We start from the raw sequence: 127,383 nt of genomic DNA on the forward strand, positions 1-127,383 counted from the left end.
GGGATAATGCAGCGTAAATCTTTAGTGCTCCTCTTTCTTTCTCTCTTTCTTTTTGATTTTTGATTTTTTTTTATTTTTTTTAATATAACACTATTTTCCCAAGGCAAACCACATATGTTTAAAGCACGCAAACCACAAGGTAAATTCTCTTCCACCCCCCAACTAGAATGTAGCATTGTCCCAATGATGCAGGAGAATTGAAAGAATTTACCCGAGACAGTATTTAAACGTAAAGCAAAACAATTCTAAAAATATAAATGAGAAAAAGAAGAAGTACTTGAACCGCTTTGAAAAGAATATAATGCTAGAGAATAAGAAATAACAACTACAGAACAAAGGAAAACAATGAGAAAAATAAAAATATAAATGAGAAAAAAAAAACACAAAAAGGGAAAAGAAAAGAAAAGAAAATGAACTATACTAAGTGGGATCAAGCAAATGTAGAGTAGATTCCTCAGGTGCAAAGTTAGAAATAAAAGGCTTGAGCCTTTGACCATTAACCTTAAAAACGTTACCATTTTGAGGATTCAGAATCTCTACAGCAACATGAGGAAAAACAGTCTTCACCACAAAAGGTCCACTCCACCGAGACCTTAACTTACCAGGAAACAAGTGTAGGCGAGAGTTATACAATAGCACCTGTTGGTCGGGCTCAAAGTCTTACGCTGAATGTGTTTATCATGAAAGTTCTTCATTCTCTCCTTGGACAATTTAGAATTATTATAGGCATCCATCCTCAACTCGTCCAATTCAGATAACTGCAATTTTCTCACGCAACCAGCATTATCAATGTTAAAATTGCATTGTTTAATTGCCCAATACCCCTTATGTTCCAACTCTATAGGCAAATGGCAAGCCTTACCATACACTAATCTATATGGAGACATGCCTAAAATGGTTTTAAAAGCTGTTCTATAGGCCCACAAGCTATCAGACAATCTCAAAGACCAATCCTTCTTATTTGGGTTAACAGTTTTCTTAAGGATGTGTTTAATTTCCCTATTTGCCAATTCAGCTTGCCCGTTGGTTTGAGGATGGTAGGCAGTAGAGATTTTGTGATGGATACCATACTTCTTCAATAAGGCTGAAACATGTTTGTTACAAAAGTGCGTGCCTTGATCACTAATTATGGATTTAGGCATGCCAAACCTTGCAAAAATGTTTTCTTTCAAAAATTTGATAACCACTTGATGGTCATTAGTTCTGCAAGGGACTGCCTCAACCCACTTGGAAACATAATCAACGGCAAGAAAAATGTATAAATAGCCAAAAGAAGAAGGAAATGGTCCCATGAAATCTATACCCCAACAATCAAAAATTTCAATCACTAGTATAGGTTGCAAAGGCATCATGTTTCTCCTAGTGATTCCCCCTAATTTTTGACAAGGTTCACAAGCTTTACAGAAACTCAAAGCATCCTTAAACATACTTGGCCAATAAAACCCACTTTGAAGAACTTTAGCCACTGTTTTATGGGCGGAAAAATGCCCACCACAAGCTTCTGTGTGGCAAAAATTTAAAACACTAGAAATTTCATTGTTAGGCACACACTTTCTAATGATCTGATATGAACAATATTTAAAGAGATAAGGATCATCATAAAAGAAATTCTTAGCTTCAGCCTTTAACCTTCTTATGTCTTGAGCATTCCAACGAGGTGGAGTTCCCTGTAACAAAGAAATTTACAATATTAGCATACCATGGTAAATATTCAAGGGCAAATAATTGTTCATCAGGAAATTTATCAGAAATTAAAGAAAACTTCTCAGAAACTTCTGGTTGAAGCCGAGAAAGGTGATCTGCCACCACGTTCTCCACTCCTTTTTTATCTTTTATTGTGAGATCAAATTCCTGAAGCAGAAGTATCCACCTTACCAGTCTTGGCTTAATGTCTTTTTTTGACAGTAGAAATTTCAGAGCTGCATGGTCAGTGAATATTATGACAAGAGAACCAAGAAGATAAGATCTAAACTTATCCAATGCAAATACTATAGCTAGTAGTTCTTTTTCTGTGGTGGAATAGTTCTTTTGTGCCGCATTTAAAGTTTTACTAGTATAGTATATAACATATGGCAGTTTATCTCTTCGTTGTCCAAGAACAGCCCCCACAGCGAAGTCACTTGCATCACACATTAATTCAAAAGGAAGTGACCAGTCAGGAGATCGAATGATAGGTGCAGTGGTGAGACATGTTTTCAATTCATCGAAACCATTTTGACACTCTTGGGTCCATTCAAATTTAACATCATGCATCAAAAGTTTGCAAAGAGGTTTAGAAATAAAGCTAAAATTCCTTATGAATCTTCTATAAAAACTGGCATGCCCTAAAAATGATCTGACATCTTTCACATTTTTAGGTGCAGGCAAATTTGAAATCAAGTCTATTTTAGCTTTATCCACCTCTATGCCTCGAGAGGATACAATGTGCCCCAAAACTATTCCTTGTTGGACCATAAAGTGACATTTTTCCCAATTTAACAACAATTGCTTTTCTTCACATATTTTCAAAACAACCTGCAAATTAGACAAACATGCATCAAATGTTTTTCCAAAAACTGAAAAGTCATCCATGAATACCTCTACACTGTCCTCAATCAAGTTGCTAAAAATACTTAACATGCATCTTTGAAAAGTATTCGGGGCATTGCATAGTCCAAATGGCATTCTCCTAAAGGCAAAAGTTCCAAAGGGACAAGTGAAGGTAGTCTTCTCTTGGTCCTCTAGAGCTATTTCTATTTGATAATAACCGGAGAATCCATCTAAAAAACAGTAATATTCATGCCCTGCCACTTTTTCTAAAACTTGGTCAAGGAAAGGCAAAGGAAAATGATCCTTCCTAGAGGCAGCATTCAATTTCCTATAATCTACACACATCCTCCAACCTGTGGTCTCTCTAGTAGGCACCAATTCTCCCTTATCATTTTCTACAACGATTATACCAGATTTTTTTGGGACAACTTGTATTGGACTAACCCATTTACTGTCAGTAACTGGATATATGATGCCTATGTCTAACAATTTCAAAACTTCCTTTTTTACCACTTCTTTCATTATGGGGTTTAGTCTCCTTTGCATCTCTCTAGAGGGTTTCGAATCCTCTTCCAAATATATCCTATGTGTACAAATGAGAGGACTTATACCTTTAATGTCGGCAATGGACCAACCAATGGCTTATTTGTGTTGTGTCAAAATTCTCAACAACTTACTTTCTTGGTCAGGAGTCAACAATGCAGAAATCACCACTAGGAATGAGTTCTCTAGTCCAAGGTAGGCATATTTTAGTTCCAGCGACAGTGGCTTCAATTCTAACACTGGTGCCTTCTCATCAGATGGTTGTGCTAGGGTTTGTATTGCTGGTAATGGTTCAAATTTAAGCTTCCATTGCATCTCAGTTGAGTCACCTGCAACACAAAGCGAAGAAAAATGATCAGTGGACTCAATTAAATCGAGGGAATCTTCTAATTCCTCCCATTGCTCATCACAATCATAGTTTAACCAAGGAGTGTCTACAATTAAAGATTCCAGTGAATTGACTTCTTGGATTTCTTCATGTTCTTGAGGTTGCCTGTACAAATTGAAGATATTCAGTTCTAAAGTCATATTTCCAAAACTCAATTTTAAAACACCACTCTTACAATTGATTATGGCATTAGAAGTTGCTAAAAATAGTCTTCCCAAAATCACAGGTGGTGAAGAATTTGCGCGGGATGACACTTTCATATCCAAAACCACAAAATCCACAGGGTAGTAAAATTTATCCACTTGGACCAAGACGTCCTCAATGATACCCTTAGGAATTTTTATGGATCTATCAACAAGCTGCAAGATAATAGATGTGGTTTTCAATTCCCCTAGCCCAATTGTTCATACACACTATAAGGTAGCAAATTAACCCCCGCACCTAAGTCTAGCAAGGCCTACCCTATCTTAGAGTTTTCGATGACACATGAAATAGTAGGTGACCCAGGATCCTTATACTTAGGTGGTGTGTGATTTTAAATAATAGCACTAACTTGCTCAGTGAGGAAGGCCTTTTTCTGCACATTTAGTTTGCGTTTTACAGTGCATAAATCCTTTAGAAATTTAGCATAAGCAGGAATTTGTTTTATAGCATCTAGAAGTGGAATGTTAATCCTAACTTGCTTAAAAATTTCCAAGATTTCAACATGCTATTTATCCTTGTGCAAAGAAACCAAACGTTGTGGAAACGGTGCAGGTATGGAACATGCATCATTATGTGAATTTAAAGTATTTGACTCACCACTATCAAGAGGAGGATTAGCATTTTTACCTGAACTTCCTGCACCATGGGCAGGGTCACCCAAAACCTTACCATTCCTCAAAGTTGTAATAGCTTTCACTGATTTCACATTGCTCCCTTCACCTGAATGCTGAGATGATCGACTGTGCCCTTGTGGATTGGGCTGGGGTTGAGCTGGAAACTTTCCTTTCTCCTGGTTACTCAAAGTGGTGGTTACTTTAGTGAGAGTCCCTTTGATGTCATTGATGGCCTGGGAGTTTTGGTTGTTGATTGTGCTCTGACTCTGCATAAACTGTTGCAAGCTAACAATTAGCTATTGTATGGAGTCTTCCACTCCTCTTCTTTGCATTTGGGGGGGCTGATTTGGAAAATGAGGTGGCCCCAAGCCTTGGCTAGTGGCTGCATAAGGATTATACTGACTTGGTCCCTGCGTAGATGGCCCCACTTGGTCATTTTTCCAACTGAGATTTGGATGATTTCTCCAACCTGCATTATATGTATTAGAATAAGGTCCAAAAGAATTCTTAGAAACCATATGCACTGGGTTATCAAGCAAAACTTCCTTAAAAGCAGGAATAGTTGGACATGCATCAGTCACATGCCCTGGATCCTCACATATGCTGCATTTTTCAGAAGATGATGGTAAAACGTGCATTTCATTTACCTTCTTAAGTTCAATGGACTCTAACCTTTTAGACATCAATGCAAGCCTAGCATTCAAATCATCAACTTCTTTCAATTGATACTTACCACCCCCACCAATGCATTTTTGCTTTTCAGATCTATCATACACATCAGAGACATCCTAAGATTGGGCATTTTCAGCCAAGTAATCAAAATAATCAAAAGCTTCTTCAGGCCCTTTATTGAAAAACTCACCATTGCACATTGTTTCTAAAAATTGCCTCATCTTTGGTTGCAATCCCTCATAGTAAAAACTGATGACCCTCAAATTTTCATACCCATGGTGAGGACATGCATTTAAGAGATCTTTGAAACATTCCCTACACTGATAAAATGTCTTCACATCCTTTTGGCAAAAATTCATGATTTGTCTTTTCAAAGCATTAGTTCTTTGCATGGGAAAAAATTTCTTTAAAAACTCTGTTTGCATTTCTTGCCAAGTCCCAATGGATCTTGGTCTTAAGGAATTCAACCAGGTTTTTGCTTTGTCTTTTAAAGAAAATGGGAACAATTTCAATCTTATTACCTCCTCAGTGCATGTTCTATCCATGAATATGGAACAAACTTCTTCAAACTCTTTAATATGCAAATATGGGTTTTCAGATTCAATGCCATGAAAATGAGGTAACAATGGAATCATCCCAGGTTTAAAATTAAAAGCATTTGCATTCAAAGGTAGAATAATGCAGGATGGGGTGCTGGTCCTAACAGGTTGCAAATATTCTCTGAGTGTCCTATTAGGGTTCTCCATATCATGAGGTTCATTTTCAGCCATGATGCTACGCGTGTCAGATGGTGATTCAAGTGAAACAGGTTCACTCGATGATGAGATGGATGAGTCTGTCCTGACTAGTCTAAATGTGTTATCTCTAGCCCAACCAGTCATACAACTCGGTATAAACGCAATAAAAGCAAACAGGTCAAAGGAGAGGGAGTATATATCACCCAGGCTGTGAAGACATTCACAACACTAAAACACCTCTCTGAAATCAAAGAAACACTTTGATGACACCAATTAGTCCTCGGCAACGGCGCCAAAAACTTGACTCGTTCTGAGTTGTGCTTCCAAGTGCAGAAGTGTCAAGTTGTATCAAGGATGAGTCCAGGATTGTATTCCACAGGGACCATTGAGTATCAAAGTATTTATGCAAGTTTAGTGAAATCCTGTTGCTGAAAAATAGGATTTGAAAATCTTTTTGGTCTTTTACGATTTTGAAAACAGTAAACAAAGTGAGAGAAGCTTGAGTAAACTATCAAAATGAAACTAAAATTTTATCAATTTTCCAAAAATGTAAATCTAATAACGCAACCGAAACTAAACAATTTTACCAAACACTCGGTTTGTGGGTTCAACATCTGTTTGCTTCCACCGTTTACTAATTTCCTAGGCCTTACTCCTCTTCTTGTTAATCCAATCAAGGCATTAATAAGATGAAATTTTATCACTAAAGATCGAGTAAATTGGCCACATCCAAACGGAAGAAAATAAAAACTCTCATTAAGCATCAACCGAATTTTATATAAAAATTAGTTGATTAAAATCTTAGATTAGATCAAGGTTTTGATGTGCCTATCGTCAACAACAAAACAAGAAATAAGAGCTAGCGATTTATCAACGATACCTTAAATTTTCGGGTTCAACCAAATAAAAGTTTATCAATAATTTCTTAGGAGAACTAATAAACCATGGAAAACAAACGACATTGACCTACAACCCGAGTTACCGAACTTAGCCACTCATGCTAACAATACACACTTTTTGGGTTAAATTAATTCCATGGTGGCTCATTGCATCAATAAAACAAAAGACATCAAAATAAAACAAACCTAACACTTAAAGATACCGAAACATGAGAAAAATACGAACTTTAATCGAACCAATCCTAATCTAAATTGAATTTCAAAAGAAAAAAAAAATTAAAACTTGGAAAACTTCAAAACTAAACAATATTTTTTTTCTGTCTTTTTTTTTTTCAAACCGAACTTAATTTAAAGGACTAATTAAAACCACCAATAACTAGTTTAATGGAAAAAAAATTCAATAAGAGTTAAATGCTTAACAATATTCAATCTTAAAAGAAGTTTCAAATAAACTAAAAAAAATCTAAACATTATGCAATATTTAAAGTCTTAACAAAAATAAATAAATAATTAAAAGAAAGAAGGGAAAAGAGAGAGCAAGGAAGGACGGCCATGGCAGGCCGTGAGAAACAGAGGAGAGGGCTGCTGTTGCTACTGTGCTCTGCTGGCTGAGAGGGCTATTGATGCTGGGCTGGCCGAGGATCAGAAAGGAGTAGCTCTCAAGTTGCTGTTGCTGCTATGCTCTGCTGGCTGTGCAGAGGGCTACCCGACTTCTGCTATGGTGTTCTCAGTGGTCTATCCAGAACAGCTGCAACGGAGGAACTTAGCTGGCAGGATGGTGGAGTGGAGTTGCTGTGGTCGGCTATGGTTCACGGTGGCTGCAGGTGGTGTCTCACGGGAGAGAAGACATAGGGAGAGGAAGAGGTTTCAGGGAAGCTGAGAGAGTAAAAGAGAATGATAAGGGGAAAAATAGAGAGACGAAAAAAATTGAAGGAGCAAAGGAGAAGAGGGAGCAGAGATTGGTGTGCTGGAGACACGCTCTAGAAAAAAAAAAGGGAAGAGGAGAATTTAAAGGGGAAAAAGAATACCTAGACTCGGCTAACCCAACCCGACCCGGCCATGCATGGCTGGGTCACATCAAAACAAATATATATATATATATATATTTATATATTTTCAGTTTTTGTTCTTCACGAACACGGTCTATTTTTACCTTCCTGGATCCCGTTTCTCACAAAACTCAAAAGATGAAAGTTGTATATAATCCTTTTTTCTTTCTCTAGAAATTTGAATCGTCTCAATCGGAGCTTGGATGGAAAAGATATGCATAAAATACGAATAGGTGTCGATATTGGCTCCCGGGACTTTTCCTGCGACAAAAAATTACCAAAAATTCATAAATTGTGCAATGAAACTCAAGAATACTAAATTCGATACTTTGTTAAAATATTAGACATAATTGGACATTTAATTAAAAATATAAGCCGTAAATCTCGAGTTAAAGTGCCCAATTACGCAGTTTTGACGCGTAATCACATAACGCATATCATATTAGAGTGTATGTATTTGAGCTTTAACGTGTACATCTCTGCTTGTATTTTCAGAAGCATTTTATATGTACAAAATTTTTTTAATGTACCGATTGGGTTCAGCCTAGAATTGAACTAGGGAGTCTTCGCCCCATAAGGGAGACTGGTTCAGTTCAGCATGAAAATTGAACTACGGAATCTCTGCCCCGTAAGGGAGACTAGTTGGTCTTAGCCTGGTAATTGAGCTAGGGTTTTCCTCGTCCCATAAGGAGAGGATGTAAATGCCTTCTGCTCCACATGTTTAAGTGAGCAGGGATAGTGGAGTCCTTGGGGTATATGCCCAAGGTGGGGACGTAGGCTGGTTTGGCTGAACCTTGATAACAAATATCGTTTGTCTTTCTCTCCTTATCTCATTTAATTTATGTGCTTTAAATTCAGCATTTGTATGCTTGTTCATTCATGACTTTAACTAATTGCATGCACACATTTATTTTAATTGAGATACACGTGTCTGTCTACACATATTGCTTATTCAATTTTACATACACGACCATAATTAAAATGGGATATGATATGTGGTAAATCGGCGTAAATGTTTAATTTAGTCAAAATATTTTTAAATCTCCAATTCAGCCCCCTCTTGGGATTACATCAAAGTCAACAGTTGGTTTACACAAAATGGTATAATTTGACTCTGCAGTTCCATTCTACAACTGTGTTACCCTGCAGTTCTTTAAGATTCCTTACTACTCTCTGTCCCTTCATCACCATTAATGTCACGTCTCGAACCCAGAAATGGGCCCCAAGGTGTGAATTAGTAACCTAACCTATCCCTGTATCATACAATCATCCATGATACCATACAATGCAAAGGTCCGACCTTGTAGGGTTCACGTATACCCTATCCACAATCACACATACCATATACATAGCAGAATAATTCTAACTAATGCCTTCATAAACCATACCAGAGTCTATACAAAATAGGAACTAATTTCCCAAAATACATAACATACCCCGAGTGTCAACAAAACCCAAAATGACAACTCGATAAGGGACTCATACTTACACGAGTACTTCTACATAGCTAACCAACCACCATGCTCCTAAACCACTAGGACGCTAGTGTTGGTTACTCGAAGGACCTAAAAAACATTTGTATGATAGGGGTGAGACACCTCTCAGTAAGGGAGAAACAAGTTATACCAGTGTGGGGATACATGAGTGTTATTTCAATAGCAAACATACATTTCACAATGCTAGTATTTTCACAAATATAGTTCCAGTATACATACGATACAAAAGCAATAAGATCTGGTGTCGTCACACCCTTTGGCCTAAGCCAGACTGTCTGGTGGTATTTCACACCCTTCGGCAAAAGTCATCCTGTTTGGTGGTATTTCACACTCTTCGACAAATTTTGGTGCCCCTAGTAACATGGCATAGCATAGCCTCCACAGCGTTGAACCGGTGCAGGTCAAGTGTTTTCACACCCTTTGATAAAAACCGGTCGATCTAGTGGTATTGCACACTCTTCGACAAAAGCCAGACATCAAAGCCTGTGGTTTTATTCCGACTTGATTCAATATCTCAGCCTACGACGTCTTAATCTAGCCTACTTTGATATATCCCCATTGGTATTATCCCACCAAGGCATTTTCACAAAACCTGGAAATTTTGGAACTTATGTCCTTATACCTCATTTGAATAATTCACAGCCTACGGTAATTAATCGGCACGCTTTACTACAAAATACATCATTCAAATTCACTATCTCATTCCACACTCATTTTGGTAATCATACAATCACATATCAGGTATTCCAAAAATACAGTTTAAAATAATCAAAGGCACGGTCATCTCTATATCACAGTTTATACCAATATAAAGTTTTCCAACAAAAACGGAGATGATACTTGAAACCCCCAATTTTCCCAAAAATGGTAAACCGAAAAACCCATAATTTCACATGATAGATTTTCCCAAATAAATAACCAAAACATCCGTAGAATCGTAAACTATAGTTTTACTAATTTAGATTACAAAAACAATTAATATAAATAGAAATCCCTTACCTTTCTCGAAAATCGAAACAGGAACATAATTGGTCCAAAATAATGACATGGGACCCCAAAACCTAAAAGTCGAAGAATAGTACTTCAATATATTCACAACTACTACAAATCTACCAAACCAGAAACAAAATTGGACTCTTACCTTGATTTTGGATCAAAACTCGAAAATCCTTGGAACAAAATTTTAATCCTCTATAAATGTAGAGATTCCCCTCCTGATCCACCAATGGTAATGTCGAATTGTTGATTCGAGTAACAGACGACCCAAAACCCTAGAGAGAGAGAGAGAGAGAGAGAGAGAGAGAGAGAGAGAGGATTTTAGTTTACTTAGCAATGAAGAAATGAATAGATATTTATAACCCCTTTGACCCGGCTAGACTCATTGACGAGACGACGTCCTCATTGGCGAGCATAAGAAGCGAGTTCGTCGACGACAGAGTTGCCTCGTCGACGAGCCCAGGATTTCAAAATTTCCCAAAAATCCATGAATCCTCTCATCGACGAACCTCTGAATCTCGTCGCCGAGCTGTAGAAGGGACCTCGTCGACTAAAAAAGGAGCCTCGTCGATGAGCCCTGCTAGTTTTCCATTTTTAATTTTCTTCCTCCTTTCTTATTTATTTAATTCAAAATTCTCAGGTCGGGTTCTTACAATTAAAGTGCCTACACAACCCATCATTGTGTCACCTTCAGACTTGTAACTATACCCATTACAATTCAAAGTACCCAATGATATCACATTCTTCCGTAGATCAAGTATATACTTTACACCACATAACATCCTTACCACACAATCATACATCTTGATCCTAATATCCCCCATTCCGATAACTTTTCAAACCACATCGCTTCCCATCAGAATGGAAATAAGACTCACCAATCTGTAAGTGGTGAAGCAGGCTTTGTTGGACGTCATATGAAAAGAATATCCCGAGTCTAGGATCCAAGAGCCCGTAAGGCATTCTGAGCTTGATGAAAAACATCTCACAATCACTGCTCCCTTAGTACCCTTCTTCCACTATATTCATAGATTTTGACAAATCCTCTTGAGCTTTTGCCTTCCCCTTCTCCCACTCCGGATATTCTGATTTTATGTGCTCTAGTTTCCTGAACTTAAAACAGTGAACGTCCTTCCTCCTCTTGTACTGAGTTTTATTACCACTCAATCGAATCCAAGACTTGCCTCTACCATGATCCTAATTACCCTTCACCATGTGAACCCTCATTGCTGGCCTTCTTCCTTTAATGGAATCCCAGCAATGCACTCGTGATGTCCTCCAACTCTAGGGTTTTTTTTTTACCCCAAGTCAGCATCGTAACTAGATTCTTGTATATAGGTGACGTAGGTAGGGAATTCAGTAGCATCAATGCTTTGTCCTCCTCCTCGAACTTCACATCAACTCGTCCCAGATCACTAATGATCTGATTAATTATGCTAATGTGCTGAGTCAGGTCTGAACCCTCTGCCATCTTAAGCCAATATAATTTTTGCTTAAGATACGACTTGTTCATCAATGACTTAGACATGTATCGGCGCTCCAATTTTAGCCAGATCACTGTCCGTGAGTCCTCATCCATGACGTGATACAACACATCATCGGTTAAATATAACCTGATACTAGACACAACTTTCGCTTCTAGCTCCTTCCAACTTGCGTCATCCATGCTTTTCGGCTTTTTTCGGTATACACCCTTCACCATCCCTTGCTGCACTAGCAAGCCTTTCACCCTCCTTTGCCACATACCGAAGTTCCCCATTCCATCGAACTTACCAACCTCGAATCTTGCAAAAGAAATCCCAGCCATTTTGAACCAATAGATCTAATACCACTTGTTGTTCACCACATCAACAATCACCCGGATCTAATACCAATTGTTGTTCTCAACAATCAGCCCTTAGAAACCAATTGTTGGTGCTGAGTGTGTGCAGCGAAATACTTACACAAACTCTCATGAACAATCAATGGAACAAGCAAGCAAGCACTCGATGATGAACTATACAAACCTAGTAATCACTTAACAATGAGAATCAATGAAAGCAACAATAAAAAACAAAAGAATTTACCTGGTTCGGAAATTTGCCTATGTCCATGGGAGCAGCGACTATTTTCACTATCAATGAAGCTTACACCAAGCTTAAAACTAGGGTTACTTAATAATCATTATATATCAATCTAAAGCATATAGAAGACCTATAGTTAATCTAAAACACTTCTGTAGCGATCACTCGGAGCAAATTCCTCCAAAAACTCTCAATCTACTGATCTTGAATTCAAAAATTTGTCACGTCCGCAAGTGAAACCGTTGATGGTTTAGGCCAAACCATTGACGGTTTGAAACCAAGAAGAATACCTCTCCAGCACTACTTGAAATTGTCGACAGTTACATCCCAAACCATCGACGGTTTGCCCTCAAGGCTATCATCCTACATCTCTCTCTTGGTCCCTCACTTCATGCTGCTTTACCTACACGCGTTCCTCTTAGAATATAAGCCACTTCCCCAACATAGTAGCACTCCCATGACTCATAAGTCTCACTAAGAGTTCACCTCTTTACCCATCTCCTTAACAAAGCTCTTTAGGGAATTGGTTGCCCAAGAAAAAATGGTACCTATCCCATGGAAGTCTCAAGCTACATTACGATTTTTAATCCAAAATCCTTTTGCAAATATCATATGGGAGCTTAGGAGCATGGTGCAAAAAATTGCGTCCAATTGAAACACAAGATTCAGGATTTAATCAACCCCAAGATCATGGTTTTCAAGGTTGAACATTTTTAGGAGAACAAGCACTAGTGTGTATCCCCTTTTGACCTGGAGGAGCCGAGCATTCACCAATAGGATGGCGCACATCTTGAAATCAAATTATACGATGGGATCTTTTGCTGTCTATTTGAATTATGACTTTTCTTTTTGTTGTAAACTTTGGTTAGCATTGCACCGCTTGCATGCTCTGCCTGCGGTGACAAGGGGATTTTTGTTGACAAACGTCTTTTATTGAGTAATAATGAGCTCATTTTTATACAAAAATTTTTTGTTCATCATTATCTTGCCTCCACTCATTCAATTTTCCTTCTACAAAATAAAAACCACTAATGAGTCCCCGTTTCACATATTATAATAAAGGTTTTGATCGAAAATTTAAGTCCTAACCAAGGATTTTTAGGAAAGAATAAATGGATGATTAAGAAGAATCCTAAAAGGGCGACGCAAATTGTAACGACCCCAAAATTATTACCATTATATATCCTACAACAATATAATATTACTTTGATACCTATAACAATATCCACTATAACGTCTCGGACCTCAAGTGGTACTAAGGATATCTATTCACAAAAACATACCACCTATGTAGCAGGAAAACATAAAAATACTTTAATCTTATTTAGACACTCAAAAATTTATAACTGTTTGGGACTCAATGGGTATTTTTGAAAGTGTTAAATTAAGTTTAATAAAAAATAACCCAGTTTAACCTCGGTAAAAATCTCGCCAACCTGAGAGGTTCGATCGAATGTATTCAGGGTTTGGTCGACCACATTGCTAAGTTCGGTCGACCGTGGTAATTTTGAATTATGGATTTGGTCGACCGTCTCAAGGCGATTTTGAACCCTTCGTAGGTTTAGTCGACTATGGCTAAGGTTCGGTTGACCGCTTATCTAGGTTTGGTTGACCGCTCATCTAGGTTCAGTCGACTGATGCAAAAATGAACTACACATTTGGTCGGCGAAACAGTTGGGGGTCAAACACGTTTCAGTTCGGTCGACCTAGGACGATACGTTCATTTTAGAATGGTCGACCGCGTGAAGTCAAAATGTTGACTTCTGAATGGTTTGGTCGACCGTGGCTAAGTCTTTTCAACTAATAAAGGGTCGGTCGACCCAGCTGAGTATAGCTATGTAACGACCTGCTTATTTTACTATATATTTTTTTTCACAATATCCAATATAATAATTCTGGCAAATCATAATCAACCTGGTAAATCATAATCCACATGAACCAAGGGTACCAGGGGTATACCTGAAATACAATACTGATACCTAAGCAACAAGAAATGTAAAATCATATACATATCAAATTGTCCAACCAACACAATACCAGAGTCTTACTACAACTGTCATATACATACATATATCCCAAAACATCCAAAAGTGGCCTAGGGTCACCACCCAAAAATCTGTCTGACCCTAGCAAAATACTTATCCTTCAAATAAGGTAGGTTAGCTGAATCCTAACGCTGCGAAGCTCTATCCGCTTTTCTATCTGGGGCTCCTGAATATTTATATAGCTGGGGTGAGACACCTCTCAGTAAGCGAAATAAACTAATATCAGTGTGTGACAACATGAGTATTTTCATATTATACATATAATAGTACATAATCGTACTTGATAAAATTGTCTGTATCATATCTAAGAGAAACATGTTTCATCATATCATGGTATAACATAATGAATTTCTATACACGTATATCATCTCATATAACTGTACATAGAAAACATCTTGGATGGTGAGCTGGTTGGTGTCATGTCTTATCCCCACATGACTAGGTTGTGCGGCCTGAAGGCGGGACCTAGCCATGGCTGGCCGACCATGCTAGATCAAACAAAAGTATGTAAGTACAATGGGTCTGCCCCTCCTGGTCCGGAAACCAAAGGGACGCTTGCGCTACAATAAACCACATTGACTGCCGATCTCCCACTGCCCCGTGCGACAAGCGGTAGCACTAACATAAACATGATCGTGATTATATAGCTACGGTACCGTACTTCGTGAAAGCCTAAACCAAACCAACCAGGTTCTGATAACATATAACATATTTCCAAATAATGATACATGATTATTACATAATTATATCTATCATGTTAATATTTTCATACATCTTTGCATAACATATCATATAAAATTTACGGCCCTTACGCCGGTATTTTGTATTTTATAAATCACGGCCCGTATGTCGGTATTGCATATCATAAAACCTTCGGCCTGTACGCCGGTATTTCATATAAAACCCTCAGCCCATACGCCGACATATCATATAAAAATCTAGGCCCATACACCAATATATCATAGAAAATCCTTGGCCTAGACGCCGATATATCATATAAAATCCTCAGTTTGAAAAATCTCTGTATCATTTTAACATTTTCCTCGAAGTAGTAAAAACATACTTACTTTGTAAACACAAAATTTCATCATCATAATTTCCATGGTAAATATTACTCATGCCACACAGAAGAGGTATTAAACATATTTCTGATCAACAACATTTTTTCCAACATAATTCTACAATATACGTATTTATCTGAAACTAATGTTGTAAAATAATAAATACATTTTCATAAAATCCTGACTTAATTTATCCCCCTTACCTAATTTCTGAAAAGCCCCTACAAAGTCTAGTCTTACACCTGCAGGGTTCCTCGTTCAACACCCTGAAAACAACATCTCCCTGAACAAAACTTCAGTATTTCTTCGACTACTACATTTTCTACGACTGGAGGAAAGCCAAATACTAAATAAAAAGCCTTGCCTTGAATTTGGGATGGAGTCCAAGTTAGCCCCACCAACAATTCACTTCAGCAGACTTGAAGAGAACTTTCCCAAGAGTGTCGTGGCGGCTTCGGATCGTTGATCCGGCGAAGAATGGACCTAGAATCTTAGAGAGAAGGGAGAGGGGATGAACAGGATAGAGAGAGGGAAATTCTACGTAAAAATTCTGCGCTGAAAACCAAGTTTGAGTTATTTATACACCTGCACTCGTCGACAAGCCACATCACTTCATCGACGAGGCCACGAAAAAAGTTCGTCGACGAATGTTTATTCCTCGTTGACAAAATTCAAAGCTGAAAATAGTCTCTCGGAAACTTCTCATCGACGAGACACATGTCTCCGTCGATGATCCCAATAAGCCACTTCGTTGACGAACGCTTCGCGTTCATCGATGAGGACCTGCTGTGACCCCCTTTACAATTTCCCTTTTCTCCCTCTTTTATTATTTAAATACCATAATTCTTCGTGTTTCTACAAGCCAGGTGGGTTCGATCGACTGATGTCCTTTCAAAGATTATTTTAGGTTATGATTTTTATTAGAATTCACCCCTATTACTGATGTTATAACTTTTAAGTTATAGGGGATTTTTCATGAAGTATTTATGGGGACCTAAAGTCAATCTATGGTCATTGAGCTTATTAACCCTATCATGTATGCGATGCATTAATTATTAAAGACCATATTACAGACCCAAATGAATTAAACAACAAATACAAATGAAAATATTTAGTCTTTATTTCCTTTACTTCTCCAAACGCCACCATATGATGTGAGCATTGAGTTCTTTATGGCCTTGTCTGAATCTTTGCCATTTCGTGCTAAGAATGGTTCTGCACACAAACTCAAGGTACATTTAAGATACAAATATATTTGTCATTATCAAAATGGGATATGACCTATAAGGTCAACAGTAAGGATATTTAGAGGACTACATAAGTGAAGTGTAAGCAAAAGCCTTTTCTTTCACAACTGATAAGAGTTTGCGTAGAGTCTTTTCAATAGTTGTCACCCTCTTCTCCAAGTTGGTTATTTCTGTTAGGACGTTGCTTGGTGTTGTTACCTAGGACTCATCAACTATCTATTTAATCATGTTTATTGACCTTCAAGGTCCAATGCGGGCCATTCTTCACACTTGGGCTTCCCTAACTGATCCTCTTGAATCATAAAATCTTGGCATCTATTAGATCCTATATTCGATGTTTTAATGCTACACATTTTTTGTGGAGTGGCTTGGAGTGTTCATTATGATCAAATTCACATGGTACATTGGGATTATGCCACTTTAAAGATGGATGTGATGTCAAAGGCACTTGAATGATATTGTCTTGGGAACGTAATTGGTGATATAATTCTGTCGGTAGTAGGGAGAGCGTGATGAATTCTCTTCTTTGATTGGGGACTTTGTTAATTGGTGTTGAGTTGCAATTTGGCGTAACAGTTACTGGATTAATAGTGTTCTATGGTGATTAATAAGAATTGTTGAGTTACTAAAGTTGTCACATGAAATATAGGGCTAGGTGCCACAAATTCTACAGGAGGAACATATGATTGAAGAACATCTGGGATTTGAGGATGGAATTCATTATTACCATTATTGTGCATTAACTTTCTCGATCTCATTTTCAAGTATTGACTCCTTCATCGTGTATTGTTGCAATTTGGATGATTATAGAGTTGTATAGTCGCCCAACTTCCAAAATTTTAATCCTATTTTAAATTTCTCATTGATTTGTATGATATTTGCAAAATTATTCATGCTTTGTCCGAACAACCCATCATCGTATATCCCTTCAAGGGTTCCCATGAAGATGTTCACCATTTCCTCACATGAAAGTGGAGGATCAACCTGAGCAACCATTCCTCTCTAATATTGTACATATTCCTTGAATGATTTTGATTCTCTCTTCTCCATGTGTTTGTAAGTCTGTATGATTAGGAGTAATGCCTTCATTAAACTTGTATTATTGAAGGAACTGGTTAGTTAAATCACCTTTATCAAGAGATAAATTGTAGTTTATAATTAATTATTTTTTAGAAACTTTGCTGCTTGATTGAATCTTGAAGAATTGTGAGTTGTTCTTTTTTCCTGCTTACATGTTGATTATATAAAAAAAAATTGCGAGGTTCACAAAACAAGCCCCATGCTTACATACTACTTAAATTTTAAAATAATTTAAAAGTAATTTATGTGTATTGCTTGTGGATGACATGTATATTTGTTCTTACTTGTGTTTTAAGGAACCATAAATATTTGGGTGATTTTAAGTAATTCATTTTGTTGATAATTAAATTTTGGTTTCTTGAATAAGGAAAATAACTATTCTTTCGAAGTAAAAGTAATAGGATTTCCACATTTCAAGGAAGACAATATACTCATTTGATGATATTACAATATTGCACCCACAAATATTTGATGGTATCCTTCTAGTTAGGTTTATTACATGTTTTTAATATCACATTACAAATTAAATAGTTTTGCATAATTTTGACAAAATTTTAGTTTAGTTTTATCACATGTTTTTTAATATCACATTACAAATTAAATGATTTGATTACAAACTTTAATTATTACTCTTATGTTTGCACTATTTTGATGAGTAATATTATTTTATTACTTAATCAACTATAACAATTCAATTATTTGTTATCAATGTGACTTATCATATTTTCGCTAATGTGTTTGCCCCTAAAATATGGTGTGTTTATAGATTCTAGAACCTAGAGATAGATATCAAAACACAAAACAATCTAAAGACACAGAGCACTAATCAAGTGAAAAAAAAAAAAAAATCCATTTTTCTATCATCCTCATAAAAAAAATAAAATTAAGAGGTGTACGAATGTATGAAAGATTTCAGATGATACCAAAACTTTATTTAAGATTCTATTCATTTGGCAACTTTGAAAGTGCTTAATTCGTGGGAAGCCTATTGGACTGTTAGGAGTGCGAAATATGGATTAAAATAACTAAATACAACTTCATTTTATTTTCGTTCAATATAATGTTATTTTAAAGATATATATTTTATGCAATATTCTTTACCATATATGATGTGCTTGATTTGAGTTTTTTTTCCAACTAATTAATTTTTATTTCTGGACAACTCTAATTAAACGTGACATGGATATTCTTTACTATCTTTAAGTTAAAAAAAAAAAGTAGGTATTGACCGACATGTACAATTAATAATTACTTGATCGTCAATATTGCACATACCTCTTTTAGTAGATATTAATCCTAAAATATGAGTTTGTTTGATTTTATATTCACATAGAGTTATATATAATCTCTAAATGAGCGTTTTTGTGCAACTAAGCATTAGGGTTATGTAACAAATTTTTAACTATTAATTTTATATTTTATAAAAATAATTAGGTACCTAGTTATAAAAAAATGGGTTAGACTTAAACTCACAATCTATCAACTCAAAACAATATTTTAGACCAATTAGAGTTAAGTTAGCATTATAACAACTATTAAATTTTGATTATATTAATCCTAATTAAATTTTTTTTATTAAAGTGATTTTAATGATTTACAATTGGAATTTTCTTTTACTAATTATAAAATTAAGGAAATGACAAGAAAAATAGTAAACTTTGTATGAGTTTGCACGTGTACCAAATAGACATAGATGCGAAGCCACTGTGACTATTGAGTCCACTAAGGCTTGTTGTCCGGTTGAGACGTCTCTCGGAGGCAAACTTTCAAAAAGTTTAATGATAATAACACATTAAAAAAATTTAACTCATGACTTAGAAACTCGAAAGTTGAATGTTTGATATGAACATTTACAAATTGCAATTTAAGTAAAATTGTATTGAATTTGAATAAAAAGTATTAAATTTTATTTAAATTTATAAAAATTTAAGTTCGGGTCTTAAGATGTATGCTTAGACATAATTTGAGTAACATTTTGTATCTTAAAATAAATTAAAAATAAAAATCATATCTTATACATAATCATCAGAACATCTAGATTAATATCAACAATCATAAATGGTTTTTATTACGAAAGATTTTATTTCCAAACACATCACATAATTTGTCACAGAACAAATAATTTGATTGCAACTTAGCAAGAACACATATTGTTTTTACTACACGCATGCATGGAATGAGTGCGCGGGGCCCACTAGCTTAGTGGTTAATATTGTACTGGACCAGCTATTTGTCCTGCGATTCGATTTTTAAAGCAAACGGTGGTTGCCGTTGAAATTCACGTGACGGTTCTATCCCCTGTCATACACTTCGAGATGCGCATCGGAGTGTCACGCGCGGTGGTGGAATAGTCATTTCATTCAGGTACCGGTCGACGACTCGGTCCAGTAAAAATAGAGAGAAATTTTTACTTTTGACTAAATTGAGCGGTGATGCGGGGCCCACCATCACTCCGAAGAGGGAATATGTCATTTCGAGGGATTTCCGGGGGCAGTATGGTCATTGGGGGAGTGAAGCTGCCGACTGTGATCCGTGGAAGTGAGCAGTACGCTTCTGGCCTCCTACTAGGTTCTCGGCCTGGCGGTTCTACGATCTAGCGTCGGCCGCACGTGCGGAAGGTCTCAGCCGCACGTGCGATGCACTTTTCTCTCATTGGCTGAGCTGATGCCCTTTTAATTCCAGCATCTTTTCCCCATTTCCTCTCTCTCTCTCTCTCTCTGAAGCGAGGGGTTCTGTTGTTTTCTCGGGACAGCTCGACCTGCATTTTCTCACCCCCGATCGTATCCAGGTATCTGTTTTGAATTCTTCGTTTATTCTGGGGGATTTATCTCTTCTGTAGAAATATGTTGTTTGTTTCCCTAGAAAATCAGTTGAATTTATGCACTTTCGTAAATATGTTACTTTTTTTGAGGGGCCGGAGGTGGGGGAGTTTATGCAAAATTAGATCATTGTTAAAGTGTCGGATTGAATTGAGTACTTCAGAGAGTGGTAATTTGAGTGAAATTAGTGTGGGCTTTTTCGAGTTTAGTGTAATTTAAATAATTTCTTCGGTCACTGAGCGGTGATACTGTGAATTGAACTGATTATAATGGAGGAGATAGGTTTTTTTTTTTTTTTTGTATGTTTCAACACGCATATAATTTTCTGTAATTGTGAGGTATAGGGGAGGAGAGCTTATTGATTCAGGCAGTGAAACCTTGTCCTAAAGTAGCTGGTGATTTTCTTGTATCGTGTTTTATTGTTTAGTTGTTTACTTACTATTTGGCTCTGCAGTGGATTGTTCTTCCTTGTGGCTGCTGCCTGATGGTGTTATCAACTGTTTTAGTATTATGGAAGCATTCTAGAGCTTGGTACAGCGGATGATTTGTGTCAGCCTTGTTATGCTTGAGTCGTGTGCTGTAATGGGCATCATTCTAATGAAACGTCAATGGCTCTTGCTTGTGTTTGTTCTGCTGCTTTTTTGCATTCTCATCAACAAAAGCGGAGCTATAAGTCCTGATGGTATCCTTATAAATAAGTGCTTATCTTTTCTGGGTTATTGTTCTTTCCACAGCTCTTATCTTTATGTGTTGAGACTAGATAAACTTGCTGCAGATGTTGATCGAACTTTACCATGAACTTTTTGAACTTGGTTAGAAGTTACTGTTTAACTAGTTCCAGCCTCTTATTTCAGAGCTCAAATTTTTCATCTATTTTTATAATAGTGGATTAATTTGTTATACTATGAGATATTCACTGTTTCCATGTAATAAACAGTTTCGAATAACTGTGAGAATTTGATTAGGCTGACCATCCATTGAGTTTCTTTAGTGGGAGACCTTTAGCTGTGATTCCAAACTAATCATTTCCACATTATATTTGAAGCAAGAAAGTTGTGCATGCCCTAGAATGTCCACTCACCTCTTCTAGTTCTTCCGCTCTCCCCTCTCCCCCTCCTAGAAAAAAATGCTTGCACCTACAAACACACATGTTGATAACACTAGGATTCTAATCCTTGCTTTTGCGACATTGTAGGTGAGGCTCTCCTAAATTTTAGGATGTCAATTGTTAGCTCAGATGGTATCCTTCTTCAATGGAGACCAGAGGATGCTGATCCATGCATTTGGAAAGGAGTGAAATGTGATCCCAAGACAAAGAGAGTTACAGATTTGTGAGTTCTTAAAATGACCTCAAGATGTGTGATGTCTACTTTTATATTGAAATTTAGTCCGTTTGCTTTCATACCTTATTATTGAACAAAAATGCTTTTCCTTTTATTAGCTATGACTGATAGTTTTCTTTTAGGAAGTTATGTCAGATCTCTTCAATCGTGTGTTTCTGGAATGAAGTGTTCAGATCTCTTTACTTGTGCCTTTTTGGGCTGAAGTGTTCTCATTCTAGAATGATGATGTTTTAGAATAACAGTCGGAGGAAAATACAAATTTGTAAATATTTTGATTGTTGTAGTTAATAAAATACTGAATTACTAGAATCTTGAATAATCAGCGGAAGAGTTATACACTGAATGCTCCACTTTTTTTTTTTTTTTCATTCTAGAATGATGATGTTCTAGAGTAACATTTGGAGGAAAATACCTAATTTGTGAATATTTTAATTGTTGCAGTTAATAAAATACTGAATTACTGGAATCTTGAATAAGCAGCTGAAGAGTTATACACCGAGTGCTCCCCAATTATGTTTTTCTCTTAATGCCAAAATACCCCATCCACATTGGTTTAGCAAAAGTAACTGAATACCTGTATTTATTCTTAATATTTAATATTAAATATCTAGAAAGGAAAAGATTTTCAAGTGTATAAGACATGTATAACATCTAGGCACAAAGCTAAATTATTTTTCAAAGTCCCAATCTCCATTATAAAATTGGTTGGGGAAGTCCAGGAACAACTTCAAATTAGAAGTCTATATTGCGCACATCTATAGATATTATCTTCTACTTAATGTGAACAATGCCAAATAATTAATTCATTCCTATATCTATTCCCTTTCATTTGCTTCAACTTATCACAAATTTGCTGAAGAATATTCTCCATGACTCAATTCCCCTAACTTGTCCATGATTAGACATAGGGTAGAATATAATTTTGGTTGCATATCATGAAATTATGAGCCGCCATGGGGTGAGTGTAAATTTTCTTTTTGGTTTTGAAGATATGCATTGCACTGTTAAATGTGAAGGGGGCCATGTGTGTGCTATTGATTTAGAATTTTATTCTAATACCTATAGGTGAATTATCATATTGAAAATAGTTCAGTTGTATGATAGCTATGGTTTGTGAGGCCTCATTGGGAGTATCTTTTTGAAAATATTTTGTGACACTTTTCTTCTCCACTTTACATAATACAGAAAAAAAAGAAGAGGATTCATATGGCCACCTAATGTGAATTAAGGCTCAGTTATTGTTGCTGCTTTTTCCACTTGGTTTTCCCCTCCATTATGGGAAGTGGAAGAGAGTGATGAACTTCAAGTGGCAATATCACAGTTTTTAACTGATTGCTGTGTTTTGTTGAGAGTGATTATCTATTCTTCCTTTTCAACATATACTGGAGGGATTTATGCCATGCTACTGGGGGTTGCCCTCGTTGAGTCACCACATGATCTAAAACCTGAGCTTGTTAGATTGTGGGGCAAGCTAGGAAACACCGATGCTTCTGGAAGCATGAAGTGTTTATGTCGGACACGTGTTAGATACCAATACCTGCCCAACACTCCTCGACATGCATCCAACATGTGTCAAATTAATTAATTTATTTTTATTTTTATTTTTGTACACAGATGAGACACTTATTAACACTTCTTGATGCAGTGAGGACACCTTTGGGACCCTTCTTGCATGGAAACACTTTCGTGTTGTTGCCCCTTTTAATTCTGTTAACAAAGGAAGAAAGAAATTATCTAGCATTTTATAGACAGTCAAGTGAAATTCAATCCATGGAATAAGCACCATTGTGGTAAAGGTCATAATTTCAGAGGCATCATTCTAAGTATTTCAGATCCCATTGATAACAAGTGGACCATATAAATCCATCATATTAATGAATATTGGTTCAACAACAACCAAAAAAAAAAAAAAACAACTCAAGGGCATGGCTGATGGTGGGCAATGGGCATGGCTTGTCAAAAAATAATAAAAAAAGAATAGATTAATAGAGAGTGGCAAACTAGTGATGGCTTCAAAGAGAGGGGAATGCTAGAGGTTTGCCAATGCTCAACAAGGTTCGCATAGTGGTGCTAAGGGTCCAAAGTTCAACCACTCCAAAAAGAATGGTTGAAATTTCCTTGTAGAGTATCATCAGACCTCTAGAATGCAGCCTCTCTTTTTAAAGCCATTGCTTAATATCTCCACACAATTCTTTATTTCACTTCTTCAGTTTCATCTTCATTTCCCTCACTTTAGAAGCCACTATGTAACTAGCATTACCTTCAACCTCATTTTATACCAGGATAACACCATTGCTCAACTAAATCTTTGAAGCCTTCAACTTCTATGCACATATTTTTTGAGCTGAGACGGTGTTAGGCCTCTCCTTAAACTGCTGCATCTTACAAGATAGGGTTTTATCGACACTGGTCTTGGGAGAAGTTTTTGCATTTTGCAGTGTTGCGAGAAGTGTTCCTCCCAATAAATGGAGACCAAGAACCAATTAGTTCTGGGCGAGATGGGTTCGTCCCTGAGATCAGACCAAGTAAACAGCACTTGAGACAGAGGAAAGTGCAGTAGGGAAGCTAAATTAAGGAAGCTCCTGAAAAATCATTTGTCTCACCCATATCCCTCCTTTCTCATTTCCTGTCATCAGTGGTAATTGGTAAAGCAATGCACTAAAGTGTCACCCAGGCACCTAAGGGCGATTCTGTTGTTCCTGATCTGTGTGTAACTCGTCCAAAAGTTGACTTGGTCCCTCTGTCTTTGAAGAGACACTGAAATACTTCATTCTGCCCCTTGAACAGACATGAAATGAAGCAATTACCCACAAAGGAGTCCTGCAAATCTGCTACAGCACACTATTCACACTCCTCCCAATTTGCAATTGGCTTGTAAGAAATGGAATTTGCAGTAACTCCCCAGAAGCTTCCAATGCTGTTGCATAAATCCAGCTCAATTTGGTTTCGTGAGTGCAAATAACATCAGCTTTCAGAGGCTTTGGGAGGCATATGGATGCAAAACGGTTGTGGTTTTGTGGGCCTATGCAATGTTCAAGGGTATACAGTTGAGGAGAGGATGCTTGTATTTTTTTGTGGTTGCTCTGTGCCTTAAACTTGCCTTGGGACAGAACTGTTTTCCTTCTTCGCCTGTGGGCTTAGTCATCTGGTTGCTTTGATGAGATTTGCTTTTCAGATTTTCTGTGGGATTGGATGGCTTTATTAGCTCAAGTTTCTTTATTATTTTTTTTTTTAAATTTAATTTTTCTTTGTCCATCTTATAGTTGTTTTTTTCTTCTTCCCTTAGGAGGATGCCTTATCCTCTTTGTATTCTTATTATCTTTCTCTCCTCTTAATAAATTTCCTTTTTCTATCAAGATGGGGAAAAAACGTTATCTGCCTTCCAGTTTCTTAGAAAATTTTAAATCAGTGACTTCTTCTTAAAGTCATTAATCCCCCTTACGTTCCAAGACGCTATTTTGTTCATCATGAAGACACTGCAGTTGTTCCCTTTGTCCTTTGCCGCTCCAATTCATGTGATTTCTACATAATTCTATCACAGTTTATAGAAACTTCCAATCTTTAAGCTCCCCTTCTTCTGTTGCTGCTCTATAGTTTTTTCTAATAGTTCTCCTTTCTTCTCTTCTCCTTTTATTTTTTTAACAACCTTGAAAAATTTGAACGCCCTTTCTTCAAATCACTCAAATGACACTCCTGGGACTTTGGTAACAGTCCTTGCCTTTTGAAGACCCCGCCTGAAAACCTGTTCTACAAAGCTGCATTCCCCATAGATTAGAGAAATTGACGAGGAATTTCTTGTGGTTGGGAGTAGGTGAGCGGTAGAGACCATCTCGTAGGATGGGTGATTGTGAGTAGTTCTGAAAGGAAGAGGTTTGGGTCTTGAGTTATTTGGTGTCTAAAAAAATTTCCTTGGTAGAGAAGTGATTTTGGAAATTGTCATTGGGAACCTAATTCTCTTTGGCATAAGGTACTTGTAGTAGTTTGGACTTCTACAAAATGGATTGGATGCTAAGTTTAGAGTTTATTTTACTTGAGTCCTTAGAATTTTGTTTTGGATAGCAGAAGAAGTTCATTAATAGATTAGGAATACACAGAAAGGAGAATAACATGCCTCCCTAGAAAAATCTGGGACAAACCAGAGAGGGAATACAGAAAACAGAACAAGAAAGAAAAAGAAAACAAGCAAAAAACTCCTGGCTTACAATATCAAGCCAACAAACAACACCAATCATGTTGAATATCTGAGAAGCTCACTTCTTTAAAGTTCCCGTAGCCAACACACCAAAGTGATGCCCTTTAAGGAATCTTCTACGAAACCAGTAAGAAATTCAACTTCTTCTCCCGAAAAAATACGCATATTACTTTCCAACCATAGCCACCAGATCACTGCAAGCGCATTTCCATAATGCTTCTTGTTCTTTCTCCATCCAACAAAATGAACAAAGAAACTTCCAGAGAATCCTCCACCATCTCTCGACAAACCCATCTCTCTCCCAAATTCCCAATAAATCAAGTGACTTACTCCTCTCTCTAGGAAAAACCTTACTGCAGAAATAGATGGGACGCTGATTCTGAACTATAATAACAAAGCACACAAACATTTGGAGAGAGTGCATTAGAAACTTGTGTATCAGATTTATCATTCTTTATTCTAATTTTTGATATAGAGTTGGCAATGGGGGAGAATATATTTTTGGGAGGATCATTGAACATTGTAGGCTCCTTTGGCCCTTCCGTACTCTCATTTTTTTGTTTATCTACTCTTCATGGAACTCTTATTTTTCTTGCTTTCCTTCTCTTGCATGAGAGTGGGCGTACTTGGGTATTTTTGTTTGTCTGGAAATTTAACTGATGAGCTTGCCTTCTGATTAAGGTTCTTGATTCTTTTTTTCATTTCCAGTTGGGGACTGGGGAGTGATAAAGGAGTTAGGAGTTTAGATTCTTCTTGGGAATAATCTTGCAAGTTTTTCTTTACTCATTTGATTCATGATCCTAATGTCATTCTTTTTGGTCTTTATTCTCTATTTTGGACATCTAAAGTTCCTTGAATGATAAAGGGTTTTACTTGGATTGTGAACCTTGGGGAAATTAATACTAATGACTTGCTGTAGAAGCGAAGACCTAATAAGGTCTTGTTGCCTGGTGTTTGTGTCCTTTGCTTTGCGGATGGGGAGGCATGGTCACGTTTGTTTTTACATATTCCCTTCACTTGGGTTCTTTGGGATAATTTGTTGGTATTTTTGGTGAGAACTGTGTTTGCCCATCTTCTTTGGAGGTTTTTTGCTCTATTATCTTTTGGGGTTTGGTAAAAGGAAGGAGTGGAAAGCATTTTGGTGGTGCACAGTTTGGCTATCATTTGGCGTATTTGGTTTGAGAGAAATGCCAGAATTTTTAAGGGTGTGGCCACTTCTCAAAACTTGCCAACAGAGTGGTGTTTCTTGTGTTGTTTGGTGTTCGGTGTTTCTTTCAGCATCTCTAGAAATGACTTAAAAGTGGGATTGGGCTGCTCTGCTTCATTAGAGTTGTCTTGTTAATTATTATTTTTTTTCTCTTGCTGTTTTCATTTTGTAATGGGAGGACATCTTGTTCTTCTTGTTTTTATTTTCCTCTGTTAGTTGTACTCCTGTTTTCTTTCTCTAAAACAGTTCTTTGTTTGTCGAAGAAAAAGGAAAGCCTGGACAGGGTTGCCTGCTGGTATCACCTCCAATGGTTTGTATTCAACCACATTGAGCTTGGGCTCTATTGCTCTGGGAATGGTAGAAAAACAATTTCCTTCTGCTGCCAAATCTTCCCCTGACTTGTCTCATTTCCTACCTAGTAGAGCCGACCACTCCTTCCATATGCTTGATGGAGACGCATCCTCCGACTCCCAAGCCTACCTCCTGAGCATTGGTTTCACTCCAGTATTCATGTCTCCCATATTTTCCTAATCCACGAGTGACTCGTTTGTTGAATGCTTAACAGAGCTTGTGCCTGCCTCTAAGCTAAAATTCCCAAATCCTGGGCCTGCCTCTATATTGAAAAGCTCAAAACCTGGATCGAACGGATGGGCCCGCTTTTGACACATTTCCCTTCTGATTTTTGGGCATAGTCTCAAGTTCCACAAATTCAGCCCAAAAATGTTCTGAGATTCTTCAGGCTTTGAACTTTGAAGCTCAAATCCGAGAAGAAGTTACATCATCTACCTTTAACTTTGCTTCAGGAGCTCTTCCTCACGTGAGAAGCATGTTTTGTCTGTCTCCATTTTTCTCTGAGCTACAACCTTTGATGTGAAAAAAGTCCCTGCCCTTGAGATGTCACATCAATGGCAGCAGCTGAAGATTGAGATGTTCTGACCCTTCTTTCAATTTCTTCTCTTCATTTTCTATTGCTGTCATATCCTTCTTTCTTTCCCCAGCATCAATAATTTTTTTCTGCTGACCATTAACACTACCTTCTTCGCACTCAAAAACACCAAAACAGCTTGGTTATGCAGATCTTTTGAGGCCATCAAAGATTCACCTCCATCCTCTGCTACATAACTCTTCAGTAATATCATCATTCCAGATCCCTCGCCATTGTCCTCCATTAAGTCCAGTTATACATTTCCCATTCCTATTGTGCGAGAAAATTAGATCTTTCATTTGAGCCTTCCTGGAACCAAGTCTCAACTGGCATCATGCCAAAGCTCTTCCATTCTAGTAGAATCAGCCATTTGAGCTCTTTCGTCTACAAATACTATGAAATTCTCCTGGTTCTCCCCATCCTCGAGATTCAAAATATATCCTCTCCCTCCCCCTTCCTGTGCTAGGTCTAAGGACTCTCTGGCAGCAAACCTCCTCACATCCCCTATCATCATCACTGTATGACTCAGTCTATTGGAAACCTAGTTTCTTTAAGTATCAATGCCAAATGCATACTTTTGAGAGATGAACGACCTAGAATGAAGCAATCAGGTTTCAGTAACCCTGGTTGAAGCTCTCATCATCACTGTATCACTGAGTCCTTTGGAAACCTAGTTTCTTTAATTATCAATGCCAAATAGAGACTTTTGAGATCAAGAAACCAGAACAAAGGAATTAGGTCTCAGTGATCTTAGTTGAAGCTCAAATTGAAAGGGCATCCACTGGCCACAAGGCTTCCCACTTTGCGAGGGTTGGGGGATGGTTGTCACATTGTGTGCAGCCTTACCCCTGCTTTTGTTCCGAGAGGTTGTTTCCTTGGACTTGAACCCATGATCAACTGGTCACAAAGGAGCAGCCTTATTAAGAATCATTGCTATGTATTTTTGTTCGACCATCTAGAACTCTTCAATGGAGCCAAGTGCATGCATCCCACAACTATGGCTTTTTGAAGGGTTTAGTGGGGAGAGTGAGAGTTAGAGAGTGGAGGAGAGTTGGAAAGTTGGTAGAACAACAAATCACTTTGGATTTTCAGTTTGCAGTTGAGAGTGAGCGAGCAAGTGAGAAAGAAAATGGGATTTACCAGAGGAGGTGGGAAAGTGTTGCTTGGAAGCTGTTTATATTTCACTTGTAAAAGGTTCTCTCATCCTTTCTTGTTCTTTTGAAATCTATAATTCTTTGTACTCTTTATGATGAAGTATGAACACTTCAACCTTGTGGCTGCATTCTTCGAATCGTATTTCCTTGCTCCTCCTCTCTTCTTTGGACGAACAAATGTTCTGTTTTAGAAAGACTAGTCAAATGTTATATACTTATTTTCCTTTAAACTTTTCTCCATCTCACGATTACAGTAAATTTCAAGCACATATAATATATTGCATGGAATAATTTGATGTGTGACATTGAAAATGTGAATTTGACACGTGATGTTGTATATAGTTTGGGACGTTCGACAACTTTGTATGGAGGTAAAGATGTTCAAAACTTTTATTCTAATCACAATCTTTGTCTCTTATATGCCAGGATTCTTCCCCATCACAAATTGAGTGGACCTATAGCACCTGATATTGGGAAGCTAGAGCACTTGAAACATTTGTATGTATTTTCATGGTCTTTCCTGATTTATTCTTGGTTCATCTGTGTTTTCTTTGGGTAGACCGCAGCTGCTGTGACTTATGCCATAAAAAATGTATGATGTGTTGCAGAGCTCTTCATAGCAACAACTTCTATGGCACTATTCCTCCAGAGTTGGGAAATTGCACAGAATTGCAAGCTTTGTGAGTACTACTTGTGGTTGTAACAACTAATCAGTTCATGCATGTTTTCATTACTAAATATCATGTTCCATTTTTCCAGAAGAATAAGATACTAGATTTTCAATTAGCAGTAATGAGAGTTATATTTCGAAGTAATATGATAAACTCACCACAATTTTTGGTCTCCTTGGACTGTGTTGCAGTAAGTAACTTTTCTCTTTTTAAAAATATCTTGTGATTCCTGTTGATAAAATTCTACATGAGCTGAGTTGGCTTTCCTCAAAATGCCTTGTAACTCTCAGTAAACGTGCAAGTTGGTGCCCAGCATGGCTTGGGCTGGGTGAATACCTTGTCACAGTAGCACTGATGCTGTGCGTTTGATGTTATGCTATCTGCCCATGAAAATAATGGTGGGAGCTGAAATAAGTGGTGTTAGACTACCACTTTTACCTAAAAGCTCAAGCTGTTAGGTTGTGGGCCAACAATGTAAATCAGCTTTAACACTCCCCTACACATGTTGCCTGACAGCACATGGAGAGATAAACACACGGTAAATAGCATCCATGATAGGGAATACAGTAACTTTTTTTTTTTTTTAAATACCACACAGTAAATGCAGGCAACAAGACTAGAACCCAGGACGTCTTGGTAACTAGCTCTGATACCATGTTAGATTACCACTTTTCCTAAAAGTTTAAGCTGTTATGTTCTGGGCCATCAATGTATATCAAGCTTTAACAAGTGGAAATGAGGGAATGGGAGAATATTTGAAGAGAAAGAGATATTAGTAGGATCCACGAGGATCTCCTGTCCAGGGAGATGCCAATGAGATTGTTGAACAGGCTAGTTACATAAGCTAGCTGCCTGACAGTTACTAAAAAGATTGGGCAGCGGCAAACCCCTAAAAAGCCCCTTAGATGGGCCAAAGAGAGACCAAGAAAACTGCTCTACCTGCAATGGACCCTGGGAGGTTATGGATCATTGAAGGTTCTTGCAGTCCTTGTGATCCATAGGGTCTACAAAATAGCAAATACTGCACTACACCACAGCACTTCTCTCTTCTTGCTCTTTCCAAAAGCCCAATATCTCATGAGCAACAAAAAGTCGCCCATGGCCTGAGGTGGCACCCTGGCTTCATCAAAACAAGAAAAAGGGTACAGATGGGTAACAGCCGTGCAATGTAGGAAGAGGTGAGCACTCCTTCGATTGGACTCACAGCACATCACAGACATGTTAGGATTGAGAGGATGTTTTCTAATGACTAATCTTTAAAATAAGATTGTGAATATTGGTTTTAACAGTTTACAAAACCTTTTTTCTTTTTAATCTGCTTTGATCTCTTGTGCTCTCCTAGGTTGTAGTTCGTTTCTTATCTTTCTTTATACATTTCTTTTGCAATTAAAGAAAAAAAGAAGGCAGTTCACAAAGCCTTCCCAAATTGCTTGTTTTCAGGTCGATGTAGTTAAATTGGCATTGGGCTGGTACCTCTTTACATTAGAGTTTGCGATTTCTTTTCCCAATTTTCATTACTGTATAGAAGGAATATAGAAAGTGATTTGGATGATCGAACAGTAAAAAAACAAAAGTAAATAATGTTAAACTAGATATACATTGTTGGTCCACAACCTAAAAGCTTAGTGGTAATCTAACATGGTATCAGAGCAGGTAACTAGGGTGTCCTGGGTTCTAGTCGCCTTGCCTGTGTTTATTGTTTGGTGTGTAAAATTTTATTGTATTCCCTATAATGAATGTTATTTATCGTGTGTTTATCACTGCACGTACTATTGGGCTGCACGTTTGGGGGAGTGTTAAAACTTGATATACATTGTTGGACGACACCTAAAAGCTTAAGCTTTTAGTTAAAGTGGTAAGCTAGCAAATTATTTTCTGAGGTTTCTGAGTTCTCAGTGTCCATATCTGAATCACATTCCAAAACTGTACACAATAATCCTTTTTTTTTTTTTCCACTCTTCATATGTTGGGAAAATCTTTGTATGCTTAAGTAGATACCTTTTTTTTTTTTTAAATTCTTTTGATGAGAAAGAATATTAAATATTTAGAGATGAACTGCCCTTATGAAATTTAGCCAGTCTATGGATTGATCAGGACTGGGAAGTGGTTAAATGAACCCACTCAATTTTTATCAGCTTTAAACATGCCAGACTTATTGGTTGACCTAAATAGTTCTAGCTAACCCAAGGAGGTGCCAGCCCAAGGACAAATCACTCACAGCTCAAACAATCAAAAAGATCTGAAAAATAAGAGAGCTTCCCCCTCTTTTGAATGCTCTTCTGTTTCTCTCCATCAGAGTCCAAAAAATAGTGAGGGAAATTTAATCCCCCCCTCCCTTCCTTTTTTCCCCACTTTTCTTTGCTAACTTTAATTACTTACCAAGCCCATGTTTGTGGGATAGATCAGCTCTCACCCATGAAAAATCCATGAAGAGCTGCTCTCATGTCTTGGTCCAAGAATAGTGAAGCAGAGGGTGAGATGTATTCACCATTTGCCTTGCAAAGAAAACATCTGTTCACCAATATTTTACATCTACATTTGCATATTATTGGTATCGAAGTTCCTGCCCCAGGCTACCTCCAAGTGACAAAGGCTACTTTTGTTGGACCTCCCACTTTCCATATAGCTTTTCGAGGAAAAGGATCTGCATTTTCAGCTTGCCTGGGTTGTAATTCATTGTTGAAAGACTTCCCAGTTAAATCATTGTTGAAAAATTTCACACTGAATTTACCTAACCTTGTTGGATTTCATTTGCACCATTTTACCGGTGGTAGTTTTGGCTTCTCTGGTCTCAGCTAATTTGAAGGCTTTGTTAGGCTGATGTTTTATTTCTTTTCTCTTATATTTATTGTTTTTTCCCTTTTTGTTTTGGTTTTCTGTTTTGTTTCAGGAGGATTGCTATCCTCCTTGTAGATGCTTTTACTTTTAGGGAGATTTTGGTTTCTTTACATGGTGTCAGAACCTGTATGACCAAAAATCTCACTGCCCCCATTTTACTAATTAATTTTTTTTTTAAAAATTATAGCACAAAGTATGGTGGGCCGTGCTTCATCCACCATTCAAGCCCAATTAGCTTTCAAGTGCAGGGGCATGTCGGAGAGATTTAAAACTATTCATGGGGCTCCACCTAGCAAGCTTAAATTTGAATTGGTTCCTTGACACTTTTCTCTCGGAATAAAGTTGATGTTGTTGTTAATGTTTTTTTATTTTTTTATTTTTTAGTTTTTTTAATTCATAAGTTTGTAAGAAAAAGATATCATTCAATTTATCAAGCTCCCAGTCTTGTTGTTGCCTTTGGAAGTTAATGTTCCAGTTTTTGTCATTAGCCAAGCAGTGCAGTTGAAATGAGTGCATTCCTTTCTTTTGCAAACCTGAAGAGTTGAGGGAGTTGAAATTTGACAGGTTGCTCTGAGCCTCTGATGCTAGATGTCACACCAGAGGAGGACCAAATTCCCTTTCTCAACTTAATAGCCATTCATCGCCAGATTTTATCCTACTTTCATCTAATCCATCATCACACCTAAACCATAGCCTTCTTGGCATATTTCGTGATCCACCCGTTCCCCAAAAGCCCATACTTGGAAGCTACAGTCTTTCTCCAAAGGCTGTCCTGTTTAACCATGAAGCTCCATGACCACATAATTGAAAGGGCTTGAGATTTGATGCACAAGATCCCGGGATTTTTAGCTACCTCCCTCTTTTTTTTTTTGTTGATAAGAAAAAAAAAGTTTTGTTGAAAAATAAACAATAATACAAAGTTCGTAGGACAGTAGACTCTCGAGTACTTATCTGAAAGCAATTACAGAATTTCTGCCGTCCAGTCCCATTGGAGATCAGGCAACAAAATTTCCCAGAAAACACCTAAAGAATCCCCCAAACAAGAAGTGAAAGAAAACTATGCTATCCCAAAGCTAGCATAAAGTAGTAGTTTTAGCATCAAAACTTCTTACATTTCTCTTGGTGTGCAGAGTCCAAAGGGTAGCATAAACCATACGTTTCCATAAGGCCTCCTCCCTCTGCTCTTTCCAAAACAACCAATTAGAATTCAGGCATATTTGGCAAAAAGTTACCCACATTTCACCAAAAATAAAGAACAGAGTACATGTAACTGTCATACCACCTGACAATGAATAAAGATATGCGCTTTGGTTTCATTAGACTCTAAGCAGATCACACAGATATCTGGAGCAATGGCCTTATAGGGCCTCCTGACTTGCAGCAAGTCACTCATGTTAATCTTGTTAAGAGTCTAGCTTAGTTTGTTTACAGGGTAGGTCAAGCTTAGTTCATCTGTGTATTATTTGCAGTTCTCATGTTTTTTTGGAGGCAGGGTAGTCCTCCTCCCCTTGTAATTGCATTCTGTTTTGTTAATAGCATTTTCTCTTATTATTATTATTATTTCCAATTTTGTTTAAAGTCAAAGTCCAAAGGAATGCCCTGATCATAAAAGGAACCTTAGCTTTCCAAATGACATTATTCCAAGGAATAGAAGGCTGGGTTGAAAGTTACAAAAATGAAGGACCAAAAAGAGATTTGGATGGAAAAAAAACTAAAACTATTTGGGTTCTTTTTCGTCTAGCTACCTCCGACTTAACCAAGTGATATTTAAATTCATCCCTAATGTTACTCAAGAATCTCTTCCTACATTTTTGCTGCAGAAAAAAGGATGGGAAAAAAGAACACAAAGTAGACTGTGATGGTGCTCCTTATGATTTTGAGTCATCCTCCTTTTGCCAGGAGGTTCCTCTTTCATCCAGCAAGATATTTCTCAAATTTTATTAACAGAGGTTCCAAATGCTTTAATCTTCGAACTTTGCCACAAAAGTCAAGCCCAAGTAGACCATTGAAAGCGATTAAAAAATTGCATCCCAAGGTGCAAGTAGCTCCTTTCAACCTCATCTCCCTAGGGGATAAGTTCACTTCTGCTTAAATTGACCTTTTCACAGTCTACTTCCAACAAAGAAGGATGCATCTTAAGTTGAGAATTTGATCAACAGATGGTGGATGCTCCACACAGGACAATAGTGTCATCTACAATCAGTAAATGAGAAATATTCACTTCCTTACTTCTTCATCCAACACCAAATCCCTTAATGAGATCGGATTTAGTAGCATTAGCCAACATCGTGCTGAGTATCTCTATGATCATGGTCAACAAGAGAGGTGAGCGAGGGCCCCCTGCCTTTGACCTCTGGTAAATTGGAAGAATCCTTTGGAGCTGCCATTTAAGATGACTGAAAAGCCCGGGTTGCTAAGCCATCTGCGCCATTGTATACGGAATGTAGTCCCACCGAACATGGTCAAAAGCCTTTTCCATGATCAGTTTTTAGAGTATTCCACTAGCTCCCCTTTTAAGATGAGTTTCTAATGCATCATTTGCAGCAGAGGCTGCATCCATTGTTCAACAAGATCTAAGCATGGTCCAATCACCCTTTTCAGCTTAGCCTCAAATTCTTTCGTAATAAGCTCGAACACTCCTAACAAGGTGATTGGTGGGAAATCTTTGATATTGATGCCACTACTCATTTTTGGAATCAGAGTTATCAAGTTGCATCAGGGCTGTCCACAAAGTCCCCTTTTGCAAAGAAATCTTTGAAGACCTTCGTCAGATCCTTTTTAATCACTTCTTAATTTTGATTTGTAGAAAGAAATCGTGAAGTCATCAGGGCCTGGAGCTTTGTCCTCATTACGATTTCTAAGGCCAATCAGGGCCTCTTCTCTTCACAGAAACTTTCCAGCCGAGAGGCTTTATCCTCATCAATCTGTTTAAATTCCATACCCCCTTGATGAGGTCTTCTTGAAGATGGCATTTTCATACCTGTTTTTTCTTCATAAAATTGTCCATTAATTTCAATCTTGCCAAAAAATGCTCTCTCCTATGAATTTTGGCTCTTATGGGAAATGGCTTTGTATTTCTATCTCAGCCAAAGTGCCATTGCCTTCTGCCTTGCACAGGTTTATTCAAGCCCATCTATAAATAAAGGCTCCATCTTCATACCTGTTCGGATTTTCTTCTATCAATTTTATATCTACGTAGTCTTTAGTCTTTCCTTCATATCAAGAGTGTATATCTCAGTATGAATTAGCTCTTCATTTCTTTTTTTTTGAAGCTTTGTATCAATTACAATCTCTAAGGGCAATCAAGACCCTTCTTCCCGGAATGGTCTTCCCAGCCACGAGATATATCCTCACAGCCAGGAGATGTATCCTCACCAATCTGATTATATTCCAGCCCCCTAGAAGAGGTCTTTTAACATCCAGTTTTAAGCAGAAATTTTTGTAGAATTTGCTAAAGGCATTCTTTATACGTGTTTTTTCTTCATAAAACTATCCATCAGTTTCAATCTTGTCAAAATCAAAGTATCTCCTGTGGACGACTTCTGCCCTCAATAGGTTTTTTCCAGCCCAGTTATGAGAAAAAGTTCTTCCTCATTCCTTTTCTTCTGTCAATGCCCTCTCTATGTAGTCCTTCTGTCTTCATATCAAGAATGGAAATCTCAGCAAGAATTAGGTCTTTTTATTAGCTTCAGGTCCCCAAAAACCGGTTTGATTGCCTGATATCCTGTTTGAGACTTTAATATTGTTGCCATGGCAAAGATGGCATGACCCTTGACATACTTATATGCATCCTATTCCACCATTCTTTCACTGTCTTTGAACCTTCTGCTCTTAACCACATTCTTGAAGTGAAAGAGAGTGTAAGACCCATTTTATTCCCCCAAAAGAACCGAATGGTGGTCTGGGAAGGCTCTGAGTTGTTTGTGGGAAGTGCTCCTCCCAATGCTGATGATAGAAATCTGCAATATGTATGACTGTAAAGGGTTCTTCTGAAAATTTGACCAGTGAAAGAACCACCAAAAAGGGGAAGGTCAATAAAGGAATTCAGACTTAGAAAAACAATCATGAAATTCTCTCTTACAAGTAGTTTCAGAGTTCAGACACTCATTTCTTGCTAGAAAAGGGTCAGGTTAAAATCCTCTCCTCATTCTGACTAACAGTTAGGAGTTCACTTTGCAAGTGAACTATATCTCATGGTTTAAGTAGGGACTATGGCTGTCATGTAATGCTGTTCAGCAATAGATTATTGGTTTTTGTCTTGTTCAAGTTGTTAATAATTTATTTTTTAAAGTCGAATTCATGATTATAATACTGCAATTTTAATGTTTAGGTTATACAATATTACTTGTAACTGTAAGTTTATTGATTTTTATTAATTTAACTAGCAAAATAATAAAACTTGTTCAATTTATTGTATCTTTTATGTGCCTAATAGAATAATGAAGTTGTTAAAGCTTGATATACATTGTTGGCCCACAACCTAACAGATTAAGCTTTTAGATAAAGTGGTATTCTAGCATGGTACCAGAGCTGGCTACTAGAAGGTCCTGTGCTCTAGTCTTGTTGCCTGCATGTATTGTGTGGTGTTTAAAAATTATTATATTCCTTGTGATGGGTGTTATTTATCAATTGTTTTATCTCTCCACGTGCTGTTGGGCTGCACGTGGAGGGGAGTGTTAAAGCTTGATAAACATTGTTTGCCCACAACCTTACAGCTTAAGCTTTTAGGTAAAGTGACATTCTAACTAAAGTATATCATATCATGAGCAAATATACTTTATTTCATTAACTTATTTGTCACACATTTGTTAATGAAAAGTGGGAAAAAAAAATATAGCTTTTCTGTCAATAGCGTTCTTAAAACCAATAAATTTATTACACGTGCTAAACAATGTTAGTAAGTTGAATTAAGTATCTAAAATACATTAAATTTCTCTTTAAGAAGGGTTGAGGGCTTAAAACATGCAAATACACCAATAAGATTGCGCGTGCTTGGAAAAATTAACCCCTCCTAAAGCTGATTCCCACTATGTAAAATTCACATCGCCTGGATTTCGCTGCACCTGTTACTGTTATGCCACTGGTACGCTATCCTCGACTGTCGTTTACAACCCTCAGAGGCAGAAAACTCATGTAGCAATCAAGGTTGTTAGAATCAGGATCCTACTCATGATCGTTGGGAGGGCCTGCAAGATCAGATCGTTGGATCTGATCATAGATTGTAAGATTCTACTTACAATGTAAACTAATTAAAAATTTATATGTTTGGCATTTTATGTCAACTCTCAATAAAACAATCCTAAAAGCTTGGTATTAAGTTTAAGAAATTAGAGCAAAATTTCAGGAATGTAGCTAGCTTGCTAGCTAGCACCTGGCAGGTCTTTCCTTCAACAATTTTGACTCTAAAAAAAAATCTGAATTGTCTAAACAGCAAAGTGCTCTGCAATGGGCAGATGTTGCTAGCTTATTTATTTAGGAATTATAATAAAAAAGAAAGAAAAAAGGAAGAGAAAAAGGAAGAAGAACATGCTAATCTTAATTCAATGAACTGATGTAAATTTCTCATGTTTCTGTGGTTTTGTCATCAGACCGCGAGAAGAAGGAGGAGGAGGAGGAAGCGAAGAAGGGGCCAAAAAAAAAAAGGAAGAGGAAGAAAAGAAGAAAAAGAAAAGGTTTAGATAGGTCTGTGGCTTGTTGACAATAAGAGAAAAAGAAGAGGAATAAAGTTAAAAGACTACAAAAGATAATGCACACTACTACATGCCCGCGACTGTAAACTCTCAGCCTGACTGTGCAACTCCCTATTTGTTGAAGCTCTCTGCTGATCTCAAAGCTCTCAGCTGGCCTCTTCTGTTGCTGGAAGAAGGAGCAGTCCAAGCCTACTAATAGACAACCTAGGATTTGCCGATCAAGAACTCTGAGTTCTCAGAGAGCTTTCAATTTTGAAGGAAGAGAGCTTTCAATAGATGCTCAGCTACTCTCTTGACTTGGATCAAACAAATCCTAGAACATGCTAGTTATTTTGCCCTAATTTTGATGCATTTGAGCCAACTAGACCAAATTTTGTGTCTATTGCAAAAGTAAAAATATAAAAAAAAGGCAAGTCCGGTGCACAAATCCATATTCCATAGCACAAGTAGGATTGGTAGGATCGCAATCCTATTGCGATCCTAAGATCCTAACAATCCATATAGGATCCTGCAGGGGTCCTACTTGATTAAGATTCTACTTAAGATCTGGATTGGTTAGGCAAGTATGATCGTAGTAGGATCACACAATCCAGATCGGGAGTTTGATAACCATGATAACAATTAACTGAAAACTCTTGTGACCTGCAGTCAGTTACCCCAAGGTGGTCTGTTCTCCAGGTTATGGGAACACCCTCAGCAGCTCCTCTTGCAGGTAAAGCTCCCGAACTGAATCCTAGCTCCACAAATGCTGCGCAGCAACTGTTCAGTGAACATGCCCACAGCTCCAGATTTTCAACCAGTGCTCTATAACTGCCCTTTCCTACAGCCCCTCTTAACATTTCAAGAAATTATCTTTAAGGTCTTTATTGATGCATATTCACTTCCCCCTCTGCCTTGCCTTCAGATTGCCCCTTCTCAATTCCATTCCGATTGTAGTTAGCAGCAAATCACAGTCTTCTTCGTTCTCTGTTCACCTCCTGTTTTTGCTATTGTACCAGCTTTATTTTTCATTTTGCCAAACCAAAATAGCTTGTTTAATTTCATTGATTTCTTTTGTCTTTCGTAAATAATTTCCCTTTTCTATTTGGGTACCGAAAAAAAATTATTCTTTTGTTTTGGGGTCAGATCCCCCGACGGTCTCTTGGTTAAATTAATTTCTGATATTTATATAAAAAAGAAAGAAAGAAGTAGATAGTACTAGGGAAAAAAAATCACATGTGATGGTATATCTATGTCTTAGTTTTGTATTCTTTTGGACAATATTGCTTAGGCTTATTTTTTAGTTTTATTTCTTTTGCAGATATTTGCAGGGCAACTACTTAAGTGGACTAATACCCAGTGAATTGGGGAACCTTTCAAGGCTTGAATACCTGTGAGTTAACACCTTAATAATGTTTTAATGCCTTACATAGTCAGTTATATTAATCTTAGATTACCACTTCACCTCTTCAGCTGTGAGGTGGTGGTCCAATGATGCATGTCAGGCTAGCCAAAACTCTCTCTCATGCACGACCACATCTCTTACCATGAGAGGCAGAGAGATGAACTCGAATAGGTACACGGACACAACAAACAAAAGTGCACTATAATGGAGAAAATGGTGATAACAAGACTTGAACCACTAGAACAAAACTCTGATATGATGTTAGCTTATGATTAGTTGGTGGTCCAACAATTTATATATAGCTATCCAACAACTAATGTGGATTCAGTAGTGTGAGAGATTTCAACGTGGAGGGTTGCACAGAAACCTCTTCTTAATTTTATAACTTGAAGCTGAAGATATATATATATATATATATATATATATATATATATATATATATATTGAAATTATTGAGCAAAGGCTAAAAACATCCTTTTGTTGCAAACAGCACACAATTTGCATTTTAATTTAAGTAACAGGAAACCTGTGCACATGTGGGCTTGCAATATATCGTGCATGAAAATCCTGAAGAAATTAACTTCATTGAATATAATTATCACGGCAAAGATGCTCAGTAATGATTCTGGAGTACAGTCCTTTGCAGCAAAGAAAACATCTGCTCTAGATAAGAGTGGACTATTAAAACATTATTACTCATAGAAATATGGAATGAAAAATCACATAATTAGATCACATTCTTGTATTTCTAAAAAGACACACGTCTTGCACCATTCAAAATTTTAAGAGTTAGTCCTATGTCACTAAACATTTCTAGGGACTCTTCTTGATGTCCAAATATGGCATAACCAATGTTTAATGTTCTATTAATTTACAAAACCATTATTTTTTTGTCTCAAAATATAAAATGTTTGAAATCTGTAAAAAAGAAGAATAGTCACTGTTCCTTGTCAAACCTTTTTTTTTGGATAAGTAATAAGTTTATTGATATAAAAAATGAACACAAAGTACACAAGGAGTGTACATAGGGTAAACAAATCAAAAACAGAAATTACAAGAATCTAGTAAATCAAAAACAGAAGAAAATGATTGGTTTCGCAAAGCAGCCAACCAATCCATCAAAGTTGTAAAGAAAAATAGCTTCAGCTCCGAAATGGATCTTTCCTTACTTCAAAACACCTACTATTTCTCTCCCTCCAAAGACACCACAATAAACAATGAGGAACTATCAACCAAATAAACCCATTTCGATAACGACCAAATCTGCCTTACCTACATGCTAGAAGTCCCACTACAGATTGCGGCATAACCCAGCTCACTCCAAACAAACCAAGCACCATAACCCACAAGTCCATTGCAACCGGACAATGAATAAAAAGATGATCAACCGTCTCATTATTACACTTGCACATGTAGCACCAATCCAATATCCAAACCTTTCTTTTTCGTAAATTGTCAATCGTTAAGCATTTCCCTAAAGCAGCAGTCCAAACGAAAAAAGCTACTCTAGATGGAAGTTTCTGTTTCCAAATACTTTTCCAAGGAAAACCACAATATTTGGAGCCCATTAAAATACCATAATAACCTTTAACCAAGAAGCCCTTCTCTCTATTAGATTTCCAGCACATCTTATCCTCACTGGACCCCTTTACCGATGCATCATATATGGTATCCATAAAACCAGTCAACGTCTCTAATTCCCGAAGATGCATACCCCTAAAGAAACTTACATCCCAAAACAAGACTCCATGATCAAACTTCATATGCTCAGCCATGCTAGCTTCTTTATCTCGGAAAAATCTATACAAATCAGGATAGCTGGCTGCAAGAGACGTCTCACCACACCAATGGTCTTGCCAAAATTTCACCTTAGACCCATTTCCAATATCATATAGAACGTGGCAAGAAAAAGAAGGCCATCCCTGACTAATATTTTTCCACAAGCCAACACAATGTGGACCATTAACAGGCCTAGTACACCAACCACCCCATTCACAGCCGTATTTCACCTCTATCACTTGCCTCCAAAGAGCAGCCTTCTCCATCCCAAATCTCCATATCCACTTCCCAAGAAAAGCTTCTTTAAATTGTCTTAGCTTCCTTATCCCTAAACCACCCGAAGAAATGGGAGAGCAAACAGTATCCCATTTAACCAAATGGAATTTTGGTTCATCACCAATGCCACCCCATAAAAAATTCCTTTGAAGTTTCTCAATACGGTTAGCCACAGCAGCAGGAATAGGAAATAAAATAGAAAGTAAGTGGGTAAATTAGATAGAGTGCTTTTAATTAACGTGACTCTACCTCCCTTAGATAAGTACAAGCGTTTCCACCCTGCTAACCTTCGTTCTATCTTTTCCAAAATTGGGTTCTATATTGTCTTATCCTTGAATTTGGCTCCCAAAGGAAGACCCAAATATTTCATAGGAAGATTACCTTGTTTACAGCCAAGGATGTGCAAGAATAAGTCAAAATTAAACACTGTACCAACAGGAACCAACTCTGACTTGCCCAAATTTATTTTTAAACCAGAGACCGCCTCAAACCACATAAGTATCACTCGGAGAAACAAAATCTGACCCAGATCAGCGTCACAAAAAATTAGAGTATCGCTCGCAAAGAGAAGATGAGACACCACCAAAGCTCTTCCCTCTGTACAGCCCACACCAAAGCCTGACATGTGACTATCATGGACAGCTTTATCCAACATTCTCCCCAGGGCTTCCATAACCAAGACAAACAACAAAGGAGACAATGGGTCACCTTGTCTCAACCCCCTAGAGCTCTCAAAAAACCCACAAGGAGTGCCATTTATCAGAATGGAGATGATTAAGACTACACTTGCATATGCCTTAGGTGTGAAATGACAATGGCTGATTGCCATCAATCACAGGCAGCTGTATCATTCCTGACAACTGTGTTTGAAACTTTTTGTGCGGTTTTTGTTTTTATTTTTATTTTTAATTCTTAAGCTATATTTCCTCTTTCATGTGATGAAGCATTCTGGCCAACTTAAATCCTTGTAATACACTTAGAAATTTGGCTATTTTTATTTTTAGTTTCATTTCCTTCTCTAATAATGGCTTTGGATATGTTCAGTATCAACTATTCCTGAATCCTGCCTATTTCCAATCCTATGTTGATGATTGTTGGACCAAACTTGTGTTATGTTTTGCCACCTGCCTTCAAAAAGTTACCTTAGACAGTTTGCGATTTGTTTATTCTGTTTTCAAAGTTATTAAGATTAAAAAATTTGCATTTGCAGCTAAGTTCGTTATAGACTCCCCCCCCCCTCTTATTGGGAATGAATATTCATCTTTTGATTATACAAGAAATTGTTTAAGAAAGGAGAATACATTACAACATAAATGAGGACAAGCAATCCTCAAGAAAAGACGAAAACAATTAAAGAAACTATGTAAGAAAGCCCCTCTTTATATGCTTCCCATCATAATTAATCGAAAACTGTAGATGCTAATTCCGTTGACCCTTCATAATCGTTCTTTTACACCCCCTCTCCCTCCCACCCCCCCCCTCTCCCCATACAAACCTCCAGGATTAGACGGCCACCGACCCATCTTATTCCGCAATTATTGGGGTTCCAAATTCTTAGCAGTTATCTCCTCCACAGGACAGCTGCTCTTTACCCATGCTGTCATCCTCAAAGATAGAGAACACACTCCAAACCTCCCATTGGAGATGGACATTCATATTATGAATCCCCAATATATTAGACAAATAAGAATCATGGTCATATTGTTTCTGAAATTCATCCAGAAGGCAGAAGCAATAAGCAACCGACCATCTTGTTGAAACCAACTAGTGTCATCACTTCATGTTTTTTTTTCCTCTCTCCTCCCCTTTTGCTATTATTCTGCCCCTGGGAAAAAATTAAGCTCGTATCCCTAAACCTTTTTGAAGGAAGGTGGTGTGACTTGTTGCATGTTTATTTAATTATTTTTTTTCCTTTCTTTGGTAGCAAAAAAGATATATTAGGATAGAGAAAGGATAGAACTGCTACCTATGAGAGGACAAGAGATACCTCAAAGCAGAAAAACCAAAAGAAAACAAGAGGGAAAAAATGAGAAGAAAAAAAACTAAAAAATAGCAACCCTAATTAAGAAAACAGCTCTTTAATCTCTTCCCTTTTTAATTAATGGAGCTTTAAAGTCTTTCCGGTTCCTGCTGACTTTTATTCGCTTCTCTTTTAGCTCCATCCAACTGAACTTCATTTCCTCCATGATCCCCAAGACAAAAAGCCATTTGTCTAGAAGTTTTTGAGCACCTGCGTCCTGCACACTAACCTTCTCCGCAGGAGTAAATAATAACCCCTACATTGGTTAGTCACAGCCAAATCTACACCTAAGCCCCCGTCCTAAAAAATAGTTAGATCCTCAACCTTCTAATGAAGGAGGAGTCACATAGGAGAAGTCCCCTGGTGTGTCAAAGGAGTAAGAAATGTAACCTGTTTTTCCATGAATCTCATCCAACAAAAGATACCATAACAAGTGAAATCTATATCGTACTTGCTGTCTTTGTGTGATATATCTCCCCATTTTTGCCCCCTTCAGAAAATGATTTCCTCTATTAAAAATCAGCTTAGAAAAGTTCTGAGATTCTTCAACATAAAACTTTCCCGCGTTCATTAAAAAAACACTTACCTCCCTGCATGTTTGAAATCTAACAATATTTAACAAGTAAAATTTTCTTACTTTTCCCTTTCTGCTGTTTGACACTTACATACCTTTATCCTCAGCCATTTTACACTCTTTGCATCATTTCTTTTTTCCAGAGAAAAAATCATCTCCTGTGTATGCTAACCATCACCAAAGCAGTTCCCAATCTGGCCTCATCTCCTTTGTATGCGAATCATCATCCAAACATTCCCCAATCTGGCCTCCTTGACTGCAAGAAATTCTGGCCTCCTGCTAATTGCAGGAGATTCTGGTCTCCAACTGCTTGCGTCTCCTGTTCCTCCAAAGAATTTGTCCCCATTACTCCTTCACACCTAGACGAAGACCCTGCTTGTTATAGCAATCAATAGAAATTTGGGCATCTCGGCTACTTGAAGCCTCAAAAAGGAAATCCCTTGTAGAAAACTTACCAACTTATGGGCTATTACACCTACCTCCTGGGCCTGTCAGCACTAATGATACACGGGCTATTCTTGGCCCAACTGGGAAGAAAAGCCCTCTTTATTTTCCAGAGAATGCTTCACATTCAACCCATTTTTATCATGAGAATGCACCTGTCAGTGTGACTGGCCCAACTTAGATGATAAAGTGCTTCCTCCTTTTTCAAGAATCTGTCCCAGGTTCAGTGCAAACAACAAGTGCCCTGGCACAATATTCATCTCTTCCTCCTTGCTAGAGAAACCCTAGCTGCCTCAACAAATCTCGCAGTCCCTTCTGTATCCCAGTCACCTGGACTGTCAGTACCTTCATCTCTGAATCAGAACTGAATGTTTTCAGCAGAGGATGGCCAGCTTTCCTTTGATTACAACTCATCATCATGCTGGGTACATAGCTGATCGTCCCTGTCACTGCATCCTTCCTCTATTCCTGGTCCTCTCAATTATTTTCTTCGCCCTTGTCGATATTCTCTGCTGCCTACCACTGTGCTGGCTCCACAATGAGTGGGTTGTCTTGTGTCTTTCATCTTCGACACCACAGTCAGGACAGAGCTCCCTTGCCACCTCACAAAACCCATTCATGAAGCTTTACTACCCATCACGATTCAAGTCCCTTGGGACGAACACCGAATATCTCTTCCCCTTCAACCTGAGCCCTAATTCCAAAAATTCCTCACCTTTGTTGGACGAATCAGCATTCAGTACCTCACAATACCCTTTTGCATGTTCTAAATCCCCTTCCCAACTGATTGAAGCTCGATAAGCCCTCAGAGAACGAATCAGCTTTATTCGAGAAGGAACAGATAGGGGATTTTCCCTATTTTGTCCAATATTAGATTGAAGAACCTCTAATTGAGCATTTTCTTGTCTCCGTTAATGTAATTTAACGAATTCATGGTGCAGATCCTCAAGAGAGTGAATGGGAGATTTTATGCGAGAGAGAACCTTTGAGAGAGAAACATAAACAAAAACCCCAACTTGTTGCATTTTTTTAGTGGCTAAAGATATAAACAAACAATATAAGCTTGAGTTATTATAGTTCTATGACAAGGGTCGGCCCATGTTGGTTAATTCGTTCAGTATGAGTTTCCTGATTTCACAGGGATGTTTCAAGCAATTCACTCAGTGGATCTATTCCTCCGTCACTTGGAAAGTTGGACAAGCTCCTTATTTTGTGAGTAGCTGAACTCTCTTTTAGTTGGCACTGTTTTGATGGTGTTTTATTGTGTCCAATTTATTTTGAATCTTCTATTTATGCATTATTATTATTATTATTATTTTTTATGAAGCAATGTGTCATCAAACTTTCTTGTTGGACCGATACCATTTGATGGAGTGCTCACCAATGTCACGGGAGATTCGTAAGTAAAATCATCTTGTTCTTCTCTAGTGCTATTAAGTTCTATTTTTCTATTAATTGATCTGAAATTTGATAAGTAATGTATATTTTGCATTGCTTGTTCTACTTTTCTGGAATTGCTCCATCTGGCGTCCATTGTATGTCAAAATTATCAGTGACAAATATCATTTTTGTCAGAGTTTGATGAAATTTAATTTTATCTGCATAGAAATCTTGTCAGTTGTTTCTAAAAAATCATACTAGTGAGTGCTCCACATTTGCAATAATCTCTATTTTCGACTTGCTCAGATTATTTTTTGAAAAAATTAGAGTTCCCAACCACAAGAAGTTAGCAAGATACAAACAGAAAATAAACAATGAATTTTGGATTGCTGAAAAGTTGGATCTCAAAATTATTATATGCTCTTTCAATATTTGTTTGATCTTGCTGTGTGGAATAATTTAAAACATTTGAGATGCTTTGTGATCTTGTGGAACTTCATCATTTTTAATCTTTCCAGTTGCTCTGGATTATTTTGTTTATGCATCTATCAGCCTTGCGTTTTTGGGAATTGTTCTTTTGGTTCAAAGATTCTGGCAAATGTTCACAAGCATTGGACAAGTTTCTCGTTGTACATGATTATTGGTGATGTTTTATCATCAACTCAGAGTCTATGACAATCTATAAGAACACCGACATTAAATAAGTAGGTACTAGTTTAAATAACTGTAATTATTGTGCTGTATGATAGCAGCTTCAATTGGCTATAAATTCGTGCATACATGCTCCTACTTATTGTCTCCCCCTACTAGGGGGAATTATTGTGAATTTGGATCAGTTCTATGTGCTCCATCATGGTCACCTGAATCATCCTCATTCATTTGGTGTTTGTTTGTTTGTTTTTTTTTTTTTTTAAAGTTTAGCCATGGTACTATGTTTTCTTTAATGGCTATATACTGTTGGCCTGAAACCTAACAGCTTAAGCTTTGAAGTGGTTGCTTAATGTTAGACCCTTAATTACCTTGACATTGCCAAGGCATGTGGTGTTGCGAGTCTTGCGACTCATGTGCCTTATGGCATTTGGTGAATTTATAGACTATTGAGACTCTATGTTGCTAAGGAGGAAGCACATAGGTGTTGAGTTGCTTGCTCGACATGGTTAGAGATGGACATGGTTGGAGCCTTGGTCTTTGATAGAGTTGTTACCGTAGCTAGTTTTGGTTAGCATGGCTGGATGGTTAACTTGGGTATATGTCAAGTGTCTCATTGAAATATGGTGCTTGCTTGTGTGTGGCTCATGTGTAAAGAGAAATAATGCTTGACACAAGGTGTTGATGGTTTTCCTTTAGGGGCTGACGTGCATGCTTGTCTGAAGGATAACTCATGGGCTGACATATGGCAATGTTTCTAGCCGCATATTTGTAGACATAGTCGGTCATGCTTTGTTGTCTAAAGCTGGCTGCATCCAGAACAACTTAGGCAGTTGGGGTTGTCAACTGCTGATCCTAGATGGTTGGGTATGTCAACTATATAAATATGGCATGGGACATCGGAGGGAATTCATCCATGGTGTTCCTGCATGTCTTGAGTGTATATCTTTGACTTTGAATAAGAATAAGGTTGGATGGTGTTGCTTTTGTAATACTATTGCCTTGTGCAAGTCATTTGTTGCCTTGTATATGTCATACTTTCTTGACATTCACTTGTAGGATTAACCAACGAATTTGAATTGTGTGTCATTGGCTTAACCAAGTAAGACTCAGTGGTTGGTGCCATCATAGTGTCAAGGTGTGCTATGAGAACTTAAGACTCCCTTACAATTGGTATTGGAGCTTAGTTTGGTGATGGTTTAGGTTGGTAGGATAAAGTGGGTTGTTTCGAAAACTTCCTTGGTTTTCTATACACCGATGACATAGTTCCATTGGTAGTACAATGCAAGTGTTTAACCAAGGAATTGGTTGAATTACAGCAACGACATGTTGAATTCATGTTTGCTATTGAAGCTAAGATGTTGGCATTGTTGAGTGATGACCCTTATTGAAACTGTGAATAGGAGACTTGGTTTTGTAGACTGTGAGATCACTTTTGTAAAGAGAGCCATCTCCTCAAATTCTATTGGCGGTGAGGCCTCTTATAAGATTTGTCCTTGAAATGAAATCTTTTGAAGGAAGTCGTAGTGCGAAAAAGCTTTGAAAATTTCCTATGGGATATGGAGGTACTTCAAGGTTGCACACATTCCAAAGAATGAAAGGGTTGCCATAACATTGATATATCTGTCAAGCGATTTTAAATGTGGTGGCGCACTCAAACAGAGAAAGATGCAAATGCAGGTAGACCACAAATTGAGAGTTGGGAGACCTTGAAGAAGGAACTGGAAGATTGATTCCTTCTTTGCAACATTGCTTGGGTTGCAAGAGATGCCTTTAAACGATTGAACCAGGTTGGCCTTGTGCGGGATTATGTCAAAGAATTTAGTTCCTTGATGTTGGACATCAAGAACATGTCAGAGGAAGACAAGTTGTTCAACTTTTTGTCAGGTTTACAAGCATGGGCACAAATGGGATTGCGAAGACAGGTGTTGGAGATCTCCCCACAGCCATTGCAGCGGCGATTGGCTGGGTTGATTTTAGAATCAATGCTAATATTGAGGGTTTCAAAGTCAAGCTGAAGAAAGTCAAAGAAAAAGGCAAAGCTAAAGAAGAGAAGGGGGAAAAAAGGTTAAGTGTGATAATCAAAGGGAGAAGGCAGCAATCAGAATAAGGGAAGGATACTTGCTAGAATCCTAAAAAAGCTGGTTGTTTCATTTGTAGCGGTCCTTGCCAAGCTCGTGACTGTCCAAAACGGGAGAATTTGAATGTTTTTGTAGGCCTTAGATTCAAAAGATGGTGATTCAGATGACGAGGGGCTATCAATCCAGTGCAGTTGCTGAAAGCTATTACTGCTGCTAAGCCCCTATCTCATAAAGGTCTAATGTATGTTCTAGTGAAGATCAATGACATTGAAATTGATCCCATGGTGGACTCAGGTCCATAACTTTGTTGTAGGGAAGGAAGTGATGAAGTTTGGCCTTAAACTCACTTAGAATTCAAGTTGGATCAAGGCTGTAAGTTATGAAGCAAGACCAATTCAAGGAATGACCACTGCTGTCCTAACCATGGGTTCATGAGAAGGGCAATGCAACCTAATAATAGTGCCTTTAGATGATTTCATTGTCATCCTTAGTATGGAGTTCTTTGTGAAGGCTAAAGTGATGCTAATGTCCCACATTGCCATAATAATAATTTCTGATGAGAAGGCATCTACTTTGTTTTTGCAGTATACAAGGATCCAAGCAGGAAGTGTGGCAAATGGAAGATTGGCATCATATCAGCCATGCATTTAAATGATGGTTTGAAGAACGTGGACTCTGCATTCTTAACCAAATGGTTGAAGTTTTTTGATGCGGTTGTAGATCTTCTGGGAGAATTTTTTATGTCATGCCTTTTGAATTCTCTAAATCTCTTCCACCTAGATGTGCAACTGACCATCAAATCGAATTAATGCTAGGTTCTAGTACTCTAACCCAAGCCCATACAAAATGGGACTCTTGGATGTGTTTGGGAAAGCAATTGGGTGAGTTGCTGAGCGTAGGACTTATTAAACCCTTCAAGGCTCCTTATGGTGATTTGGTGTTATTCCATGGTTTTTTGCATGTGTGTAGATTATTGAGCCTTGAACAAGGTTACGAACTTATGATAAAGGACAAGTATTCCGTTCCCAATGTAGGATTGCTATTTGTTTGGTTGGACACATGGTTTTAAATTGCGGTCATAGGTAACGTTGTGTAACGGTCGCGGGTATCGCGGGACGCGAGAGACGTGGGTGTTACATAACGGGAAGCGGGTGTAACGGTTGTGAATTTTTTTCACGCATGCACAACAATGCCAAAATTGAAAAATGATCATGAAATTTATTAATACATGATTTTTAATGAATGTTGACTGCTTTTATTCAACCTACTACACATGCTTTTTAATAGACAATATGTTTACAAAAAAAAGACATTTTTTTTTTTATAGTTGCATTACTTTAATGGGTAAAAGAATGTAGAAATGTAATTAAAATGAAGAATCAATTAATTAAAGACATAAAATTACTAAAAATGAGTCAATACTCAATATACACATACATGAATTTGAAAAATTATTGGTATCAATAGTTGAATTCATGAATACAATATTACAAATTTATAACATAGCACATGTCACCACCAAAAAGAATGACGTGGAGGGTCTTCATAATCTGCATCTCTATCTTGAGATTGGGATTGGGAATTATCTTCCCACCCTTGTGGAAATACGTAGTTGAATATACCCATCATAGTAGTCAAAGCGTGCGCCTCACGAAGGTGAGGCGCGCAACTATTAAAATGCTGTAAAATGCATATTTAGGGAAATTGATATATGAACATATGAATATCTAGTAATATTAGAATTTAAAATGCCAAAACATTCAATAGCAAAATTGGAGATTTAATGAAATCGCCAAGGCCCAAAGCAACAACAATTCAACATAGTTCAACATCAAAATAAAAGAGTACAATAAAAGATTTCAAAGCAATAACCTAATAAAACATTAACATACTCATTTTGTATTAGTAGCTAATAGCCTAATACAGGCAATAACCCATTTAAGATTTAAGACTTGTATAATGCATTTCCAAATAAATTAAAAAACAGTAGCTAAATTCATTAAAAGAATATTATGTATTAGTTATAAACTTTCATTAAAGATTAAACTACATATTTAATTGCATATAATATTATAAGAAGCAGCAGCAGGCAGCAGAAAGAAGAAGAACTGAAAAAGAAGAAGAAATAGAAGAAGTGAAAAAGAACTGAAGAAGAGGAAGAAGAAGAAGAGCTGAAGAAGAAGAAGAAGAAGAAGAAGCAGCAGGCAGCAGGACGCAGGCAGACGAACTTGCGAAGGCTCTTGCTGGTTTGAAATGTGGAAGATGAAGTCGCAAAGGATCATGCTGGTTTGAAATGTTGAAGATGAACTCACGCTGCTGGTTCGAAGGCTCGAAGACAAGCTCATGAAGGCTCCTGCTGGTTCGAAGGCTTGCAGATGAACTCACGTTGCTGGTTCGAAGGCTTGTGAAGGCTCCTACTGGTTCGAAATGTGCAAGACGAGCTTGCGAAGGGTTGTAAGGCTTCAAAAGGTCGAAGAGGGCTAGGGCTCTTGTTTGTTCGAGTCGAATGAGGGTTAGGGCTCTGGCCTATGGCTATTTCTTCATTTAACAGGCTCAAAATTTTCAAGGCTCGCCTCATGGCCCTTGGCGCCCCTTTGAGCTTTATCGTGCTTCACTGCGCCTTTTGTAGGTCATCTCGCCTTGCATGGTATGAGGTGCTGGCCTCCTCGCCTCTCTGCATCTCGTGGCTAAGAGGCGTGCTTTTAACTACTATGATACCCATGTTTACGTTATTTTGTTGTTGCTTCTGAAACTTTACAGTTGGTGAAAATCCAACTGATATAGGAGGTGCATAATCTCTTCCTTGACCATATCATGAATAATATCCATAACTTGGGGTTGGGGTTGGCTTTGGGTAGCGTGTAGAAGAAGACTCACTAGATCTTGATACACTAGGATAAAGATGAGAAACATAATATGGATCATAGTGTTGAGGTGGTGGATATGCTGGATGAGATCCATATGATTGTGATGATGAATCATATAAAGCAAAGTCACCAAAACTACGAACCACACCATATGAATCTTGAGCAGAATCACGATCTCGGTGTCAGTGCCCTCTTCTAGTTTGTGCTAAGTCATAATTTTTGGATATATCATGTAGTCCACAATGACTAGGAGGATATGTATCCCTTACAAATGATGACCTTGTGTCATACCCGTAATCATATCCTACACCGCCGCTGTCACCACCACCACCACCACCAGCACCTGCTGCAGCAGTAGCAGTAGGGCTCAAACCAAGATTGTCATCACTTTGTGTACATTTAGTGCTTGAACTTGAATCATGCACGTTTATTGGTGGTTGATCACCTCCTTCTGTAGTACCACCAACCGCCTCTCTCTCTTATAACCATGGACTCAAAGGATCATCTTCTTCGAAAATATCCAAATTGATAGGCTTGAAACAATCTTCAATTTCTTGTTGGCTTCTTTTCATTGTATGTCTTTATTTTAACCTCATGTTATAATGCACGAAAACAAGTTTTTTGTAGTCTCATGTACTTTAGTCTATTTCTTGTTTTTGTATGGATGAGGCTAAGGTGCTCCAATTACGCTCACAGTTTGAAGCTGATGTGGACTGGCTAAAAACTCTAATTGCTATTTTTGGAGCTCAGGAGCGCACATGCCATAATGAATCCACCATTGGGCTGCATGAATAATTAAAGAGAGTTTTATGTCAGTATAGCGTATTTTTCAAAAGTCAAAATTTGAACATAAAAATGACAAAATAGATCCATTCATCCATTATTTTGCTATATGTACTTGGATTTGTTTGTTTCACTGCCTTTGAGCTAGTGGGGTTCCAAATGTCTCCTGCCTATCCCAATACAGCAACAACTATAAAAGGATGATTGTGACGTATAATTAATTAATTAGATATATTGATATATATATATATATATATATTCTAGAAAGTATTACAGAATACTGAAATAATTCCTTATTTAATTCAATAGAACCAATACTTACTTGATTAATAGCCCGAATTTGAGTGTCTATATCGGGTACCAACTTGGTTATCACATTTTAATCCCATTTATGATTTCTCTTGCAACTTCAGGACAGGGTGGGGCACCATAAAGAATTTGGGGGTTCAAAAAATATCCTAAAATTAAATTTACAAACATATTAATCAATAATAGTGTTTTAATGAAACTATGCATAATTTAAAAGTTAAAATAATAAGAAATTGTATTTATTTACTCTTACCAACAACGTGCAAATCTTGGAGCAATTGAAAACTCCACCGGTTGTCAATAATTTTCCAATAGTCTTTGTAGAACTGACAATCTTTTTGAATGGCCAACTTCGCCCTATCAATTGCCTCGTATATGAAACCCACGATTGATTTTTAATCACCTTCAAGCAATTTAAGAACTTTCACTAAGGGTTCCTGTTCTTTAATTATATTTGAGGCCTTTTGCCAAAATTCTTTCCCTAAGATAATCTTCTTTGTATCATATGTTGGGCCTGATTTTGCCATCCCAAACCTTGAATTTTTTCAAGCATTAGATGTGAACATTTCCCTTAATGCTTGTTTATGCCTAATAATAGTATCTAAGGCAATAAAGTTGGTGGCAATTTGAGTGATGGCAGGGCAAAGCAATTCTCTATTATTTGTGAATTTTTTCATGAAATTCACTGTTCATGTGTGGTTGTAAATAAAAGAGGTTATTGTTCTTGGATCTTTTAAGACCTTCTTCATGTTACTTTTCTTACCAATATCTTCAAGAATAAGGTCTATGCAATGAGTTGCACATGCTGTCTAGTAGAGATTGGGCCTCTTCTGCATTAATAATCTCCCTTCTGCCTTCATTGCAGCTTCATTGTCAATCACTACTTGGACAACATTCTCCTCTCCAATTCTTCAACCACCTCATCCATTAATCTGAAATGAAATTATAAATTTAATAATTAGTACTACTTAATTAAAAATATACAAGTCTCTAATACTATTTGCATATACAATCAAAATTAGAAAATTACCTGAAATGATATTCAGCTGTTCGACTTGGCACATTAGAGGCATCAACTGAATTATAAAACACGGTGCCCCTATTGCGGTAAACTAAAAAGTTTATTGTGTGTTTTCTAGTTGGTCCTGATCAACCATCACACATAATGGTTACACCTCTCTCCTTCCAAATTCCAGCAAAAGAAGATATATAATCTTTTATTTCTCAATACTCTTGCTCCAAATAAACCGTTCACCCCCTTTCCAACCTTTGTAGCAACATCAGGCATAGGCTGCATAAATGGAGAGTCAGCTTACATTTGCTGGAATCCAATTATAAAATAGGAATTTTCCAACTGCTTTTCCTAATTTACTTCTTAAACCTTTCAGTACCTTAGTGTTTATTTTTAGTTGTTTTGCACTCTTGCTTTTTTCTAAAATAAGATCCATTGCCCTTAGTCTAGCTTCAGGGGCATCAGGATTGATCCACTGTCGTGCACTACCTCTAGCTTCTCGAACACTACAAGATTGAGCTCCTGAAAGGATTGACACCACCATTGCTAGAGCCACCTCCCTCTTCATAAATATTACCCCCTCCAGTTGTTCTTGTTCAAAATATCTCTCTCTCTTCCCATTGTTGCTGTGATCGTATGCTTTCTTGTCGAGCAAATCTCATTCTTTCTTCTTTCTTCTTTCGAGTATTCTTCATCACTTAAATTCTCAAAATCTCCTCTAATTTGAGCTTCCACTTCTTCTTGCCTTTTTTTGTTTATCTCTTTTCTTCTCAGCATACTGTTGTCGATGTTTCATCATTTGTTCTCTTACTTGTGTGGTTACATTTGAGCATCTAGCCACTTGACCTTTTTTATGTGCCAAGTATTGTTTCAAGCGTGTAATGTCTCCTTTAATTATCACATAATAATATGTCTATTACCGTTCATCGTACCAAAATGCCATCTAATGTCCTCACTAGGTAAGTTCTCATTTCATTTCTCACTTGGCATCTTGTGATAGACTTGTTTTGATGATCTCTATACAACACATAGAAAATACGAAGTTACAGTCCTTACAAAAAAAATGAAAGATTTAATATAATTAGTAAGTACTAAATAGTCCTTCTAATTTTAAATATTTATTACATAAAAATAAAATATAATCTTTGATTAAAAATAATAAGTAGTGTTTATTTAAAATCTTTAAATAATTAAAAATTTAAAATATTAGATATTTCATCTATTAATCATAAAATAAAAAAATATCAATTATTTAATATTTATGTACCATATATAAATTTAAGACCATTAAATTTATTTCTCAAATCTTACCAATTAGGAATTTAGGATTTTAGGTAAACCTCATATAGTATATAAATTATAAATAAAGTTAAATTTGATATAATATATAAATAATATGATATATAAATAACTAAAGAAGTATATAATATATAAATAAAGCTAAACCTGATATAATAAATAAATAAAATATAATATTTGACTTTCTGTAACTTAATGAGTCATGTCTTTTATGAGTATATAGATCGATTTGTTGTATTATACTTTGTGGAAAACTAGTTGTATTTCAAGAAGGAGAAATGCAATGGGAAAGGCTATTCTTGAATGGCTTGTACCTTCGAAAGTTGTTGAACTATGATTGTTCTTTGGTTTGGTTCACTACTATAGTAAATTTATCCAAAGGAACTCAAAAAGTGTTTCCCTAATTTGTTAAAGGAGGATAAGAAATGGGCATGGTCCTATAAATGTCAAAGTGCCTTTGATGAATTGAAGTTGGTAGCGTCATCAGAGCCAATGCTAGGGTTGCCTATGTTTGATCTACCTTTGAGGTGCACACTGACCCTTTAGACAGGGGCATTGGAGGAGTCCTTGTGCAAGGTCATCCTGTTCCCTTTGAGAGTAGAAAGTTAATAGAAGTTGAGACCCGATACTCCACTCATGAGAAGGAGATGAGTAGATGACTATAGTAGTGCATTGTTTGGAGACTTAGAAACACTACTTGCTAGGTACTCGGTTTATAGTAATGATTGATAATGTGGCAAATACGTACTTCAAAACCTTGAGGAAACTCTCAACAAAGCAGGCCTGTTTGCTAGAGTTTCTAGTTGAGTTTGATTTTGAACGGACGCACAAGTGGGTGAGGCAAAATTAAGTGGTTGATGCTTTAAGACAGAAAGAAGTAAAGGCCTATGTTACAACCCTAACTCAATCGGAATGCAGCTTCTTTGATCGTATTTAAGATGTTGTGAATACGGATTCTGAATTCTACCGAAAGACTGCAATGAGTGGGAGAAATGCATGATGCGCAGGCTAAGGTCATACTTTTGGCCCAAGATGGAGGAAGATGTTGATGTTTTCCAACGAGACAAATTGGAGAGACAAAGGGGGCGGGGCTGCTGCAGCATCTCCCTATTCCAGAAAGACCATGAAGAAACTTATCTATGGACCTTGTTGTCGAATTCGGTGAATTGACTCTTATGTTGTTAAGGAAGGAGTTGCTAACTCAATACGGTTAGAGATGGACATGGTTGGGGCCATGGTCTTTGATAGAGTTGCTATAGTGGCTAGTTTCGGTGGAGAGAGAGAAGGGGGGAAGGCCACTACAACATCTCCTTATTCCAAAATGACCATGAAGAAACTTATCGATGGACTTTGTTGTGGCATTCAGTGAATTTACTTTTATGTTGCTAAGGAAAGAGTTGCTTACTCAACATGGTCGAAGATGGACATGGTTGGAGCCATGGTCTTTGATAGAGTTGCTACCATGGTTCGAAATCGCGGTCGCAGGTAACATCGTGTAACGGTTGCTGGTGTCACAGGATGTGGGTGTTATGTAACGGGAAAGGGGCGTAACGATCGTGAATTTTTTTCATGCATGCACAACCATGCCAAATTGAAAAATAAGCATGAAATCCATTAATACATGATTTTTAATGAATTTTGAAGGCTTTCATTCAACCTACAAATGCTTTTTAATAGACATTATGATTTTTATATTAATTTTAGTGCGCTGTTTAAAAAAAAAAAAGGGCATTTTTTTAATTTTATTTTTTATTTTTTATTTTTTATAGTTTGCATTATTTTATTGGGTAAAAAGATGTAGAAATGTAATTAAAATGAAGAATCAATTAATTAAAGACATAAAGTTACGAAAAATGAGTCAATAGACTCAATACTCAACTACACATTACACATACATGAATTTGAAAAATGATTGGTATCAAATATCAATAAATAGTTGAAAATACATGAATACAATATTACAAATTTATAACATAACACATGTCACCACCAAAAAGAATGACGTGGAGGGTCTTCATAATTTGCATCTGTATCTTGAGATTGAGATTGGAAATTATCTCCCCATCCTTGTGGAAATACATAGTTGAATAAACCCAAGTTTGCATCATTTCGTTGTTGCTCTTGAAAATGTACTGGTGGTGAAAATCCAACTGATATAGGAGGTGCATAATCTCCTCTTTGACCATATCCTGAATAATGTCCATAAGTTGGGCCTGGGGCTAGCTCTGGGTAGTGTGTTGAAGAAGACTCACTATGAGATGATGGATATGCTGGATGAGATCCATATGATTGTGATGATGAATCATCTAAACCAAAGTCGCCAAAACTTCGGACCACACCATATGAATCTTCAGCAGAATCACGATCTCGGTGTTGGCGACTTATTCTACTTTGTGCACTATGACTCTCACTAGGGTCACCACTAGTAGCACTCCTTCTCCTGGATTGTGAAGATTGGTACCCTAGAGGAATACTCAAGTCATAATTTTCGCGTATATCAAGTAGTCCATAACGACTTTGAGGATATGTTTCCCTTACAAATGATTTCCTTGTATCTTAGCTATAACCATATTCTGCACCGCCACCACCATCACCCCTAGCCCCATTCCTAGCGCCACTAGGTCCATTACCACCATCATCATCACTTGGTAGGCTCAAACCAAGATTATCATCACTTTGTATACGTTCAGGACGTGAACTTGAATCATGCACATTTATTGGTGGTTGATCATCTCCTTGTGTAGTACCATCGACCTCTTCATCCAACCAATTTGAGTTGTTCTGATCGTCGAGTAATGGTGCCTCCCTTTCTTGTAACCATGGACTCAAAGGATCATCTTCTTCGAAAATATAGTCCAAATTAATAGGGTTAAAACCATCTTCAATGTCCTGTTGGCTTTTTCTCATTGTATGTCTTAACGACTCAAAGGATCATCTTCTTCGAAAATATAGTCCAAATTAATAGGGTTAAAACTATCTTCAATGTCCTGTTGGCTTTTTCTCATTGTATGTCTTAACTTTAACCTCATGTCTCCTTGTGCAATACCACCGACCTCTTCATCTAACCAATTTGAGTTGTCTTGATCGTCGAGTAATGGTGCCTCTCTTTCTTGTAACCATGGACTCAAAGGATCATCTTCTTCGAATATATCGTCCAAATTAATAGGGTTAAAGTTATCTTCAATGTCCTGTTGGCTTTTTCTCATTGTATGTCTTAACTTTAACCTCATGTTGTAATGCACGAAAACAAGTTTTTATAGTCTTATGTACTTTAGTCTATTTCTTGTTTTCGTATGGATGAGGCTAAAGGTGCTCCAATTACGCTCACAATTCGAAGCTGACGTGGTTTGGCTAAGAACTCTAATTGCTATTTTTTGTAGCTCAGGAGCACACATGCCATAATGAATCCACCATTTGGCTGCATAAATAATTGAAGAAAAACACATGTCAATATAGTGTATGTTTGAAAAGTCAAATTTGGACATACAAATGACAAAATAGATCCATTCATCCATTATTTAGTCACATTTACTAGGATTTGTTTGTTTCATTGCCTTTTGAGCTAGTGGAGTTCCAAATGTTTCTTACCTGTCCCGATATAGCAACAATTAAAAAAACGAAGATTGTGAAGTATAATTAATTAATTAGATATATATTATAGAAAGTATGACAAAATGCTAAAATAATTCATTATTCAACAGAACCAATACTTACTTGATTAATAGCCCGAATTTGAGTGTCTATATCGAGCACTAGCTTGGTTATCACTTTTTTAATCCCATCCATAACTTCTCTAGCAACTTTAGAAGAGGGTGGGACACCATACAGAAATTGAGGGTTCAAAGAGTATCCTAAAATTAAATTTACAAATATAAGAATGAATATTCAATAATTGTGTATTAGTGTTGTAACTATTAATGCAACTGCACATAATTTAAAAGTTGAAATAATAAGAAATTGTATTTTATTTACACTTACCAGTTGCATGTAAGTCTTGATGCAATTGAAAACTCCACCGATCAATAATTTTCCAATAATCTTTGTAGAATCGGCAGTCTTTCTGAATTGCCAACTTTGCCGTATCAATTGCCTCATATATGAAACCCATAGTTGGTTTTTCATCACCATCAACCAATTTAAGAACTTTCACTATAGATTCCTGTACTTTAATTATATTTGAGGTCTTTTGCCAAAACTCTTTCCCTAAGATAATCTTCTTCGCATCATATGCTGTGCCAGATTTCGCCATCCCAAACCTTGAGTTTTTCCAAGCATTAGATGTGAACATTTCCCTTATTACTTGTTTATGCCTAACAATGGTCTCCAAGGCAATAAAGTTGATGGCAAATCGAGTTATGGCAGGACGAAGCAATTCTCTATTTTTTGTGAATTTTTTCATGAAATTCACTATTCATGTGTGGTTGTAAATAAAAGAAGTTATTATTTTAGCATTTTCTAAGACCCTTCTTCACATTACTTTTCTTACTAATGTTTTCAAGAATAAGGTCTATGCAATGAGCTGCACATGCTGTCCAGTAGAGATTGGGTCTCTTTTGCATTAATAATTTCCCTCTCGCCTTCATTGTAGCTTCATTATCAGTTATTACTTGGACAACATTTTTCTATCCAATTACTTCAACCACCTCGTCCATTAATCTGAAATGAAATTATAGATTTATCAATTACTACTACTTAATTAAAAATATGCAAGTCCTCAAGCGGCTCAAGTCAATTAAAAATAGAAAATTACTTGAAATAATATTCAGCAGTTCGTCTTGGCACATCAGAGGCATCAGCTGACTTGTGGAAAGCAGTGCCTCTATTGGAGTAAACTAAAAAAATTATTGTGTTTTCTTGTGGGCCCTGAACAACTATCACATATAATAGTTACACCTCTCTCCTTCCAAATGCCAGCAAAAGAAGATATATTAGTTTTCATTTCCTCATACTCCTGCTCTAAATATATTTCAGAGACCTCATAGGGTGATGGCCCTTCACTCCCTTTCCAACCTCTGCAGCAACATCAAGCATTGGCTGCATAAAAGGAGAGTTAGCTACGTTCGCTGGAATTCGATTATAAATTAGGTATTTGCTCACTGCTTTTCCTAATTTACTCCTTATACCCGTCAGAATTTTGGTATTATTTTTGGTTGCTTGGCACTCCAACTTCTTTCTAGAGTAGGATCCATCGCTCTTAATCTAGCTTCAGGGGCATTAGGGTTAATCCATTGTCGTCCACTGCCTCCAGCTTCTCAAAAACTTTGTGACCGAGCTCTAACAAAACCACCGGCACTACCACTACTTGAGCCACCACCCTGTTTTTAATAATTACCACTTCCATCGGTTCTTGCCCTAAATCTTTGCTTCTCTTCCCATTCTTGTTGTGCTCGTATGCTTTCGTGTCGAGCAAATCTCATTGTTTCCTCATTTGAATCTTCTTTGTCGTTCAAATTTTCAAAATCTCCTTTGATATGAGCTTCTACTTCATCTTGCCTTTTTTTTTTTTTTTGTCTTTCTTCTTCTTGGCATATTGTTGTAGATGTTTCATCATTTCTTTTCTCACCTATGTGGTTACATTTGGACACGAAGACATCTGACCTTTTTTATGTGCCAAGTGTTGTTTCAATCGTGTAATTCCTCCTTTAATTGTCTTTCCGCATAATTTACATAAGACAACATGTCTACTACCTTCCACTAGAGGAGCAAAATGCCAACCAATGTCTTCACTAGGTAGCTCTTCAGTTCCTTGTTTATCATGTGGCATATTGGTGCTTGATTAGATGACTTCTACACAAGTAAACAAAAAAAAAAATTATCATCCTTATACAATAAATTAAGAATAAAATGGTACATAATTAATTAATTAGTTAATTACATAACAATATTACATAAATGATGGATTAAATTTAAACTTCAAGTTACTAGTTATTAAAATTTTTGTTGATTTATACATATATAATACAATAATTTATATTAAAATTTACAATTTAACAAAATGAATATGGAATTGTAAATCTTACAATTTAATTATTTAAATGGTAGTGTACAAATTAGAATTTATTATAAATTATAGATCTAATATTAAATTATTAATTGTCAAGGTATTAAAAAAATAAATATGTAGAATATTAGTTAATAATTTTTTACTAAATCTGTACTAAGTTTCTAAGTTCTAAGTTCTAACTCTCCAAGAGTCTAAGTAACTCTATAAATTTTATATTTTAATAATTTTATGCAATTTTTTTTATTTTAATTAATAAATTCTACTTATACAATCATTTATGAATTTATATACTAATTAAATAATAAATATAAAGTATAAACTGAAATTATAAAACAAACTAAATTATTAATTTATAATAAATTAGTAATTTACAATTGCATTAACCAATAACCAATAAGTAGAAGTCTAGAAGTGAAGAGTGAAGATTGAAGAAACAAAAATACCCACGGCCACTACCCAGTTACCCACTCCCGAGTCCTGACGGAAGCTGCGAGAGAGCTGCAACCTGCAAGCCTCCAAATTTTGAAGGAATCGAAGGCTTCGAATTGAGGCTTCAAATGGAGGAATCGAAGGCTTTGAAGATTCAAAGCTGATTTTGGGGTTCTTACGTTGGACAAAGGGGACGAAGGCACGAAGCTGTACGAAGCTGATTTTGGGGATTTCGAAGCTTAAGATTAGTAGATTGAAGCTATATGAAGGAGACGAAGAGTTATTCGAGTGAAGAAGGAACTCAGCTTGTGGAGCACAACAGATCTAAGGCTTCTGAGCTGCTTTTTGGTTCTTTGGAGGCTTCAAATGACAAGATCTAAGCCAGACGAAGGAGAAACACACAAAATGGAGTAGATTCAAGGAGATAAGGAAGGTACACACGCAGTAGTGTTAGGGGTTGTCGGCTCTAACGTGCCGTAATGTTAGTGTAACAGCTGTTACAGGCCGTTACGTTTTCATAACGGACGTTACCCACGTGAATTTTCTGCTCACCGCTAATGCGGCCTGTAACGGTATCATCCACCTGTTTTTCTGTTACGCAACGGCCGTTACGCTACGTATGCTACAGTAGCTAGTTTTGGTTAGTATGGCTGGATGGTTAACGTGGGTATATGTTAAGTGCTTCATTGATATATGGTGCTTGCTTGTGTGTGGGATAAGTCATGGTTAAAGAGAAATCCTGCTTGGCACAAAGTGTTGACCCAGCAGGCTGTATGCAGTGTCAATGACAAAGGTTGCAGTGTTGATGTGTTGACCAGGTAGGGAGGTTACTCGACAGTTTTCCTTTAGGGCCAGACATGCATGCTTGTTTGAAGGTATAACTCGCAGGTTGACATATGGCAATGTTTCTAGCCACATATTTGTAGACATAGTCGGTTATGCTTTGTAGGCAGAAGATGGCTGCGACTAGCAGCACCTAGGCGGTTGGGATTGTCAACTGCTGACCCTAGATAGTTGGGGGTGTCAATTGTTTAAATATGGCATGTGGATGGCATGGGACATTAGAGGGAATTGTTCATGGTCTTCCTGCACGTCTTGAGTGTGTCGTCCTTTTCTTTGAATAAGGTTGGGATGTGTTGCTCCTATAATATTGTTGCCTTGTGTATGTCATACTTTCTTTATACACATTTGCAGGATTAACTAATGAATTTGAATTGTGTGTCATTGGCTTAACCAAGTGAGACTTGATAGTTGGTGCCATCACAGTTTCAAGGTGTGCTGTGAGCTTATACACTTAACATGCTATTAGAGCTATGGTTGCCAGGAGGCTGTCGGTTTTATTTTTTTGTTGGCATCTATTATGTGGTGGTTAAAATGTATCATATTCCCTGTAATGGGTGTCATTTATCGCTTGTTTATCTGCATGTGCAGGGGAGTGTTAAATGTATAGACTGTTGGCCCACCACCTAACAACTTAAGCATTTAGGTAAAGTGGTTGCTTAACAGTATGATAATTTGTGGAAGGCTGATTGAGAAACACATATCCTTGAAGAAAATAGCAACACAAGACCACTAAGAAGTAAGGAAAAATATCCTCCCCAAAGCAGTTGTAAAGAAACAAATGCCAGTGAAAGATTTGTTCATTCCTATCCAACAATAAACACCAAACAATGGAAAATAGCACTGCACCACAAAGTTTATCCTTCTGAAACCCCAAGCAAAATCAGTGGGAAGCCAGTGAAGTCTTCAAAATCTCCAGACAAACCCAGTGTTAATAAATATTAGATGGCTTATGTCAAACAACCCAAGCAACGGACCGGTGTAAAAAGAGGAGGAAAATGACTACAATTAAGAGTGAAAAATGGAGTTGCTGCTAAAATTGGCAACTTAGTGAAATATGGACTGGGAAAGTTAGGAGGGTTGTTAGTATGTTAATGTTTTTTAACTTTTCGTATGAGAATGCATAGTCAAAGCATTGGGGATTTGGGTGACACTAGGAAGCATAGACAATTACAGTTAGTGCTGGTAGATATCTGCGTAGTTTCTCCAAATTACTTCCTTTATTCTCACATGTCAGCCCAAGGTTTAATTGGCCATCAGGTCTTTGATCCTTTTAGATAATGAATGATCTAAGAATTTCTATGTTACTGCCATCCCTCCTGAGTGTGATTGGTTTGGAAATGTTGGACATGATTGCCTCAGTTTTTTCTCTAGCCTTCTTAATCCTATCTTCTTTTCTATCTCTGAAAACCTTTTTTTGGTAGCAGTTGCTTGCTACCATTGGATGCTCTCTGTTAGCTCTAATAATCCCTTCTTAAATCCTGATCCATCCATCCTAAACAAGTACAGCCATCGTTAACCATCTCTATTGCAACTCTAACCCAAAAACCTCCATCAATAGTACTGCTGTAATGAGCCTGTGTCAAATAGTCTACACTTTTATGGAGGGTTATGCTTATATTTTGTTGATGATGGTTCTAATCTAAACCCATTTTTTAATTAGCTGAACTATGCTAAATTATTCACATTTGCTCCAGTGTTGATAAAATATGTCTTAAACCTTGTTGTCATTATATCCCTCAAGAACTGAATTTGGAGTACCTAAGTTTTGCCAAGGCCTACCACTGGATGTTGGTTGACTTGGCATATAGTGTTTTGGAGGAGTTTCACTATAAGCTGTGCTACTGTTGAAATGAACATGCTATGTAGCAGTAGTCTATCTGGACATGTTATAGCCATTCCTTAAACAGGTATTAGCTTTTTAAAGTGAATAAATTTTTGACACACAAGGGATGTGTCACTCCTGCTACTACTACGAGAATTGCTTTATCCCAAAGTATAAAGAGTTAATTGTGTTGACTGTTAATTTTATGTTGTTAAATGTCTTGTTTTCTATAATATATATTGTTTTTCTATTCGTAATACCAAATTATCAATAAAGAATAAGTATTGCATGCACAAACATTTGGTTTTTATTGTTATGACCTCTTCGTTGGGGTTTATTTTCTCTGTATCTTTCATTTATGAGTGATGTTTCTGTCCAGTTTTACATAAATGAGAAGACATAGAATCCTTCTGGTACCCTGTGTATTAAATGGTATAGAAGTTTCATAACGATGAAGTAGCAAGGATTGAGAGCTTGTCATTCTTTGAAAGCATTTACAGTCTGGAAATAAGAATAGTCTAATAATTTTATCCATTTGTTTGTCACAATTTTCAAAGCATACGTTTGCAGTTTGTGTTCATAGTCCACCGAGATCCATAAACAAAAAATCTGAGTATGCCACCCCAATTGCGGTATTCCTACTGTTTTTTAATGTTAGATTGTAGTTCAAACTGCTGCTGTGCATCTTATATTATCTTGTCGATTTTCTCCTGACTTTGTAATTGTCAAGTGATTTTTTTTTTTGTTGTTCTATATGATACTTCTGTTTTAGAATCTGTTTTAGACCTTTGAATTGTCAAAAGTTCCAGCCAATCTAATGAAGCTGGTATGATATTGTAAAAATCATAAAACGCCAAAGAAGTTTGTTATTGTATTACAGTGTTGATTTGATGCATTTCCTTGCAGCTTTGTTGGAAATCGTCAGTTGTGTGGGAAGCAAATCAATGTGATATGCAAAGATTTTGGTGAAGGACCTGGAACAAATTCTTTACCTCCCTCTTCAGGTAAGCCTGCCAATGCCAGGGAATATTTTAATTTTATTTTTTGTATAACATTCTGTACATTTATTCCACTGGATTTTACCATACGGCCTGATTGCAAATTACTTGCTGCTACTGTTCAGTCTCCATTTTATGAAATTCAAAAATCTTACTGTTTTCATTACTGCAATAGGCTTTTAGAAAATTGATGAGGCCCTAATTGAAGACTAATGCTTTGCGAGCTGTTCCTTTATTTCTGAAAACATTATTTAGTAGATAACATATATATTTTTTGTGTTTTATCTTTTGGCTCATAAAGTCCAAAGTGGAAAGAAGAAATACTCTGGTCGGCTCCTGATAAGTGCATTGGCAACAATGGGTGCGCTCCTTCTTGTGGCGCTTATGTGTTTCTGGGGCTGCTTTCTTTATAAGAAATTTGGTAAAATTGACAGCAGAGGTCTTGCCATGGATGTCAGTGGAGGTGCTGATCTTGTAACTTGCATGAATTTTGATTGTGAAGTCTATTTGTGCTATTTATTTTTGTTTATATTTGTGCCTATACGAGTTCCATGAAATCATTAAATATATTTTCCACCCGTTGTTGCTACAGGTGCATCAATTGTTATGTTTCATGGAGACTTGCCATACTCCTCTAAAGATATTATCAAGAAATTGGAAACTTTGAATGAGGACCACATTATTGGTTCTGGGGGATTTGGAACAGTATACAAGCTTGTAATGGATGATGGGAATGAATTTGCTTTGAAAAGAATTGTAAAAATGAATGAGGGTTTTGATCGTTTTTTTGAGAGGGAGCTTGAAATTCTTGGAAGCATAAAGCACCGATACTTAGTTAATTTGCGAGGATATTGCAATTCTCCTTTGTCGAAGCTATTAATATATGATTTCTTACCTGGTGGCAGCCTAGATGAAGCTCTTCATGGTAAGATCCTTTTCTGCCATTTTTCTTTGCATGAATAATATGGCTATGTATGGGATTCTGAGAACATGTAAATAGGCATGACAAAATGGAAATTGTTTTGTGTCATGAGATATTACGGGTAGCATGCATAACTGTGAAGTTCTTATTTTTCTGGGTGTGGTAAATGGTAAACCACCCCTTGATTGGTACCTTTCCTCCTGCAAAGGTTTGTAAAAATCACCTGCTAAGGCAATTCACGATTCTGTATTATTACAGTGATTTGTAGGAAAATTAATCCATTATAAAAACATGCATCTTGATTTCTATCAAGATAGATGTTGTGATGAATATGATTTGATGCTATCAATTTCCTTTTTGGTATTTGATATGTGGTCCAGTTTGCTATTGTTTAAAAAGTAAACTCCAGTGAACATGGTCTTATTTGAACTTTCCACGTGATTGATGTATGTTGGCCTAGTGGTGAAGACTTGCTTGAGTAGCATACTTTCAAATCTGGTTCGATTAGGTTTAAAGGCATATAAAATTTGATGAAGTTAAATCACAAAGTAATTTTTCCTCTACAAGTTTCAGAATATGTTGTTAAATGGTACTTGTTTGTGGAACTTGGAGGCAGTGTTTTGGTTTGTTGGGAGGGTTGATCCCAAGATAAAGGTGTTGATGCCGAACAGAATCGAGAGAATAGACGCGTATTTATTTTTTTAATTTTTTTAGATGTGGATGGAGAGTAAACAAGGGTATTTTATGCTATTTCCCTGGTTTATTGCAAGTTAAGAACTGAGAGGATAAGTATATATATTAGGACTAGGCAGGGAATTCTACTGTGCCTAATGGCTTAAATCTTGGCAGTGGTGGAACCAAAAAGTCAATCTAAGGCCCCACAAGGGAAGGTTTTTGAAAAAATGGGACCATGATAACAAACAAGATACATGATGAAAGGCTAAATATGACAAAAGGGTTTATATGAGGTGTGTGGAATTGCCTCCTCTTTTTCTTTTTCTTTCAATGTTTCTAAAGATTGAGAATAGTTCCTTATTGAAGATCTTTCTTGGAGGATGATATTCTGAGTACTATTTCAAAGCTACATGAGTATAAAGCTTTTGGAGCAATTCAATTGACCTTAATCTTCTTTGCTTTTTAAAGATCGTTATATTGGAAGTTTCCAGAGAAATATCATCCTCTTTGCTTCGTGTCAACGCTTAATTAAAGAAAAATTATCTATGGGAGTTGGGGACTGAGTTCAAAATTTTCACTTGCAGCTACTAATGGCAAAATGTTTTCATATGGATGAATTCCATAAATGACTCAATGCCGGGTTACCTCAATGACTTATTGCGTGCTCAGGTTTTGAAGCTAGTTAAATGATTGGAAGATCACAAAAAAGAATTTGCATCCTTGAGTTGATCTTAATTAGGAATTTAGGATGAATATGGTGGAGTAATACTTTATTACTTTCAAGGTCTTTGTTCCCTACTTTGTGCCCTGTTGTCATTTCTTTCTCTCTTATCAGGATTGATGCTCTTTTGTTTCATCCAAATTTGCTTTCTTAGAGTACACTTTATTGAATGGTCACCTTTAATCAAGTTAATCCTATAGAGGTGACTCTTTGTAATTGGTCCTTGATTTCTGTGTGTCACCTCATTCAGAGCTGAGTTCTCATTTTGTTGCTTGCTTCTTCTTCAGTTTTCATGTCAGAAATCTTAATCCTCTACAACAATATACTTTGTGCCCTGTTGTCATTTCTCTCTGTTAGCAGGATTGATGCTCTTTTGTTTCATCCAAAGTTGCTTTCTTAGAGTACACTGTTATTGAATGGTCACCTTTAATCAAGTTAATCCTATAGATGTGACTCTTTGTAATTGGTCTTTGATTTCTGCGTGCCATCTCATTCAGAGCTGAGTTCTCATTTTGTTGCGTGCTTTTTCTTCAGTTTTCATGTCAGAAATCTTAATCCTTGACAACAATATACTTGCATGGCATAATGCTGAGGGCAGTTTTAGGTGGAACTAAATTGAATCTTTTTGAGTGGGTTACTTTTTTATACCAATTTTGGAGCATTTTACTGTTAATTTATTTAGATTTTTAAAAAAAATAAAATTCTGAGGCTTCGTTTGGATTGTTTACATTAGCTTCTGGAGGCTCTCTTTGATTATAGGCCTAACATTTAATGATGTTATAAACAACTTGTTATGTGGTTGACGAAGGTGACATTAACTTCTGAAGTGGGGTGGATGGGTTTCCAACACTGAGTTGATGGGAGTTCTTGTTAAAAAATTATTTTAGGCTTCTTTTTTGCTAGGCTGAAGGCTTAAATATTGTAGGAATACTAGGGTTATACAAGTAGGGATTCAAGATTAAAACCAAGAAAGAAAGAAATAAAGAAGAAGTATTCTAGGAATCGTTTTTAGAATTTTACAGTCCTCATGATTGGTGTTAGTTGCATCACATGTTCCGTAGGAGCCTTCATTACTTTAAAAAAATAGTGTAAATTAATTTCCATTGAATTGAAGTAGTGCATAAATATATCCAGGTTGTTGGAAGAACCCTAATTGTAGTTGGTAATTATTCTGGTATTAGAAGTTGCTAGTCTTCAAAAGGTATAAAATTTGTCTTCTTAAAGTAAATACTAATAGGGCAACATTTAAAGGACGAATGGCATAATTAAGCCCAATTTTAAAAAAAATATTTTTAATAGAAAAAGAAAATTCATTAATCTATAAAATAGATAATTACAAAGAAAGAAGGATAGTGAATCCTCCTGACGCGGACAATGCAAGAAAAAAGAAAACTACTATATTAAAGCCCTTTTGCAATCCCTTTGAATATCTGATAATAACATTCTGTGAAAGGGAGGAAAAAAACATTCCGTGAAAGAATCCAAAGGAATGAGCCCAAAAAGAAGCCCTGAAAGTAACTCCATCCCAAAGAAAATGCACTGAATTTATTTTTCCATTCAAGATCCCTGCATACCTTTTGGATCCACAAAGTCCAAAAAATTCCGAAAACTTGAACACCTCTCCATAAAGTTTTCCCCTCTTACTCCTCCAAAAACCAATTATCAACAGCCTTGGAAAGTGCTAGAGTCTCCTAAAAAATGGAGAAAAGGAAATTTTAAAGCTGCCTAGCCACTTTACAATGTAGAAACAAATGGTCTCTGGTTTCTCTAGCTTCCAAACACATCACACAAACATGAGGACTTATGACCTTGTAAGGTCTTCTTAGTTGCAACAAATCATTAGTATTAAGCCTATTAAGAATCAAAGTCCACATACAGACCCTGACTTTACAAGGAACCTTGGCCTTCCAAATAAAATGATTCAAAGAAAAACAAGAAGGATTTGGCCTTTTCAACAACCAGGCAAGAAAAAATTTTGTGAGAATGAACCAGAAGAATGCCCAAGACAAATTCGAGGAGCAAAAGAGCCTAGTGTATGCAACAACGAAGTCATAACCTCAACCTCTCTCTCATTGAGATTTCTGAAGAAATGAAAATCCCCAGAAGAGATCCCCTCTCAATGGTATAAAAAGCATTAATTGGAGTACCATGTAAGAGGGATAATCTACAATTACAAGGGAACAAAATTCCAAAGATGCCTCACCCACCCAAACATTAATTAAGCCGAATTATCACCAAGTAAAGCCAAAGACTGTAACAAAAGTAAAATTTTTTTATCATCCCCATGAAGCATTGCTCCTTAAAACTCTGTTTCAAAATCTAAGAGCCTATGGAATGAAGGTGGAAGAGAGGTGGTAGGGTTGATAGATGGAATGAGATTCAATATGTTTCAAGTTTTTAGGTGATAAATTGCTGGAAATTCAAAATTTTGTAAATCCTTCTTTTATCACCTTTCAGATCCACTGCGTCTTTTGACCTTCATCATGGCCTTCTAAGGTTTTGAGTGATTCTTTGGCTGGTGTTCCTTAATGGAGTTGACACCAACAATCTACTGCAGAATGGGAGACGTTCAAAGGTATTGTCCCCTTGCATGTGCTTTTTGTGGTGCTAACAGTTCGGAAACTATTTTTCTTTTATTTTGCTATGTTTGTTTACTTGGGGCATTTGGAATAGATTATTTGGATTATTTGGTGTGGTTTGAGTGTCTCCAAGTTCGTGGAAGAGCTATTGAGTATTTTTTTCACGGGGTTCAGGAAGTGTAAGGATACTGGTAGTTTGTGGAGGTGTGGATTCTTTACTGTTTTGTTAGGGATTTGGTTTTGGATGCCTGTATCTTCTTTGGAAGAAATTGTCTTTACTTTTGCTTTGGAACGGGATACAGTATTTGGCATCTCTCTGGGATTTTAGTGCTGGCTGTTTTAAGGGCTACTTGTTTTGAGGATGTTAAGCGGGATTGGAAGGCTGTACATAGCTGATTATATTTCTTTTTTTATTTTCTTTCTTTATATGAGGATTTCTTGTCCTCTTTGTTGCACATTCTCTATCTTCTAAACAATATTTGTTTTATATCAAAAAAAAAAAAAAAATAGATTGCAATTTCTTAAGTTTTATATTTGAAGAATGGACTTTGCAACCATAGATTACTACAGCTTCTAAAATTTTATATTTTACTAATGCAATCCTGTTCTAGCTAGAGGTAATGAGATGTATGTAATGATTTTTATGTTCATAACATTGCTTTCATTTTCTATATGATTTTCTGATGGATTTTCGGACCAATCATTCTATAGCTTTGCCATATGGTGTAAACCAATATTCATAAAAATAGTGTTGTGCTCTTATGCCTTCTTCAGAAAGATCTGAGCAGCTGGATTGGGACGCACGCCTTAATATTATCATGGGAGCTGCGAAAGGACTAGCATACTTGCATCATGATTGTTCCCCTCGGATAATACATCGTGATATAAAATCAAGCAACATCTTACTTGATGGCAATTTGGAGGCTCGAGTATCTGACTTTGGACTTGCCAAATTGCTGGAGGATGAGGAGTCTCACATTACGACCATTGTTGCTGGAACATTTGGTTATCTTGCTCCAGGTCAGCAAGTTATCATGCCACCATATGTTAAAAACTTGCTTTCTTATGAATGGTGAATTGCTCAAATGGTTTGTTGTTGGTTCTCAGGGTGGACATACCAAATCAATTTGACTAGTGGGTTGTTATGGTTGTACTAGTGAAGCATGACTCAATTTTGATCTCATAAATCAAAATGTTCTATAAATGTATATAAATTTTAAAAAATATACAAGTATTTAGACTTTTACAATATCTATAACTTGAAGTATTAGAATATGACTTTACCTAAAAGCTTAAGCTGTTAGGTTGTGGGCCAACAATTTATATCAACCTTTAACACTGTCTGCACTTGCAGCCTGACAACATGGCGAGAGAGAAACAGTCGATAAATAATACCTATCGTAGGGATTATAATAATTTTTAAACACCACACAATATATGGGAGCAACAAGACTAGAAGCCAAGACCTCTTGGTAACCAGCTTTGATACCATGTTAGAACACCACTTTATCTAAAAGCTTAAGCTTATTAGGTTTTGGGCCAACAATGTATATCAAGCTTTAACATACAACAAAACAACAACAAGAAGAAGCCTTAAGTCCCGCTAGGTGGCTTTGGCTGCGTGAATCCTTTTCTGCCAATTCACCTGTTCGAGAGTATTTTCATCTACTAGATTAAGAGCTATTAAATCCTTCCTCACTATCTCATCCTAAGTTATTTTAGATCTACCCCTACCCTTTTTCATGCCAGAAACAATAACTAATTCACTCCTCACAGGTGCACTATTAGGCATGTGTTTCAAATGCCCAAGCCATCTAAATTGCCCCCTCTTATCTTGTCTTCTACCGGTGGTATGCCTAGATTATTGTGTATATGCTTGTTCCTTAATTTAACAAGCTTTAACATGAAGCAAATGTTTTTTTATGTTAATTGTGTAAATAACATGTGATTGTTAGTATCTAGGAATATTAATTGTTTGTATTTAGGAATATTGAATTCCATATTTTCTGCTTTTAATAATATTTTCTAGTTTCAATGTATGTTACTAATTTAAATTAATAGTTTGTTTACTCTTTATATAGATTATTTGTAGAAATGTAAATTTATGTAAATATTTAATATTTTTTTTTTTTGAATAAAAAATAAATTGAAGTATAAAAAAATAATACTTGGTTTCAATAAAAAAATATCATAGACATAGATGATATATATATTTATTTAAATTTTTATTGTTCTTCTAGCTAAAGGTGTGTTTTTATCATTGGAAATCAATACTTTAAGAACTAGATATAGCGGCTGTGTAGTTGAATAAGTAGTAATTTAAGATGCTAACCTATCGAGATATTGTTCGCTTGGAAATGCTTCACTCCTCAGTTTCGGATGATAAGGCTGAAGGTTTTATATAGAAATAGCTTGGATAAGAGTAATAACTTTAAGCTTAAGCTTTTAGCTTCTTGGATGAGCATTTGTGCAGGTTATTTATTTTATTTCACCATTTTTACGTCTAGCCATGGCTTTGATGCCAATTACATGGCAAGAAAGAAGTTTCTTCTGGGACAGTAGAAATGATGGTTATGAGAGCTTAAAATTGGAATAGTAACAAGATTTTATTTTATTTTATTTTCTTGTCCAGGAAGCCTAGAAATGCCTCAGATCTGTACCCTCCTTGAAAGATGGTAAAAGGTGCTTAGAGAACTCTTATATATCAGGTTCCTAGTAACCTTAGCATCTCAGCCCTTCACTACTTGAATTCCTATTAAATCTTAGCCATCATTCGTCGGAAGGATGTGCTAGCTACATGAGTTCTCAAGTGACTTAGAGAACAACTATCAGCTATTATTTTAAACAAAACTATATGAAATAACAGAATATTGGTTAATGACTGGACTCCCAATATTTACTGGACTGATCCAATGAGCATACCAAGCTTACTTGGTGCTGAGTGCCATATCCTTTTATGTAAGCATTGTAATGTCAAAATTTTCTGCGCATGGACAAGGCACAGGCATTGCAATTTGGCAACTTTAAACAGAACATGGCAGAGAATAGTCAAGTGATTAATTTTAAAATTTAACTAGTATTTTCCATTTTGATGTGATATATATTTATCTGTGTGTGTGTGTGTGTGTGTGGCATGATACTATATACACATGACAAATAAACTTCCATCCACATGCTTATAATTTAATATTAGACATTCATATTTTTATTGATTGATGTGACATGAGCAAGGGAATCCTATAGGTATTTGAGGATTTTGGAAGCTATATTTGTATATGCACACTGTACACATGCTTAATAGAGGTCAAATGTCAAGAGCTCATTCAAGCATTGTATCCTGATGGGTTTCTAAACTTTGGAGCCAAACTAAAATAATCAAAGCTAGAGCACTTAAGTTTATGAATGCCCATCCTACCTCCAACATCTCCAAAGAAGTATCCCAAAATTTGTTGTTTTGCTAAAATTCAGTCCCAATGTGTGTATGTGCAACCCTGAAGTGTTCAAGCATCCCAAAGTGTCAGGAAAAAAAGAGTTACTCTTATTTTCCAACATGTGTCAGATATATGTCCTAGCTTGTCGAAGAAACATTGGGCACCAACATCCAAGAGGTTTTGGATGCATTGATGCTTAGATAACGGTAATATTTGATTTTTATCATTTTGAATTATATTTTCTAGAATGGATCTATCCAACTTTGCTGTACCAAGTAACAAGTGTATGCTGATTTTCATGTTGTAATTTAAAGGAGATCTTGGATGCATGCATATTATCTGCGCCCCACTGGCTCCTGATTTTCTGGAGCTGCATTGTAATGTTTGCCCTTAGGCATCCAATATCTTCTAAGTTGTAGCAAATTTCTTCATCTGCAGAGTATATGCAAAGTGGTAGAGCAACAGAAAAGACCGACGTTTACAGTTTTGGGGTTCTGGTGCTTGAAGTCTTGAGTGGAAAGCGGCCCACTGATGCATCGTTCATTGAGAAGGGCCTTAATATTGTTGGATGGGTATGTCTTCTTCCCACATGCATTAATCTGATAGTAGATTCTATCTTCTTTTTGGGGGATGATTTATAGTTGATAATTATTATGATACGATTTTTTTTTTTTAAACCCCGCATGATTAAGTTGTCATGCAATATAATCAAGTGCCTTGCGCTTTGACTAGTTTTCCATTCTTTGTGTAATGGGAATGGATATCTTTCTATTTCCCTCTTTGCTGCCTGTTTATCTGATAAATTTAGTTTTATGATTGTTATTATTTTTTTCTGTTGGACAATGTACAGTACTTCTTGTAATGTGCTCTTCATGCCATTTGTATGCTTTAACAATGCTGTTAAAAGTTAAAACACTAAAATCGGAAATGTTGAATCAGAATGATACTGCCAAAGTATATGTATGGATTCTCTGCTCCATGAGCCATTTATTTTTTCCCTGCTAGACTATCTGTGATTTACATTGCTGCCGTCATACAGTGTTTGATTCTTTCTGTCTTAAGTACTTGTGGAAAAGTTGTCGTCATTGATATCCCAGGTTTCCTCAAGCTGTAATTAATAAGTTTTTTTTTTAAAAAAAAAATCTAAGGCTTTAGCTATGTGAAGCCAAGGATTCTATTAGGCATTAGCCAATAGCCATATGAAGTTGATGCAGTACATCCTAAAACTGTGGACTGTCAATCAACTGACCCACATTGTTTTATGATTGCTAAATACCGATTATGTATGATGGTGAAATTGATGCAGTCAAACCCAATAGGAAACTGACTGTTTCAAGCAAGCTACCTCTTTCTCTAAGATATATGTATTATTTTAGTAATTAGATTGTGTTAATGGGGGTATTTTTGTCCTTGAGACTTTATTATTATTAATAATATAAATGAGGGCAGACCTTGAGCTGTACGTAGACTCCAGGAAATTGTTGCCTAGTTTTTACTCTTCTTTCTCCTTTTCTCTTCTTTTCTCTTCTTCTATTCTTGTCTCCATATCTAACTGTGCAACATGGTTGGGGCAAATTCTCATCTCCATCACGTTCCTAGAAACACCCATGTTCTTTGTCATGCCTCGCGTCTTTGGGTGTACATGTTTTGTTCGTGTTCCACATACTGGTTAAGATAAGTTCTCTCCTCATGCTGTTAAATGTGTCTTTGTTCGGTACTCGAGAACTCAGAAAGGATATAGATATTATGATCCTCACACTCGTAGGAAATATGTTAGTGCCGATGTCACCTTTTTTTAGGAGAAACCTTATTTCTCTAGTGCTGGGCCCTCTTTGAATGAATCTATTTTGATTCCATCAATGATTTATGGTTCTTGTGTTGATCCTCCCATTCCTACCTTTATCCTTCTCGAGAAATCTTTTGCTTCTCCTCCAAATCAGTCAGTTACTCAAGGTCTTAAATTTCGATTTTGACTCAAATTTCGAAGCTCCAAAAGTACGGAAATTTCAACGGAAATTTCAATTTCGATTTGAAAAAATAACGGAAATTAGTATTAAAGCATGGAATTCTTTGTGAAACTTTAGAAATGGTTAACAAACATAATAATATAAGTTTTAGAACTAATATATTACAAATTAAATACATCTATGTTTTGTATGAGGTTGAAAAGTTGTAAAATAGTATGTGTATCAAACATATTTGTAAGATAATGTACATTAAACATATTCAGTTAATACAAATGAAATTCATAAATCATTTAAATATTATTATTATGCAAATAATGATAATTTAGACATGAATGGTTAAATAAAATGTTATTGTAAGTTTATTTTTTCATATAATTTCAAAAGCACTTGTAATATTTGTTTCGAAAAAATAAATAAAATAAATTAAGATAGAAATTTCACTTCACTCATAAATTTCTCATTTGAATTCTGACGAAATTTCATCACATAGTTAAAATTTCAATAAGTTTTGCTAAAATTTCGAGATTTCAATAAATTTCGGATGATTCGTTGAAATTTCAACGGAAATTATGCAAGACGGAAATCAACAAATCAGAAATTTCGACGAAATTTCGACAATTTTGTGGAAACTTAAGACCATGCAGTTACTAATCCAAAGAAACAATTCAGGGTTTATGAACAGTGGCAAGCAAGCATAGACATCACTACCACCATGGTGGCGCCTCCTTTGCCCATCATTATTTCGACTTCTAGTTCTGGAGATCCATCCCAATATGACTTGAATTTGCCCATTGCTCACTAGAAAGGTACTTGAACATGTGCTCAATCTTAGTTGCTTATCCTACTGGCTATTGTTCATTATGTTTCTTCACCTTCCTAGTCTTATGCATTTTTTTGCCTTTGTCTATTTCCTCGATTTCTATTCTTTTGTTGCATGTTGAAGTGCTTGATAACCGTTGTGAAAACATGCAATGGATGTAGAAATGGATGTGTTGACCACTCAAGGGATATGAGACTTGGTGGATCTTCCTCTTGGTAAGGAGTTGGTTAGGTGTTGTTGGGGCTACAATCAAATATCTTCCTGACGGCCCTATTGAACAGCTTAAGGCTCAATTGATTGCCAAGGAGTACACCCAAACATATGGTATTGATTATTTGGAGGCAGTCTCTCCTGTTGATTGACATTCTGTTCGTGTATTGATCTCATTGGCAGTTAATTTTGATTGGCCCTTATACTGATTGGATGTGAAGAGTGCCTTTTTGTACCAGGATTTGCGGGAAGAGGTAAACATGGAGTAACCTCGTGGGTATATTGCTCAAGGGGAGGATGGTAAAGTAAGTAGATTGTATAAGGCCATTTATGGTCTTAAGCAGTTTCCTCGAGCCTGGTTTGACAAATTTAGTGTTGTAGTCTCTATATTTGACTTTATCCAGTGCCACTATGATCATTAGGTCTCTATTTGCAAAAAGGAGATAGGTGTGGTACTTCTAGTAGTTTATGTTGATGATAGCATCATCACTCGTAGTGATCAAAGCAGGACTGCAGATGTTAAGAATGGCTTTAAGAAGAATTTCAAATCAAGGACTTGGGTATGCTGCATTCCTTTCTTGGTTGAATCTATTTCAACGAAAATATACGTTGGACTGGCTAAGTAAGACTGATTTATTGGGAGCTAAACCAATTGATACTCTTGTGGGCCGATGTGAAGTTGTCCAGGGATGTTTGGCTGGACTTTTGAAGACAAACATCAATGTAGGCAGTTGGTAGGTAAGTTGGTCTACTTGACTATTACTATAACTAACATATCTTTTGCCGTGGGAGCGGTGAGTCAGTTTCTGGAAAATCCTAAAAAACCACATTGGAATGCTGCTTGTAGGATTTTGTTCTATTTCAAAGGCTCTCCTGGCAAAGATTTGGTATATAAATGTAATAAAAACTGTAAGATCATGGGATATTCTGATGCAGTTGGGTTGGCTTTGTTGATGATCAAAGGTTTACTACTGGATACTGTGCATTTGTGGAAGGTAATCTTATTACTTGGTGTAGCAAGAAACAAACTATTATAGCATGACCTAGTGCTGAAGGAGAATACCGAGCTATGACTCATACTGTGAGTGAGCTTATGTGGTTGAAGTCTGTAATGGAAGAAATGGGATTCTTGATAACGAAGCCAATAGATATGTTTTGTGATAATAAAGATGCCATTTATATTGCTAGAAATGCTGTGTTAAAGAAGATCGTGAGCACTCCCTCCATGAAATCTATGGATCAGTTGGACGATGTTTTTACGAAGCCTTTGTTTAAGCTCGCCTTGTCTAATAGTTGTTACAATTTGGGGTTGGTGATTTTTGTACACCTCTAGCTTGAGGGGGATTGTTTGAAGAGAATATGTTATTTTGGTGACTAGGTTGCGTTCATGGGTGTATTTTTGTTGTCAAGACTATTATTAATATATATAAGAGAGCAGACCTAGAGCCGTACGTAGACTTCAGGAAACTGCTATCCAGTTTTTCCTCTTCTTTCTTTTCTTCTCCTCTTCTCTTTTCTTCTCTTCTTGTCTCCTCCGTCTCTAACTTAAAAACTATATAATATAGTTTTTAAGATTTTTTTTATTAGTAGTGTTAATTATGTCTTCCAAAATATGTTAATTAATTATAAAAGATCTTGTAATGTTGGTCGACAATCAAGCATAATCTTTTCATTAAGAAGTTGTTACTCTGTGTGATGTCTCTTTTCGATGTCTTTTATAAATATTACGTTGGTGAAATTTTAAAAAATAAAGATGAGTCTTGGGTTTCTGATTTTAGACACCATGTTATAGAGCGATTGGTACTCCATTAATCATTTACAGTGATTGGTCATGTTAGTTATTTTGTGATTCCACCTGAGCTTATCCTGCATCATAAGGATCAGGTGAACTAATTTTTGACATTTTTGAACTAATCAACCCTTAAAAATATTCTTGTTTCACATGACTGTAATAGTAACTGTTACTTCCATTGGTTCAATGTAGTAAAGAAATTGAAAGCAACTATGGATTTATTTGAAAATGTTGCACTAGATTTATTTTTTTCATGGTAATGGAGAGCATGCTTCGGTTGGTTGCCAATTTTAGAAGGAATCATCGTGCAATTGTTGCTGAAAATAGTAGGAAACAATTTTTCTTATGCTTCTAGAACTGTGTTGAAAAAATAAAATAAAATCAAGCAGGGAAAAAAACAGCTTTTGCAAATTTTTTTCCTCCAGGCTGGGTTTGTTCCTCATGGGTTCAGTTGAGTTGGGAGTATTATGATGGTTGCAATTGTGTGGGTGTAATTTTTGTTTGACCTAGCTGTTCTTTGTTCTAATTATTGATAAAAAACCTATTTACTCACTGCCATCCTCCCTTCCCCCACTGGGCAAAAAAAAAAGAATAAAAAACAGGTTCCGATAAATGTATTTTTGCTGCTGTTTTGTTTGTGTGTGTGTTGTGTTTTTTTCTTAAAATATATTTTTAAGGCAAGGAAAACGTTCTGTAGTCCACCTAAATTATGGGTTGCTTTTGTGTTGTCCTTGTGGAATGTATTTGAAATTGTGTAAACTAAAATTTTGTAATTGCGGATATTTGTGGGTGAGAGAATGAGTGGCTAGGGTTGGATGGAGTTGGCTTGTAAATGATTCTATTAAGAAATTGACTGATTTATCCTTGTTGAGTATCCAATTGTGTGTATTCTGAGGTACACAGGAAAGGATTCTCTGCAATATGGGACTGATTGCAGCAGCAGATTAGACTTGGGAGTGTGTATAGGAAAAAAAAAAAAACAGTAAAATGACACGGGCAGATATTAGAAGTATTGATGATGGATACCATATGATGATTATAAAAATATATTCAAAGAAATTTCTATAATTTGGACATTTCATATAAAGGGTGTAACAAAATTATCAAAAATTGAAATCAGACCAAAACTGTACTGTCATACATTTTGGTTTGGATTTTTAGTTTAAATTTTTGGTTTTGATTTTTTATTTTTATAAAAAATCTGTTCAATTTTGATTTCACTTTTACATAGAAAACTGTTCATAATAACCAAATTGTGTATATATATATATCTTCTTGTATTTGTAATTTATTATTATCTTGAATATAATCATTAGTCCTTGTACTATCAAGTGAAATATATTTTAATTCCTATACTTTTAATTAGTACAATTAAGGACTTGTACTTACTAATTTTATGCAGTAATTTTTGTCTTCCTAATTAAATCTAAAAATAAAAGTCATTCTCCCTTGAACATATAAAATGTATGTTGAATTGATGTTACACACATTTTATCACTATTATTTCATAAAGAGTTAGCGTCAAAAAGAAATCTCATTACGTTTTTTTCATAAAGAAGTGGCTATGGCATTAAGTGTATAATTAACATTAAACAATTCAAAAATTATATATATATTTTTTCGCAACGGATAATGTCCAGAGACCGCAAATGAATCCAAAGACTGAAGGGCCTTCTGTAAATTTCAACTCTCCAATTCATAACTATTAAATTAGTTTAGATCAATGTTTTAAACGGCTCAATTGAGGCTTCCCTTAAGGCAGGGCATGCCTAAAATGCCCTGTGGCTCAATTTAAAATACCAAATCCCAAGAAGGCTAACACATTTCACATTGAGGCCTACACATTTTTACAAATGGTATGCCTTTTGCGCCTTTTCAGTTGAGGCTTACACATTTTGGGGTGCGATTCTCAAGCTAGATTCGGTTACAAATTATTAACTCCGTGTTTGTATAAGGAGTATCATTATATGAGTTTATTTATGAAACTATTGAACCTCACCTTTCCAAAATAATTGAGAATTTATCTTAGATCTTGAAAATAATTTGAATTTTATAAGTTTGTAGCTATCTCTTGTCATGATTTACATAATGAAGTCAGGTTAGAAATTTTTGAAATGGCCAATAAATAGTTTGCAAATTATATTTGATGTTTTTTTTTTTTTAACATTATGTTTATCATTTTCTTAATTTTTTCGTTATTTTTAAAATTTATGTAATTTATTTACATATTTTTATCTAAAATTAAATTTTCAAAAGGCTTACGCCTCAATGCCTTAAGGCTTATGCATCACCTCTTAAGGGTTAAAATGCCTTGCCTTACGTCTTCGCGTTTTAAAACATTTGTTTAGATGGCAACTTTAATTGAATAAAATTAATGAGTACAAGTCTTTAATTTACTAATTAAAAGTATAAAGACTAAAAGAAATTTCAGCTAGTACAAGGGTTAAGTTATCATTTCACTCTATTATCTTTGACTACTATGCTATATTTTGCATATTATCAATTCAACAATTTTATTTATTAATAGATGTGGAAGAGTTGAAATAGTAGAAAACGAGGAATGGATGGAGCTTTTAGAGGAAGGGAGGCTCACCCCTTTTGCTTTTTGTCTCTGCGCGACAAGGGAGAGCCTGCTGTTGTGCTGCCTGGCATCATGGCATGCCTGTTGCTGCTGGCAGTGACTGCTGCTGCAAGCTTTGAAGGCCACTTGGAACTTTGGAAGGGCTGTTTTGCCCCACTCTGACTAAGAGAAGAAGGGAAGAACCTTCCTCCCTGCTATAAAACCCACATAACCCTTTAACTTCCATATCTTCAGGGGCTTAAGCCCAACTATGGTAATCTGTGTATGAGCTGTATTGAAGCCCCAGTAAAACATTTAATTTTGTGCCCTTGTACAGATTAGTTTGAGGCTAAATTTTTGTTGTTGACTATTGAGTAAGAAAACAGATAAATTTTTGTTGTTAAACTGATTGCTTGATTTTTATAATTTGTTGGTTTTCAGTTCAGTTTTGGCTTATAAAAAATTTAGAATTGATGATATTGGCTCAGTTGTCGGTTTTGGATATTACCAAACCGAATTGAGCTGATTAGACTCCTATTAACTGGTATAGAACAAAAGAATAATGTAACACCCAGTGCACTAGGCTCCCAGACCACTGTGCATGTGTGGGGCAAGATGTACAGAGCCTTACCTCCATGCTTGGAGAGACTGCTTCTATGAGATAATTCAAGAATCCAGATTTCTTCGAGTTATATGTTTTTTAAGCACGAAATGCTCAAAGCTTCATTTTTTGATCGTGTAATCTTAATCTACCAATGCTGAAGTTCCATGTTCACCCTTCCATCATCTTTACCTTAAGGGGAGCATACGAAAAATGGAGAACAATGAACCCATCTAAATGCCTTTTTCTTTCATCTATGTCACTCTGTTATATCTGCTATCTGGTTAGGAATTTCAAAAACAATATTTCCAGACAACCCATCTAAATGCCTTTTCCTTTCATCTATGTCACTCTGTTATATCTGCTATCTGGTTAGGAATTTCAAAAACAATATTTCCGGACACCTTTGTTAGTCTGTTGGATGTCCTTGTTTTCTGTAGGCTCCGTCATGTTCAATTCTTCCAGAATTTGAACACATTAAAACTCCCTTGTTGGCCTTGGGCTAGGACTTTGATTGACCTCCTTGGTTTTTGCAACTGTCATTTGTCTTACATTCATGCTGTCTTAAGTATGCATGGTGAAGCTGAATTCCCAGCGTGCCCTTTGCACGTTCTATTGATTTTTGTTTGTGCACTGGCATAGGGAGTCCTTCTATGGTGCATATGCACAATTTCTTCCTTGAGTGGCTTTGAATTGAAATGTTCCACATGACCAGCAATTATGATGTCAGTTATTGAAATGATGTCCATAGCAGTATCTCTTATATATATACACAAACACACATATATATTGAAGTTTAAATTTATATTTGCATTCAACAAAATCTGACAATTTTGTTGGGGATACATGTGCATGCAGTGTGGTCATGCTTGCCAGATGTCTGGTTGAGATGCTGTCATTAGTAGTTTAGTACATTTGAAGTATTGCTTTAATCTTTCTTTGAAAAAAATATTTACATAAAACACTAACATGTAGTATTGTTTAGATAGGATAGTCCTTTATTCTATCATCTTTTGTTTAAATGAGCATGAGATCTGATGGCACTGTTGTACACACCCATGCCCCCTAAGGTTTCCCAGTTTTATATTTGGAGTAAATTGATCCTACCTACCTTTGTGTACACACCCATGCGTGTGCACATGTGCACAAATCCAAACAAAATCTAGGGGCAAAGCAGATAAACTCTTGAAGATCAAATCAATTGAAATTTGTGAATTGTTATAAATATTACATGTTTCAGGTGTTTAAAGAGGGGCATATTTGAGCTTGTTAACCTGGAATAGGGGGGAAAAGGAACAGAAGATAATGTGGCACATGCACAAATATATTAGTACCACTGTTGTGGCCAGAAATATAAGATGTTTTTGTCAATATTTAGTAACACGTTTGCTATTTTTCTTACCATTTTTTGGCAGATGAATTTTCTGGTCACAGAGAATAGGCAACGGGAGATTGTTGATACACATTGTGAGGGGGTGCAGTCAGAAAGCCTTGATGCTCTGCTCTCAATTGCCATCCAGTGTGTGTCTTCTGGGCCGGAGGATCGACCCACCATGCATAGGGTGGTCCAGGTGATTGAGTCAGAGGTCATGACCCCGTGCCCCAGTGATTTCTATGATTCCAACTCTGATTGAAAATTTTTCTGGGGAGACGGCCAAGACATCTTTGCTTGCACATTCCATTTCACTGCAGCTTCCCTCAATGAAGTAGGAGAGTGCAGCAACGAGTGAAAAAGGACTAGGGAATCTGGAGAGATTCAGTCTTCCTATTTCTTTTGTTGATTTTATTTTTGCTGATATCCATCTCGATTTGCGAATGCTCTGCTCCATCTACGTTCATCTGCCCTCAGAATGTCAGCACTTGGTTCGTCATCAAAGTGACAGGTCGGTTGTAACCCTTTGATTTCGGTCTCGTCATTTGCATGGGTGCTCGCGGACTACACAACAATTAAACTTCCACTGTGGTATGAGAAATGCATTCATTTTCCCCCATATTTTTTGTATTATTTCTTTTTTCATTTTCCTTTTTTTGGATTTTTTTTTTTGTATTTATTTGAATCACTTGGCATTTATTCTCTTAAAGCTGTATATGGCTGTTACGGCATATATATAAATATGATATACATTTTGATCCATCACTTGACAGTTGGTCTTATCTGTTCCGTTTTTTGTAAATGTCGTTAGATAACAACAATTAGTTCCTTTGGTGATTGATAGGCCCAAAACCGATCCGCAACTGTGCTTTTCTTTTTCCCTTTTTTTTTCACCCCCTGGATTTGTTTACTATGGGATTGCCTGTATTTGCTTGTTCTATTTATAGTACTGGTTATTCCTTTGATTGGAAGGACTGTCGTATTTCAATGTAAATGGATGATATTTTTGTAGGACTGTTGAACAGAGAAGGGGAAAAAGAATGAGAAGTTATTAGTACAATTAGGTTGTGTTTGAGATATGGATTTGGAATTTTAGATTTGGATTTGTATTGATTTGAACTAAACTTATTATAATTTTTATTATGTTATATTTAAATCTGCATAAATTTAAATTCGGGATCCGAAATTTATATTCCCAAGTTAGTGTGGAGAGTATTGAGATTGTTAGTTCTCGAGGATTTGACATTTAGTTTTGCGGAGTGTTGACATTGTTAGTTTTGTGAGTATTCATATAATACAGTATTAGGAAGAAGTAAATATTTTAGAACTTGCATGATTTGATGCCTTCTGCTTTCCAAAAATCTTTAGGCTAATCAGTGGACCAGTTTTGCATTTGCAGCGGGAAATATTCGGCAATGGCACATGTACCATAACCCTATGTTGGGGCAGATTTTGAATTTAGATTTGTGTTGATTTAAATTAATTATAAAAATTTTTGTTTTAATTCATTCAAATTTAAATTTAAAATCTGAAATTATGTTCTCAATTATAGGGCAAGGGAATATGACAATTTTTTTAGAAAGCAGCGCTGATTTAAGAAAAATGTGATTATTTTGTATACAAAATGGAATGAAATTGAAATGCTACGCCACATGTTTGAAGAAGAATTCTGTAGCCACCTCTGCAAGACAAGCATGTGGGGTTGGAATAAGGACTGCATACTTGGAGAAACAATCAACCACAACAAAGGTTGACTGCAAATCCTTCACCTTTGGTAAACCAATTAGGAAGTTCACAGATAAATTCCACCAAAGCTTCTCTAGAACATGTAGAGGTTGTAGGAACCCTACTTCCTTATGCCCCTCCAACTCATCTTGTGGCATACAAGACAAGTTTTGACATAGGCCTCAACTTCTTTCATCTTAGGCCAAAAGTATGACCTCATTAGTTATGTTAGTGCTTTTTTTTTTCCCCTTGCTGGATGTATGTCTCATTGTGCGTCATGCTGTTCCCTTAGTAACTCATTTCAAGGCCCTCTAGTAGAAAGAGCATATACATTGCTTCCTTTAGTGTACAATAATCCATCGTCTGAACTCGAAATGCCTTCCTACACCATTTTTTGGAGTCTATCGAATTCAACATTAGTTTTTGTAGCATCTCGAATGCAATATGCCAAACTGCATTCTTGTTGAATAAGGGTTGTAACATAGCCTTGAACTTATTTCGACTTAACACATCAACCACTTGATTCTACCTTTTTGTTTATAAACTCATTTGAAGTTGGACTTTGCTAGAAACTCTCGTCAACAAGCTTGCTTTGGGGAGAGTTTCTTCTAGGTCTTAAAATATTTGTTTGCCACATTGTCAGTCAACACCATGAATTAGGTACCTAGCAGATAATGCTTCCAAGATTTTGGACAAACCATAGAAGTCCTCTCCTTCTTGTGAATAGAGTATTGGATCTCAACTTCTTTTAGTTTTTTACTTTCAAAGGGTATAGGATGTCTTTTTTGTACAAGGTCACGACCAATAGCTCCATTTGAAGCATCAATATGCACTTTAGAAGGCAAATCAAACATAGAAAACTACAACATTGGTTCTAAGCATATTACCATCTTCAATCCTTCAAAGCACTTTGACACTCATTTGTCCATGCCCATTTCTTTTCCTTCTTCAACAAATTAGTCAATGGGGCAACTCTCTTTCAATATCATTAAATAAAATTTAGATAATTGTTAGCCAACCTAATATATGATTATATTTCAACAACTTTCAAAGGTGTAGGCTGATCAAGAAAAGCCTTTGCCTTTCTTTCATCCAACATGACTCGTACTTTGCTCACCTAATGACCCAAGAACATCATTTCTTGGCAAAATTCAAATGTTTTTTTCTTGACATACAACTAGTTCTCTTGCAATTAGGTGAACACTTGCCTCAAGTATTGCACATGATACTCTAAAGAATCATTGTAAATGGGAATGTCATCTAAATATATAATGACAAATTGATCAATATATTTGTAGAATACATCATTCATCAGATTATAGAAACTCAAAGGGGCATTAGTTGAACCAAATGACATCACCAAAAAATCTTAAGAACCATATCTTGTCCTACGAGCTGTCTTTGATTCATCCCCCTCTAAAATTTGCGCTTGCCAATACCCTGACTATAGGTCTAGAATTGTGAAATTGGGGCTTTGGTAAACCAATTGAATTTCAATTCCATATATGCAAAAGGATTCTTTTTCTTTATAATAACCTTGTTCATGGCTCGATAATCCACACACATTTGTAAAGAACCATCCTATTTCTTCTGGGATAGCATTAGAGCACCATAAAGAGCCATGGAGGGTCGGATGAGTCCACACTCAACAACTCATCCATTTGTTTCCCTAATTTAGTTAACTCCAAGGATCCCATTTTATAAGGCTTGTGCTAGGGGTTTAGTAGCAAGCATCAATTCAATTTGGTAGTTGCATGTCTAGGGGGGAGTGATTTCAAAAATGTTTTGTAGGCATGGGATTAGAGCATTCTTCCAAGAGATCTGTAACCACATCAGGAACTTCCACCACTTGGTCTAACTTAATTTTCATGAGTGTGACCAAGAATGTGAAGTCTCCTTACCTTAATCCATTGTTCAATTGCATGATTGAAATGATACCAACCTTTTGCTTTTCTAATGTCTTGCTTGGATACTTGTACACCACATGAATAAAGCAAGAGATCATTTCATTAGAAATTAGTAGTCTAGCAAGGTAGGGCATTAGCATCACTTTAGCCTTCACAAAGAATTCCATGTCATCAAATTATCTAAGGGTATTGTCAATGTTGACTCTATGAGTCAAATCCTGTTTTGATAATGACAAATCATTTGGTACTTTATTTGTGCATTGAGAGTGTGAATAGGAGGAACATTATTTAGCATGCACGAAAGTTGAGGAAGTCATGGAAGCCATGGGGATTAAAGAATATACAATCAAGCACAATTCATGGAACTAAAAGAGTAGAAGAATGAAGATGCAAGCGTCAAGTTCAAGATAGTCATGAGAATGAGTATTTAGATTTCATTGTATTTGCATATTTTAAATGATATAGCTAAAAACTCAAAATCATACCTTAAACTGACCTTAGGACACATGCATATCATGAAGAATTTATTTAAAGGAGTCTAAGTTAAACTAAATTTTGGAGGCAAATTTTTAGAGGCCTTGTCGACGAACCCAATGGCCTCATCGACGAACACATGAAGGCCACTTGGCAATGAACACCATGTTCTCGTCGATGAGAAAATACCAAGAGCACAAAAATTTCAGATAGGTCTCTTGTCGACGAACTCATGTTCACGTCGATGAACGAGTGTTGAACACTCGTCAACGAAGGTGTCCTCTCGTTGATGAATGTCAGGCATAGAACTTCAGTTCAGTAGGGATACGTGTGGAATTTCGTCCATATAAAATGATCCAATGGCTGGGATTAAACCTAGGGTCGAGAACATATATAAAATTAACCTAAGAACCTTAGTGCCTTACTTTTTGAACATATCTTGAGAGCTTTAAACAAAAATTATCTACGGGCCTGCATTCCAACTTCTATACATCAAGTTTTGGGCATTCTCATTCAAGAGTCAAGAGCCTTCACCCATATCTTACTACAACGTTTCATTCATCTTGAGGTTTGAGGTTTGGTAAAAGTATTTTACAAATTTGAATCTTATTTTTGTTTTCCCTTGACTCATAAAATTTATGTATATATTACTTGGGAACAAAAATAACAATCTGAATATTTTATTCACTGATTGAATATACATACTTGAGAAAAAAATTTGATTGAACTAAACTCTTTTAGATATTCTTGAATATATTTATCGTTCTCAGATTGACTACTACAAAAACTATTTGATTGCTCAATTTGAGAGTGTTTTAAATGTATATGTGTGAAAAATCTTTGGAATATTTCAAGTCATATTTTTATTCAAAGAGTTGATCTTGTAAATTACTTGATAGCTGGAACCTAGATATGAGTGCTACTAAAGATTATTTTTACAAGGATCATATCTTGATTTTCCTGCATCAAGTGGATTGATTTGAAACCCTAAAATCTCCAAAGTGTTTATTTATAAGAAATTAATTTTTTAGAGATATTATCTTGAAGGTAATTTTGTGAACCATATCATATATGTAATGATATTATCATTACATACATACTGAGCTTCAAGTTTTATCATATGAATATGTGTTAGTGATTTCTATTGTATTCACCAGCTTATGTAGAAGCATTATTGAGTTTTTGTAAAATAGTTATATTGTAATCACGGTTCAGGTTGTGAATCAGGTTTGAGGAGAAAGTTGTATCTCTGGTAAGTAGCGGATTAGGAGGAAGTTGTACCTCTTGTAAGCAGCGGATTGTAAGGGAAGCTCCATCCCGGTTAAAGGAGCAGGGATTTAGTGGAATCCTTGAGTGGGTTGTTCAAGGGGAGGACATAGGGTGGGTTGGCTGAACCTTGTACAAATTGTGTTTGCCTTCTCTCTTCCTTGACTTCTTTTAATGTCCGCAACGCATTTCATTACCTATCTTGCATGTGTGTATGTTGAATAACCTTACAAGCACTTGGTAATTAATTGGGTATAATTGAATATAAAATCATTGGACTAAATTAATTTCAAGCCTTGGTGATTGTTTGTGTTAAATCTTAAAATAGGGACTAATAGATGAAGTAAAGATAAATATTTTCAAAATACCCAATTCACCCCCCTCTTGGGATTACACATGAATTCACATTTGGTATCAGGGCGAGATCTACATAGACTTAATCGTTATTTTTGTAAAACGATCACATGACACACAGCAATGTAACTCCATTTGGTGAGGGACACTTGTCCACTAGACTACCAATTTTCTGTGGTGTAAATTACACTTACTGGAAACGTAGGATGAGTATATACCTATTAAATGTAGATTGGAAAGTATGGGAAATAGTTTCTAAGGGAAACCATGTTCCCATGAAAGTAGTTGATAAGGTAAATGTTCCTAAGACTAAAGATGAACATACAGAGGAAGACTGGAAATCTGTGCAAATAAATGCTACTGCAATGAACTTGCTATTCTGTGCACTAGATGTAAATGAGTTTAATAGGGTGATGACCTGTAACACTGCTAAAGAGATTTAGGAAAAGTTAGAAATCACATATGAAGGTACTAAGGAAGTAAAAGCTAGTAGGATAGACATGCTTACTAGTGAATATGAGGCATTTAAAATGATTGTTGATGAATCTATTCTATCCATGTACACTAGATTCACATACATCACAAATTCTTTAAATGCTCTTGGTAAATCTTACCCTACTTATGAGTTGATCAGGAAGATACTTAGGGGACTACCACCAGTTTGCGAAGCTAAGGCCACTGTAATAGCAGAAGGAAGGAATCTGAAGGAGATGTCAGTTGATGAATTGATTGGTTCACTTATTACTTATGAACTAGCAATAAATGAAAGGAAGAATGAGCAAAACAAAACTATGAAAGTGACAGCGCTTAAGGCATCATCCAACAGCTCTAGTGAGGGAAGTGATTTAGAATCAGATGATAACATGACGCTTATCACTAAGAAATTCGGAGAGTTCATGAGAAAGAACAAGAAATACACCAGGAAATTCAATGGCTCAAAAATAGAAAATAGAGAGTCCAGCAAAAGGAAACAAAATAATGATCTTACCATGTGCTATAACTGTAGAGAAGTTGGACATATCAAGCCAAATTGTCCCCATCTGAAGAAAGTGTCTAAGAAGAAAAAGAAGAAGAAGAAGGCACTAAAGGTTGGTTGGGATACTTACAATACTAGTAATTCAGAATCTGAATCTAGTAATGAAGAGATTGCAAATCTATGTCTAATGGCACAAGAAGACCACATGGTACAATCTTTTTGTTATGCTTCATCTTATTATTCTAGTGATTCAAAAAATGAAAATAGCATGCTTTCTTATGATGAACTACATCAGGAATATCTATATACCCTTAAAATGCTTAAGAAAACGAATAAGAAAAATTTTGGGTTGAAATTAAAATTGAAAGAACTTTTGAAGTTAGTAGAAATTCAAAATAAATCTCATGCATCCCTCATGAAAGACAAGGATTTGAAAATTTAAGAGTTATGTTAGAATTGGTGTATTCCCAAGAGGGGGGGGGGGGTGAATTGGAATTTATAACTTTTTCACCTAGGTTAATTTATCCAACAACAGTATATACACAACCTAGGGTTAGTCTATACAATTTCCAAATGCGCTAATTAATATGATATGCGGAAATCTAAATTAAGTGCATCATTCACATAACAACATACACGTGCGGTAAATATAAACTACAGAAATATAAACAAACACACAATATGTTATCGAGGTTCGGCCAACTATACCTACGTCCCCGCCTCTAGCTCGCAAGTTAGAGGATTCCACTAATAGCTTACTTAAGGGTGGAGCGACATCGTTTACAACCAGGTCAAATTAACACAGGGCTGACCTCAACCTTAACCAGGTCAATTAGCGGGGCTGACCTCAACCTACACTCCTTAACAGGACGACGCACCTAGCTTTCCTAACCGGGTCTAAGCCAATCTGGGACTATTCCAGGGCTAGTCTCCCTCTTCAGGCTCGTGCCTGAAATATACAACAAATGTGTATATAATCATATGGTACAGTGATTGTGCTTTCGTGTAAAGTAGATATGTACTCAAATGCGTACAATAACATACACCACAATATGATTCAATATGTAAGCTCAATGTGGTCTAAATGGTTCAACTCTCAAAGGTATTTTCTATCAGTGTAATGCATACATAAGAGTGACAAACAAGCAATCTTTGTATCACAATATATTTAAAAAATAAGTTCACACAAAGATGTCAAGTCTCAAGTATATTAATCAGCAAGATATCTCAAGCACTTAAGTATTAAATGACGTATATGCTTGGTTTGCAAAATATGTGTAATCTTTGTATTCAGAAAATAATATATGAGTGAAAGAATATTGCAACAAAGACCACTACAAACAAATATCTCTTCAAATGTATTATATAAAGCACACTAGATATTTGAAGATGATTTTGAAAAGATTTTGCAAACAAAATACTATACGATCTTCTTAGGATATTGCAATGAAGGTACAAGCTTAAAAGATCTAACAAGGTCTTCTTAGGATAGACTTATCAACAAAGTCCCCTAAGAATCCTTAAGTTTTGCTCTCAAATAAAATCGTGCCAAGCAAATAGAACAAGGAGAGCAAACCTTTCCAAATACACTCAATCTACTTACAAATGATGTAGGCAATGATAGAAGGCAAGTATGAGTGATTTGAGTAAGAAAATAAGTAGTATAGTGTTTTTATTTTTTAGAGAATTCTTCCCTAATCAAAGTGGCTAATCACTTTTAATTTTCTCAAATGAACTCATATATATAGACATGGGAGAAAATATGACCATTGGGGACCTATTGGGTATTATTAGGAAAGTTTAATGATGTTTAAGACATTTTAACCCTGTTTAAAAAATATTAACTGCGGTAAAAAATCAGGACAACCCGAGAGGTCTGGTCGACCAAGTCTCATATGGTTTGGTCGACTAGGGAAATATTGAACTAAGAGCTCGGTCGACCAGGAGAGGGTGAATCCCAATTTTTTGAGTTTCGGTCGACCAGGGCATTTTGAACTACCTGGTTCGGTTGACTAGACCACTGGGATTTCTCCCGAGGACCCTCCGATCGACCAGGTTGTTGTAGTACAAAAGTGGTTGGTCGACCAGATGGTCAAACTTTTGACCCAAGGAGGTTTCAGTCGACTAGGGCTTTTTGAACTACCTGGTTCGGTTGACCAGGTGGTCAAAAAGTTGACCAAAAAGGGTTTCGATCAACCGGGGCTTTTTGAACTATTCTGGTTCGGTCGACCAAGGCCTTGGTCAACTGTTGACCCAAGCCTAGTTTTGGTCGACCGGCAAAAATGAACTGAATGTGCTAGTCGACCGAAAGTGCACCATGTGTGCATTTCGGTCCAATCTTGAAGCATATAAACTCTATTCAAGTGCCTAAAAAACAAATGTGTATATGTGTGTCTCCTAGAGTCAATTAGGGTCCAATTTGAAAACACCGAAAAAGTCCGGTGTTGGTCTACCTTTGGTCGACCGAAGGGAAAACCCTAAAGTCTTTCTAAGGTCCTTTCTCATTCATGGTTTGTTTGAGCTTACGTAGTAAATCATACATGTGATGTGTGTGAGCTGATTACAAACCAAATACCTACTTACTATTACAGACCAATATAAATATATTACAATGCTGAATTATAAATTGGTCTTCAAGTTTTTTTTGCTTTGTGCATATCTTGATCTTATCACTTTTAGCTCTTGCAAAAAATCTCAAACACTCATTAGATACAATGAGTATTTGTCATAATCAAAACCGGGCGTGACCAATAAGGTCAACAAGTTAGAAAGGGATTTAAAAGATAAATCTAAGATTATCTATAAATTTATAGAAGGACAAACAAATTTTGAAAAACTCCTTGGGATTCAAAGGAACTCCCTAGAAAAGGAAGGTCTTAGCTATAATGGAAAGGAAAATTTAAAATAAAGACATCTTTACATGGGATATTTCATAAGAGAGTCAAAATCTTGTGTTCCAACTAAAGACTAATATAAAAATATTACATGTTTTAAATGTAAGAAGTTGGGTCACATAAAATTTGATTGTCCTTATAAAAATAAAGATGTCAAAATTAAGAAAGTCTGGAAAGTCAAAGGAGAATCTAGTACTAACCCCCATGGACCCAAGAAAATCTGGGTACCAAAAGTAGTTATCTGATTATGTCTCGCAGATGTGCTTGAGATTGTCCTCCTTGAAGGACAAGTGGTATATGGATATCAGATGCTCGCGACATATGATAGGAGATAAAACTAAATTCACATCCATCATATCCAAAGATGGAGGATTCATTACATTTAGGGATAACTCGAAAGGAAAAATCATTGGAGTTGGTAAGTCTGGTAAGGAACCTTCACTTGTCATTGATAACGTGTCATTAGTTGATGGATTGAAACACAACTTATTAAGTATAAGTCAATTATGTGATAAAGGTTATAAAGTCTCATTTGAACATAACAAATGCATTGTAGAGAACAAATCTGAAAACAAAGTACTGTTTACTGCAGATCATAATGAAAATGTCTACACCACTAGCTTTGACAATCTTGCCTCTCAACATGTTACTTGTTTTTTTGCTATGAATGAAATTAGTTGGATTTGGCATAGGAGACTAGGACACACAAACATGGACTTGATATCTAAACTAGTTAAGGGAGACTTAGTTAAAGGATTGCCTAAGGCTAAATTTGTGAAAGATAAAATCGGTGATGCATGTCAACTAGAAAAACAAGAAAGATCTAGTTTTAAGAAGAAGAGAGTTATCTCTACTACGAGGCCACTTCATATGTTACATTTAGACTTATTTGGTCCAAACCGAACTCAGAGTTTAGGAGGAAAATCATACGCATTCGTCATAGTTGATGACCATTCGAGATATACATGGATACTATTTTTAGGCCACAAAGATGAAGTGTGCGAACAATTCATAAATCTGTGCAAGAAAATTCAAAATGAAAAGAGATATACTATCACTAAAATTAGAAGTGATAGGGGTAGAGAATTTAAAAATCGACTATTGCAATTCATTAGGAATAGCTCATAACTTTTTGGCTCCTAGAACACCACAACATAATGGTGTAGTTGAAAGAAAGAATAGGTCTATACAAGAGATGGCCAGAACTATGCTTAACGAACATAAACTACCCAAGTACTTTTGGGATGAGGCAATAAATACTGCCTGCTATGTTCTAAATAGAGTTTTTATTAGACCATCTCTAAATAAGATTCCTTACGAATTATGGAATGACCATAGACCAAACATATTGTATTTTCATGTCTTTGACTGCAAATGTTTTGTACTTAGAGACAATGAACACTTAGGAAAGTTTGATGTGAAATCAGATGAAGGTATCTTTCTAAGGTATGCCTTTGATAGTAAAGCCTACAGGGTATATAATAAACGAACATTAACTGTTGTAGAATCTATCCATCTAGTATTTGATGAGTCAAATCCCTTCTCCAAAAAGACTGATGAGGATGAAATTGAAATAAATGAGGAATTTGAAAAACTATCTATTGAAAATGATTTAGATAAGAGAAATGAAGCTAAGGAACCATCTGCTGAAAATAATCAAATTGAAAATGAGTTTAAGGAGCCACCTAGAGAATGGAAGTATATAAAGAATCACCCCATTGATCAAATAATAGGTGAACCATCACGTGGAGTAGTCACACGATCCTCACTTAGAAACATGGTTAGTCATTGTGCATTCCTATCTCAAGAAGAACCTAAGAATGTGAGTGATGCAATTGAGGATGAATCTTGGGTGATGTCCATGCAAGAAGAGCTGAACCAGTTTGATAAAAATAAAGTATGGACATTAGTTCCTAGACTTAAAGATAAGATAGTTATTGGAACAAAATGGACATATAAGAACAAGAAAGATTAACATGGGATAGTTGTTAGGAATAAGGCTAGACTAGTAGCTTAGGGATATAACCAGGAAGAAGGAATTGACTTTGAGGAAACCTTTGCACCTATAGCTCGAATGGAAGCCATTCGAATGCTTTTAGCCTATGCAGTTTTTAAGGATTTCAAGTTGTATCAAATGGATGTCAAAAGCGTATTTTTAAATGGATACATAAGTGAAGAAGTTTATGTATAACAACCCCCAGGTTTTGAAAATCATAAGTATTCAAATCACATTTATACACTAACAAAATCCTTGTATGGTTTAAAGCAAGCTCTTCGAGCTTGGTATGAAAGGCTAAGTGGTTTTCTATTGGATAATGGATTTATCAGAGGGAAGATAGACACAACACTTTTTATAAAGTCTAAGAATAATAACATGCTCCTAGTTCAAGTATACGTGGATGATATCATATTTGGAGCAACAAATGAAGAGTTATGCAATTAGTTTGCAAGTACTATGCAAAATGAATTTGAGATGAGCATAATGGGTGAACTAAATTTCTTCATAGGATTTCAGATCAAACAAGAAAATCATGGAATTTTTATAAATCAATCGAAGTACATTAGAGATTTTCTCAAAAGGTTTAATATGGAAGATGGGAAAAATACTAGGGACACCTAAGAGCTCTTCATTTAAATTAGACAAAGACGAACAAGATATACCAATGGATGTCAATCTCTATCGCGGGATGATTGGTAGCTTACTATATTTGACTGCCAATAGACCTTACATAATATTTAGTGTATGTTTGTGTGCAAGATTTCAGGCTACACCAAAAGAATCACATTTATTAGCTGTCAAACAAATACTTAGATACCTGATAGGAACCACTGAACTGGGATTATGGTATCCTAAGTATACATCCTTTGAGATTATTAGCTATTCATATGCTGATTTTGCCGATAGTAAAGTGGATAGAAAGAGCACAAGTGACACATGTCATTTCCTAGGACATTCTTTAGTATCTTGGTTTTCAAAGAAGTAGAATTCAGTTGCTCTTTCCACAGCGGAGGCAGATCACATAGCAGCAGGAAGTTGTTGTACTCAAACGCTATACATGAAGCAATAATATGGATTTTTGATTAAGTTATGACACAATTCCTATAAGATGCGACAATACGAGTGCAATAAATATCTCAAAGAATCCTATATTACATTCACAAACTAAACATATAGAAATTAGACATCATTTTCTTCGTGATCATGTATAAAAAGGAGATGTGACACTTGAGTTTATATGTACAAATGAACAATGGGTAGACATATTCACGAAACTACTTCCGGAGGATAGGTTTATCCAGATTAGATGTGAATTGGGTCTTATGCATAATCAAGAAGTTGTCTAGAATTATATTAGACTACATAATTACGAAGGACCAAAATTAACAATTGGCAAAATTTATTGTATTTGGTATCACACTTGGCAAAATTTTCTAACATTTAGTATCAAAATTTTTCCAAAGTCTCCTAATATCTAGCATTGAACTCAGGACATGATTATCGCATGGTTAAGTGTTTGGATTTTAATGATTGATTTGCTTATACTTGCCTATGTAAATTGAAATACTATGTTTCTACGCATTGACATTTGATTCCACAACACAGATATACATTAGAAAGGCTGAGGATTAAATTGAATAACATAAGGGGAGAAGTTGAGATTTGTTTTGCAGAAATGAGATATTTAAGTCAGAACATTTGAATACCTACCTTTTTGTTGATGTCAAAAGAGGGAGAAGCATATAAGCTTTATAGATATAAGTTTTATAGAAAAAATAGTTTATAGCAAGTATAAGTTTGCAAAAAGGGGGAGAAGCATATAAGTTTTTTTATTTTTTTTATTTTAAGCAAGGAGAGAAAAGCACATAAGTACATGAGTTATACGTGCAAAACTATTGCTTGTTTTTACATTGTAAATGAGCATATTTCATATTGCTGAATTTTATATTGTGCATTATTTGAGGGGGAGCCTTGTTAGGCGTAAACCATGTTTTATTTTTACTCGTGTATTTGTCATCATAAAAAAGGGGGAGATTGTTGACTCTATGAGTCCAATCCTGTTTTGATAATGACAAATCACTTGGTATTTAATCTGTGCATTGAGAGTGTGAACAAGAACATTATTTAGCATGCACGGAAGTTGAGGAAGTCATGGAAGCCATAAGGATTAAAGAATATGCAACCAGGCACAATTCATGGAACTAACAGAGTAGAAGAATGGAGGTGCAAGCGTCAAGTTCAAGATAATCATGGAAATGGGTATTTAGATTTCATTATATTTGCATATTTTGTATGATATAGCTAGAAGCTCAAAATTATACCTTAGACTGACCTTAGGACACATGCATATCATGAAGAATTTATTTAAAAGAGTCTAAGTTAAACTGAATTTTGGAGGCAAATTTTTAGAGGCCTCATCGACGAACCCAATGGCCTCATCAACGAACGCATGAAGGCCACTCAGCAATGAACACCGTGTTCTCGTCGATGAGAAAATACCGAAAGCACAAAAATTTCATACAGGTCTCTCGTCGACGAATGTCGGGCAGAACTTTGGTTCGGCAGGGATACATGTGGAATTTCGTCCATATAAAATGATCCAACTGCAAGGATTAAACCTAGGGTCGAGAACACATATAAAATTAACCTAAGAACCCTAGTGCCTCACTTTTTGAACATATCTTGAGAGCGTTAAACAAAAATTCTCTACGGGCCTGCATTCCAACTTCTATATATCAAGTTTTGGGCATTCTCATTCAAGAGTCAAGAGCCTTCACTCATATCTTACTGCAACATTTTATTCATCTTGAGGTTTGAGGTTTGGTAAAAGTATTTTACACATTTGAATCTTATTTTTGTTTTCCCTTGACTCATGAAATTTATATAAATATATATTACTTGGGAACAAAAATAACAATCCGAATATTTTATTCACTGATTGACTATACATACTTGAGAAAAAAATTTGATTGAACTAAACTCTTTTAGATATTCTTGAATATATTTATCGTTCTAAGATTGACTACTACAAAAACTATTTGATTGCTCAATTTGAGAGTGTTTTAAATATATATATGTGTGAAAAATCTTTGGAATATTTAAAGTCGAATTTTTTATTCAAAGAGTTATTCTTGCAAATTACTTGATAACTCAAACCTAGATCTGAGTGCTACTAAAGATTATTTTTACAAGGATCATATCTTGATTTTCTTGCATCAAGTGGATTGGTTTGAAACCCTAAAATCTCCAAAGTGTTTATTTATAAGAAATTAATTTTTCAGAGATATTATCTTGAAGGTAATTTTGTGAAACATATCATACATATAACGATTTTGTCGTTACATTCTTATTGAGCTTCAAGTTTTATCATATGAATATGTGTTAGGGATTTCTGTTGTACTCACCAGCTTGTGTAGAAGCATTATTGAGTTTTTGTAGAATAGTTATATTGTAATCACGGTTCGAGTTGTGAATTGGGTTTGAGGAAAAAACTGTATCTCTTGTAAGTAGTGGATTAGGAGGAAGTTATACCTCTTATAAGCAATGGATTGTAAGGGAAGCTCCGTCACTGTTAAAGGAGCAGAGATTTAGTGGAATCCTTGAGTGGTTTGCTCTAGGCGAGGACGTAGGCTGGTTGGCTGCACCTCGTAAAAATTGTGTTTGCCTTCTCTCTTCCCTTACTCCTTTTAATTTCCGTAACACATTTCATTACCTATCTTGCATATGTGTATGCTGAATAACCTTACAAACACTTGGTAATTAATTGGGTATAATTGAATATAAAATCATTGGATTGAATTAATTTCAAGCCTAGGTGATTGTCTGTGTTAAATCTTAAAATAGGGATTGATTGATGAAGTAAAATTAAATATTTTCAAAATACCCAATTCACCCCCCCCCCCTCTTGGGATTACACCTACAGTCAACATGTTGCATTGTCCTTCCCATGAACCCAAAATTAGGATAGCAATCACCATTCTTTGAATGTGTCTTGCCTCTTAATTCACTGCCTTGATTTGACTTGAACTCTAAGTGAGTTTGAGGTAAAAATTTGTCACCTCCTTCTCTATAACAAAGTTATGGGTAGCCTTGGGGCCCACCATCACATCAATATTTATGACATTGATCTTCACTTCAACATACATAAGAGCTTATGAGGTAAAGGCTTCACAGTAGTGATAGCATTTCAACAATATCTATGCATTAACATGCAATCCTTCTCCATCTGAGTCAACATCTTTCAAATATGAAGTTACCAAAACATCCAAATTATCCCATTTTGGATACCCATAACTTTAACAAGGATCAATGCCAATGAAACAATTGAAATTTTGAGGATTCTAGAAAGTTTGCTTTACCTAATTCTAGTTGCTTCCATATCCTTTGATTTGTCACACTTTTCTGTTTTCCCCCTTCTATTCCTTCGCATTGCCTTTGTCTTTATCTTGGCTTTGGAACTTTTGATCTTTGCATTTATTCTAAAATCAACTAAGCCATTCGTTGTTGCTATAGTTGTAGTAGATCTTTCACACATTTTCTATGCAATTTCATTTGCGTTGACAATTACAAACTAGAAGAGAAGTTAATTGTCTTCCTCCAATGTTTAATATCCAACATCAAGGAACTAAACTGCTTCAATCATTTGAGGGCATCTCTTGTAATTCAAGTAGTTCTGTAAGGAATTGATCTTGCAATTCCTTCTTCAGTGTCTCCCATGTCTTAATTCAAGGTCTTTTGCATCATCCTCTATTCGAGTGTGCCACTACAGTTTTGTAGCACTCGAAGATTGCATTAATATAATGTTAACTCTTTCATTTTCTGGAATGTGGGTGGCCATGAAGTACTACTCCATTTCTTATAATAAATTTTTAAGATTCTTTGCACTGTAACTTCATTCAAAAGACTTTAGTTTAGGAACTTGAATTTTATGAGGGGCCTTGTTCCCATTAGAACTTGAGGAGATGACTTTCTTCACAACTCACAATCTACATAACCAAGTCTGTCGCTCATGATTTTAGTGAGGGTTGTCATATCAATTAACAAGGTGGGTATCTTGGTCTTTATAGAAACCATGTAATCAACATGCCTTTGTCATATTTCAATCAATCCTTTTTGGTTAAATTCCCACATCATATTTTCAATGGAATTGCTTATTAATCAGTGAAATATCAAGGAATTTGATTCAATCAACTCTATCTTGTCAACTCGAATTTGCCATCATTGAACTAGGCTTTGGTATTAATTATCACATAGTCTAAGTTTTCTCACTAATCTTCAAACTATGGTGGCACTATATCCCACTTTGTTAAGGCAATGACACACAATCCCACTTTTCAACTGCTGACCCTAGATAGTTGAGGGTGTCACTTATATAAATTGACATGTGGTGTGGCATGGAACATTAGGGAATTCATGGATGGTGATCTTGCATATGTCTTTAGTTTATATACCTTGTCTGAAGCACTCACCACATGACATTGGAGACACTTGACATTACCCAAGTTAACCTTTTAGCGAATAATCTAAAACCAGCCCATTCTACCAAAGACTACTCCATTAGCCATGTCCAACTCTTACAATGTCGAGTATGTTCTCAAAAATTTTAGTTCTATTTGCTCTCTCCTTAGCAACATAAAATGTTGATCATCCAAATCTCACAAGACAACCCAAGACAAACCATCCTTTGATATTACCTTGGCATATGAGTTAACAACACCAAATGGCAATGCATTGTCAAGTAATCAACGGTTTGAAAACTAGCCGACCATGAAATAAACATGCAACATTATTTATGTTTTCAGCAAAGCCAGACCAAGACTTTGAAAATATATTCTTATATAATTATGAAAAATAGCTATTCACATTTTCATATATAAGCAACCCTAAAGGAAAAATCTCATGCCAAACAAAATACATACCCAAGCATACATGCCCTACAAGAAGCCCACTCTATTCTGTGTATTGTTAGCACCTAATTTTGTCTGGGCTAACTTTAAGCTCTTAAATGTCCTCCCTATGCTCTCATTTTTGTTTCTTTCAAAAGTAATTTTGTGCCTTTTCCATCCCTGTTTTTCTTTTGTTTTCTTTATTCAAAAATCTTAAAAATTTGAAAAATCAAGAACCAAAAAAGAGGCACCCCCCCCCCATTGTTGTTCGAGGCCATGAATTAAGGCCGATTGAATCTTTATTTTTGTAATTGGTGGTTCAATTGGATTTTATTTTAATAATCTAGACCAAATCCAATCTTCTTAGCTTATTAATTTACCAATCTAGCCCAATCTCACCTTAACCCAAGTTCAACTCACCCATGGCCTAACCTAGGCTCACTCTCTCGACTCCCAAACATTGCTCCATATGCGGCTGTACCATTTTCAAAGAGAAACTCAATTGCATTTCCCCTTCATCTTGCCATGCAATTTGACATAGGCAATGCAGACAACTCCCCTTTGTTTTGACCACCTATTGTCCCCATGTTCACTCTCCCAAAGGATCCACAATTCACCATGTGGATGGTGCACTTTCACAAAGAGAAAACCTACTACCTTTCTCATTCTCTCCCAATGCATCTAATGCTATTTGACATGGCAATGTGCTACCTACTTCTCTTACTGCACATTTGGTGCATAGAAATAGAATGAAATTGATTACGCGTCAAAGTTGTGTAATTAAGTATTTAAATGTATTAATTAACTGTCACCATTTTAATTAAATACTTAATTATGTCCAGTATTTTAATTGCATGGGCCATGCATGCAAACCATAGGAGAGTCGTGTAAGTGAAGGAGGGTCACTGGGCCATGCAATTATGGGTCTCGTGAGTTGGATGTGCGCTGGGGTCTAAGTCTATAAAGAAAGGTTGTGAATGGGCTGGGAAGAAAAAGGTATTGAAATTACTTGCATGGGCCAGGCAACGTGTGGGAGGCTCATGTGTGAAGAAGTCCTGCACTGGGAGGTGATAAGGAGGCAGGCCTGGGGGAATTAAAAGGTGAGTTGGGCTTTAAATGAAAAGGAAAAGTAGGGCATTTATTGAAAAAGGAAAGCTAGGGTTTTTAAGGAGGCTGGAGGGCTGCTTTTAGGGTGCTTTTTTGGGGAGCCTCGAAGGCTGTGCGCCACAACAGCTTGGGGGGGAACCAGCTTCACTCCACGACCAACTCTATCTCTCTCTCTCTCTCTCTCTCTCTCTCTCTCTCTCTCTCTCTCTCTCTCTCTCTCTCTCTCTCTGTTTCTTTTATTATTATTTAGTTGTTTTATTTTAATTTAATTTCATTTTAAATACTTTGTTGGAACTTTGTTATGTATTATTCTACTTTAATGCACTTTAAATTCAGTTATTTTTTATTTAAGAGTTTATTTGAGTTTATTCATTGTTAAGTGTAATTTATTTATTTAGTTGATCTTTATTTATTGTTAAGTTTTGTTTATCGTCATTTAGTTGAGCTATTATTTATTTTATTCAAATTATTATTGTGTTGAGTAAGTTTATTATTCTTAAGTCATTGTTAAGGTTTAATTATTTTTGTTGAGTTTATTTCTGATTAAATCATTGTTTAAGTTTTGAGCCATTGTTGAAGTTTAAGTTAGTTTGTCTTTATTTCAAACTGATTAGTGAGGTTCTTGCTTTTGATTTATTATTTGAGTATTTAATTAGTGAGTTGTTTGGTTTGTTTATGGGTGTTAGGTTCATAGTTTAGGTTTCGAATCATTTTAATTTCATCACAAACTTTTAAAAACCCCAAGAAATTAAATCTGAACTATGTTCGACAAAATGCTTTCTTATTTTCTTCCTTTTATTTTGCGCAAGTTTGAAACCAATCTACATTCCTTCAAGAGACAATTTGGCCTTTTAGGCTAACTATTACACGACCTAACTCCTATACTTGGGATAGCCTTTGTGCTAATCATTTCAGAGTGAGTCAAGTTTTTGGCGCCGTTGTTGGGGAATGTCGTTTCAAACTAGTGGTTTCCCGTTATTTTGATTTTTCTCATTAAAAAAATAGAGTTTTGAAGAAACTATGACTGTACCTGCACCACACATTCTTATGGATTTTTTGCAGCCCACACGAACCACTGCACCATCATGCATTACTTTACATGATGATACATCTAATTTCACAATTAAGCATGGGATGATGTTAGTGATACCTCAGTTCCATGGGATGGATTCTGAGAGTCCTTACTAGCACCTGACATACTTTGAGTTGGCTTGCACTACTTTTATTGCTAGAGTTGGAATTGATGAATTTACTAAACTTCGTTTATTTCCTTTCTATTTAAAGGATAAAGCAAAGATTTGGTTTAATTATTTGAGGCCTAATTTTATCTCTAGTTGGACTGATATGGAACGTGATATTCTATATAATTTTTTTCCTTTTCAAAGAACTCAATTTGTGCAAGAGAAAATCAGTCACTTCATGCAAAGAGCTGATGAGACATTTCATGCAAGTTGGGAGAGATTTAGAGATCTGGTTAACATGTGTCCCTACCATAGATTTGAATCACAACGCCTGGTCAACTATTTCTACACTGCGTTGACTCCTGAATCGAAACAGTTCGTCCATATTATGTATTTAGGAGATTTCTTTGACAAAGAGCCTAATGACGCAATGGATTTTTTGGATTATTTAATTGAAAATGCTCAGCAGTAGAACACTAAGATTGATAGAAGATCAATTGCAGCTCAATCATTTAGAGCAATACCTGGTGGAGGGCGGTATGGACTGAAGGATGATATTGATTTTTAGGCACGTGTGGTTGAAATCACCAGAAGATTGGATGCTATGGATATGGAAAAGGAGAATAGTATAAAGCAACCTCGGAATTAACCTCCCTAGTCCTATGCATCACCTTCTCAGCCGACATATTATTAGGCTACCTTTTAGCATTAGTATCAGACACATCAGATTTCTCAAATCTATTCTTTAGCAGCACCTGCTCCACCGAAGAAGTCTTTTGAGGATAGCATGGCACAGATCGAAAATACACTTAAGCAATTCATGGCAAGCCAAAGTGTGATCAACACTCAGACTTCTTAAGCCATCAACGAGATAAGCACCGATTTGACTAGGCTGAACGCAACATTGAGTGCATTAGAGGAAGGTGAATCCCCATTTCAAGCCCATCTAGATAGTCAAGTGCAAGTTGAAGCCATGGAACCGTCATCCTCTATTGGAGAAAATGTCAAGGATTGTAATGTCGAAGCAAATCTCCGTAGTGGTAAGGTGACTAGTACGCCAAATAGGGAGGTTGAGCAGAATGGTGAGAGTCCCATTTTCAAAGAACCAGGTAAAAATTTTAATGTTGATATTTCTGAAGAACTAAAGGTAACTATTCAGATACCCTTGCCTCAAAGACCGGTTCTTAAAGAATTGAATTTCCTGGAAAACATACTGAATAAAGATCCTTTCTTGTTAAAACAAGGAAGACAATCTGCACATGTTTTGTTTGTGACTTTGAAGAGTAATGATTTATTTTAGGCTAACTTTTGTGCAAGTAATAAAACCGATTCATTGTGGCGACTCAAATTTGGAGACTCGCCAGTTCATTTTATAAACCTACACCCACCAGATGAAATTCCTTTTGAGCCTCCTCCAGACATACTGTGATATTTTTCTTTCTTTAATTTTCATTTTATTTTATTTTATTTTATTTTTAGTTTATTTTCAAGTATATTTTCCATTAGTATCAGTCTTTCTTTTTCCTTACTTCTATACCCAAGTACGCTTTTACTTCCCTCAATATCATTCTTTTGCTTCTCTTTTCAATCATTAAGGACAATACAATATTTTAGTTGGGGGGAGAGCATTCGTATGTGATATTGTGTGCAATTGTGTGCTACCATCTAATGAGTCTTAATGTGTTATATGCATATGATGTTTGCATGTTAGCTTGGTCCTTTTTGGGAAAGTACTGTTATTGAGTTTAAAGCATGCCAAATTCCTGTAAAATAGGCCAATCCACATTTAACATTTATATGCTGAAAATACATTTCATTTCTTACATAATTTCTCAGAAATTACTTTTCACTTTTATTCGTTTACTTTCACATACACATAGCTATATAAGCAGTCCTAGGCTTAGAAAACATAATTTTCCATGGTTGGCATTTTATACCCAGATGGAAACATATATACTCAAATAAAACATAATCCATTTTTATTCATGAAAAACTTGATTTAATATGTAATTTCTCCTTACCTGACTTTTAAACTATGCTGGTAGGATCCTCAAACCGATACCTGCAGCATTCACTTGGACCCTAAATCCAAAAATCCTAGTTTAATTAAAATAAACTCCAATTGACTCAAATCTTAATAAAATTACTTATTTAATACTTCCTAGGCTCCATATAACAATATTCGTTAAGGAAAACCCAAAATAACTCACTTATCCTGATTTTGGGATGTTTCCCAAACCCCTCAAACCAACGATAAGCTCCTACAGCCTTATAGAGAATGACCTTACGAACCTCGTGGTGGTTCTGGATCATCAAACCTGGTCAAATTCGGCCCAAAATCGAAGAGAGAAGGTTGGGAGATCATTTTTTAAAGAGAGAAGGAGAAGGTTCCCGAGTTTTCTCGCTGAAATGAAGAAAATTTCTATTTATAGGTAGGACTTCATTGACGAAACACGTGGGTTCGTCAATGAGCCACTATAGATACTTCGTCGACGAGAAGATACTTTCATCGACAAAATTCAAAGTTCCAAATATACTCTCTCGGGATTCCTTCATCGACGAGGGACTGAGTTCGTCGACAATCTCTAGAAGAACTCTCGTCAACAAAGACAAGACATTCGTCGACGAGACCTTCTGTTCCCCTTCTAATTTCTTTCCTTTTTCTCTCATTATCCATTAATCCATTTCATTTGTGATATTTCCTTATTCTAATTATTTTTAATTCTCTGGGTCATTACACACATAGTGAATATTTCATACCTGAGTCAAAGATCATTTATATTATCCTCTCTCACATTATTTGATAAACATATCTTTGAGAGGTGAATTATATAAACTCTATTGAGCATAAATTCTTATCATACTAGAGTGCATTAACTGAATTGTTGTACATATTTGCTTATTAAAAAAGCATCTCTATTGTACACATTTGTTATTAACTATTGTATTCCTAGCGTGTAGTCAAAAGAGGATTGCACTGACTTATAACTTGCACCGGATTGGTTTAGACCCAGTTAGGAGAACTAGGTATTCCATCCTGTGAATGAGAGGTTGTAAAGGTTGGGGTTAGCCTTGTAAACGTGACCTTGGGTATTCCTCGCCCAGTAAGGAGAAGTGTTGTAAGCGATGACACTCCACTCGTAAGTGAGCAAAGGTAGTGGAATTCTATTGCTTGTTAGCTTGAGGTGGGGACGTAGGTGGTATTGGCCGAACCCCAATAACAAATATCACGTCTATTGTCTTTACTTAATTTTTGTACTTGAATGCCATATTTATATTGATGTGCATGATTTAATTATTGTATATCTGGTTGTGTGTGAGGATTGGTATTTGCATAGACAGATCCTAGGTTGCGTAATACTGTCTATGTTTTGGATTTGACCTAAGAAGAAATTTTTAAATACCCAATTCACCCCCCCCCCTCTTGGGAATACACCATTCCTTTCAAAAATGAAATAGGTAGAAGTAAAAGTAGAAGCAAGTCAAGATCAAGATTTAAAAATCTTGAGTGTCATTATTGTGGTAAAAATGATCATATCAAGAATTACTGCTACAAGTGGAAGAGAGAAAATAAAAGTAACGGTGACAAGTAAGAAAAGAAGGATTAGGATAATAATGATCGTGTTACCACTACTGTTGGAGATGATTTGGTTCTTGCTTATGATAATAATGTAATTAGTGTTGCCTATAATGAAATTAGTTGGGTGCGGTGCCTCTTTTCATGTGACATCAAGGAAGGATTTCTTTAGTTTAGATACTTTTGGTGACTTTGGAGTTTTGAAGATGGGAAACAACATTGTGGAACTGATAGTTGGCATTGGAACTGTTTGCTTGAAGACCAACAATGCAATAGAATTGGTACTCAATAATGTCACGCATGCTCCTAGTGTTCGTTTGCATTTGATCTCTGCTGGAAGACTTGATGATGATGGATATTGCAACTTCTTTGGTAATGGACAATGGAGACTTACCAAAGGAAATTTAATTGTGGCCCAAGGAAACAAATTTTTTAATTTATATCTTATGAATGCTTCTATTTGCTTGAATTTTGTGAATGCAGTTGATAGTGATATCACATTAGAGTTATGGCACAAGTGACTCAGTTACATAAGTGAGAAAGGACTTGATTGCTTGGCCAAGAAGAATTTGCTGTCAGACTTAAATGGTGCAAAACTAAAAAGATGTGTTCACTATTTGGCCTAGAAGAAGAAGAGGGTTTCATTTAAGAGTCATCCTCCTTCGAGAAAAATAGAGTTACTTGACTTGATTCATTCATATGTCTGTGGTCCAATGAAGGTAAGGACACTTCGTTGTGTGCTTAATTTTATTACTTTTATTGATGATCATTCAAGAAAACTTTGAGTTTATACTTTGAAATCCAAAGATCAAGTGCTTGATATATTTAAAGATTTTTAGGTTTTAGTTGAGAGAGAAACAACAAAGAAGATAAAATGTATTCCCACTGATAATGGTGGAGAGTATTGTGGTCCATTTGATGTGTGTTGTAGACAACAGGGCATCCGACATCAGAAGACACCTCCTAAGACTCCTCAATTGAATGGTGTGGCAAAAAGGATGAACATAACACTGGTAGAGAGAGTTAGATGTTTGCTTTCAGAAGTAAAACTACCTGGATCATTTTGGGGTGAGGCATTATATAATGTTGCTCTTGTAATTAACTTGTCTCCTACAATTGCGCTGTAGACTGATGTCCTTGACAGAATCTAGTATGGGAAGGATGTTTCCTATTGTAACGCCCTGCACCCGAAAGTGGGGTCCAGAGTATTATTCTAATACCACAATTATCCAATAAAAGCAGTGGAAATAATTTAAAACACCTCGAATACATTACCAAAGTACTATACCATGACAAACATAAGTATCTCCAAATAGCGTTATTACAACCCAAAGATTAAAAAAAACGCACAAAAAAAAAAAAAAGTTTTGTATCTTACAGCCACTTACTATAGCTACAATAAATAAACCCTTCCCAAAGCTTTCTAAGCCTGATCTTCTATAGGACCTGAAAAGTTAAAAATTCATTGGGGTGAGACACCTCTCAGTAAGAAAGAATAGATTATTATTAGTGTGTGGCTAATATGAGTTTTGGTGTAGAAAAAATATAACCATTATTTTAAATTTAAAGAATTAGCATTTAAAATTGTAACTCACACCTATATAGGTAGATATACGTACTTTCCATTTCATTCACAACATGATTTTACACATATACATAAAAGAACCTTCCTGATTGAACATACTGGTAACATCATGAATTCACCCCGCATGATCGGGCTATGCGGTCCATAGACTAAACTTAGCTTGGTTGGCCGACCAAAGCTAAATCAATTATATCCTATTTTTAAGTACGATTTGCCTACCCCATGCTGGCCCGTATAAGAGGGTACAACCCCATGCTAGCCCGTACGAGAGGGTACTCTACACTCTCAGACAAATTGACTATCCCATACCAACATTATCACACCAGTCTGGTTGCACTATACTTCCTCTAAGTAGCTACGGTACTAAGCTTTCACATGATCCGTACATCACCATAATCATTTATCAATTCAATATTCGTGGATCATTTTTTAGCAATTCCAGTAAAATCAGTATAGTACTATACATTTCCAGTATAACATCATAAAAATCACAATAGACTTAATAACATAAATTAGTCTCATGCCACATGTTTGGAATGTTATATCTTAATATAATATGAAAGTTAAGGTGTTGTCCCAAAAGGGTGGTGAATTGGGTTATTAAAAAATTTTAATTCTTTTTATGAATTCTTTTACATCTTGTTGATTTATCAAACACACATCAAAAGCTTAGTTAATTATTCAATCCACAAACCAACACTTCAACACAACACAAGTAAACCAAAACTCAAACAATCAAACAATCAACAATTAAAGCAATCAACCACCAAAATACCCAATCAATATATGGTATGCAGACCTTTGGAAATTTTCATCTTTTGTTTGTAGCCCTGTTTATATGATTGTTTCAAGCCTTACAAAGAATGAAATTTGTTTGCACTCTCTTAACTAAGATTTCTGAAAATGATTAAACAATGTACTCCCTTTTGGGTTTCCGCAAAAGTTTAAACAAAATGTACTTTCTTGAGTTAAGATTTCTTCTTATTAATCTTGGATTTTGTTTTTCCAACAACTTGCACTCATACACACCACACAATATATATATGTACTGAATGTAAAAGAGTAGAGTAAGAGCGAGACCAAGATTTTTACGAGGTTTGGCTTATCCCTAGCCTACGTCCTCGCCTTAGGCCAATGCCACCTAAGGATTCCACTAGAGCACTCATTTCCGGGTGGAGCAAACCATTACAAGCGATACCCCACACTTAGTCACTCCTTCAATAGGTTAGAGCAATGCCTCTCCAAGTGATACCCCACGCTCGGTCACTCTTTCAATAGGTTAGAGCAACGCATTTCCAAGCGATACCTCACACTTGGTACAACAATCCAACACCCTGGACCATCAATTCACTACAAGGAAACAAGAAAAAATCCTTGTGTACAATAACACTCTCACGAGAGTAGATTACTACAATTTCAAGCACTATATACTTCAATATTCAAATATCAAATTGAAATTGATTGAAGCTCAAGAATGAATTCACCAATTTTCTTCTCTAGATGAGAATCATCAATAGAACTCAGTGTAGGATGTTTCAGCACTTCAGTATTCTCTTAGAAATTCAGTTTAGCAAGAGTTTAGCAAGAGAGTTTTGAGAGAGTAAGATGGCTTTAAGCTTTGAAACATATTTTCAATTTTCTTGGTAAGTTTGATTTACTAAAGCCATGTAATTATAGGCTTCTAAAAGTAATTTCATGTTGTCCAAGATTACTTGGAGTATCCCAAGTTTTCATAAAATTTGGGGCCCAAGAAACCTTAATCTGGATTTTAAAATGTTTAAAAAAATTTGCCATTAATAGTTTTCAGTAGACTGAAGTGTCAGGTTCAGTCTTCTGAAGTACTTTAAAACACTGAAAAATATAACTGGATACAGGGTCAGTCGACGGGGTTGAAGGGTTCAGTCTTCTGAGAGTGTACTGCCTCGACTGTATTCCAACAGGAAAATCTTCAGCAAATTGAACTTATTCTTCAGTCTTTTGAAGAAATTCTTTAGTAGACTCAAGTTAAACTTTAGTCGTCTAGGCAGACCAAATCCTAGTTTTTCAGTTTTGTTTTCAAAAGATCTTTTTGCTCTCTTGCTTTGATTTCTTATAAAACTTTTTTCGGGGTTTAAAATAAGGTCTCTTAGTCTATAAGTACCCCTAAAGAGCTTCAAAATATTTCATAAGATATTTAAACATGAAGTACTTACAACATTGATCTTAAAGCCTAAAACTCTAAACTTGAAGTCTTCATGTTTGCATTTCTTTGACTCCATCTTGTTTTCAAGCTTCAATATACTTTAGCAAGTTCTCTTTAATATTTATTCTCTCATGATCTTCATGTTTTATTAGATCATCTTTGAATCCATGCCTTAATATTCTTAAGCCTTATTTGATCATCTTTCTTTGGAGTATAAGTTTTCAATGATCCTTGTGAGCACTTACTTTGAATTCACATACTTGAGTCCTGAAATATCATCCCTTAACCAAATATGTTAAGTTCCTTTGATTTGTTATCATAAAAACAAGATTTTAAGCCTTGTAAGACCAACATAATCATTACCTGGAGGATTCACATCATAATATACTCAGTATGCTTGATCCATTCAAAAAATAATATATAGTATTTCTGTAATCATATACCTCAGTTTAAATGGTTGACATTTCAAAAATAGCTAGCATAATCAAATCCCTTTACTAATACTCAATTTTAACTAGTTGGATTTTGCAATAAAACTATCATAATATTCATATATCCATATGCTACAATTTATCGGTTCAATTTACAAAACAACCTGACATAATCCATTCACCTTACCTATTCTTGAAATTATGCCTAAAACGCTCAGAAGGCGAAAACCCTAGCTTCCTTAACTCGCCGCGGGAAGTGAGCTAGCAAGTTGAGAGAGGAGAGAGAGACAATAAGGGAGCAACAAAGGACTCCGGATGAGCTTAGGAGTGAAAGAGACACGCGAGGGATGAGAGAGAGAGAGAGAGAGAGAGAGAGAGAGAGAGAGAGAGAGAGAGCACTTTGAAACCCTAGCTTTAGAGAGAGAGAGAAAATAAGATTTCTAAAAAATATAAGCTAACTTCTATTTATAGGCAAGCTTGCCTGCACGAAACCGTCAATGGTATTCCTAAAACTGTCGACGGTTTGGTCATATGATCCCTTTATAAAAGCTCTCGGTTGTTGTAACCATCGACGATTTTCCCGAGCTTCATGAAATCATCGATGGTTTGGCCTGTACCAAACTCATTTCCTTCTTTTCTTTCCTTTTTATTTATTTTCCTTTTCTTTTATTTATTTTTCTTTTCTTTTCTGGGTTCGGGTCCCAACAATCTCTCCCCTTATAAAAATTTCATTCTCGAAATTTGTTAAAGATAACTCTAAATAAAATCCATCATGCACCTAACAAGGTTAAGTTAAACTCGTAAACCTCATCATCAAAACTAATTACTAACATGAACTGATGGATTACACCTCTTGCCCTAATATCCCTTGCTACAACCCCAACACTCAACAACTTAACTCTTACTTTCAATTTCCCCTAAGCTTACCAACAAGTTGTGAGATACTTTCCCAATACACTAGGTTTATCCGCAAAATGACTCTTAACCAGGACCTTATCATCGATTTCAAGTTCAACTTCAATACTACAGTATTCTAAACTTTCGATATACTACATCACCACACTAAAGATTTTGGAATTCTTGAGTCTAAAATATAACTGTAAGGCAAAACAACACTATTTTATATAGTGATATAGGACCAACATCCAATTACCTTAATTCTCAATCACAACCCCTCAAGACTAATATATACAACCTTCTTAGATTTATTCTTGACAAATTTTGAAACCCAATTAGGTAACCTAATACGCAAAATATCATCTTCCTTAATAATCTATAATCTTGCTTCCTGAGTAATAGTATCCTAAACTCTGAAGATTTGACCACAATAAAATCACCATAAATAACTAAAGAAGATGTCATTAAGATTTGAACTTCCAAGAATATGCATGAATGCATTACTCTAGAATTGAATAAAACTATTGCAATCTTTGATAATATAAAGGTATTACCTAACCCCTTATCACCATCATCTCCTACACCTCTTGGAACAAGTGAATAAACCCGCGTCGTGGCAGTGTTCCTCTGATAGTTACCTTGGGGTGCCTGATCATTTCCCCGGTATTGATTAGAGTAAGTGTATTATCCGACAGCCCACGACAATCCCATGCCAGGTGGCTAGGCCTACCGCACTGATAACAGTTACCACTTCTAGCCCAACATTCACCCCAGTGTCTCTTGTTACATTTAGGACAATAAGGGCGTGACAACTCACCATGATAGGCTCGAACATCCATTTCCTGCCTCTGGTCCCCATCCCTATTTCTCTTCCATGGACCCTGACTTGCACCTTCGTGTCCACCTGGAGGCATGGATCTCTTCCTTTTATCTGACAACTCTGCACCTCTTTGCCGACTCATCTCTACTACGGTGGCTTTATCCACTAGCTCCAAGAAATCCCGCACCTATAGGACCACCACTTGCTCGTAAATCTCCTGTATTAGACCTATCTCAAACCTCTATGCCCTATTCAACTCATCTAGGACCATGTATGGGGCGAAGTGTGATAGCTCCACGAACTTAGCCATGTACTCTTTTACAGTCAAGTGTCCCTAAGTCAGATTCAAGAACTCTTTTGCCTTAGCTTCCTTGGTGGAAGCGGGAAAATATATATTGAAGAAGACTTCCCTAAAACGGCTCCAGGTCAGAGCTGTAGGTCATGGCCTCTGTTCCTTCACCAACTTTACTACTCTCCACCATCACTTAGCCTCCCCAATTAATTTAAAGGCGGCGTACTGAACCCTTTGCTCATCCGTGCAATGCCGAATGACCTATAGCTCTTCTATCTCCTGAACCCAATCCTCTGTCGTGATTGGGTCCGCTCCTCCCACAAACATCGATGGATTCATGCAGATAAATTGCTCTATAGTGTAGCCTCGGTCTGCAGGTGGGTAGTTCTGCCCTTTGGAGTTCGGCTTAATCTCTACCATAACCTGTCGGGCTAAACCCCGAAACACTATAGAGGTATCGATATCCTCCTCACTGGAAGCCTCCAAATTATTATTCCTTTTGGCACCTACATTCTTATCTCTGGATCCATCCTAAAAATAGGACAAAAAATAGTTTCTTAGAATCCTATTGCTGGAACATGACCTGTACAACTAATTAGGTAAAACTGTAGAGTTCCCTACATTCTCATACTAAAATACTTAGACTTTCCCTGATGAACTTTTCTCACACAAATAAACCATTTGACCTCCAAACTCCCAGTCCAAGGTTCCGCCTCACCGCTCATAACCAAAATCGTCTATGGTTTTCCGTGACTTTTCTGAAACTGTCAACTGTTTCAGAAAAACCATAGAAGCCATCAATGGATTTTTGTTTCCAAGTTGCAAAACAAAAACCAAAACCTTCCAACTTAACCTACCCCTTCCTACCCTCATTATCATTCATACCTATACTCTCGTAATGATCATTCCCAAAGTCTACAAAACCTAATAACCTCTGATACCACCTGTAAATCCCTGCACTCAAAAGTGGGGTCAAGAGTGTTATTTAAATATCTATAATCTCTAATACCACAATTATCCAATCAAGCAGTGGAAATAATTTAAAACACCTCGAATACATTACCAGAGTACTATACTATCACAAACATAAGTATCTCCAAATAGCGTTATTACAACCCAAAGATTAAAATAAAACACACAAAAAAAGTTCCATTTCTTACAACTACTTACTATAGCTACAATAACTAAACCCTTCCCAAAGATTTCTAAGCCTGATCTCATGTATGATTCGAAAAGTTAAATAGTCATTAGGGTGAGACACCTCTCAGTAAGAAGGAATAGATTATCATCAGTGTGTGACTAACATAAGTTTTGGTGTAGACAAAATTTAACCATTATTTTAACTTTAAAGAATTAGCATTTAAAACTATAACTCACGCCTATATAAGTAGATATACGTACTTTCCATTTCATTCATAACATGATTCTACACATATACATAGAAGAACCTTCCTGACTGAACAATCCGATAACATCATGAATTCACCCCGCATGATTGGGTTGTGCGGTCCGTAGACTAAACTTAGTTTGGTTGGCCAACCAAAACTAAATCAATTATATCCTATCTGTAAGTACGATTTGCCTATCTCACGCTAGCTCGTATGAGAGGGTACTCTACACTTCTCAAGCCAAATCGACTATCCCATACCAACATTATCACACCAATGTGGTTGCACTATACTTCCTCTAAGTAGCTATGGTACCGAGCTGTCACGTGATCTGTACATCACCATAATTATTCATCAGTTCAATATTCATGGATTCCTTTTTTAGAAATTCCAGTAAAATCAGTATAGTATTATACATTTCCAGTATAACATCATAAAAATCACAACAGACTTAATAACATAAATTAGTCTCATGCCACACATTTGGAATGCTATAACTTAATATAATCATTACCTGGAGGAATCACATCATATTATACTCAGTATGCTTGATCCATTCAAAAAATAACATATAGCATTTCTGTAATCATATACCTCAATTTAAATGGTTCACATTTCTAAAATAGCTGACGTAATCAAATCCCTTTACTAATACTCAATTTTAACCGGTTGGATTTTTGCAATACAACTATCATAATATTCATATATCCATATACTAAAGTTTGATTGATTCGATTTACAAAACAACCTAACATAATCCATTCACCTTACTATTCCTGGAAATATGCCTAAAATGCTCGGAAGGTGGAAACCCTAACTTCCTTAACTTGCCGCGGGAAGTGAGCCGACAAGCCGAGAGAGGAGAGAGAGACAATCAAAAAGCGAGAGCAGACTCCAGATGAGCTTAGGAGTGAGACAGACACGTGAGGTTTGAGAGAGAGAGAGAGAGAGAGAGAGAGAGAGAGAGAGAGAGAGAGAGAGAGAGAGCACTTTGAAACCCTAGCTTTAGAGAGCGAGAAAATAATATTTCTAAAAAAAATAAGCTAACTTCTATTTATAGGCAAGCTGGCCCGCACGAAACTATCGACGATTTGTGATCCCTTTATAAAAGCTCTCGTTTGTTGTAACGGTCGATGGCTTTCCTCAGCTTCCTAAAACCATTTACCATCTACACCTATGACCATCTACGTGTGTTTGGATGCAAAGCCTTTGTTCATGTGCTTAAAGATGAAAGGTCCAAGTTAGATGTCAAGGCAAGGCAGTGCATTTTTATTGGGTATGGTCAGGATGAGTTTGGCTACAGGTTTTATGATCCAGTGGAAAAGAAACTTGTGAGAAGTTATGATGTAGTCTTCATGGAGGATCAAACCATTGAAGACATTGGCAAGATAGAAAATTCTTAGTTTTAGGATAGTGATAGCATTGTTGACTTGGATCCAATTCCTTTTGAAATTTTTTCTTGAATAGTTGAGATTGGAAATCAATATGATACAGAGGCAGATGTTCAGAATGATTATGTGGTGGAAGATCACAAAATTGTTGATGAAGAAGGTACTTCAACTATTAAACCACTAACAGCTTCACTCAAGAGGTCTACTAGAGATCGACAGCCCTCCACGAGATATCCTATAGATGAGTATGTTCTTCTAACTGATGAGGGAGAATCAGAGTGTTATGAAGAAGCCATTGAAAGTGAGCAGAAGTAACAATGGTTTAGTGCAATGGAATATGAAATGAAATTTCTACATGACAACCACACTTTTGAGCTAGTTAAATTACCTAAAGGTAAGAGATCTTTAAAAAATTGGCACGTCTATAGATTAAAACAGTAAAATAATTCTTCACTCCCACGATACAAAGCTAGATTAGTTTTCAAAGGGTTTAGTTAGAAAAGGGGATTGATTTTGGGGAGATTTTCTCACCGGTAGTGAAAATGTCGTCAATTTGTGTTGTTTTGGGCTTGGCTTCTAGTTTTGATTTGGAGGTTAAGCAGATGGATGTGAAAACTACTTTCCTCCATGGCGATCTCGAGGAAGAAATTTATATGAACCAACTTGAGGGTTTTGTGGTGAAAGGTAAGGATAATTATGTTTGCAGATTGAAGAAGAGCTTGTATGGCCTGAAACAAGATCCTGGACAGTGGTATAAGAAGTTCAAATCTATCATGGTTCAACAAGGCTACAGGAAGACGACTTTAGACCATTGTGAATTTGTTCAAAAATTATATAATGATGATTTTATTATTTTGTTGCTTTATGTTGATGATATGCTCATTATTGGTCACAATGCTTCAAGAATTGATACGTTAAAGCACGAGTTGAGCAAGTCTTTTGCCATGAAAGACTTGGTACCAGTGAAACAGATTCTTGGCATGAGAATCTCACGTAACAGAAGTGCTAAGAAGTTATGGTTATCTCAGGAAAAGTATATTGAGAAGGTACTTCAATGGTTTCACATGGAGAAATCCAAAGTGGTAAGTACTCCTCTTGCTACACATTTCAAGTTAAGTAGTAAACAGTCTCCTTGCAATGATGAAGAAAAGAGAGACATGGAAAGTGTTCCATATGCATCTGTAGTTGGTAGCTTAATGTATGTCATGGTTTGCACAAGGCCAAATTTAGCTCATGCAGTTGGTGTAGTTAGTAGATTTCTCTCTAATCCAGGTAGAGAGCATTAGAATGTTGTGAATTAGATTATGAGGTATCTCCATGGTACAACTGATTTGAAACTCTGTTTTGGTTCTAAAAAACCTATTTTGGTTAGCTATTCAGATTCAGACATGGTTGGAGATTCGGACTCGAGGAAATCTACTTCAGGTTATTTGATTACCTTTGCAGGGGAGCTATGTCTTGGCAATTCAAGCTGCAGAAATGTATTGCTTTGTTCACTATAGAAGTTGAGTTCATTGTAGCTACTTAGGCATGTGAAGAGTTATTGTGGATGAAGAAATTGGTTTGTGAACTTGGATTCACTCAAAAGAGGTATGTGTTATTTTGTGATAACCAAAGTGCTATTCATCTTAGTAAGAATTCAACATTTTATGGTAAATCAAAGCATATTGATGTGAGATATCATTGGATTTGAGATTTTTTGGATTCTAAGTTGCCTAAACTTGAGAAGATCCACACTGATAAGAATGTTGCTAATTTGATGACAAAGGTGGTGCCTCGTGCAAAGCTTGTGTTGTGTGTCGAGGCAGCCGATATAAAAAATTATTTGATAATCTTAATGAATGTCTCCCTCCTTTTATGGGCTGGAGGGGGAGACTTGTTGGGTCTAGCCCACATTAGGAAAAAAAAAAAAGAAAAAAGAAATGAAGCCTATGTGCTTGAAGCTCATTAGGGCAATTAAAGGAGGCGACAGCGTGGAGTGCCACTATAGGGAGAAAAAAAAATTGGAGTGCCGCAGCAGTGAAAAAGAAGTGTGTGTGGCAGTGTGTGAGGCAACAGTAGTGTGTTGTGTAGTCTTTATCAACTTGACGATCGGAAGGTCTTTTGTGATCCAATTTTTGCTATAATTTGGATAGCACGTTTGGAATTTGTTGACCTTCGATCTGGATGGTGGAGATCTGTTTCAGAGTTTTGGAGGACCTGATTTTATAGTAGTGACAGCAACTGTGTTCAGGTAACTTCTTTTCGCTCATTTTTATTTTATCACGATTCTTTTAGGAATCCTTTTAACTTTAAGTTTGTGAGCATTTTTTGGTGATTGTATTGCTATAATTTTTGCCTCTATTATAGTGGAAGTTTTATTAGGTTTCACAGGCCCTGTAGTTTTTACCCTACATTGGAGGGTTTTTCCATATTAAAAACCATGGTGTTCTTATTGTGGTGTGTGATTTATTATTGTTGTTGGTTGGCTATTTTTGCTCGTCACAGATTTAATTATTGGGAAATATTTATCCGTTGTGCTAGTTGTCTTATTACTTTCCCAACACACTTGACTTTCATAAAGGAAGTATAGGAAGATTAGAGGGAATGGGTAGCACTTGAGTGCTTTGGCCTTACCTATAAAAGAGCATACACAACCTTATGCGAGTAGGGGGTGTCTCTTGGTTAAGATACTTTGAAAATTTGAGAGAGAGCTCTTCGAGTTAAAGGAACTCTACAAGATTCATATGAACACATACTCTGGCTAAGGAAACTTTCCAAATTCTTAAGAGAGAGACTTTGTTGGGCAAGATTTTGAAAGGGAGAAGACTCTTGGCTAAGTGAACTCTACAAACACTGTTGGAAGGGCTCAAATTGAAGAAAAAATTCTACCAAAAAAAAAAAAGTAATTGCCATTCAAATTAGCACCATTCTTCATATTTTTTTGGCGGAGGCCCATTCCAAGCAGAGACACCTTCTTAGGTCTTCACATGATTGGAGGTCTTCGCAGGGTTCAAGGTTTTCACAGGGCTAGAGATATTTGTGGATATAGGGGTCTTCACAAGGCTTAAAGGATGGAAGGTCTTTTTATGCCTAAAGATCTTCACAGGGCTGAAAGCCTTAAGTGGCTAAGATTCGTAGTAGTTTTCTTTTTGTTTTTTATTTCTGGAATCTTAATTGAAGTATAGGTACTATTGAAATTAGAGGTGCGGAGTCACCGACAGCCGCACCAGCCTAGCCGGTACCTTTGACATTGATGACCAGCGGCCACCAACTTCTACAGACAATGCTGAAATCTGCAGCCACATTCTTTGATTTTTCCCTTCCCTGTGTGTGTATATATATATATATATATATGAGGGTGGTGTTGTGTATGATATAGTTGCAGTAAGCTGTGAGTTGTGTAAACTGCGTGAAGAGAGTTGTGCGCAGAGAGCATAGAGTTGTGGTGAGAGAGAGACAGAGAGAGTTGAGCAATGTGGCTCCTTTTGTATTTTTTCTCCCAGTATAGTGCAGTGGTGTGTGCTCCATGGACGTAGGTCGATTCGACCAAACCACATAAATCCGATGTTCCAGTTTGGATGTGTTTGATTTCTCTTCATGTGTGATTTTTGCTCATAGATCTACCCTTCCCAACAATTGGTATTAAAGCTTTGGTTGGAGTAGAATCACCAGTTCAGAGAAAAATTCCTGGATTTTGAGCCTCCATAGGCCACCATTGAACTCCTCTCATCCAGATGAAGCTAACGGAGGCAACCAGAGCTTCAAACAACCATAGACGAGATCACAAGCGCTTGCACGCGCCGCCAATGTACAAGGGACGTTTCCACGTGCCCAGACACGCCTTCACACACCAGCAGAGACTCGGCAGGTTCTCGCACGCGCGGCCACGCACTAGAGAACGGACGGAGGTTGAAGACAAGTGACGTCAGCACCACGTCACCATCCTCGTTAGCTAGGACCCGCGCCTAGCCAGCCGCCACGTGGCGCCAAGTAAGTGGCTAGTCAACAGCCACATCACTTCCACATAAGCGGCCGAGTCAGCCCCGCGCCCATGCCACGTCAGCCCCACACCATGCCACATCAGCAGGTGGGTCCCACAGGCACTCGCCAGTAGGTGGGCCCCTCAGTGCCACATCAAAAGTGGGCCCTACGTGCCACGTCAGCAAACGGCGCAGTTAACGGCATCATTAATGCCGTCAGGGAATAATTTGTCCGTAAGAGGAATATTCCATTAAAGTTGACCAGGTTTGACCGAAAGTTTGACCGATCTTTTCAAAGTCATTTCAGGTTCATTTTTCGAACGACTTAAGCCATTTCTAGGGTTTTCGGCCATTATGGATCCAATCGTGCTATACATTCGAGCTAATTCCATCTCTAGATCAACGAATAAAGATGTCAAACGAAAAGAGATCTCAAATCGAGATGTTTGATGGCATAAACTTTGATTTCTGGAAAATGCAGATCGAGGACTATTTATTTGGTAAGGAGTTGCACTTACCACTGATGGAGAAGCTAGAATCCATGAAGGAGAGCGAGTGGGAGTTGCTCAACTGAAAAGCTCTCAGAGTCATCAGAATGACGTTGTCAAAGTCTGTGGTGTTCAATATCAAGCATATATCATCCACCAAGTCTCTAATGGATGCACTCTCTAATATTTACGAGTAGCCTTTAGCCGCAAACAAGGTACATCTCATGAAAAAACTATTTACGATAAGCATGTCTGTAGGTGAAAGTTTTAGCAGGCATTTGAATAATTTCAACAAGTTGTCGGATCAACTCGCCTCAGTCGAGATAACGTTTGATAATGAGATTCGAGCCCTATTGATTCTCAGTCAGTTGCCTGAAAGTTGGAATGGTGTTGTTACTGTCATCAGTAGCTTCATAGGAAAATCGAAACTTGTATACGATGAGGTCGTCAGCATGATTTTGACAGAGGAAATCAGAATGCAGTCGAACCATGGCTCCACTTCGAGTTCATCCCTGAACATGGAGAGTCGAGGCAGAGGAAACAAGCATGGACGATCAAACAACTGTGGCAGATTTAGGCCTAGGCGGTTTAAATCCAGAAATCTCATAGGTACTCAAGACACAGGTTCCTAGAGAACAAAAGTTATTGAGTGCTAGAACTGTGGAAAAATTGGTCATTACAAGAACCAGTGCAGAAGTCAGAAGAAAGAATACGAGACAAGGGCAAAGACAGAAGCAAATATTGCTTCCAAAAATGATGATTTGTTGATCTGCTCTTTGGAGAGCAAAAAGGAGTCTTGGGTGTTAGACTCTGGAGCTTCATTCCATGTCACTTACAGAAGAGATTTCTTGGAGGAGTATACATCAGGTAATTTCGGTAAAGTCTATCTGGGCAATGATCAACCTTGCGACATTGTCGGTAAGGGGATAGTGAAGATCAAAATGAATGGGTCAGTATGGAAACTAAGAGATGCCAGGTATATTCCATACCTGAGGAAGAATTTGATCTCAGTCGGTCAATTGGCAGATGAAGGTTATAACACATCTTTCATTGGTGATGAATGAAAGATTTCGAAGGGTGCATTGACAATTGCTAGAGGTAAAAAAAGTGGTACTCTTTATGTAACTCCTAATGCATGTATGTCTATTACAGTTGCTACAGGAAATGATGATAGCAACCTATGGCATCAACGACTTGGATACCTGAATGAGAAGGGACTCAGGGTGATGCACTTAAAGGGTAAGTTTAGTGATTTACAATCGATGAAGATTGAAACATGTGAGGATTGCATATTTGGGAAATAGAAGAGAGTCAGTTTCCATACAAACATCAGTACCCCAAAGAAGGAGAGACTTGAGCTGGTCCATTCAGATGTATGGGGACCAACAACCATTTCATCTACAGGAGGAAAGCATTACTTCGTCACATTTATCAATGATCATTCACGGAAGGTATGGGTTTACTTCCTAAAGTATAAATATGATGTTTTTGATGCTTTTAAAATTTGGAAAGCGATGGTAGAAAACGAAACTAGTTTGAAAATCAAAAGGCTAAAAATAGACAACGGCGGAGAGTATGAAAACACCAGGTTTAAGATATTCTACCATGAGCACGGTATTAGGATGGAAAGAACTGTGCCAGGTACGCCTCAGCACAACGACTTAGCAGAGTGGATGAACCAAATGTTGACTGAAAGAGCCAAAAGCATACGTATACAGTCAGGCTTACCGTTGCAGTTTTGGGCAGAAGCAGTTGGCACAACAGCGTACTTGATTAACAGGGGTCCATCAGTACCTTTGGACCACCATATACCAGAAGAGGTATGGAGCGGAGAAAAGGTGAGACTTTCACATTTGAAAGTTTTTGATTGTGTTACATATGTACACATTAGTGATCATGTCAGGAATAAGCTCGATCCTAAGTCCCGGAAATGCACCTTCATTAGTTACGGTGAAGATGAATATAAGTATCGCATTTGGGATGATGAAAACAAGAAGTTGATCAGAAGCAGAGATGTGATTTTCAACGAAAGGGTGATGTACAAAGACAGGCACACAGCAGAATCCACAGAACTAGTTCAGATGGAGTCAACCTATGTAGATATGGATGATATCCCATAATGTGTTGGGACACAACAGCAAAATGCCGAGAATCCTCAGGCGAAGGAACCAGTGGAGCAGATCATCGCACCACCGTCTCCTACTCCAGCTCCGGAGCTTAGGAGATCTACTCGGCCCCATGTACCAAACATATGGTATGTAGATTATTTACTTCTTATAGATGGAGGAGAGCTCGAATGCTATGATGAAGCATGTCAGGTGGTAGATACGAGCAAGTGGGAGCTTGCGATGAAGGACGAGATAAAGTCCCTCACCTCTAATAGAACGTGGGAACTAGCTGAGTTGCCCAAAGGTAAGAAGGCCCTTCACAACAAGTGGATATATAGAATCAAAGAGGAGCATGATGGCTCCAAGAGGTACAAGGCTCGGTTGGTAGTTAACGGCTTTGAGCAGAAGGAAGGAATTGACTACACCGACATTTTTGCACCAGTTGTGAAGTTGACAACCATCAAATTTGATCTGAGTATTGTTGCCTCAAAGGGTTTACATCTTGAGCAGTTAGATGTGAATACGGAGTTTCTTCACAGTGATCTTGATGAGGAAATCTACATGCATCAACCAGAAGGATTCTCAGAGAAAAGTAAAGAGAATATGGTGTGCAGGTTGAAGAAAAGCTTGTACGGTCTCAAACAAGCTCCCAGACAATGGTACCGAAAATTTGACAACTTTACGCATAGGAATAATTTTATAAAGTGTAACGCCAACCATTGTTGCTACTTCAAGAGGTATCAGTATAGCTATATCATTCTATTGTTATATGCGGATGACATGTTGATCGCAGGACTAGATATAGAAGAAACCAGGAAATTGAAGCAGCAATTGTCAATGGAGTTTGACATGAAGGACTTAGGCTCAGCGAAGCAGATACTTGGGATGCGGATCTCCAGAGATAAGCAATAGGGAACATTGCAGTTATCTTAGTCAGAGTACATTAGTCGTGTTCTATAGAGGTTTAACATGAGCAACGCCAAAGAAGTAAATACACCTTTGGTAGGACACTTTCACCTCTCCAAGGATCAGGTTCCCCAGACAGATGAAGAGAAGGACTTCATGGCTAAGGTACCTTACGCTTCAGCCATTGGAAGTCTCATGTACGCCATGGTTTGTACCAGACTGGACATTGGCCAAGCAGTGGGAGTAGTCAGTAAATTCATGTCTAATCCAGGGAAGACTCACTGGGAAGTAGTGAAGTGGATCTTCAGGTACCTCAGAGGCACTATTGATAAGTGTTTATGTTTTGACAAAGGAGACTTGAAAGTCAAAGGGTATGTAGATATCGATTTTACTGGTGAAATTGATCACCGCAAGAGCACCACCGAATACGTGTTCACTGTTGGTACAACAGCTGTTAGTTGGATGTCGCAGATACAAAAGATTGTTGCCCTATCCACTACAGAAGCTGAGTATGTAGCAGTGACAGAAGCCAGCAAAGAGATGATTTGGCTTCAGGGTTTGTTGACAAAGTTTGGGTTAAAGCAGAAGAGGGATGTTTTGTACAACGACAGTCAGAGTGCGATACATTTGGCAAAGAACTCTGCATTTCATTCTAGAACCAAACATATCGGATTGCTTTATCACTTCATCAGATATCTATTAGAGGATGGAGTACTAACACTTGAAAAGATTCAAGGTAGCAGAAATCCAGGTGACATGTTGATGAAGGTGGTGACTACAGAGAAGCTGAAGTTGTGCTCAACTTCAGTTGGTCTTCATGCTTGAAGACAGACATGAGCACATCATTTGCCTATACACTGGTTGAGATTCTATCTCCATATCGAAGTGGGAGATTGTTGAAATTAGAGGTGTGGAGTCGCCGACAGCCGCACTAGCCTTGTCGGTACCTTTGACATTGATGACCAGCAGCCACCAACTTCTACAGACAATGCTGAAATCTGCAGCCACCTTCTTTGATTTTTTCCCTTCCCTGTGTATATATATATGAGGGTGGTGCTATGTATGGTATAGTTGCTGTGAGCTGTGAGTTGTGTAAACTGTGTGAAGAGAGTTGTGTGCAGAGAGCAGAGAGCAGAGAGTTGTGGTGAGAGAGAGAGAGAGAGAGAGAGAGAGAGAGAGAGAGAGAAAGAGAGAGAGAGAGAGAGAGAGAGAGAGAGAGAGAGAGAGAGAGAGAGAGAGAGAGAGAGAGAGAAAGAGTTGAGCAGTGTGGCTCCTTTTGTATTTTTTTCTCCCAGTATAGTGCAGTGGTGTGTGCTCCATGGATGTAGGTTGATTCAACCGAACCACATAAATCTGGTATTCCAGTGTGGATGTGTTTGATTTCTCTTCGTGTGTGATTGTTGCTCATAGAACTACCCTTCCCAATAGGTACTCCTCTCCACTCTCTACTTTTTATGTTCATCACTAAGAGTGCATGAGCTTAATACTAGAGCTTTGGCTTGAAACCCATTTTTGTTGTGTGCTATCTCTTATTGCAATGAAATATCTATTCATTTTCAATTTCATAACGATGCACATAATTAAAATTGTACTTGTTTGCAACTTTATTTTATTTTCTTTTATATTTTTGGTGTTTATACTTTTTGAAGAGAAAAATCCCCAAAATTTTCCAATTCTAAGAAAAAGTCATGGAAGTATGACAAATTTAATGTAGTTGCATGCCCACTTTGCATGTGTAATTGTTGCATGACTCATTTGCATGTGCATGAGTTTGTGTTCCTCTGAAAAGGAAAGGGGCATTTTAGATCTTACCTATCTCAATGAGGGGGGTTTATCTAGTGAAACCCCCTCTTTTGGAGGTATTGCCAGAACTCCTTATTGTATTAAATACTTTTACATTTATTCAGGAGACAATATTGAAAGGCTAGTAAAATAACATATTAGGAGTTAATTGAAAGTCCTTTGATTCAATTTGATATAATTCTAGGTTATTTAGGTGTCGTTTGTATAACGGGTATCGTAGGGCGCACTAGTATCTTCCTTTCGCATAATAGTAATCCTAAACCTGACTTTAGTAAGAGAAGACTAAGATTGTCGATTTCTTAGTTTTAGGTTATCCTATCAATGGGTAGTAATTAGGTGAACTAACTACACATAATTAAATAACATGTCAGTGTCGTCTCCATTGATCTAATATAACAAAAATTTCTCATCCCTTGCCAGTGTGGGTTGAGGTGTTAGACCCCCCCCCCCCCCCAATCCAAGTGAACTAGAAAATCACCAATTCTGGTCCAACTCGGTCCCTAAGATTAGACCAAGTCAAGCTACCAAACTTCAATCGGTTTAACCTCGTTTACCTCAAATTTGCTTTTATGTTTTTAGTTAGATCCACACAGTTTTAATATGACCCTATAGGACCAACCAATCTAATTTGAGTTTTAAAACTATCTTGATTTCTTATGTTTTGAAACAAATCTCAATTCAAATGTTTGTCACTATGGTTGCTCAATTTGATTTAGAGCTACTGCTTTCTTGTAGGGTAAGCTTAAGGGGAGTAATTATACGACCTAGCTTGAGGAGTTATTGTTTTAGGTAAGGACAACCACATTTTTTTGTTGAAGAAATCTTTATATGGGTTGAAACAATCTCCTAGACAATAGTTCAAGCGCTATTATGATTTCATGATTGACACTAGTTGTGCTAGGAGTGTCCATGATGCTTTTGGGTTATCACACCAATATGATTTTTTTTCTTATATATATATATTGTGTGTTGATAATTGCTAGGGGCATGTCTAAAAAAAGTTGACTTCTCTATGAAGTGATGATTTGACAAAGCAATTTTGGGCAATTGATAAGAGTTTTAGTATAGAGACTTATAACGATTGCCAAGCAGGAAAGTTGTATTTGTTTCAAAAGTAATACATTGGAAGCCAAACCTATAAGCATTCTGTTGGTAGTGCACTTTAGGTTATCTAGAGCATTGTTACCACAAAATAATGAGGGGCACACATCTTATGTTTACTATGCCAATGTAGCTAAAAATGTTATGGATACTATATTTTGCACACCTCCTAATATTTTACATGCTATTAATATTGTAAACAATACGTTGCTTATTTAGGGTGAAGGTCATTAGTAGGTTGTGAAAAGGATATCATGGTCAGTCAAAGACGTTGCATGTTTATAATGATCAAACAAGTTGTGCCACTTGAGGTCAATGGTTGGATATGTTCACCATGATTTTTCTTGAGAAGGATTGTAGAGGATATTTAACATGTTATTGTTTAGGTCAATTATGATTTTGCCATGTTCTTACTCTCTAGTGGGGCCATTCATTGAAAGGTTGTGGTTACGGTCTACTACCATTTCATCTCCTATCAAGGCAAATTACATGGCAATCATAAGGGCACTAAAGGAAGTTTTGTGGTTGAACGGTTGGTTGGTGATTTAGAAATATAGCATGAATTGAGTACTATTTAGTGTGGCTACTAAATGTGTCAGTCATTTGAATGCAACAAGAGCTTTGTAGTTAATTTATTTTCTTATTTGGGTTGTTTTCATTACATTCTTTTTGAGATTAAGGTTGTAAGTGAATCAAACCAACTTGCGAGCTACTTGGACTCATAAGCTCTATAATTTGATATGACTCAATGCTACTTGAATTTTCGAGGAACTCGAGCTACTTAAATAGGTTCACAAGTTGAGCTTGAGTTTTGTAATACCATGATTTTTAATTTTGATCGGACTAGCTAGTTTTGTCAATCGTTGAAACCTAATAATGAAGTAACCTTATAAAAAATCAGGTGGGAGGGTGGCGGCGCTGTGCTGCACCATGCTTGTTGTTCATCAAGAAAGAGAAACAAATAAAATGGGGAGAAGGCAATTGTGTTGAAAAATTCCACCCACCGTCTTTAATGTCTTTAATGCATTCAATCATTGTCTTCTTTTAAATATTTTAAATACAAAAGACGAGAAATTTTCTTCCAATCCCTGTTCTTCTTTTTGACTTTCCAAAGAAAAAGAAGTAATTTAGGTGGAATGCAGTTTTATAATTCTCTAAAGAGTCAAAAAATAAGTATAAAAAGAATAATATAATATGTTTACAATTTAATTTTATACATTTATATTTTAATGATTTACATAAAATATGTATAGTTAATTTTTTACAAATATATAATATATGTAAATATATAACTAAAAATGACATCTGTCTCATTAACCCAGTTACTTCATTGAGTTGGGTCACTGGTCTAGTTTTAAAACCATGTGTAGCACTACTTGCAAGTAATATATTATTTGTAATTTTATTAGTTTTTATACTATATAAACAAGATAATATATTTTTATGCATAAATTTAATATTTTTTTATATTATATTTTTGTATACATGTATTTAACACTATTTTATAATAAAATTAATCTTAATTAAGTTAAACTCAAGCTTCAAAAACTTGAGGTCAAATCGAGTATGAATTCAAAATTTTGACATCAATCAAATCTGAGTCTAAATTTCGAGTTTAAA

The 127,383-nt window shown here is 36.5% G+C and overlaps 1 protein-coding gene across 1 annotated transcript; it reads left to right on the forward strand.

Annotated features, from left to right (window-relative positions):
- The first annotated feature begins 20,214 nt into the window (after positions 1 to 20,214).
- On the forward strand, positions 20,215 to 83,829 carry LOC131155767 (LRR receptor-like serine/threonine-protein kinase FEI 2). The gene is made up of 14 exons (XM_058109156.1): positions 20,215 to 20,411; positions 20,897 to 21,124; positions 21,638 to 21,773; positions 29,690 to 29,761; positions 29,872 to 29,943; positions 39,763 to 39,834; positions 46,080 to 46,151; positions 46,267 to 46,338; positions 65,323 to 65,420; positions 65,716 to 65,877; positions 66,007 to 66,339; positions 71,086 to 71,331; positions 74,181 to 74,314; positions 83,108 to 83,829. Exons 2-14 carry the CDS (start codon positions 20,983 to 20,985, stop codon positions 83,324 to 83,326), a joined length of 1,830 nt encoding a protein of 609 aa, XP_057965139.1. The 5' UTR covers positions 20,215 to 20,411; positions 20,897 to 20,982; the 3' UTR covers positions 83,327 to 83,829.
- The last annotated feature ends 43,554 nt before the right edge of the window (positions 83,830 to 127,383 follow it).

Source organism: Malania oleifera, chromosome 5 (genome assembly GCF_029873635.1).
Source record: "Malania oleifera isolate guangnan ecotype guangnan chromosome 5, ASM2987363v1, whole genome shotgun sequence".
In the NCBI taxonomy this organism is placed as follows: Eukaryota; Viridiplantae; Streptophyta; class Magnoliopsida; order Santalales; family Ximeniaceae; genus Malania; species Malania oleifera.

What these genes read in the sequence shown, in the direction of transcription:
- LOC131155767 (XM_058109156.1), top strand. Translation starts at nt 20,983, where the DNA reads ATGATTTGTGTCAGCCTTGTTATGCTTGAGTCGTGTGCTGTAATGGGC. An exon ending in TGCCATGGATGTCAGTGGAG is followed by an intron (nt 65,878 to 66,006) that starts GTGCTGATCTTG and finishes TTGTTGCTACAG; the next exon opens with GTGCATCAATTGTTATGTTT. An exon ending in CCTAGATGAAGCTCTTCATG is followed by an intron (nt 66,340 to 71,085) that starts GTAAGATCCTTT and finishes TGCCTTCTTCAG; the next exon opens with AAAGATCTGAGCAGCTGGAT.